This window comes from Lepidochelys kempii, chromosome 10 (assembly GCF_965140285.1).
Source record: "Lepidochelys kempii isolate rLepKem1 chromosome 10, rLepKem1.hap1, whole genome shotgun sequence".
NCBI lineage: Eukaryota > Metazoa > Chordata > Testudines > Cheloniidae > Lepidochelys > Lepidochelys kempii.
Window position 1 is genome coordinate 82,919,098 of NC_136389.1, and position 141,024 is coordinate 83,060,121.

The 141,024-nt window shown below is 44.7% G+C and overlaps 1 protein-coding gene across 4 annotated transcripts; it reads right to left on the reverse strand.

Moving 5' to 3' along the window:
- Nucleotides 1–49,202: 49,202 nt before the first annotated feature.
- Nucleotides 49,203–121,591, reverse strand: UACA (uveal autoantigen with coiled-coil domains and ankyrin repeats). Of its 4 annotated transcripts, none has more exons than XM_073304518.1 (19): nt 121,467–121,591; nt 80,352–80,485; nt 77,662–77,750; nt 76,769–76,833; nt 75,033–75,090; nt 73,008–73,078; nt 72,801–72,907; nt 71,474–71,655; nt 70,506–70,543; nt 68,994–69,080; nt 66,439–66,546; nt 64,158–64,190; nt 63,371–63,469; nt 63,104–63,134; nt 62,102–62,154; nt 56,104–58,815; nt 54,882–55,034; nt 52,084–52,149; nt 49,203–51,256 (listed from the first exon to the last, which is right to left on the reverse strand). In XM_073304518.1, exons 1-19 carry the CDS (start codon nt 121,524–121,526, stop codon nt 51,185–51,187), a joined length of 4,218 nt encoding a protein of 1,405 aa, XP_073160619.1. In that variant the 5' UTR covers nt 121,527–121,591; the 3' UTR covers nt 49,203–51,184. The 4 variants fall into 4 exon arrangements, with proteins under 4 accessions (XP_073160619.1, XP_073160615.1, XP_073160616.1 ...); XM_073304514.1 differs by having other exon boundaries at nt 56,104–58,848; XM_073304515.2 differs by lacking the exon at nt 121,467–121,591 and adding an exon at nt 85,228–85,514 and having other exon boundaries at nt 56,104–58,848.
- Between the last annotated feature and the right edge of the window lie 19,433 nt (nt 121,592–141,024).

Genomic DNA, 141,024 nt, shown 5'->3' on the forward strand with positions numbered 1-141,024 from the left:
AGACCAAAGTAGAACAGCCCCCAGGGAACGAAACAATGATGTGCCACAGGGAGAGAATATGAGGCCCTGAAACACACCAGTGCCCGAGGTCTCTGCAAAAGCATGGAAATGATTCAGTGAGATATACACAGAGATTCCTGGCAAATGACCCACACGCTGCAGAGGAAGGTGAAAAACCCCCAAGGTCACTGCCAATCGGATCTGGAGGGAAAAATCCTTCCTGACCCCACATGTGGCGATCAGTTAGACCCTGAGCCTGTGAGCAAGAACCGGCCAGCCACGCACCTGAGAGAGAGAATGCTCCGTGCCACCTCAGGGCCCTGGCCCTCCCCATCCAGGGTCCCATCTCCAGCTGTGGCCATCCCTGATGCTTCAGAGGAAGGAATTTTTTAAAAAACAAAACAAAAACAGATATACATGCATTTCCTCTGTGACGTTGAAACATCAGTGGCATTACAGTCGCACCCAGAGGGTGCCCCCAGGATACCCCCGCAGAGATCACGCTGGGCTCTGTCTCTCTGTACGTTCTACCACACGTGCCCCTCTCTAGCTCCCGTCTGTGCTTGGCTTTGTCTTGCGCCATAAAGGCTTCACAGGGCAGTAATGTCAAACTTCCTTAGCCAATCAGCAGAGAAATATTTTTGGACACACACTAATCCATCTTGGGCTGGGCTCTGAGGTCGACCTTTCACGTGCCTGGCATGGGTTGAGGTGGTGGAGGATGAAGGTGGCTTTAAGTCACCTGTGTCCCACCCACCCACCCACACAGAGGTATTGCCAGGGACTTGGCTAATTTCAAGGCACAAATCAGATCAGCCCTGAGGGTATTCAAAGTTGCACCAGCTACCTATGGCCCTAAGAAGCCATTCACCAGCTAGGGTTAGCTGGGGCATAAGAAATCCCAGACCCATTTGTTTTTCCTCAGGCAACACCTACTGTCCAGGGAGTGGCCTGGGAACTCCTGAGGTGGGTCAACCCTGATGACTCTGATACCCCAGGGGAATCACAAGTGGCCAGATCTTCTCCCTGGCTTTAGGGCAACCGGCCAGCAGCAGAATGCTGCCCTGACGCAAGGCAGTGACACAGAAAGGCTCCTCACCCACACACAACGCTCACGCTGATCAGGCCCTGGGGGTGCAGAATCACAAAGCCACCAGGCTTTCAGAATTATTTTCTTTCTGGTTAAGGAAAGACAGACACTAAATTAACCCCCAGGCAAGATGTCGGAGGATTAGACTCTATGTAGATTTAATTTCCTCTCGAGATTCCTCGCAGCTTCTTAAGAACACACGAGACATCGGTGCCACATTCTAGGGCATCTCTGGGTGTGGGTGAACCAGCTCAGATCCTACAAAACCACCCCAACCATCAGCCGAGGTTCAGATTGTATGTGAGGTTCAGGAGAGTCTCAGCCAGCAGCATTTGTGGCCACCACAGCTTTGCATTTACAGACACTATCTGCACTTCCCGAATTCAGCCCGATACACTAGAGTGCTCAGCAAAGGTTATTTTTTTTTAATCTGAATAGCAATAGACTTGGGACCAATTACCCCAACTGACAAATACCCCAATGCAGCTAACACAAACCCCCAACTGAGCCTCCGGCCCTCCCATCTCTACAAGCCAGCTGTCGTGCAGCTGCTTCCCTACAGGCTCACGGCACCTGCCTCCCTCTGTACCAGTGCCTTCCCTAACCACTGTTCAAGGCTGAGGTTCCACCTTCTCGCTGCGCGAGTCTCCAGCTGCCCCAGCCCCACCCTGCCTGGCCCACACATGCCTCTGATCACTTCCAAATGTCAGGCCATTTAAGATGCAACCTGGATTTTTGCAGCTTGGACCCATGGAATTTCTGGAGCAAAGAGGTTCTGATCATTCTGTTGGAGTGTGAGCCTCTCTCCACCTTAACCCAATCTTCTGGGTCTCACCTAGGGCAGCTCGTTTCCTTTGCACACAGGAAGCATTTCATATCAGCTGAAGCTAACAAGGGCTTGTGCGCTTTAGCCAGGGTTCTTTACCTTCTCTCCCGTACAAGCCAAACCCAAACCAGCGCCCGTCCCTGGAATCTGTCAAAGTCACATACAGCTGCCAGTCACAAAAGACTCCCGCTTCCCCACGTACATTTCTTCTCCACGCCTGTCCTTGATTGGTTCCGGTTCACTGAACTGGCCACTGAGCTGATTCACAGTGTCAAAGTCTCCCGTGGCCATCTCAGACAGCACCTCCATCCCAGCACTTCTGGCTGCTCCCTGTACGCCTCCACCCAATTCATCACATCCCAAGCAAACTCCACCCTCCCCGAAGAACCCGAGTACATTAGCAGCTTAGCCGCACCACAGACACCCAGACACCTCTGCCTCTCCCCTCCACGGCATCTGGAGTTTGCATTTATACCTTGATCTCGGTACCCTACCTTAGCGCCACCTTCCCCCAGGCAGTGGGCCTTTTCGCTCAGCTAGCTTAGCTCTCTCCTCAGGCGCCCCACTCTGCCCCCAGCCTGCACCGTTCCCAGTGCCCGGATTTCCACAGCTGCAGCCCAGGTGTCTCTGAGGGAGCCACCACTACACCATTCAGCGGCACAGGGCAGGTTGTAAGCTGTTCCCCTTCCATCACTGTTCAGCATCAAGCTTTCCTAGAGGGGAACTCCTCGTAAGCCCTTGAGCCTTGTTCTGCTTGCAGGAGGTGTCGCTTTTCATCTTGTGTTTCCTCATCAGTAGGTTCTGAGGACACAGTTCAAGCACATTTCCTCCCTTGTCTTTTCCACACTGGCCCCAAAATCTGCTCCCAGCCGTCAAAGACTCTTAGCCCTTGGATGTTAACGGCTCCGAGAAGCAAGAATAAATCATGCCCTTGTCTCCTGGGAGATTTGATCAGGAAGCTCAAATATTAACACTTCTCCAGCTTTGTGGGTGGGAAACTGTCTTCTGTGCAGTTACATTTCTATACCCCACTCCCTCCTCCGGAAAACCATGACCAAGCCCCTGCGAAATGCATGAGAAGGGGCAGTTTGCCTTTGCACAAGAGGGTGCTTCTGTGGATTGGACACTCCTGGGGAAAAGCAAACCTCTACTTTGCAATAATTGAGCATTTCTCTGAAAGAGAGTTAGTGAGACAGACAGGCTTCAGGATAGAGCATTGAGCCTGGTTAGCAGAGGGAAGACAGGTTCTTTGCTTTCAAGGTAGGACGTATAAAACACATTGAAGTAGCAGAGCTCGTTATTTCAAGTGCCAGAGGATTTTGTTGAAGAGATGCAGAGGCTCCACAGCATGGCGTAAGTCTGGTGACCTGAGCACCTTTATTGAAACAGAGGTAGAATCTGCTGGTTCTTTGCTATTTGAAACAACCTGAGCTGGTTTGATTAACCTGGGAACTCACCCACCTGCCCCTCTGACAAGCTGCTTCTCTGCACAGCTGTTTGATGGAGCTGGCTGAAGTTTAGTCTGGGGAAAGTCTCCCCACAAACCAGTTGAATTGGGATGGGCATTCCTCATGGGGAACACATCAGTTCTGATGACAAAGTTTGATTTTCCCAGCGGAAACATCCAGACAAAGCTTTTCCTTTTGACTTAAAATGTTGTTTCACTTTGGTTCTTCAGTCAAAAACCCAACACGACATTTTAAGTTGAAAGGAGACAAAACAAATTTGTTTCAAAAATGTTAGTTCAGAATATTTTCATTTTGACGCCATTCAAAACTCCCCGTGGGAAACGTAACATTTTACCATTCCAAGTTCTGAACAAAGATTTTTTCATTCCAAATTTTTTCCAACTGGAAGAATGTTGGTTTTCCCGCCAGCTCCACTTTCTGAACTTAACTTTGTAATGAAGCGATTCAGGTGAGTTTTCCACTGCCATTGGCTGGGTGGAATCAGAACTGCTCTTCCATCTGCACGCCAGAACTTCTGATCAGCCATGATGTGCAGCATAGTGACACTATACTAACAACAAAAACTCCGTCGAACAAATGAGGTGTATTTTGGGTGCTACGGCTCAGTTGTTAACCTTAAAAACTTGCAATCCTATTCCAGGCAATTGAGTTGCAGAGTGGGAAGCACGGAATAAGGTGAGGAGATGCTGCAAGGAGAGAAATCGCTGGAGAAAAGGTGAGTGTTAATTTCATAGTTCAAAGGGGAGCAGGGGCTCTCCCCACTTACACCCAATGGCAGCGCATGAACGTCCGGCTGGGGGAGGCTAGCTCCCAGCCCCACCCCTTCTGCCTGAGGCCCCACACCCCTTCCACTCCACAGAGCCCAAAGCCCACCCCCACCGCAGCCACTGGCCCCCCGCCCCAGGCTAGTGCTCCCAGCCCCGCAGCGCCGGCAGCTTCCCTGCCCAGCAGCAGAGTGGGTGGCGCGGTCCCAGCCTCCCAGCCCCGGAGCGTTGGAAGGGCAGGTGGCATGGCCCGAGCCGGGGCCACCCCACAGGGAGACTGGAGCCGCCCGGAGTGGAAGCAGGAGGCGCATCTGGGGACTGAGTATGGGCAGGGCCAGGCCTGACCACAGCTTTCCCCAGCCCACGATACCCGCTGCCCATGCTTACACCTATCCAAAGCAAGATGCGGGCTGCAGCACTAACCCCGGGGGGAAGTTTTCAACACAAGTGTTTCTCATCAGAAAATGCTGATTCATCAAAACCAAAACTTTGCCCTGAAATGTATCGGATTCGGAGCAGAACTTGACTCTGGGTCACCCGCATCCCAGGCAAGCACCTGGGCCACTGGGATGCCAGCTTTTCTGGGGAGGTGTGGCCCTCTCTTTTGAAGGGTCTTGTTCTTGTTCCAATGTGGGACAAAAAAATAAAATAAAACTAAAACCTCAACATTTTTTGTGAAATAGAATTTCCGTTTCCTGGATGGCCCTGCTCACAACTTGTGCTGCCTTTTCCAGTTTGTTGAAATCACTGAGGATTAAATGAAACATTTTGTTTTGATTTTGGTCATTTTAAAATGGTTTTGGTTACTTTTAAAAAAACAAAAGACATTTTGATAAGAAAAGTTGGTTTGAATTAAAAACATGAAACGTTTCATTTTGAAAATATCAGAACGAAACATTTCACTTGGGGAATTTTTTTCTTTTTTTGACCAAAACAATTTAGCAGCACCAGTATGCATTTGCAAAACGTTCATGTCACCAAATCTGCAGTTTTTGCCAAAAAAAAGTTTCATGTGAAAATTTTTATTCAGTTCTACTCTGTATTTATAACCACTCATCTTCCAGCCCTCACCTTGTTTATTCTCTTGACTTGTCACGTGTTTATTTAGGGCTAAATCTTCAAGATGGATCCGGACAGCCAGCCTCCTGTGCCTAGTCACATCTATCTGCAGGATTTTGGCCTTAAATTGTAAACTCTCCAGGACAGGCACTGTTTCTTCATTTGGATTTGTGCAGCACCTAGCCCAATGGGACTATGATCCTGATTACGGTATTTGGGTCCTACTGTAGAATAAGTAAGTGATCAATAAAACAGAACTGAATAGAGTCACCTGAAAAATTTCACCCAAATAGTTTTATTCACCAAAAAATGCAGATTTGGGACAATCAAAACTATTCACAAGTTTTGGTCAATTTCATCAATTTTTTTTAAAGCATTTGTTTTGCCCAGTAATTCGAAAAATGAACATTTTGGTTCAATCCTCAATGAATCTTATTGCTGATTTCAGCCACTGAATCAAAATATCGGTTACTCACCCTTCTCTAGAGCAGAAAAAGAATTCCCAACGAATAATTTACTCCAGGAAGTTCTCCTCCTTTCTGCTTCATGGAAAGTTGCTTATTTGTCTCTTTTATTCAATAAAAAATAAAATACTTTGCACAATATAAAAGTACGTTGAATCCAATTTATCCTGAAAAATTACTAGGTTCTTTTTCCCAGCTGCAACAACATCTCAGAGAATAAGTTGGATCATGTAAGTGCCAGGCATTACTCTACAGTGAATATATAAAACAAGAGGATTGTAGACTGTTTATAGTGTCAGAGGGAGTATCCTTTGCTGTAACTTAAATTCTAAGTTAGGAGTTACCATAACCAGCATCTGTATAACAGAAACTGGTGAAATGTTCACAATAAACCTAAAACCATGCAAAACTCCCTTGGCTCTGGCTGTCATTCCAGACTCCAAATTCACGTTGTTATCCAGCAGAAGGGTCACATGAGCCGAGTTTTGAGTGCATTTTGTTGCATCAAGCTGATGAGAAATTCAGTTTCATATGGTTTTGACATGCAACTGAGACAGTGGGACTCAATTTGCTTACGACTTTGGGTTCACTAGAAACTGAATCTCAAAGAAATTCATGCTTGCAATCCCGCTCAGCCCAAAGGGACTATACCTCCGGCACAGGGGCCTGCAAAGTGAAGTACTAACCTTCCCACCGCTCTCATAGACTTGGCAATGACATTTGACGTCGACTGACTGCAGGAAATATGGGGCGCTCGGGATCAAAGCATGTTCCTTTATCTGTGCCAGCCCTAGAGCTGGGAGCATCTGTCGCTTTAGGAGGGAAGATGATATTAATCAGTTGTTTGAAGCTGTGAGGCCGGGTGACCTGATCCTAGGAGATGCTGGTGCAGAGTGCCTCCTGAAAGGCCAGTGGGAGCTGCAAGGGTTCAGCACCTTACACGATTCGGCCTAGAGGAGACATTTTGTGCACCCAGGGCAAAATTGGCTTGACCAAGGCCTTTGCACCACTTAAGTCCTGAAAATAGGCCCTTCTGCGCAGAGGTGTGTTTATTCTGTTTATTCCAGTAGTGCCTAGGGGTCCCCTCAGAGATTAGCACCCCCTTGTGGTAGGCACTGTGTACACACACACACACACACACACACACACACAAAGGAACAGCCCTGCCAGTGGGCATATGCTCTAGTAGACAAGGCAGACAAAGGGGGGAAGGGAAACGGGGCGGGGAAGCAACTGGCCCAAGACCAGGCAGTATATTGGCAATAGGACCAGGACTTCCAGCAGCTCAGCGTCCTCTGCCCTACCCGCTGGCTCACGTACTGAAGCCCGTCGGACAGGTTTACCAGAGGCTAGGCTACGGATTCTGGCCATGCTCACGTTCCAGTTTATAAATGGGAAAGCAACCAACCAAGAAAGAGGCTAAAAGCAGAATTTTCACCTCAGCTATGAATCTTCCCGACGGGAAGCACCAGCCAGCCTCTGTCCCATGGAAACACAAACCACTGCCATGACCGAGCTCGCACGGCACAAAGTCAGTTCAAACAGGAGTGTCTGCCCACGTCAGAGCTGTGCACGTCCACTCTCCATCTTAAAAACCAGCCTCTGGGCCCGAGCCTCTCGCCTGGCAAGGAACACCAGGCCCATCTCCTCCCCACGCGGAACATCTGCACGGGCTGCATGACCAGGTTAAGGCTTGGGAAGGGTGAAAAGCGGGGCAAGGCACAGACTCAGTTGTAACGTCAGAACTTACTCCTGAAGATACTCAGGGCAGCAGCGGTGTCCATCTGTGGTAGACATCGCAAGCTGGAGGAAATGATCTCCCTTCATAAAGGGCTCACAAAGTGAGGGAGAGGAAAGCACAGGGCTGGCAAGGCCAGTAAATACCACTTCTGAGACCTGCTGACACACGCAGCCGTTGGGGCGGGGGGGGGGGGGTTCAGGATTGCTCGCCTCTGTACAGTGTTTTCTCTCTTGCCTCACTTTGCTCTAATTAGCTAATTATATCCCTAATTACTCCAAGGAAGTGATTTCATTCAAGGAACCCTTGCTCCTCCAAACAGAGCGAGTCAGTCAGCCTGTCATCAGCAAGAGCGGCTGTTGCCTTGGCTGGTGTCAGTGTAGTGACTGTTGCCTGGTGGGGGCGGCGGAAAGGTCTCCGTTAACGGGAGCAAACAATAGGTCATCTGCCGCGTCAGCAGCCTGGGCCGTGCGTTGAAAGCAGGACCCACCAGGATGGTGTCTCCTCAGCAATCCCTTAGGGAGGGATCAGATCACCCAGGGAGCGCAGCACCATCTGTTGAAAGGATGAGCAACAGAATAACGCTGCTTCTTTGCATTCTTCCGGGGCTGGCTTTGAGAGCTCGTCGGAGCCAAGCTAACTGGCACTGGAAGCGTCTAGCCAGAGCCCACGTGCGGCCAGCACCTTGGGTTCCTAATACAGATCATCCTGCCAACACCACCCCTCCTCATGGGGGAGCAAGCACCCTTCCATGGTCTCTCGTTGGGGCTGAGCCTGACACAGCCCGGGAGCCCCTCAATGCCAACTGCCAGAGGGCCCCCCTGTACCGTCACTCACAGCAGGCCCGACCCCAGGGGCATGCACAGGCATTTCAACGTGTCCGCCTTCGGAGGGGCACGTTAAACACACACAGATTTCTCAGAACACCTCTGGCGGGAACACCTGGCCACAAGGAGCAGCGGCTCCCCCTGGCAGTGGAGCTCTCCGTGTCCCTGCAACCCCGGAGGGAGGAAACAGCAGCATGGCTGGCAGCTGGCTGAGCTCCTCTTCTCCCCCACCCTACAGCTGCTGCTTCCCCTTCCCCTTCCCCACTGCTGGAGTCCCAGCGTTTGCAGATGCCCACTGAGGCGAGTCAGGGAGTGGAGGCAGAGGCAACACAGGGGACTCCAGCAGCAGGAGACTTGGGGAGCGGGGACGTGCCTCTGCTCGCCCCACCTTGTGCATGCCCCTGCCTGGCACACTCCTTGCCCCAACACACTGTTGTCATAATATACACCCCAAAGGCATCCTGTAAGGCATCGTATGTAAACTGGTGACACGCTGCTCCCGAAACTCCCTGTGTGACATAGGTACGAACTGTACACAAAGGGCCATCGGCGTGGGCTGGAAATGTCCTTAAAATGGGTTTGGGAAACAGAGCACGAACCCCGCCCGCCCTGGACAGAGGAACATGTATTTACCTGTCTGACCAGCGAGCTCACTGGCTGAGGACAATGAACGGACATTTACATATGAGATCAACAAAGCCCTCAAGCTAAACTCGCAGGAGAGACCATTCAACAGTCACGCCGAGGCACTGAATCTGCGCCCCAGGAAACCTTCCTGGCCCTTGAGACAGAGGCACTGGACTTGAGCAACAGATGGATCCAGGAGAGATCCTTCACGCAGGGCCAGAAACGGATAGCACCCTTGGAGCCTAGGAAAGCTGGATTCTCTTGGCCTGACAGGCCAGAGCTGCTAGAAACTTGATGTGAGTGAGAAACCTGCTTAGACAAAGATTAAATTTTAGTCACTAGAAAGCACGTTTTGTAGTGTTTGATTTGTAACCAGACTGGTCTCCCTGATTCTTGCTCAGTATCACTTAAATCTCTGGTCTTTGTTAATAAACTCATTCTTGGTTTATTACAAAACCATCTCACTGCTGTGTGTTCAAGTGAAGGGTGCATTTTCATTAACCTGCATGTACCCTGAGCTACCCCTGCCCACACCCAGCCCCTAGCTACCCCCTCTGCACCCTGCCCAACACCCCTGCCCACACCCAGCCCTTTGCTACCCCCTCTGCACCCTGCCCACACCCAGCCCCTAGCTACCCCCTCTGGACCCTGCCCAACACCCCTGCCAACACCCAGCCCCTAGCTACCCCTTCTGCACCCTGCTCACCACCCCTGCCCACACCCAGCCCCAGCTACCCCCTCTGCACCCTGCCCAACACCCCTGCCCACACCCAGCCCCTAGCTACCCCGAGCTATCCCCTGCCTGCACAAAGCCCCTCGCTACCAACTACCTGAAAGGGGGTTCCAAAGAGGATGGAGCTTGGCTGTTCTCAGTGGTAGCAGATGACAGAACAAGGAGTAATGGTCTCAAGTTGCAGTGGGGGAGGTTTAGGTTGGATATTAGGAAAAACTTTTTCACTAGGAGTGTGCTGAAACACTGGAATGCGTTACCTAGGGAGGTGGTGGAATCTCCTTCCTTAGATATTTTCAAGGTCAGGCTTGACAAAGCCCTTGCTGGGATGATTTAGTTGGGGATTGGTCCTGCTTTGAGCAGGGGGTTGGACTAGATGACCTCCTGAGGTCTCTTCCAACCCCGATATTCTATGATTCTATACCTCTTCACTGCACCAAGCCACCCTCCTGCCCACACCCAGCCCCTAGCTACCCCCCCTGCACCGTGAGTTACCCCCCTGCCTGCACCTTGAACAGTTTTCAAACTTTGAGCTGAGCCCATTCCCATCCTGCAGAGTTAATATTTTTGGTTGCACCCCCTCCCAAACCGGTGGGTGGCTGCTGAGGTGAGTGAAGGTGGCGCTCCCTGTCTGCACCCCGCTGTGTGGAGCTGCCCCCAGCACTGCAGGGCTCTGCTCCCCCACTTGCCCCAAAATATAGAAGTCAAACTACACCTATGGAGACTTGGGGAAACTCAGGATTTGGGAAAAAGAAAAGGAGGACTTGTGGCACCTTAGAGATTAACCAATTTATTTGAGCATAAGCTTTCGTGAGCTACAGCTCACTTCAGGATTTGGGTTCACTGATTGCTACCTGGAAGGCCAGGTTTGGACTGGCAGAGTCCTAAAGAGTTTGCTGGCCAGACAGGCTGGTGTGGCAGGGAACTGGCCCCTCGCCTAGCAACTGCAAAGCTCCCTCTCGCTAAGGCAGAACAGTGTACCCGTGGGTCACAGCTCTGGGGAGCCCATGCAAAGCTGTGTTCCATGTTCTCTTGTGTGGGCTGAGACAGGTAAGAGTGGGGATGAGAATCAGCCGCTTTCTCCAGGAAAGCGGAACAAGATCTAAGAGCACTTACCAGCTGGAAGAGCAAGAGATGCAGCAAACAGCAGCTAGCTGGAAACTAGCCTCTAAAGGGCTGCGGCTGCCTGTCTCTGTGGAATTTAAAAGGCCACCCCCAGAAAGGCATGCTGGGAGAAAAGCTCCCATAAAAGAGCAACCCTGCGCTGGGGAGAGTTAGTTAGGACCAGTGAGGTGGTGTTAAATATGCCCATTAATGCATGCCCCAGGCTGTATGTTGTGGAAAGGCTCGGAGTCTGACTTACACACTGAAGGGAGCTGGTGAGGTGTAAATGGCCCCACCTTAGCAATGAATGAGTTTATTCTGCTGTGTTAACCCAGCCAGGAGAACTGCCCTGGGAGCCCTGGGCTCCATTCCTGGATCTCCTCGGGGGCTCCTGATAGCAGCCAAGCGTGCTGCCCCTGCGGCATTCCCAGCTCACAACAGCGAAGAGACCAGCTGCTGGCCCTGGCCCGGCACTCCTCTCCCCCTGTTCTCCCCCCGTGGGGCTGCGTGTTATCGTGTCAGGCTAGCCCACATGCAAATGCACTTTTAATAAATACACAGAGGTCCAGAGGGCAGAAGCCAAGTGGGTGAGTGGGAGAAGGCTCAAACAGCTGGGAGTGGTGGGAGGAGAGAAGCAGAAGACTGATTGCTGGAGAGGAGAGGTTCTTTCCCAGGCAGCCAGGAGAAGACAATTAGAGCTGTCCATGGGCCGGTCTCACAGATTGGAGCTGACCAAGCTTGAAGAGGTTTCTCTTTAGCCATTGTGCTTGTCACACTGTGGTGGCACCGGAGAGCTCCGGAGGAGGCTGAGTCCTTGTAGCTGACAAGCCTTAAAGAGCTGCAGGACTCATATGTTTTGGCTGGGCCGTAGGCTGTGGGACCAGCTAGAGGAGGGAGCAGCCCCCATGGCACAGGCAAAGCAGTGTCTATGCAGCTATCAGAATGTGCGTTTGCCATGGTACGTGACCTGACAGGCACAGACCTGCCTGCAGCAGCTTTAGCTTTCCAAGTCTATGTAGGTATCTTGACCTTTTCAAATAGCACAAGTCCCGGCAGTTTAATTAGTGTCTCTCAAAGATATTAAGTCAGAATCTTGCCAGATAGCTCATGTAGGAAATTCCCTTACCGCTCACAGAAACAATTCATAGTGACAAGGTCAGCAGAGCTCAGGGCAAACAGCTATCTGAAAACAGAGACGCCTTGGATAAGTTAGCTGGGCTCTCAGGATCAGGCCCATAGCTATTAGTAGCCTGTAAATTGCTTGTCTTACATGGTGCTTATTGGAGATGTCTGTGTCCCACAGACGGGGAGAATGAAGTTTGCTGCTGACATTTTCAATCTGCAAGTTAGCAGCCAAAGTCTGCGAAATGCTTGAATTCACTCCCAGCCATCAGAACAGGGAGGGGTGGGAAAACACCCCACCTTCTCCAAAGAGGCTTTGATAACACACACGTTAACCTGTTCCTTACAGGACATGCACATGTGCACCTTACGCACCGGCACTCATCTCTCTCTGCCTGCTGCTGGCTGGGTATGAAAACGACTCAGAGCTGTGCCAAATGGTAACACACTATGTGCTGGGGTTGGGGGTGTACCCCTTTGACAACTCTACAAGGTGTAAGAGATTTGAAAATAGTTAAAGGAGACAGCGACGGATCTTGTTCCAAAGGGGGATTAGTCTGGTAGAACCCAGCTTTGTTCTTCTGTAGGCATCCAGTGGGAGGAGGCTGTCTGCAGAATGATAAGCAGCCAGTCATAACGCCAAGTTCCAGGACCATGGGGTCAGTCTCCATTTGGGGCAATGGTTTCTTTTTGCTCCCTGAGGCTGCGTCTTTCAGCTCTTCATAGGTGTGTTGCAAGAGGAGGAGAGAAGCAGCATATTAGTCCCACCCAAGAGTGGATCAGCTTCCCTGAGAACACACACACACGTGTCTATCAGGCTCTCCCTGCTCATCCTGGCTTCTAGACTGAGAGGTTCCAATACGCCAGAGCTTGTATTTATTAGACTGATGCCTCCAGGGCCCATCTGAGAGAAGGGTCCCACTGTGCTAAGGGCTGTATGCAGAGAGAGACACCGTCCTGAAGAGCTCGTCTAAGCAGAGGAGACAGCCGAGGGACGTATTCTCAGCCCCATTTGACAGAGGGGCACAGAGAGCAAGTGATTTGCCCAAAGTCACCCTGAACATCTGTGGTAAAGCTTGGAAGTGACCCCATGTCTCCTAAATCCAGTCAGGTGCCTTAGCCATAGGCCACCCTCCTCCTTCCTCACTAACGTCCGTGGGTAAAAGTCATATATATGTTTTGGGGCCTGCCCTCACTTGGCCCTTCGTAGCTACAATGACATCGACAGTGCTGGGCAAGCACAATGCAGGGCAGAGTTCAGCAGCCAGTGTTTAGTTCCCACTCCTCAGGGTCCTGGCCTCTGACCGTCCCCCAGGCTCACCTCTCCTTCCCACTTAAACCCACAGAGCGAGACCCTACAGATCCATGCACACAACGTAACGCTGCGGAAGCCTGTGCACATGGAGGACGAATCAAGTTGTCTAGTCAGACTGTGACTTCTCACAGCAAACACAAGGAAATACTGTGGGAAGGTGAGAGGTTAACAGGTCTGTACTGCTATAAAGAGCCCCACTGGGATACCCAGGGGACATCCGTGAGAGATCAGCCTTCAGACCTGGAAATCACAACGAGAGCTAATGGCTTGTAGAAGTGATGATCTAATTGGATGTCCACAGTACATGGTGGATATCCTGCAGCCGAGTCAGGTAGCCATTCAGACAGCGCTAGAGAAATGTTTTAGCTGACAGCATCCCCCATTGGCTCCAAAGTGAATTGTCAGTGTCACGGGATCCTCCTCGAGCACCTGTCCAGCTGGAAAGAAGCAGAACCGCAGCAAGAGATCCACTAAAAAGCCCTCCAGAGCCCACTCCTTCAAAGCCTGAACCCTTGCTCAGAACGTGGTGACACTGGCCTGTTTTGTAGTTTCCTGAAAGGAGGAGGGGTCAGGGGACGGCGTGTGGGAGGCCCAGGATTGTGGGTATTAGAAGGGTGGGTGGCGCGGGAGTGTGTGTGTACGTGTGTTTACACATCACACGTCCTACTTGACAGATTTTTTGGCATGGCCATGGAAATCAGGCTTAATGTCTGTGGACAAAACAGCCCAGGGCGGTTTGGAAGTGATTGCACAGCACTCCCCGCTCAGTTAGATGGAGATTTCCCTTGCGTATCTCATTACATCGAGCGACGGCCGTTTCTCAGGCTCAGGGCCTAGCTCCAGCGCGAGGCAAAGAGGCAATCGGAGCTATTTGCTACTGGGTTTTGAAAAGGCTCCTCCCGGCATGTTGTACACAGAGCTCTTGTGATTCCGTCACTGGGACTGGAGTCCCAGGGGAGTCAGCCAAGGTCACTCAATTAGGGTGAACGGCAAAGAACGGGGCAGACAATCCCAAAGCTGGCGGATATTCCAATACTTAGATTTACCATACCAGCCCAAAACAGCGTCTAGAATACCTCACTGGTTACCCACAAGCCAACAACACTGTTCTCTTAAAGTAACCCAGCCTTAGGCCTCCATCCAAACACCCAAGTCAAATTTAATGAGGATTACTGAAAAACTTATTCATAATATAAGAAAGTTCTACCAGTCCCAAGGGATCGGACACGTCACCTCCCAGGTTAATGAATATTCCAGATCTTACTCAAATACACGCTTACAGCCAATCCTTATGAACTAAACTAAAATGTATTTCAAAGGAAAAGAGAGAGAGTACTGGTTAAAAGATCAATAGACATACAGACATGAGTACAGTTCTGAGTTCAGATTTATAGTGGAGTTGGTGAGCTTTGCAGTTGCAAAGAGTTCTTTCAGAATTAGTTCATAGGTAATAGTTCAATGTTTATATTCAGGGTGGTCCAGTCAGGACTGGAGATTTTAGCCTTTAGGCTTAAGCTTCCCCTGCATGAAGCATCAAGCAGGTCTGAGATAAAAAGGATCGGGACCCAAGGCATCTTTATACAGTTCCAGACCTTCTTTGACAGCTCAGAGTCCTTAGGCGAACAACAGGCAATTATGGAGACTTTGAAGTAGAGCTATTTCCTAAGCATCGCCGGTAATTAGCTACACAGATTAACACAAGGCAATTGCCCATTTTCCACCATTCTCAGGTGATTTGCTGCACATTTCAAACAGAGAGGAATACAGTGATATCACTTTGTTTACAGTTCATCTCAGTGTTAATATGGCCTTTTGATCTCTGAATTAACAGAATACAGCATAGACTGGGACTGTCTGATTACATGGTTAACCTCTACCAATATACATGTAAACACACAACATCACAAACATTATCTACCAATATGTCTTTAAGGGTTGAATTTGGGTCATTTATCCTGCAGGATGCTTAACCCTTTCTGGCCCTGTGTCACAGCCACAAAACAAGCTAATCACCGGGGTCCATCTGGCATGAGCTTGGCATCTCGGTTTCCTAACAAGTCACTTTTCCTTGTGCCTACGCCACAAGGATATTTCCTTTCCGAGCCCTTTGCCAAAGCCCCCTGGACTGCAAGAAAGCTTGGTCTGGGGGTGGGGGGAAAAGCCAAACATAATTTCAAAGTGAAAAAGACAAATCTGGGCCCAACCATTCGCAAGGGTTCCCAAACAACTCTGCTGAAATGGGAGAGCATTTTTGCTACCTGAGCGACAGCTGTCATGATGGAGGGCATGGCTTCACGCTCTTAGTGGCCACTTTGGGTAAAGGAGAACTTCCTGCAGGAGTATAGAGGGAATTTGTGATTTGCTGTGGACCATGCTGCTTATATAGCATTATGAAGGTACCAGCTGCTGACAACAGCAGGGACAGTGCTGTCTCATCATGACAGAGCCAGTGTCACCATTAAAGGCCTCATGTGCTGAATGCAGAGGCCTCCCTACCCCATGCTAGACAGGGTTAGTTTAGTGCAAAATGGAAAACATTTCACTTTGGTGGTTCTCAACATTCAGAGCTTAAATACTGCACTGATACTCTCCAAAGGTTGCTTGATTGTTAACGCTCAATGAGATCTTCAGGTTTCTCCAAGTTTGAACACAAAATTATGACCCTATAAATTTGGCAAACCAGTTTTGAAAAATGCATCTATTACAAGAGAATGCCTCATGCAGCTAAATCCCATGGATTCAAGTGTGGGAGGACGGCTACCAATGAAGGTCAGTGTTTGCAGCATTGGGCCCTGAACTACCTCTGCACACGTGCATGGTGCATCTCCCTACGGGCCCAACACCTTAAGGTGCTGAGTACCTTTAGCTACCAGCAATATAAATGGGAGTTAAGGGCACTCAGCACCTTGCAGGATTGAACCCTAAGGCACTAATCCTGCAGTGAGACATGTGTAACCCACTGGTAAGGGTGTGGTATAGGGCCCTCTCCGTGCCCAAGCTGCATCTGTTATAGGCCTGATTAGCAAGCCTTGGCTTTAGCTCAAGATGTAGTAACATAAGGCTATAGCCTTAGAAGCCTCCAGTTCAGTCCCGGGTGTATTGGCCAAGATGGTGGCCGTCACACGCAGACACACCCATGCAGCTGTCCACTGGCACAAGTCTTCTTGCATCTGAAGTCCAAAAGGTGCAGCTGTTACACTCTTAACAAAAGGAAGCCCTGCTGTGCACAGAGTTTCCAAATGCTCATACCCTTGGTGAGAGCGCATTAACTTGAAGGAAACACCATTACGAACTTGCATGTGCACTTAAAATGGCTCTTCGGATTTCAGATGGGAAACCCAGCTGTGTTTGCTGTCCAAAGAGAGCAGCCTGATTTCAGTTAGGAATTGGATTTTTTTGGTAATGCTTTTATTAAGAGTGTTTCAGATGCCACTGGCCCCAGAAGGCAAAACTTATCTGCCTCTGGGTTTTGCTTCTAACCCCATCCCTGTGTGTTATTTCATTTAAGTGGTATCTGCAGTAATCAGCCTCTCTCATTATCAAAGCCACAGACCATCTGGTTCCACTTTTGCAAGGAGAGGGAGTGAGTGGAAATCTGGTTTGACCTGGGTTTTCCTTCCCTGGGTTACAGCTTGCTCTGTGTTTAATGTTGTCACTGCAATATGATATTTGGTCAGTGGGTGGCCCATTTCTCTCATTCGAATCTAATTCACAGCCTCGTCTGGCAATAGTGTTGCTTCACATCAATTAACACGGACAGAAATTAAACTGCACCGTGGACTTGATGGGTCAGGAAGCGATTCCTGTTTGTTGACAGAAAGCCTCATTTGTGGGGGACAGGATGGAAGTGGCACCCCCTGTCTCCCCAGTTTTGCTTCTTATTTAAAGAGCCAGCAAGTTGTTTTTTTCCTTAGCGATTTCCAGGGGAGAGCTTTAGCTCTATTCTCAATTCAACTTTCAGTTTATGGTAAAATCTGCACCTTATCACAGGGGTGGATGAATATGTTCAAAGATGATAAACACAGCCTGAATCCATCAACATTTCCGCCACTGCCCCTCACTCCCCTGCAAACACCCACTTTGGGGGTTCCCCCAGAATTTCCCCGTCAGCTCCGTTCTCCCCCGACACTGCAATGCATGGACTCCCGCCAGCTCACCTGCACTAACGTTCCTGATTCCTGATCCAGAACGTGGGCATTTACTCCTCTGGGGTAATAGGCTCCCGGCGCTGCTCTGCAGTCTTTGGGGACCTCATCTGAGCATGGTAGTAACCTGCTTGTGGCACTTCTTTGAGGTATTTATCAGTCCCTTTTCCTTGTGCCTCAGACGCAAACTGAGCCAGCTGAGCTGTTGGGTGAAGAGAGCCCTGACAAGCCAGGAACAGTCACCTAATGCAATGACCTCCTCCAAGGGAAGCAGAGCAAGGCCTCTTTGCACCAGTGGCCTAGGTAGGAGAGGAAATTTGGGTGGGCCCCAACTTTCAGGGGGCCGGGCAATGACAGATGGTGCTAGCTCAGCTTCTCCCCCCTCTTCCTCGCCTTGGTGCCCCCAGACACAGAGCGTCACCTGCCGAGCTGGGCACGCGCATGGGGCGGCTCAGACTTGGCAAGGCAGAGCCGCCGGAGCGTGGCTGTCTGAAGGGCGGGCGCAGAGCTCTGTCCTGGATGTCAGGTGCCCAAGTGATGCTCCAGGCCACTGTGGCAGCACTAAACCCCTGCTCAGAGTTGGGGGGGCCTGGCTGCTAAGTGTGTGGTCCATGGCCCACCCGTGGCTACGCCCCTGCTTTGTACACTCTTCTCAACACAGACTCTTCTGGTCTCATTGCGCATTTCATAGAATCACAGAATATCAGGGCTGGAAGGGACCTCAGGAGGTCATCTAGTCCAACCCCCTGCTCCAAGCAGGACCAACACCAACTAAATCATCCCAGCCAGGGCTTTGTCAAGTCGGGTCTCTAAGGAAGGAGATTCCACCACCTCCCTAGGTAACGCATTCCAGTGCTTCACCACCCTCCTAGTGAAATAGTGTTTCCTAATATCCAACCTAGACCTCCCCCACTGCAACTTGAGACCATTGCTCCTTGTTCTGTCATCTGCCACCACTGAGAACAGCCGAGCTCCATCCAATTGGGAACCCCCCTTCAGGTAGTTGAAGGCTGCTATCAAATCCCCCCTCACTCTTCTCTTCTGCAGACTAAATAACCCCAGTTCCCCCAGCCTCTCCTCATAAGTCATGTGTCCCAGCCCCCTAGTCATTTTCATTGCCCTCCACTAGACTCTTTCCAGTTTGTCCACATCCCTTCTGTAGTGGAGGGTCCAAAACTGGATGCAATAATCCAGATGAGGCCTCACCAGTGCCAAATAGAGGGGAATAATCATTTCCCTTGATCTGCTGGCAACACTCCTACTAATGCAGCCCAATATGCTGTTAGCCTTCTTGACAACAAGGGCACACTGTTGACTCCTATCCAGCTTCTCGTCCACTGTAATCCCCAGGTCCTTTGCTGCAGAACTGCTGCTTAGCCAGTCAAGCCCCAGCCTGTAGCAGTGCTTAGGATTCTTCCATCCTAAGTGCAGGACTCTGCACTCGTCCTTGTTGAACCTCATCAGATTTCTTTTAGCCCAATCCTCTAATTTGTCTAGATCACTCTGGACTCTATCCCTACCCTCCAGTGTATCTACCTGTCCCCCCAGTTTAGTGTCATCTGCAAACTTGCTGAGGGTGAAAACCATCCCATCATCCAGATCATTTATGAAGATATTGAACAAAACCGGCCCCAGGACCGACCCCTGGGGCACTCCACTTGATACTGGCTGCCAACTAGACATTGAGCCATTGATCACTACCCATTGATCCCAACAATCTAGCCAGTTTTCTATCCACCTTCTAGTCCATTCATCAAATCCATACTTTTTTAACTTGCTGGCAAGAATACTGTGGGAGACCGTATCAAAAGCTTTGCTTAAGTCAAGATATATCACGTCCACTGCTTTCCCCATATCCACAGAGCCAGTTATCTCATCAAGGGATCAGAAGGAGACCCCATTGACCAGAAGGCATAGGATGCATTGTCCTCGGGATTGGGGTTCCACAACCACCACTCCCAAGAGGAGGAGATGGGTGGTGGTGGTCGGGGACTCCCTCCTAAGGGGGACGGAGTCATCCATTTGCTGTCCAGACCAGGAAACTCAAGAAGCATGCTGCTTGCCTGGAGCTAGAATTCAGGATGTGATGGAGTGTCTGATGAGACTGATCAAGCCCTCGGACCGCTACCCCTTCCTACTTCTCCACTTAGGCACCAATGATACTGCCAAGAATGACCTTGACCACTGCAGACTACATGGCTCTGGGAAGAAGGATAAAGGAGTTTGAGGCACAAGTCGTGTTCTTGTCCATCCTCCCTGTTGAAGGAAAAGGCCCAGGTAGGGACCTTCGAATTGTGGAGGTGAATGCATGGTTACGCAGGTGGTGTCAGAGAGAGGGTTTTGGATTCTTTGACCATGGGATGTTGTTCCAGGAAGAAGGATTGCTAGGAAGAGTAGGGATCCATCCAACAAAGAGAGGGAAGAGCATCTTTGCAGGTAGGCTTGCTAACCTAGTGAGGAGGGCTTTAAACTAGGTTCGCCATGGGATGGTGACCTAAGCCTGGAGTTAAGTGGGGAAGTGGGATACTGGGAGGAAACACACGGAGGAGGGTGCAACAGGGGAGGCCTCCGGATTCATACTGAGAAAGCAGGGCAATTGGCTAGTTATCTTAGGTGCCTGTACATGAACGCAAAAAGCCTGGAAAACAAGCAGGAAGAAATGGAAGTCCTGGCACAATCAAGGAACTATGATGTGATTGGAATAACAGAGACTTGGTGGGGTAACTCACATGATTGGAGCACTGCCATGGATGGGTATAAGCTGTTCTGGAAAGACAGGCGGGGGAGAAAAGGAGGAGGAGTTGTGCTGTATGTAAGGGAGCAGTATGATTGCTCAGAGCTCCAGTATGAAACTGGAGAAAAGCCTGTTGAGAGTCTTTTGGTTAAGATTAGAGGCAAGAGCAACAAACCACTGAGCGATCCCTCCCCCGCAGGGGCAGTGCTATAGACCACCAGACCAGGAGGAGGAGACAGACAAGGCTTTCTTTGGACAAATAACAGAAGCTTCCAGATCACAGGCCCTGGTTCTCATGGGGGACTTCAATCACCCTGACATCTGCTGGGAGAGCTATACAGCAGTGCACAGACAATCCAGGAAGTTTTTGGAGAGTGTTGGAGACAACTTCCTTGTGTAAGCGCTGAAGGAACTGACTAGGGCCATGCTCTTCTTGACCTGCTGCTCATAAACAGGGAAGAATTGGTAGGGGACGTAGAAGCGGGTGGCAACCTGGGCAGCAGTGACCATGAAATGGTCGATTTCAGGATCTGACAAAAGGAAGAAAGGAGAGCAGCAGAATATGGACCCTGGACTTCAGAAAAGCAAACTTTGACTCCCACAGGTAACTGATGGGCAGGATCCCCTGGGAGGCGAATATGAGGGGGAAAGGAGTCCAGGAGAGCTGGCTATATTTTAAAGAAGCCTTATTGAGGGCGCAGGAACAAACCATCCTGATGTGCAGAAAGAATAACCAATATGGCAGGCGACCAGCTTAGCTTAACAGAGAAATCTTTGGTGAGCTTAAACACAAAAAGGAAGCTTACAAGAAGTGGAAACTTGGACAGCTGACTAGGGAGGAGTATAAAAATACTGCTCGAGCAGGGGTGTAATCAGGAAGGCCAAAGCCCGATTGGAATGGCAGCTAGCAAGGGATGTGAAGGATAACAAGAAGAGTTTCATGTTAACAAGAAGGTCAGGGAAAGCGTGGGACCCTTACTGAATGGGGGAGGCAACCTAGTGACAGATGATGTGGAACAAGCTGAAGTACTCAGTGCTTTTTTGCCTCTGTCTTCACAGACAAGGTCAGCTCCCAGACTGCTGCACTGGGCAGCACAATATGGGGAGAATGTGAGTAGACCTCAGTGGTAAAAGAACAGGTTAAGGACTATTGAGAAAAGCTGGACATGCTCAAGTCCATGGGTCCAGATCTCATGCATCCAAGGGTGCTGAGGGAGTTGGCTGAAGTGACTGCAGAGCCATTAGCCATTATCTTTGAAAACTTGTGGCAACTGGGGAAGGTCCTGGATGATTGGAAAAATTTCTAATGGTATGACCTGATAGTAATGTATTATCCACAGTAATGTATCCTGGTTACAGCAGGGTCTGCCAATGACCTCCCCAGAACATTGCATACTGTGGGGCTCTCTCCATAGAATCATAGAATACCAGGGTTGGAAGGGACCTCAGGAGGTCCCAATTTTTGCCTCAGATCCCTAAATGGCCCCCTCAAGGATTGAATTCATGAACCTGGGTTTAGCAGGCCAAATGCTCAAACCACTGAGCCATCCCCCCCGCCACAGGGGCAGTGTTATTGATTTTATCTGGAAGGTGCTCAGATACTGCTGTGATGGGTGGCTGTATAAAATCCTAAGGGCTTGTCTACATGTAGAATTCATGGGGAAGTTAATGAGGAATAGCTAGCATGCGACGGCAAAGTACAAGTAACTATTCTCTACTAACTCCCCGTGTGAGCAGCCCTACTCTGCAGCAAGGGTGCCTTTGTGTGGCTAGTCAGTGGTTTAAGCTAAAGCACACAAAGCACTCTTAGTGCCAGGTCAGAGTGTTCACACTGGGAGCTGTCACTGCTCATTGTAGCCTTTGAGGAGAGAGACAATCTGCCACTCAGCCAGAGTACGCAGGGCCGGGTCAGTGACTGCTAAGGTACGAACAGCGGGATAGCTTTAGGAGCAGAGGAGATGCAGCCACCAATTCAGATGGAGAGAATTGCTGTCAGTTTTTGGAATGATCCATTTTAAAACAAGGGCGCTAGATGACAGCACAGAAATAAGTTCCAACTTTCAACCAGCCCTGAGCAAAACCAACTTCCCGGAGGCACAACCCTGAGCCCCGTTCCAGACTCCCCAGCGGAGGAAAGGATTGCCCTCTAGCTCACAAAGAAGAAAATCAGGCGGATAAGTGCCAAGAACTCCAGCCACCTCGTTGGCCCAAGTGCTGTGTTGCTTTGCAGAATGTTATTGGATTGATCCGGAGGGCTGGGTTGAAGCTGGTAAACTGGCCCCCAGCTGAATGTGTGTATTTCTGACAAAAGGCAATGTTAAGAAGACCTAGTTTGCTCTAACAAGGCAAAAACTGAAATGCACTGTTCTAGCCCTGGACGCTGGGGATGATGTGAACTACCCTTAAAGTCTCAGCTCCTGCAAAAAGCTTAGCTTTTGGGAAATCATGCCTCACCAATCTATTAGAATTCTTTGAGGGAGTCAACAAATATGTGGACCAGGGTGATCAAGTGGATCTAGTGTACTTGGATTTTCAGAAAGCCTTTGACAAGGTTCCTTAACAAAGGCTCTTAAGCAAAATAAGCAGTCATGGGATAAGTGGGAAGGTCCTTTCCTAGATCAGTAACTAGTTAAAAGATGGGAAACAAAAGGTAGGAATAAATTATTGGTTTTCACAGTTGAGGGAAGTAAACAGAAGGATCTCCCAAGCATCTGTACTGAGACCAGTGCTGTTCTACATATTCATATTTGATCTGGAAAAAGGAGTAAACAGTGAGCTGGCAAAGTTTTCAGATGATACAAAGTTACTCAAGAGAATTAAGTCCAAAGTTGACAATGCCCTGGTCTACACTAGGACTTTAGGTCGAATTTAGCAGCATTAAATCGATGTAAACCTGCACCCGTCCACACGATGAAGCCCTTTATTTCGACTTAAAGGGCTCTTAAAATCGATTTCCTTACTCCACCCCTGACAAGTGGATTAGCGCTTAAAATCGGCTCGAATTTGGGGTACTGTGGACACAATTCGACGGTATTGGCTTCCGGGAGCTATCCCAGAGTGCTCCATTGTGACCGCTCTGGACAGCACTCTCAACTCAGATGCACGATTGTTTGCCGTTGCTCTGACGCAGGGAGGGGCAACTGAGGACACGGCATATAGGGTTGGCTTCAGGGAGCTAAAATCAACAAAGGGGGTGGCTTTACATCAAGGAGTATTTCAGGCAGGACTTCACGGAGGGTTCCAATAAGAAATGGTGCACCTAAGTTATTGTTCTTATTGGAACAAGGAGGTTAGCCTGGCCTCTGATTGATACATGGCTAGATTTACCTCACTGCACCTTCTCTGTGAGTGACTGCAGTGTGACCTAGAGGAATGAGTCCCCTAGACAGGGGAGGAGGGGAAGCAAATGAGTACAAAACAAGTCTGGTCTATTTCTTGTTTTGATCCACTCCATCTATCTTTTACATCTTTGGCTGGCAGCAGACGGTGCAGAAGGACTGCATGCCATCCACATCTCACAGCTGCTCGGCAGAAGATGGTACAGTACGACTGCTAGCCATCCTTATCTCTTGCCTGCCCGGCAGAAGATGGTACAGTACGACTGCTAGCAATCCGTATCGCCTGCCTGCTCACCATAAGACGGTTCAATAGGACTGACTGCAGGACTAAAGAGAATGACCTGGTCAAGTCACTCCAAATTTAGTCCCTGCGCCCATGTCTGCCCAGGCGCTCCCAGCCGACGTGGCCAGGAGCACCTCGGACACGACGAGGACGGCTACCAGTCTTATTGCACCGTCTGCTGCCAGAAGGCAATGGGTTGCTGCTACTGCGTAGCAATGCCGTACCGCGTCTGCCAGCACCCAGGAGACATACGGTGACGGTTACCTGAGCAGGCTCCATGCTTGCCGTGATATGGCGTCTGCACAGGTAACTCAGGAAAAAAGGCGCAAAACGATTGTCTGCCCTTCCTTTCACGGAGGGAGGGAGGGAGGGAGGGAAGGGGGGCCTGACGATATATACCCAGAACCACCCGCGACAATGTTTTAGCCCCGTCAGGCATTGGGATCTCAACCCAGAATTCCAATGGGCAGCGGAGACTGCGGGAACTGTGGGATAGGTACCCACAGTGCAACGCTCCGGAAGTCGACTCTGGCCTCGGTACTGTGGAAGCACTCTGCCGAGTTAATGCACTTAGAGCATTTTCTGTGGGGACACACACACTCGAATATATAAAACCGATTTCTAAAAAAACAACTTCTATAAATTCGACCTTATTCCGTAGTGTAGACATACCCTATGGAGAGTTACAAAGGGTCAAAGGTGCCAACCCCGTGGATGCTCCAGGACTGGAGCACCCATGGGGGGGAATGGTGGGTGCTGAGCAACCACCGGGAGCCCCCCTACCGGAATCTCCCCCTCCCCACAGCACCTCCTGCCTGCCGGCGGGCCCCACCAATCAGCGCCTCCCCCACCCTCCCAGCGCCTACCGCCAGCTGCAGACCAGCTCTTTCACGGCATCAGGAGGCACTCGGGGGAGGGCCGTAACTGGGCAGGGAAGGGGCGGGAAGAGGCGGGGAAGAGGTGGGGCTGGGGCAGAGCGGGAGTGGGAAGAAGCAAGTCGGGGTGGGGCCTTGGGGGAAGGGGTGGAGGGGGGGTGGGGTCTGGGCAGAGCCAGGGGAGCAGATTAGAAACTCAGCACCTATGAAAAAGCTTCTCATAAAACAGGGTGATTGGGCAAGAAAATGGCAGATGAAATTCAATGTTGATAAATGCAAAGTAATGCACATGGGAAAACATCATCCCAGCTATACATACAATATGATGGGGGTCTAAATTAGCTGTTACCACTCAAGAAAGAGATCTTGGAGTCAGTGTGGATAGTTCTCTGAAAACATCCACTCAATGTGCAGCAGCCGTCAAAAAAGCAAACAGAATGTTGGGAATCATTAAGAAAGGGATGGATAATAGGACAGAAAATATCCTATTGCCTCTCTATAAATCCATGGTATGCCCATGTGCAGTGCCCAGAACAATGGGGCCCACTAGACAGGACTGTAATATTCATGATTAGAGAGAAGGGGAGTTTGGACCCTGATCTGGATATTGGGTCAAGCCCCTCTCTAATCAAGGCTGAAGCCACCCAGAGTAAAGGAGAGAGGTGATCATCTGGCTTCCTTAGTCTCCCTTGTCTATTGCAGCACAGACAAAGCACATGCAGAGACTGATTGCCAGCTAAGACAAGCTCAGCACATCTCCTGCGGATCTGGCCAGGAGCTACAGGCTCCTGCCATATGGCTTCTCTGAGAGAGCTGTCACCTACGGACAGAACAGCTCGAGTAGGAGTCTCAGACTAAAGAGAGGCACTAGCTAATTGGTCCAGTCCTGACTGCTGTTGGGGAACGCGACTTCTGCTCCATTAAATGTGAACATGAAATCATCCAGTCATACGACACAAAGGATTCACCACCTCCAAGGAAACAGAAAGGCGCAAGACCATGGGAGGGTCACACCACGAAGGTGGTTGGCCAGCATCTCAGACAGTTTGCCCCTCTGTCACTGAAAGGCCACGGAGCGGGGCACTGTAATGGTCACTCACTTCTAGTAGTGCTAAAAAAACTGATGCTGCAGTTCATAATAAAGACGCTGGCTCAGCAGATTTGCCCTGGTCCCCGATGCATGCTAGCGTGTGCTTAACTGTTTAACCTAAGTGTGGCCAAACAAATTAATTCTTGAACGCAGCATCTTACTCTTCTGCACCTTCAGCCTTCCACTCATGCAGACCCAGCTTTGCAGACTCACCGCACACCCTTGCTTTGAGACTATGCCACCCCCAAAGCCATCCCTAAAAGCAGGCAAGCTCTGATGACTCCTGGTAAGAGCTCATCAGTATCTTTCTTGGGGGCCAAGACTTTCAGAAGCCGGTTGTCGGCAAACCCCGTTGCCGAGAACTAGAATTGCCAGAGTTTGACCAAGCACTTTGCCCTTTGGTGTTGCCGCTAGAGGGGAGCTTGATGGAATCTTTGCTAACGGGAGCCAAGAATGTCAAACTATTAGTGTACATCTGGGGAGAGGTGCGGAGCCTGGAGGACAGCTCCCAGTCAGCAAAGCCCACTCAAGGCGAGAACATCAGAATCTATTGAACAAGGTGGAAAACTACTGACTTGAGCACCAGGGCAAGACAACAGGCACCTGCGACTGAGAAGGGCGTGGAGGGCTCTTAACTCAAGGTGCCTTGGTCAGTGCTGTGAAATTTCCATGGCTTTGAAAACTGTGGGTCTTTGGTGGTGTGTTGCTCTCGAACGCAGACTCCTGAGTAAATCTCCCTTTGGCAGCACATCGTACAAAAGCTCATTCAAACCTCCAGGCTGCTGGACTGGTTTTAATCTAAGTTTTATTTCTGTAAGCTGCAAAGTTATGAAGAGAATGCGCCGAAAGCTCGTTGTGGGGATAGACGGCATGAGGCTGAGTCAGATTCTCTAATGTCTGCAGTGGAAACATTTTAGCTTCTTCAAGGGTGGGGACCAAATGTGAAAAGCTTTTGATCTTAAAAATACCAGCCCTGTCAGCAAGAGAAGAGGGAGAGCCTGCCTCCACTTTCCCCAGTACAGCTCTGCCTCCAGACACTATACAGATAGGATGTCAGGTCCATCTGGATTTACCACAGTGTGGTGATTAGCCACCTCTGTAAAATTGTTGCCTAAGAAGAAACTGGAGTCTCCACATAAGCCAAACTTCCGAAGATGATGTCCCCAGTCAGTAAGCAGCTGGTTATTCGACAGCAAATAAATCCTGTCTGTAGGCCATTGCAAAACCAGATAAAAGTCACTCACCAGCACCTTAGCCCATCATCTGATTTGATCACTGTATGCAGTGGAATTAACATTGTATGTACGACAAAGCCAAGACACACTGGAGAATTGTCAACCAATATGGTTGGGCTAAGGCAGTGCAGTGGAATTAACATTGTATGTACGACAAAGCCAAGACACACTGGAGAACTGTCAACCAATATGGTTGGACTAAGGCAGCCAAGTCTGCACTGGTTGCCTAACTCTGCAGGTCTGGATCAGCCCAATGAGTGGCTCTTCCAAAAGATTGTATGTGCCCTGCTCCTTCAAAGGAGGCTTTGCCCATGATTTCAGGAAAAGCAGGAAACAGCAGAGGATGGGTATTTGGAAAACTGGAGAACATTTTACCTCATCTGAAAGACAAGGAGATCTGGACCAGAGCTGGTCAGATCATTTGCAATGAAATGTCACCAAAATACACTGTTTTGTCAAAGCCCAAATGTGTGGAGATGTATCAGTTTTGACCAACTTTTCAGCAGGAAAGGGGTCAAACAAGCTAGAGATACAGTCTATAGCTGCTTAGGGGCACTGGCTTGGGCTCTGAGAGCCACAGGTTCAAGACCCTGCTCTACTGAGTCAGTAGTCTGGAATGGAAAACCCTGAATCAGGTAGAGTGGGGCCTTGAACTCGGGTCATCCACCTGTGACTCTTGCTGAATTGAAATGTTCAGGTTTTAATCTGAAAATGAGCATTTTGATGCAATTTTTTTTTTTCGTGAAAACACTTGAAAGGTTTTGATTTTATGCCATTGTGGAATGAAAACTTTAAACCCTCAAAAGTTGCTGTGAAAGGGAACTGTCGCCCTGTGGTCAGCTCTGGTTTGGACATCACCCCTTGTCCTGGGCAGCTAATAAACTACGGGCTAGACCGCGCTGATCACACACTTCAGCGTTGCCTCCACGCAGCAGAGTGATCCCAGTGGCATCAGTACAGCCAAGCCGTACCCAGCCCAGCCCATAGTAGAAGGACAGTGTCACATCAGGCATTTTTGTTTGCATGTAGTTTTTTCTATAGATACCGTAACTGACCTCAGGTCTTTCTCAACTAAAAATATTTTGAACAGGAAAAAGAACGGTTAATACACTCAGAGATTCTTTTGCCATGACAAGGTTAAATTCATTTCTGCCTTGCAGCTAATGCTGAAGCCTGGTAATTGCACTGGATGTCTCTATCCAGCCTTGCTTTTTAGTGAAAACAATTAATTTGAAGAAAGTCTGTCTACTTGTTTTTTATTTTTGAAACTAAACTTTGAGGCAGCTGATGTCCTGAAATGTGTTAAGTGCTCCCAAACTGAGCAATTAATCAACTGACTTCAAGGATATTCAGAGCTAGGAGACATATGTTCTGGAACATGTAAAATATCAGAGAGCAGAGAGCTGGCAAGCGGCTTGGTGCATGACAAAGCTCTGGAATGGATGAAGAGAACGAAGGGAACAGCATGTGTCTCATGTTATCACATGCCCTCTTGTAAGGTGCTATTGGGTCCTCCTAGAGCATCACACTAAACCCCGCCCAAACTGTTGTGTATGGCTCATGCTTCCAACGCTGGGTTAGCAGCCCCGGCAAACAAAGCAGGTATTGACCTTACATGCAAGAGGACACAGCTTACACTGAGAGACAATATGGATTGGTGAGTGGGTAACGGACAAGGTCTCAGAGGCCTGCCTTCCAGCCCTGGATCTGCCACTGATCTGCTGTGTGACTTTCAGCAAGTCACTCACTGCTCTTTGCCCCCTTCCCCTGCCCTTCTTTGCTCTGACCTGGCTACAAACCAGTAAGCTCCTCAGAGCAGGGGCTGTGTATGTGCACAAGGGAGCCCTGGTCTTCACCTGGGCCTCGAGGAGACACTGCGAGAGAAGTAACCCCACCAATCCTACCGAAGAGCAGTGACTCTCTAAAGGGCTTTATTAAAATGAATGTTTCTTCCACATCTGATTGTTATTTCTACTCCCCGCCCCCTGTTAAATTATAACGTTCTCATCCAGGCAAAGCATTGAACACAGGCAGGGGTTTTTCGGGAATCATACCCTTTGAAATTTGGAAACTTTCATTACAGCTTTTTTTTTTTTTTTTGCTTCCAAGTACTGCCCGATGTTACTCTTTTATTTTTATGATTATGATTATTTCTTATTTCCAGCTAAGCACATTGTTCTCCCAGTTCACCATCTAGATTCGATCTGTGTTGTACAATTGTGTAAGAGGTGGCTTTTGCTCATGTCCATAGTGCCACCTGCAGGCTGTACTCACCCCCACTTTCAATGGCCCTGTTTTTCACTACAATATTTGCACTGAAAAAATTAAAGGTTTGAGCTCGCAGGGGGGACAGGACAGTTGGTTCTTTTGCTGTTTTAGTGAAGCCTGGTGGAATTATTATTATGTATGTTTTATTCCAAATAGAACCGCGATCATTATGGAAGAAAATCAACATACTGATTTCAAATAGACACATTAGATAGGCAAATCTACAAAACCCCAAATCACTAAGTTTGTTCGATCAGGTGAGGCAGAACAAATAACATTCTGAGCACATATTTTAAAGCCAGCAACCCAATCAAGCCGACGATAGTAGCAAACCATATACTGTACTTCCATGACCCCCATCTCCCTAGTACCTCAGCACCTTGCAAGCTTTAATATATTTCTCCTCCCAACATCCCTGTGAGGCAGGGTAATGCTACTGTCCCCATTGCACAGATAGGGAGCTGAAGCACAGAGATAGACTAAATGACTTGGCCAAGGTCATACAGGAAAGAACATGGTGGACCTGGGAATTTAACCTAGGTTTTCCCAGTACCCTAACCACTGGACTTACCTTCCTCTCCACCCTTCAAGGTGTATGAAGTTAAAGACAACATTAGGTCCGCTGAAGAGTGAATATGTTACAACCTAAGGGCCTGATCCTAAAAGAACTTACACACATGCTTAACTTTACCCACATGAGAATCATTTGCTTTCATTGCTTGACTGACGTCAGTGGAACTGCTCAAGTGGTTTCAATTAAGCACAAATGTAAAGACTTGCAAGATCAGGGCTTAGAGATCCCCATCCAAGTGATGAGGCATGAGCAATGCCAGTAGAGGAGAACTTGCCAATTTATGGAAGTCCTCAGAGACCATCACCAGGTCTCCTGTATAGTGCATTCACTGGGGTAATTCAGAGAACCTGTCTCAGAAGAACCCTGGCTAGGTATTGAAACACGGTACACATGTATTCTATGGCTGGATCACCCTGACAATCGCAATGAGCATTGGCCTGAACATTCACTGAACCAGCAGACTAAGCTGACCACAGCAGTCTGGGAAGAGCTGGTTGGGAATTTTCCATTGTAATGATTTCCAACGAAAGGGTAGTTTCCATAAAATTGGAATTTTCCACAGGGGGAAAACAATCTCAATTTTGCTGAAAATTTTCAATTTTCTCTGGAAATTATTTCATACCAGATTTTTTTCAAAACCAATTGGAATATTTCATTTTGTTGAACTGACCCAAAACACTTAGATTTGAATCAATGCAATAAAACATTAAACTGCATGTTCCTCTCAGCACTTTGGCTTATGGGCGTTGTACTTTGGGCCCGTTCTCTCCCGTTGGTCAAGCTCTCTGGAGGACTACATCTCCCATAATGCATTGGGGATTGCTCACTGACCAAGCTCTGCGCGGTGCATCATGGGTGTAGCATGACTGGGTGCATCCTAGGAGATGTCGTGTGGTCAGGGTTTCTGGCCCATAGGAGAAAGTGGGGGCATCAGGCTCCTGAACTGCAGCTTCCATGAGGCACCGCTATGGGACAATGCAGTTTGGTATTGAACTGAGTCTAAACAAAGGATTTCGAATGAGTTCAGTAAATGGAAATGAAACATTTTGACATTTCTGGAGTCTTGAAATTTTCAAAGTTTCAACTTTTTGTTCCAGGGAGTTTTGTCTGAGGAAGCCTGGTTCTGACTGTATCCGGGAGTGGAGAGCTGTATCTGGGAGTGGAGGGCCTAGGGGCAAGAGCTGATGGTCCCAGCTTGGCTCACGTCACAGCTGGCCCTTTGGACACTCTACAGCCCGAAGCACCCGCACAATAAAGGCCTCGCCCCCAAAATGTTAATGGTGTTTTGGGAATTATTGTCTCACCACTGGTACTTTCATCCTTACCTTTACGTGCCCGCTTTTCCTGGCATCCAGGTTCAGCAGTTTGAAGAGGGAGTCGGGAGCACCACAATCCCTAGGCCAGTTAAACTGTAGACGAGAGCCCTCACCACTGGCACAGCCCCTCACGGCTGGGCCTGGCATAGCAAGTGTCCATGGCTAGCACCCCTGCCAAGAGCTGCTATGGCCCTGCTGTGGTCTCTCTCTCGTCTCGTGACTTGGCCCTCCAGCCGGGACACATTTAGCCCCATCCCTTCTATGGTAACAGAAATTCCAACAGAAATAAATGTCCAGTCCCTCTGTCTGGTCTGCCTCCCTCTCTTCTCAGCGCTCAAGAGTCCTTATCTCAGGAGCGTCACACCACCTTCCTCTGGGGCTGTTACAGGAACCCAGGCCCACCGTATACACTAGGTTCCAGTCCAAGCAGTCAAGGGTCACTCCACTAGTCTCCTTGTTGCTACCTCCCTGGACTTCCTCCTACCAGCCTTTCCCTGGACTCTCTCCTCACCCTGCAAAAGCCTTCATGGTTCCTACAGGTCTCTCTGTTCCCTGCCACCAGGAGAGTAACTGCAAAGTTCCTCCCTGCAGCCCCTTCTGCGCTAACATTCCTCTGTTTATAGCACTGTCCAGCCCCTCCCAGCTAGGTTTCATCACTAATTAGGCTTGGCCCACCCTCCAGGTGCAACCAGGTGGGACAATTGGCCTCTCTGGCACACATTAATCCTATCAGCACCTGTGCACAGTAGGCACCCCATCACAAAGGCAGAGAGATTTTAAGATCGACAGAACTCAGGCATGGTATCCCCCCTTTCCCTGACACTAACTGGTTCCCCAGCCAGGCAGCCGTTCCACTTGTACCATAATCATAGAATATCAGGGTTGGAAGGGACCTCAGGAGGTCATCTAGTCCAACCCCCTGCTCAAAAGCAGGACCCATCCCCAATTAAATCATCCCAGCCAGGGCTTTGTCAAGCCTGACAAAGTCACCACTGAAGTCATAGTCACCACTGAAGTCATCTTTTATCAACCGTTACCAGCCTGCAGTAGCTGCGATACTGGGCAGTTTCCCTGTCGTTGGAGTAGGAAGTTGCTGCAGTTTTCGTAAGACAAGCTCTAGTGAGGAGCAAGGGTTGGCATGGTGATGAGGATGTAGAAGAAAATGGTGGCCCCAGAATTATGGAAAAACTGGAGGCCCTGTTGAGGCAGGAGCACGAGGCGCTGTGAGACTGGTCAGACGCTTGGATAGCTGGGTTGCTGCGCACCTCCCATGCACAGAGACAGGAAGATGATTTTCAACTAAGATGGGAAGAGATCTCTTCTTGCCAACCCAGGATCCCATGGGGCTGAGCAAAAGCCAAATGAAGTCAGCGGGTCTGTTTCTAGGGTCTTCACTGGGCTTCAGTTCAAGCCCCTCTGACCTGGTGGTTTCTGTGTGACCAGTGTGTGCTCGACAGCAGCGCCATCAGGATGAGGGGGAAAGGTAACACTGAAAACTATTCAAAAGCATGAAAATGATTTTAAAGTTTTTAGCACATTCTGTGCTAGAGACTGTATTCCCCGTGCCTCGGCTTTTCTGAGCACCAGTAAAATCTCCCCCCAGGAATAAGCTGCAGGCATCCAATGATGATCAGGGTCTTATGAACATTTGGAAATCAAGGGCGCTGAGTTTGGAATTCATTTGTGTGCCATCTCATGTTCAACCTGGGCCAGCAGTGGGCATGTTAGTTTTTTCTGTGTTTTAAATGATCATTATGTGCATGATGCTTTACAAGAGGTGGAAGGGACATAAAGTCAACAAACAGGACCAAACCCTACTTCATGGAGCCTGTCGTCCAATGGGTTTGGATTTTAGCATGCTCAAGACAATGGACGGAGCTCAGCGACTGATCCATTTCTGTTCCAGAAAGAAGTTTTTTCATCTCCAGAACATACTTCGCTCCCGGCTATTTGTCAATCAAGCAAAGCCAGCCCAGTTACTCAATTATTAAAGGCCATCCAGAAACTTGAAGTACCATCATTCAGTAGGTCCCCTCTCCTATAGCTCACAGAGCAGGAACACGGCCTCCAGCTGAATATTGTGGATTTGCATCGACGCTGTGCCTGAGGCTGGAGAGCAGAAACATTTAAGCCATGGACCAATGTCCACTTCATTTAGGAAATTCTTCGGAATTCATTTAAATTCTTCCTTCCAGTTATTGGCAGAAACCAAACGTTTTCTCAACATGAATAAAAAATAAATGCCAGACATTTGCTGCAAAATGAATCTGCAGTTAATTTAAAATAAGCCAAAAAAACCCATAGAAATGCACTCGCTTGGCATTTTTATTGGAAATTATTTCCACTAGACATGAGGACCAGAAAATGAACAACAAATCGGATAGAAGAAAACCTCTTAGCCATGCTGAGCTGTAATTTGGTTTCTCTCAAAGCTACATGAAAAAGCTGGCTGTCTGGAAGATTAGCAGCTAACCAATAACAAGGAGAGAAAAGCAAAATCTCCACACTGGAAACTCAGACATGTTTCCATGCACACATCGGCCCCTTTGCAGCTTTCTGCATCTCCCACTACAGCTTAATCACATCAGCCTGGTAATTACAAGGTGGCTCAATGCACCTTTTACCCATTGATCTGGAGCGAACAAGTAAACCATAAAGCCAGAGATGTTGTTATTTAGTTTTTGGCCCAGCTTCTGTTCAGCCATGCCATGTGTGCCACATTATAGGAGATCGTTTCCTGCTTTTGCCAGAACATAAACTTGATACAGAGGTCACAAAAAAGGTTCTAAAGACGTTCTCTAAAAACCAGCTCCACTGATGGTTTTCAGCTCACCCTTTTGTCTGATCTGGGGCCAAGCCTTGGTTCCAGGCATAACAGAAGACAGAGAAGATGAAAGCTCAAGATCTGTTTCTTTCCAGCTTGAACCAGGTGTAGAGCTGGCATGAATGGCCTCCAACATTAACTTACTCCAATGAAGACATGCTAAAGCAATAACACGAAAATGACTAACATGTGGCCCAAAACGTCTATTCATTTCACTGATTTTCTATAAATGAATTTTCCTGGGGTGCATTTTTTAAATGTTCTATTTTATAAGCATTAAAGGGTTTCAAAGACAGGGCGATCCCTTGGAGAATTTTGAAATGCTGACAAGCATGCCTCTTATAAACTAATAGCCTATTATTTACAATTGTGAGAGGCTCAAATAGCTGATTTAAAACCTTCAAATGACAAAAATTCCTCTGAGGCAAGATGCCAAAGTTGAGCAAACAATTTGTCCGGTATGTTAAGTGCAAGAGGAAGCCACGGAGCTTGTCTTGTGTTTCCAGTTGGAGCCAGGCAGGAGTGGCAGGCTACCGAACAACGTAACAAACTACAGGGGAGGAATGAACAAGGGAAAGCAAGGCAGGATTAATAATCTTTTTGGGGATTTGTTGGACACCAGGACGCAGGTTGACGCGGAAATGATGAATGCTGCAGAGAGCACAGAGACCATCTGCTGCTTGTCAGACTCAACTTCAAATCATACAAATAATTTACATTTTAATTTCTGGTTCCCAGCATGTTCAGTGAACCCCACAAATGGCAGAGGGGGGCTGAGGTAACAGCCTCCTTCTCACTTCTCTGTTGGCCGAATGGCAGTTAAGAGTTACAGTCAGTGATAGTCACATCAGGAATGAAATTCTGTATTGGACTGTATTTTTTACAGAGGTTCTTACACCACCCTTATCACCGCAGTGTCCGAGCACCTGCTAGCAGCGGACAAAGCAACACGACTAACACCGTTCACGTGTTCGTTCTCTCTAGTCTCCCCTGCGGAAGGTGTGTTTTGGGATAATATCTACACACGTTGCTCTGCGTTTATGTTAAAGGCGGCAGGTCAAAGAAATGCGTCTGGCACTTGCAATGGAAGCAGGGAAGGTCTCTGGTAGTCCTTCATTCCTCCGGGGGTTTAATTCCACAGCTTGGGGACGGTCCCCAAGGCAGCTCTGTCTCCTGTGCAGATGAGCTTTACCCTCACTTTAGAGAATCCCTCAGGTCAGAGGAGCAAAGGTGTTGACTTTAGGCTCTTTTAGGTACTCTGGGCCCAGAGCCCTGAGAGCCTGGAACTTGATTCGATTCACAATTCTATGGGATGTCAGAGTAGGTGTGATGTGTTCATGGTTACCTGTGTCACGAGGGGAGACTCTAAACACAAGGGGAGAGATTTGGACCCCCACGCTGGTGCCACATAGGAGTCACTAATGCACCACAAGTGTCTGGGGGAGATGTCCCCCAGTGCAGCCAGAAGGCAGGGGCTGGCAGGGAGAGGACTGGCCTGCTCTAAGATACACTAGGGACTATTTTGAGCTGGCCAGAATCTGGGAGGCACAAAGGTGGCCTCAAGGCCCTGGGCTGGGCTTTCTGCACTGCACCTCTGGAAAGTGAAAACCAGCATGGGCCCCACATACAATTCCTGGCACAAGCTGAATACAGACCCTGATTTTCAAAGGCACCGAGCACCCGGAACTCCAGCTGAAGTCAACGGGAGCTGTGGGTGCTCAACACCTCTGCCCAGGCCCACAGTCCTCCTCCTCAGAGCTCTGCCATTTGTTAGCTGGCTATTCTCCGTGGACTGACTGGCACCAGCAGGCTGGGCACCACTCTTTAACCATCCACAACTCCAGGCAGTCTGTCAATAAATGACTGCCACCGTACAAGTGCATTTGCTGTTTGTCCACCTTGCGTCCACACCCACACATGTACCAGGTAGAGCAACAGGAGATAGGGCAATGAGTGTCACTGTGAAAGGTGGCCCACTCTGGGTAGGGTGACCAGGTGTCTGGTTTTCGACCAGAACGCCCGGTCAAAAAGGGACCCTGGCGGCTCCAGTCAGCACCGCCAACTAGGCTGTTAAAAGTCTAGTTGGCGGTGCTGCAGGGCTAAGGCAGGCTAGTCCCTACCTGACACCACGCTATGCCCCAGAAGCTGCCAGGAGGTCCGACTCCTAGGCGGGGGGATCATGGGGCTCTGTGCACTGCCCCTGCCTCAAGCATCGGTTCCATACTCCCATGGACCCCAGCACAGTGTAAATGAGTCAGGGTTGGGGAGAGCGAGCCACCGAGGGAGGGGGAAATGTAATGAGCAGGGGGCGGGGCCTCAAGGAAGGGGCTGGGCCTTGTGGAAGGGGCAGGGCTGGGCCTTGTGGAAGGGGTGGGGCTGGAGTGTTCAGTTTTGTGTGGTTAAAAAGTTGGCAACCCTAATTCTGGGCCTGCTGTTTCCATGGTGATTCAAGCCCCACAGAGAACTGGTTTGATCCTCTTGGCTTTTCAAACTTGTTCTGAACATCTTATGCAAATAGCCTTTCTGAAGAGATTCCCACTCCAAGAAAGAAAGAAGCCCTGAGAAACACATCCGAAAGCCTCTTTGTAGAAAACATTCAGCCCAAAAGTGCACATGCAAGAAGTTCAAACAAGCTTTGGGCCCCTCGCTGAATTTTGGTGTGTTTATTTGAATGGAACCTGAACTCTGACCCTTTGGCAGTGCCCCCAGAACTTCTGTGGATCCAGCCCAGCTCACCCACAACTCCCTTGAGATTGGGGGAGTCGACTCTGTACGTCCAATTCTTGCCAACACATCCCAGTTACAGAAATGTGGTTTTGTAATTTAGTTAATTAGGAAAGTCCATCTAAGCTCTGAGACTAGGAAGCCCTGTACTTCACTCTTTTTTCCAGTTGCATTCACTGAGGGACAGAAAATGTTCCCTGAACTCACTGCTTGTATACATTGACACTCAGTTCAGATCCTTTGCTCTAACCCCAGTCGACTGAGGTCTCTGAATTGTTACACGTATTCTTCCAATCATAAGAAAGCACAGGGCTACAATTCCACCGACTTCAGTGGCATAACAACAGGAAGGAATTGGGCTCACTGGGAACTGTGCATGTATCGTTTCCTTGAACTAAAGCATAATATGCAATTTGTCTATATAAAGAACAGGGATATTTGCACAGAAATTAGCTTCTAATAGCAGAGGAGAAAATCTAGTGGGCCATAATAGAACTCATTTAAGCCACAGTGGCCAAGTCTGAATGTCATTACTTATTAAGATATGTCAATCACACACTGGAACAATGAGTTTAACAGAGGGCTGAGCAAGAACACGCAATCAATGAGTAATAGCATATCCCCAATCTTGCCAGACTCAGAGGACGAATGTGATTAACAGAGAAACACAGCCAAAGCCAGTCTTGCTTCATAGTCACTTACTATGAGCAATAATGCATCTTCCCCTTACTCTGTTTTATTTGGCAAATGCATTGTAAAGTAACGGAGAACTTAAAGCTCAGATCCTGCAATTGATAGCATGCAGGCAGACTGTGCACCCACTGACTCCCTGCGGGCACAGCAGTCCACCTACATGCTACTAATTGCAGGATCCGAACCGTAATATGTTTGATACAATAAAGGTCTGATCTGGAATGCTTACTGACTTGAGAAGTCCCTTAACCTCACTTGAATTAATTGGATCAGCCCTAGGGTGACTAGATAGCAAGGGTGAAAAATCGGGTAAGGGAGTGGGGGGGAATAAGCACCTATATTAGACAATTAGACAAAGCCCCGAATATCAGGACTGGCCCTATAAAATCGGGACATCTGGTCACCCAAATCAGCCCATAAGTGTCCCAAACACTAACAATGGAACAACAAAAGGCCAATTAACAATAATTAAAAACCTGAATAAAATCAGACAGCAAAGACGACTGGCACTCCAGGTTTTTTAGATCTTTACAGCACCGCTACTATGACCCAACTCTTGCTAATTTAGGCACATGCTGAATTTTGAGTACACTAGGGTCGTCGCACGTGTCTCGAGAGCTCAGCTAGGTCCGAGCACCACTGTTCTCAAAATCTGTGCAAGGAGCAGCACAGGGGTGCCTGCTCTTTAGGCTGAAACGTGCTTAAACCAGCACAAACTATAAATATTTTTAAAAAACTAACTACTGGTAATACTGGTATCGGTTCCACCCCACACTGAAATTTTTTGTGGAATTTGTTGACAAAGACCCGCACACACACACAATTTCCCCCCCATTCTCGCCTCTTTCCCTCTGTGCCCCGCACTCTTTTCCAGTGGCAACACTGAATTTTAAAAACAAACACATTTTAATGGGAAATTTGGGGGCGGGGGGAGATTCCCACCAAGCGCCGGGCTGGATTTTGACTAGCTGTAGTAAATACACAGACCAGCTGACATGCTCTTCCTACAGAATCACATGCTCTTGCTAACATTCACCTCTGAGTCGTTCCTTGTGAACATCAGTCTGAATATTCAGTTCACCTTCCATCTTGCTGTGCGTGTGATTGTGCCATTAAGAGATGCTTACAGCCCTTCAAATTGGCATGCTAATTCCCAAAGCGGATAGAGCAAGACACTGAGTGCACAGCAAGCCTCCGCACTTTTGAACTTCTCTGGGCACCCTATAATTAATACCTAGGCGCTGCTATTTGTGCTTTCATAAGGAATATTAATAGATGATTTTCAAGTGTCCTTTGATGGCCCAATAGTTTTTTGGTATCTCTTGCAATTGTGGGCTCAGTGGCAGGGTACGACAGCAGCACAGGACGTAGGAACATGGCAGTTTGAACAGGAAACGGGTACGTTGGAGCATTGGTAAGTGGCGATCCTGCAGACGTAGCTGTACGGCTGTAGGGCCCAGAGCTGCAGTTGCATGGGGTGCAAGTCGGGGCAAAATGCTGTGCAGTTCTAGACACTGCAATTCCTCTGCACAGGTGTGGAGACCAATGGGGAACATGCCACTAAACAACTAGGCAGGTGCAGAACGTCCAGTCTAGCAAGGATTTCATAGCACGCCGCACCAGGTGCTCCGTAGGCCTTAGCAGTCCCAGCCCATTGTCCCACCCCTGTGCATCTCCCTTCCCCTGCTCCATTCTTCCCAGAAGTATTTTCACTGGTATTGTGGCCAGGCAGCGAGCTCCATGGCAAGTCCTGCTGGCTCGGGCCAGCTCTCCCATTCTGCACCCCAGCGAGGATCAATCTGCCAAAGCCTTTCAACGTGATTTCTGTACAGATGCAGGGACCAATCAGAGGCTCCTGGCATCTCTGCTTGGAAGGGGATGTCAGACAAGACCCACTCAGCCAGGCCGCTTCCAGCATGTGCTTTCATAGCCTGGCAAGTGAAGGGGGATACTGGCTCTTAATTCATTCACTAGTAGGCAGTTCTCCCTGGCCTTGTGCTACTGTCTGCAGGAGTTCAGGGGCTGGTGGGGAGAATTTCCTGGAAGGAGCTAGAACACATGCCAGCAAGTCTCAGCTAGTAGAGGAGAACCCCTCTTCCTGCTCATAGGTGGGACTTAGTGCTGCCCATGGTGGGAAGCACCTATGCAAAGCCAGCCCTTATTTAGCGCAGGCTCTGAGCTTATGTGTTTGTGCAAAATAAGAACAACAGAAAATAAATCCTGACTTTGCCACTGACTAACGGACTTGACAAGGCTCCCATTACAGTCAGCAGAACTTTAGTCTTGGCTGCCACGTCGCATGTACCCATCATATTGACAAACCCTTCACTCTATGAAAGCAAAGTCCTGTACTTTAATTTTCTGTGATGGAGCAAGACTTCGGCCATTCTTCCCAGAGAAATCTAATGCCGTAAAGGTCAGGGAGTGCAGTTCTCATTTGAGCATTGCTGGGTACTAGCTCATATACATTTCCTTTGTAAATTTGCTTTCTTTCATTAGTTCTATAGAAATTCAGCCCCCTATTGTATTAAACTGCAAATCCATCTTTTGTCCTGACAATAGGTAATAAATACATTTATTTGTTCCGGAACTGTCTAAAATAACCAAGCAGGTTGGTGTCAACACATTCTTGTTTCCCTATTCTAATATTAGTAAATGTATCGAGGGTGGTTGTTTTCCTTCAGTTATCAGTTTGCTTGGTGGAAAGCAGATTTACACCTGGTACTTTCAGGTAGAACAGCAACAGCTGTATTTATAAAGAGAGGCTATGGAAAATATGTCCTTGTCCAGTATAGCTCTTACCACGACATTGGATGCCTACATAAAAATCCACATTCCAAACTCCCTCATACGAAGAATTCAGTTATAGCTAAAAGCTTCACTGACATTGCTTTAGAGGCATTTCAGAAGCTGAGGCCCTCATATTCCTTTTCACACGTGGATTCAAAATAGAGCAAAATCTATTAAGGGCCACTGCCAGGATTCAGATTTTTTAAGCAGTTATAAAATGCAACCTAGAGTCTGAACCAAACAAAAGTCACTGAGAGAGGAGACACAAGGAAGGGGAGAGGGAGATATCTTTGATTAGATCAACTTGTGTTGGAGTGGAAGAGCCAAGCTTTCAAGCTACACAGAGCTGTTCTTCAGGTCTGGGGAAGAAAGTTCTTGCACTTTTATGTGAGCACACACATCACAAATGCACCTCAGGAATGGAGACTCAGAACTGTAGTCTGTGCGAGGAAGCAGATATTGTACAAAATGAAATCTTTGTTTCAATTTCCTCCCACTTTTCTAAGGTAAACAAACTGCCAGAATACGTTGACAGAACAGGGAAGGGGGCAGGTCTGAGAATGCACCTTTTACCTCCTTTTGAGCCGTTAACTTTCTTTTGAACAGATCAGACTCAAACCCCTGGCTTCTCTTTCACACCAGTTTACTCCTGGTCTCAGTGAAGCTGCTCCTTTACTGAGATCAGAATCAGCCCATAGCTCACTGCCAAATCCATAATACACAGTTACTTACAAGCAGCCCATTAATGCTCTTCACTTTTGACAACAGCAAAATTGGGAGATAACCTAGATTATTTGGTGCAGAAGGGAAGCTGTTGGGTGAAATCCCAGTTGTCCATGGCAAAACTCCCATACACTGCAATAGGGCCAGGATGTCACCTACTGCCATCCCATTATACATTAGCAGCCACAGAGCAACAATAACTTCTATTATCTTGTCAGCTATGCCAAAATCCCTGAATCCGCCCTGGATACAAATCGCAGCCTTGCAGATTTTAATCTGTGTTTCTGGGGCATGTAAAATAGCACCATCTTCTCCCTGCCTAGGTGCCTCCCTACTCATCTCGCTGTGGATTATAGGTCTGCCTCCTCTTCCCCATTCTTCTCCCTGCTCTTCAGGAACAGACAGCTGCATGACTCGCCGCCGACCAGCCCATCTGGCGTGTGGTTACTCAGTTCATCAGGAAGACACAGGGCAGAATTCCCATCTCCGTCAGGGACAGGAGAGTCCTGGGCACTGTCAACTAAAAAGCCACAGATCAGGAAACATTTCTGAAGCCTCCTGGTCTCCAGAGTGTTACAACTTGCATCAGCTCAGTGCATTGCACTGTGTGGGTTGATTTGTTGTGTAATGTTGTGCTTTGGTGGTGTGTATTACATACTATTTAATACCAATCAGAGAGGGGTCTTAATCTCTGCATTATCTCAGCATCCACTGGCTGTTAACAGGAAGTGCAGTATTTTGGAGGCGATTTCATATATGAAAAGTCGAGAGCATTAGGACTATGGACAAGAAATCTTCGCAACTTCATTTTTGATGGTTGAAAAATGGACTATTCTGTTAGATATCCAGACTTTTTATTTCTCCCACAATATTTGTGGTTGGGAATGTTCAAGGTTTCATGGCTTTACCAGATCTGCAGCAGATTTTCCATTTCCCCATAAGACGTGCACATCCAGCAGCACATTTATAAAATTAACAACTCAGTCGGCCAGATTCTCTACTGCTGAAAATACGTACAACTCCATTGACTTCAATGGACGCTAGCTGAGAATATGCCCTGTACTGTCTGTGCGCGCTCATGCTCATTACATGAGTTTGTGGGTAAACTATGGAAATAAAAATATACCTCTTTCAAGCCAGTCAATTTGTTCTTGTGCTAAGAGCTGATATAATTCACATTGGCCTGCTCACAAGCAGCACTCGTGTCACTGCACAGGTTTCAAATCTGGAGAATAACATTCTCTCCAGGACTCAAGACATCCATTGGAAGCTTTGATATCATGCTTCACAACCCAGCTGGCCAATTGCCGTGCCGTATGTCACAGTGATAACTCCCCAACAAGGTACAGCTTTCAACCTAGCACCGTTGAGTCATTCCCATGCTATCTAACGCATACGACGCCAGCCACCGCATTTTCTCTTTAGAATTTGAACAGGTTTGAAGTGGTCTGGTTCCTACAATTCCCTGGGCCTCTGTGCAACCACAGGAAGACACTTTTGCTATTTTTGCTCTATTCCCACTGCTCCTGCCACTCTCACGCTCATGGAGGGCTTTTACTCTTGTTTTCCCAACCCTAGCACATTTCTCTGCTTCTTTCTGCTCCTTTTCCCCATTGGCGAAAGAGATTTGAGGTATTTTCCCCTCTTACCTTCCCTTGCTTCCATCACAGCTGTCCCCACATCTAGGTATTTTCTGCAGATTCCATTCGTTTCATAGTGCAACCTGCAAATCCCTCCATTGGCCACACATACAGCCAGAAATGGTCCCTTTTACTGCTTTCACTGCATGACTTCCTTGGTAAGAATTCTTGCTGTCAAGTATTAGGCATAAGGTCACTAACAGCTGCCTGACAACCAGACTCTTTGCCCGAGTCTGACTACCACGAGCAGTTGTTTGCAGTGTTGTTGTAGCTGTGGTAGTCTCAGGATACTACAGAAACAAGGTGGGTGAGGTAATATCTTTTATTGGACCAACTTCTGTTGGTGATACACAAGCTTTCGAGCTACACACACAGAGCTCTTCTTCAGGTCTGGGAAAGGAACTGAGAGGGTCACAGCTAAATGCAAGGTGGAACAGATGGTTTAGCATACGTAGTTTACACATATTGCAAGGTGAAGTCCTGTGACAGAAGAGGTCAGGCCACTTCACCAAGAGAAGTCAAGGCAGTAAGATTACCTCACCCACCGTATCATGAACAGGTCATTGCAGGCTCAACTTAATATATGCTCAGAATATAGTTTGTGATCCTGTTCGAGATGATCCAGTGTAGTATCCTTACATCCAATCTCAGGGCCATGCTCTATGACTGTATTGCAGGATCAGGCCTTAAGTGGGAACTTCCTTACACCTAAAAATAGTTTTCTTCTCTCCCATCATGTTTGACCCTCAATGCACTGGGAGCTATTTTTAAAAGATGCTTCCCTGCAGTGAAACATCCCCATTACATTATAATGCACCTTAGCTCCATTTTGTGCAGGTCACAGTTTTTTAAATGGTCTCCATTGTACTTTACAAGCATTTAAGAAAAAACACTACTTAATGAGGTGTAAAACTAGTTATTGTGAAATAAAACTCGCTCTTTATAGTGTGTGGGGGGGGGACGGGGAATTACATTTTCATGCCCTGTTTTCTTTTAAAATGTGTGCCTTTCCCATCATGAATGTCCTCCGTAAAATAAATATTCTTATATAAAAAATAAAATAAAATAAAATATTCTTACCTAAAAATAAATATTCTTCACAGCAGAGTGCTGGCTTGGAAGCCTGTGATTCCCATAATAAAGAAGCCCTGCGGTGTAATGGTCCTTAAATGCTCCGCATCTTTTACACTTAATGTAAAATCCATCAGCTCTAATAGCTGTGACTAAATTATATTATACTTTTTTTCTATTAAATGTTAATTTTCTGAGTTGGCAGAGCAATACAAGCATTAAATTATTCAGAAAGCAATAACCTCTAAGCTTTTCTGAATTCAGAGATATTCCCAAGCCAGCTATCCCCCAAAAACCTTTTGCCTACCCACTTAAAAAAAAGAGCCAGTATGGATAGCAACATTGTGCCAACAATCAATTATAAGCTGCATTACTTATTGGTCTTGCTTTCACTAGTTCATGGAACAGATCACAATGCACAGCACCCCTATGACGCATCCCTCAGACTTCTGGGTTTCTACAGGTATGGTAGCAACAAAAAGATCAGAGAAAGTGTGGGACCCTTAAAGAATGGGGGAGGCAACCTAGTGACAGGTGATGTGGAAAAAGCTGAAGTACTCAATGCTTTTTTTGCCTCTGTCTTCACAGACAAGGTCCACACCCAGAATGCTGCACCGGGTAGCACAGTATGGGGAGGAGGAGAGCAGCCTTCGGTGGTAAAAGAACAGGTTAAGGACCATTTAGAAAAGCTGGACATGCACAAGCCCATGGGGCCAGATCTAATGCATCCAAGGGTGCTGCGGGAGTTGGCTGATGTGATTGCAGAGCCATTGGCCATTATCTTTGAAAACTCGTGGCGATCGGGGGAGGTCCCGGACGATTGGAAAAAGGCAAATAAATATAGTGCCCATCTTTAAAAAAGGGAAGAAGGAGAATCCAGGGAACTACAGACAGGTCAGCCTCACCTCAGTCCCTGGAAAAATCATGGAGCAGGTCCTCAAAGAATCCATTTTGAAGCACTTGGAGGAAGAGGAAGGTGATCAGGAACTGTCAACATGGATTCACCAAGGGCAAGTCATGCCTGACCAACCTGATTGCCTTCTATGATGAGATAACTGGCTTTGTGGATATGGGGAAAGCAGTGGACATGATACAATCTCCCATAGTATTCTTGTCAGCAAGTTAAAGTATGGATTGGATGAATGGACTAGAAGGTGGAGAGAAAGCTGGCTAGATCGTCGGGCTCAACAGGTACTGATCAACGGCTCGATGTCTAGTTGGCAGCCGGTATCAAGTGGAGTGCCCCAGGGGTCAGTCCCAGGGCCAGTTTTGTTCAACATCTTCATTAATGATCTGGATGATGGGATGGATTGCACCTTCAGCAAGTTCGCTGATGACACTAAGCTGGGCGGAAGAGGTAGATACACTGGCGGGTACAGATAGGGTCCAGAGTGACCTATACAAATTGGAGGATTGGGCCAAAAGAAATCTGATGAGGTTCAACAAGGACAAGTGCAGAATCCTGCACTTAGGACGGAGAATCCCATGCACTGGTACAGGCTGGGGACCGACTGGCTAAGCAGCAGTTCTGCAGCAAAGGACCTGAAGATTACAGTGGATGAAAAGTTGGATATGAGTCAACAGTGTGCCCTTGTTGTCAAGAAGGCTAACAGCATATTAGGCTGCATAGTAGGAGCATTGCCCGCAGATCGAGGGAAGTGATTATTCCCCTCTATTCAGCATTGGTGAGGCCACCTCTGGAGCATTGCATCCAGTTTTGGACCCTCCACTACAGAAAGGATGTAGACAAATTGGAGAGAGTCTAGTGGAGGGCAACGAAAATTATTAGGGGGCTGGGGCACATGACTTATGAGGAGAGGCTGGGGGAACTGGGGTTATTTAGTCTGCAGAAGAGAAGAGTGAGGGGGGATTTGATAGCAGCCTTCAACTACCTGAAGGAGGGTTCCCAATTGGATGGAGCTCGGCTGTTCTCAGTGGTGGCAGATGACAGAACAAGGAGCAATGGTCTCAAGTTGCAGTGGGGGAGGTCTAGATTGGATAATAGGAAACACTATTTCACTAGGAGGGTGGTGAAGCACTGGAATGGGTTACCGAGGGAGGTGGTGGAATCTCCATCCTTAGAGGCCTGGCTTGACAAAGCCCTGGCTGGGATGATTTAGTTGGTGTTGATCCTGCTTTGAGCAGGGGATTGGACTAGATGACCTCCTGAGGTCTCTTCCAACCCACATATTCTATGATTCTTGGATATATTTAATTTGTGTCTAACATTAGTGACCTTCCATTTTGCTTAAATTCATTTATCATCAATGCTAGTTCACGCAGAACATGAATGAAAACGTCCTTTAACACACAGGGGATGCTGCATGCTTGATTATGCTGAACACATGCATCATCACTGCACTGGGAACCTTGCAGATAAACAGAAACAAACCAGGATTTACTCTCTACCTTTCATGAGTTACTTAAACCAAAAATCAGACGCCACGCCAGTGAACTTTGCCTATATCAGTAGTCATGGGACTGGAGATTCCCCCCCTTTTTTTTTTTCTTTTTTTTTGGTTTTGTTATTGTCAAATATTAAGATTTCAATTTTATGAAAAATTTAACTTCTTACAGCACAGCTGTGTAGCGTAATCACAAGAGAAAAGCTACTTTAAAACTCAAGGGAAGATACAACTCAAGAGTTTCTTTTGGATTACACAGCATTTGGAATTTTCACTTACTACACGTTTGAAACCAAATTCAGATTTACTTTTCTTTTAACTTCAAAAAGACATTCTCCCTAGTTTATATAAGACTTACTACCTCTTCCAGGACAGCGGACATGTCCGTCTACTGTCCAGCTAGTGCTGTCCTGCAAGTGGGAATCACAACATTACATACTTGGTGCTAAATGCTGCTGAGAATTTTAGCAGTGCTCATTCATTCCAAGATTCACAGCCAGTGCAAAGGGACTCCTCAGGAAGGGGTTCACACTCTGACATGCTGCTGGGGTATTATTTACACTCTACACAGGATGCATAATTGTGACCTCACATCAATACAAAAAAGTCAATGGAGCTGAATAGCTAGGAGATCAGAATCAGTCCTAGTTAGGAACACAGCTACAATAAAGTTCAAGGCAAAAGGAGGTATTGCCCAAATCGACCCTCGACCAAGATGCTGCAGTCTAGGGAGATCAGATACGCAGGTTAAAGGGAGAATAAATTTCTTTAGGAGGGAAGTGGAAGAGCTTGCCCTCTCGAATGACAGAACACTCTGATACACTATTGCAGCTGGAACCAGAATTCCAGATTTCCTAGATCCTGTGCTCTGACAGTGCCTCTTTCTTGGACCAGAAAACTTACTACCAAAATATTCAGAGAAAGCTATTCTTATAGTATGTGTGGTCCAACAAGGATCGGAGAGTACCAGAAGTCCAGCAAGAATGCTGTTGTGATATTCCCAACCCAATTGTTCAGACTTAAAAGGTTCAACTAAGCATCCAAACTTATTGGGTTGTTTACTTGTTTCAGATAGCACCAACTCACTCAGAATCAATGTTCATCACTAATAAAGATGTAACAGTACTATAAAAAGGCAGATTTTTATTTCCTAGCCCCAGTCATATGGTAAGGGTTATATATTCCTGTCCCATGATGGGAACAGTAGCTACAATTTCCTCTCAACCTGTCACAGTACATCTTCTAAAGCTGACTGTATCCAAGTTTTTCTATTCACATGTTTACAGGAAAGATGTGGACAAATTGTAGAAAGTCCAGAGAAGAGCAACAAAAATGATTAAAGATCTCGAAAACATGACCTATGAGGGAAGATTGAAAAAATTGGGTTTGTTTAGTCTGGAAAAGAGAAGACAGAGGGGACATGATAACAGTTTTCGAGTCCATAAAAGGCAGCTACAAAGAGGAGGGAGAAAAATTATTGTTCTTAACCTCTGAGGATAGGACAAGAAGCAATGGACTTAAATTGTTGCAAGGGCATTTTAGGTTGGACATTAGGAAAAACTTCCTGTCAGGGTGGTTAAACACTGGAATAAATTGCCTAGGGAGGTTGTGGAATCTCGATCTTCGGGGATTTTTAAGAGCAGGTTAAATAAACATCTGTCAGGGATGGTCTAGATAATACTTAGTCCTGCCTGGAGTGCAAGGGACTGGACTAGATGACCTCTCAAGGTCCCGTCCATTCTATGATTCCATGATTCTATGTATGCCTTTTTCCAGACTCCTTTCACTTCAACCTCGGTAGCTGCTGCAGCTCTGTCAAACCATGAAACATTACACAATCGTGTCCATACACGTGTTTCCTTGTCACTCCATCAGTCGAACCAATTACAATGGCAATTAAGTCAACCATCTTGAAAACTGGTTCACTAATATAAAAGGAGCAGTCCCGTACTCATTGATTTCCATAGGATTAATCACAAATGACAGTTCCGCTTCATAAATAGAAGTAGCAGGCTTGTACACTCGGTACAAACATCAGATATTGCAAAAATTCTACGGCTCCAGCTATTATGTCTGAAAGTTCATTGAACATTTCTGTCCTCTGCTTTGCTGAACAAACTGCTGCTTGTTGATCTCCATACAGTTTCGGGATTATATGGTACTCTTGATTTTTATGCTTCCATATTACTAATATTAGAGTATACACGGGCAGCATTTCCAAGTTTCCATTGCATTGTAAGTTTGAAGGGTGTGAGAGAATTAATATCTTTCACTGTCATCTTAATCTTGAGAGGAGATTTTCAAGCTAGTGTTTAAATAATGTTATCTTATTTAAAAATGAAGATAGACCTAAAGACTCCCACTGGAAACATCTATAGCAAGAGGGAAATCTGCTTGCTTCCGAAAAAAATGTAAGGGATAGCCATTCAAAAGCTTTCAAATAACTGGCTGCAATGTGAAGTAGGTAGCACGGTCAGAGATTAAATGATTTTAAAAATCCATCAGAGAATGCATAAAGCAGATTACTGGTAAATCAGTGAAAACAGCTTCCAAATAAGGTCTGAGGAGCAAGTGTTGTAGATTAGCTGATACTCATAGTACGGTTAACAGATATAACACCTGCTGCTTGGAGGATGCTTAGCCAGATAAAACCACAACATTTTTTGACCCAACTTCCAGTGTCTCTTTAGGAATGACTGAAATGCAAGAGGTGTTTCAGTTCAGGTTGGAAATGTATTAGAAGAATTGAAGAAATGTTTTCACAATACTTGCGTATACTCCCTGTTCTGAGTCACTTTTGTAAAATCTCCAAAGTTCTAAGAGAAAACGATCATTTATTGCATTTAGTCACAAGACTCACTTTGCACTTCTTCTGAAGAACTTTCTGCACTCCCTCCTGTACTTGTTTCCTTCATGGACCTGGCCTGAACAGATTATGGAAATGAATCTGAAGCTAATATTTGGGGCTAGATATTGGTACAGAGCCTTTCACCTCCAGGTCACCAGTTCCAAGCCAGCCATTTTGGCAGTGCTCAGAAGGGAACACGCAAAGTCTGTTCAGTTTCCCGCCAGAAGCGAGGTAGCAATCTAACGGGACACGTGTCCACTTTACAAGCTGCTCTCACAGCTGACACTTTCGTTAGCTGTATCGTCAGTAGTCCAGGATTGACTGGAGACAAACTGAACCGCTCAGTTTTGGAGGTGGAAAAGTTGGTAATCCCAGTATGTGCCTTGGCAACACACACACACACACACACAAAATCTTTTCCAGTCAAAATGAAGACTAATATTCTCTTTCCCATAGACTATTTTGCCAATAAGCCACAAGGTACTGTTACAGTAAGATAAAATACTTTATTGATATGTAATACAAGAGAAAAAAATACATAAAACTTCCCCCAGTAAGGAAAAATTCAATACTAAAATAGCCCAGTATTAGTATTATCAAAACAATCAAATTTCTTTCCAACCAGAGCTTCAAGTAATGTGATTAGAAAAGATTTTCTAAAAACTAAAGTATACTTGGTGAACTCACACATCTCATGGGACTCCTCTAGGAAACTGAAGGAAAACAAGAATGATCAGTTGTCACACTACAGCTAAATATATTAAACATGCATTTTCACAAGAGTTTGTTTTAGAAGTGCCTGCGTCAACATCCTCTTTTCCATATTTGGAGGTTGCCATTTCAGTGATACAGCAGGAAGCCCACACTCAAGGGCAGAGAGGCTAAACTCTGTTGGAAAACAGGAACCTTAAAAGCTGCCAGGTACAGTTTGGGGGTTTGTATTTTAAACCCAGTTAACATAACTGTAGTTAGATCAAGCACTTACAGAATTTACTGTACAACCCTGAAAGTCTACTTGCAGGAAAATATAGAGGCTGAATTCTGTTCTGTTCCATCCTGCCCTGCATCAGTGCCAGGATGACAGCCTCCTATTTGCTAATTATGGGCAAATGCTTACTGACAAGTGTAACACTTGGTACGGAGCGTAGTACGGAGCTAGCAGGACTACTCTGGCAGCAAGGAGCATTATATCCAATAAGTAATACTTACAGGGTCAGGCTCTACTCTGTTTATTCTGAGACACTAAGAAAAACCAGTGACTTTTGTGGCTAGACTCTTGTTTTACTGCCATTTTCCTCGAAATAGTCCCAATTTTTGTATTTCCTTCCATAAAACTTGGCTGTAGATATTTCATTCTTTGGCAATATTGCACTTCCACTTAAAAAAATATGAAGCTCTGTTTTGTTTAACATGTGAATTCCAAATTAGATTTCTCTATGAATCTTACTATTTGCATCTTTCCCCATAAATAATCAAAAATTGATTATAGTACATAATTTACAGTGTTAATAAACCAGAAAAACCTCTTAAGCTTTTGCTGGAAATTGGTTGACCATCTGACACTTGAACTAGATAATGTACAACTTTATCAAGTGTGTTACTCAAACAATCTAGGTCCATTTTATGCATAATGAAATTTGAAAAAGTACATAAGAATAAAAATTGGACTATTGCATTTGAGACTGAATTGCTGTTCTACATTCATGATCTACTCCAGTCCTGCTGTTTCTTAGCCTATTGAAATCAGTGTTACAAAGCTTTAATGAAAAAATATATCTTGTAAAAAAGCATAAATGTTAGTGTCTGATGGAAAAAACTGATTTGTACCTCTAGTAAAATGCGAAGGCACTAAATCTTAAATTACTTAAATAAAAGAATGTAACCTGGCCAGCCAAGCTACAATGTATACCTTGACGCTATCCATCTTGTTCTGTAGTTGATCTACTGTCAATCTGCTGATCAACTTAATATGATCACAAAAAGCACACTTTTTAACCATTAAAAAAAAAAATCCAACAGTTACAGTATTTCAGCCACAGTCACTTCAGTTTAAGTTCACTGTCATTCACCCTTTGGAAATTAACAATAGGATCAATTTGGAGGTGTTGTATTTGAGTTTATTTATTTATTCTAAAATGGTCAATCAGACACTAGAAGAATGTAACTACTATGTCATCATTTTGACTGCCAGCTTATACACCAATTGTAAAATAAATTCTACACACTTTATAATCCACATATTTGAAACATCTAATATTAACTAAAACAATTGCCCTATTGTTCTATTTTACAAGGGGTAAATGACTTCAGCCTCCTAGTGTTTTTCATACTTGGAATAATTTTTTTGGGGGGTGCATTCTTTTTACAGTTACCACGCCACGAAAAAGAGAAAGGCCATGAAGGTTAATACAGCTGTAACCACAGCACTCCTACAGGATGCAACAGCCATGCTACAGAACCAGCACTAAGCATATTAACAAACAAGCCCCTGTCTCATGCGAATGATCTGGAGTAAGGCAGCTTGAACATCTTCATCCATGTGGCCCTGGAAGTGGGGACAGGATTTTTTAAAAACCACACTGCATTATTCATGACTAAAATTAAAACAAATACCCTCCCAAAATGAATGCATGGTCAATCACCATCTCATTGGTAAAACTGAATTTAATTAACCTTATTAATGACTTTGTGTCAGCAGAGTTAATTTCCAACTTTGCAGCACAGTGGCAAATTTCCTGTTTGAAATCACTGTTTTGATTTAGAGATGTTGCTGTTCATATCTTCTGGACTGCCTTGCAGCTTCCTGCAATTATCTACAGCACTCAGCTATGATGGTGACTAGTATAAGAGTCATATTTAGGATCTGAAATTGCACAGCTTCTCAGCTGAACCATGTTATTGTAACTTGCTGCAGCCAGTAATTATAGGGAAAATTTACTCGTCTTTGCATAAATTCATATTCCCTATTCAAAAGAAACAGGAGAGTTGAAAGTTCCCAACACTCATGCAACTCCTCCAGTGCACTATTTGGGATATGGACATGTATTGATAGCACCGTATTATCCCCCTTAAAGTGGGTCACCACTGTATGTTGTCTAGATGTTCATAAAAAGTGACAAGCAGATGAAGGCAAACACTAAATTTAACATGCTGCGGTGCTCTTTTCCTTCTCAGTTTCCTTCTGGAGCAATACCAGGCACCGCAAAAAGCCTTTTACAATAATTTAATGTGCATACAGGAAGCACTGACATTAGATATTACTCATTCACACACATTTACTTTGAAAGAGAATTTTCTAAAAAAAAAAAAAAAAAAAAAAAAGACCTAACATCGAAAACGAGTAACTTAATTTTTATAGACCCGCTAACATACCTGCACAGCACTAAGAAGATGTGTCCGATAAATTGAAATTACTTCTTGGTGCTGTCTATCAGCATCCTGTATGTAGAAGGGTGGGGGAATGTGGAGAGAAGAATGTCAATATTTTCAAGATCAATTCTTCGTATAATTACAGCTTTGCTTGTTTGACTTTGCTTATTTAAGTGTCGCATGACCTTAGAATTTCAAGGTTAGTTGTTTATAAAACCCTAACCGAAAAATGGAGCCTTTCAGCTTTAGCGTCAGCTTGAAGTGTTTTGCCTTGAAATAGGGCTTTCTCCACACCAGCCCAGGTGTTACCACCACCAACCTACTTGGACAAGAATAGAATTTGACTTCTGTTCAGAAGCCCCTGACTCAAGTCCCAATTTAAACTCACTTTATCACACTATGGGGGATGCTGCACACACTACCACGAATGTGACCCAATTCGATATAGATTTACACATACACCTCTACCCCGATATAATGCGGTCCGATATAACGCCGTAAAGCAGCGCTCCGGGGAGCGGGGCTGCTTTACCTCGTTACAGCCGAATTCGAGTTACCGCAAGCGGCTCCTCTGCGCCCTCCCCCCACTACTTGCTGCGGCCCCCCTGCCCCAGCTCACCTCCGCCTCCTCCCACGAGCACGCCGCTGCTCCGCTTCTCCCCCCTCCCTCCCAGGCTTGCCGCGCCAAACAGCTGATTGGCGTGGCAAGCCGGCAAGGAAGGGGGGGAGAAGCGGAGTGGCGGCGGCACGCTCGGGGGAGGAGGCGGAGCGGAGGTGAGCTGGGGTGGGGAGCAGTTCCTCTCCCTACCCCGATATAACGCGGTGTCACCTTTAAGACGGTAAGATTTTTTGGTTCCCGAGAACTGCGTTATATGGGGCTAGAGGGTGTATGTGTAACTTTGCTCTCATGAGTAGTTTCACTGAAGTCAACAGTGCTACTACACACATGAACAAAGATACGTTTAGGGACATTTATACTAAAGCCCTAGCACTTACTACCACAAACTCCAGTGAGGCTATGTACAGAACTACTCACAACAGTAAGCAGCACACTGGAATAAGCGTTTGCAGGCTTGGACACAACAGGTGGGAGGACACCTCCCAGCACAGGTAACTCTGTGACAAGCAGTAACTCCGCCAGAATTAGTGTGCGAAAAGTATCAGTACACACAGGGGCTTGTGCTAACCACTTGAATACAATCCAGCCCATTTCTCCCGCTTGCGTACTGAGGCTGCTAGGCCAACCCACCACCTTTGCCATTGCAGCCCCACTGCTGTTTCTAGCAGATTAGCTCAAACAGAGCTAGCACAGGTCAGTGGTACCCAAACTGGAAAGCACCCTCCTAGTGTCTGACAACCCTGAGATTGTTAATCCCCTGGGACAGAGACTACCTTCCTTTGTGTTATACGGCACGGAATTCACTGCTGGCATGTGCAGTACACAATCTTACTGCAGCACCTGCACACAGGACTTATTCACTGATTTTGGATTAATACTGCAGGACGAGAACACTTCATTTGGACAGGTTTTTCCAAAAGACACTGCTACTTCTCCTCATGGGTACAGGAAAGCTGGGGCAAGTAGAAACCTCCAAAACTGTTCTATCGCAAAGAAATCACGTAACCACCACCATACTGGGTCAGACCAAAGGTCCATCTAGCCCAGTCTTCTGACAGTGGCCAGTGCCAGGTGCCCCAGAGGCAATGAACAGAACAGGTCATCATCAAGTGATCCACCCCCTGTCACCCATTCCCAGCTTCTGGCAAACAGAGGCTAGGGACACCATTCCTGCCCATCCTGGCTAATAGCCACTGATGGACCTATCCTCCATTAATTTATCCAGTTCTTTTTTAAACCCTGTTATAGTCTTGGCCTTCACAACATCCTCTGGCAAGGAGTTCCACAGGTTGACTCTGTGTTGTGTGAAGAAATACTTCCTTTTATTTGTTTGAAACCTGCTGCCCGTTAATTTCATTTGGTGACCCCTAGTTCTTGTGTTATGAGAAGGAGTAAATAACACTTCCTTATTTACTTTCCCCACACCTCTATAATTTTATAGACCTCTATCATATCCCCCCTTAGATGTCTTTTTTTCCAAGCTGAGAAGTCCCAGTCTTATTAATCTCTCCTCATATGGCAGCTGTTCCATACGCCTAATCATTTTTATTGATTTTTCTGAACCTTTTCCAATTCCAGTATATCCTTTTTGAGATGGGGCGACCACATCTGCATGCAGTATTCAAGATGTGGGAGTGCCATGGATTTATGTAAAGGCAATATGATATTTTCTGTCTTATTATCCATCCCTTTCTTAATGATTCCCAACATTCTGTTTGCTTTTTTGCCACACATTGAGTGGATGTTTTCAGAGAACTATCCACAATGACTCTAAGATCTCTTTCTTGAGTGGTAACAGCTAATTTAGACCCCATCATTTTATATGCATAGTCAGGATTATGTTTTCCAATTTGCATTTATCAACATTGAATTTCATCTGCCATTCTGTTGCCCAGTCACCCGGTTTTGAGAGATCCTTCTGTAGCTCTTCGCAGTCTGCCTGGGACTTAACTATATTGAGAAGTTTTGTATCATCTGCAAATTTTGCCACCTCACTGTTTACCCCTTTTTCCAGATCACGTTAAACAATGCCATTCTTTTCCTCAGAGGATCCTACCTTCCTGCCCATCCCATTTCCCCACTCCTAAACAACATATATTAAAACTTATTCCACCACTTCTGACAAAAATAGTAACATGCCTTATGACAGAGCTCTGGAGCAAAGTTCTATGTAAGTACTTACAGCCAGCTGCTGCTGCAGGGTTTTCACCTGGTGCTGGAGCATTTCAACTTGTTGGTTCTGTCTCTTTGAGGGAACCCCACAGGTGTATGTAAGCTGAGACAGGCCATTAAGAGCCTGCTTTAGTCGTTCTACATCATTAAGCAGCTCTGTTATCTGTAAGAGAAATACAAAGATTATAATGTTTCATTTTCTGAACATATTTATAAGAGAATATTAGTTTGCAAGATCAACTAAAGGTTAACAAGTATATGAGGACATCATTATATTGACCTCATCAATCTTGGTTTACTAGAAAAGTCTGTAAGAGAAAAAGAGAGATGCTTTGAAAATATATCAAATATTTTGCTCTCAGCTTCTTAGGATTCAGAAATCTGTAAGACATAGCCCATAGGTCAACCAGCCACTTATCTTCAGTGTGCAAATTAGCTAAGGCCCAGATTTCAAAGCAGGGCATCAGCCTTATCTTTTTTTGCAGGCGCAATGCCCACAAGTGAGACTGCCCTTAGGAAATTTGGCCATAAAGGTATCCAATTCTTCAGAGAAAGAGTACACACAGTACACATTTAACTACAGAATTAGCAGCTACTACTAGATGCGAAAACCTAGTTCTTTGGATGGTATAAAGTGCATATAACATTAATTCAGAAAGATACTGTAGGATAAAGTTATAATGCAGTGCTCCTTAATCCTAGTATAACAATAATGCGTCTTGTTTTAAAACTAAAATATCTTCATTAAATAGCATTAAGAAAACTGCAAGTCTTTTTCATCACATATTCATAATGCCTTAAATCTTCTCTTACATTGACTTCCCAATATCATTTGGTGTTAAACTGGCAAGCAACAGTGTCAAAATGACAAGGCAACACACAAAGGAAGCGGAGTATTACTTTTTTCAGATTATTTTAAAAAACAAAGTCTGCTAGTGGATGTAGTATTAATATTTTGAATTTGAATAATATGCATTTAAAACTTGAAAATTCTAGTAAAACAGAAATTTGAATAGTTCTGTGTTAGGGAGCAAAATTTTGGGGGAATTAAATAGCACTTTGCATAACAGCACACAAAACTGGTCCTCAGCTTTGAGAATTTGGACCAAATTCAGATGCCTACACTTAGGTGTGTAAGTGAGTGTGTTTAGGTAACTACATTTGCAAATTTGGCCCTTTGGATCTAAAGAGAGGCAGTTAGTACTGTTAAATATTGAACACTTTCTGCCTACCTTGTTATCTTTTGCTTCCACTTGCTTTGCAGATTCCTGTATTCTTTTTTGCAAGTCAGTAATTGTTGTCAAAGATTTATCACATCTCTCTTTCTGGTCCTTAATTTCTTGTTCAATGCTGAAGCTTCTTGACTGCAACAATTCCTTTTCATCTTTTGCAGAAAGCTCTTCCTTTTTGGCTTGCAAAGCCTTTTCACACATTTCCTCATATTTTCTATTCAAGCTGGCTAAGTTTCCAGCGATGCTAGTAACCTGGGTCTCTAAGGCACTTTTCATGGATTTATACTCTGACATATCAACTACTTCTTTGCTCTCCAGTTCAGTTAAAGCTCGTTTAGTATTTTGAATCTCAGACTGGAGTTTAGAGATTTCCTCACTTTTTGCTTGGTTTTCTTCCACTTCCTTTTTCAAGCTAGTTTTGACTGCTACAATTTCTTTTTCAAATGCTTCTTTCATCTGCGTGTGTTCTGCCAAAGATATTGAGGAGTTATGTAGACCTGCTAATTCCTGCTGCAGTTCTCTTACCTTTTCTAGTTCTCGGTCATAACATGCCTTTTTACTATTGAGGTCTTCTTTTAGTTCCTCTATTGTGCGGCCAAGCGTTCTCTTCAAGGCTTCAAACTGTTCCACTGGAACATAGTGACCCTGCATGCGAGTTTGCATAGCAAGGGCCTCAGAAATCTGTTTAGCACTCTCTTCTTGTAGCTTGTCTTTTTCATGTTTTATCTCTGTGTATTTTTGCAGTAATTCTCTCAATTGCTTATTCAGTTCTTCCATTTTGCTGGTGAACATTTTTTCCATTTCATGGGATTTCTCAGCAAGAATGTAATTTTGTTGCAAGTCGTTTTCCATAGACAAAAACCCGTCCTTTAACTTCTCATTTTCCTGTTTGTGTTTCTGCATCTCCTCCTCACATTCTCTGCATCTCTGTGTCTGGTCTAGCAACTGTTGTTTTAGTTCTTTCACCATGGCTTCAAAGTTTCTCTCTCTCTCTTCAAAGCAGGCAACAGAGGCATATTTTGACTTAATGCATTCTTGAATTGTGTCAAGTTCCTTCTTCTGAGCTTCAATTTCTGCATGTAACTGTAAGATTTCCTCTTGGCCTCTCTTGTATTTAGCCAGTGACTCAGTGTTGTTGTCCTGTAACTCTTGCATGCTTTTATTTAAGGTAGACACCTTACTCTCATGATCTTTTAAACTTACATACTCTGTTTGTATGTGGTTCTGTAGGAGTCTCAGTTTCTTTTTCAAAGTTCCATTCTCTTCGTTTACTCTCATAAATTCTCGCTTTAGATCTTCAGTTTTTTCCTTCAGAATTGACAACTCTCTATTAGTCTTTTCTAATGTGCTGTTCAAGACTGTTTTAATCTCCTCATGTGTTTTGGCAGGTATGTATTGATCATTCAGAGAGTCCTTCAGAGTTGTGTTTTCAGACACTAGTTTGGAGACTTTTGCCTGTTCAGCATCATATTTTAGATGAAGCTCAGCAAGCTGCCTTTTAAGTTCCACAACGTTGGATTTTAAGGCTGCCACTTCTTTTTCGTGCTTTTCTGGAGACATGTACACAGCCTGGAAGTGACTTACAGTCTCACTTAAACTGGTCTTTTCCATCAGCAGCTTCTCAGCTTCTGCTTTGTTTTCATTGTACTTTTGCGTTACTTCAGCAAGTTTTTTGGTCAGATCCACAATAGTCAGATCATTTGTTTTTTTCATTTCTTCATTCAGTTTTAAAGGCACATATTGGCTTTTAATCTCAGTTGTTAAAGTGTGTATTTGCTGCTTAAGCAGCTTGTTGTCCATGTGCACCCTTTCCACTTCCTTCTGCAATGTCTGATTCTTTGACAATTCAGAAATCGTTTTTTCCAGTTCTTCAGTTTTTTTCTCAAATCTGCCCCTCATTTGTTCATGTTCCTCTGGCCTCACATACTGAGAAAATTTAGCTTTCTGACTCTCAAATTCCCTCTTTAAGAGCCGAAGCTCTGCCTGCAGTTTTTCATACTCTCTTTCCATCTCTGCTAATTTCTTTGCTTTCTCATTCACTTCAGTTGATAATAAACTCTTCATATTTTCAAATTTCTCAACAGGTACAGAGAGGACTAACTTTGCTGCCATTTCTTTTAGCTGTCCTTGTACCTCCACGACATTTCTCCCACTCTTCTCTCGCTCCATCTCTAACTTACCAAGTTCCTTCTGCAACCTTTTGTTTTCCTCCAACAGCCTCCCCTCATCTCTCCTAAATTCCGCAACTAACAATTCATTTTGCTTGATTTGGTTCCTTAGCTTGCCTACTTCTGCAGAAGCTCCTTCATATTTTGCTTTCATGTCTTTCAACTGATCCTTTAGATCTTCTGTTAACTTATTGCTTCCTATAGCTGCTTCGTTAGTCAGGTGATCTTTCAGCGCAAGAAAGTGGGTTTGCATTTGCTTTACTTTGCCTTCTGAGTCAAACATTCTCTTCTGCACATCTTTTAAAGCATCCTCCAATTGCTTTATCTGTCCATCAGATTCCTCCTTGGTTCTTTCACACTCTGATGTCAAAGCTTTGCATTCAGCTACCTTATGAGACAGCTCTTTCTGAAGTTTTCTTATTTCTTCTTTTGCTGTGCCATAAGAGATTCTCATGTTGTCTAGCTCTCTCTTTAGAATTTCATTCTCGGAACTGGAGGATTGGCTAGATAGTGACAGTTCCAGTGGTCTCAGCACAGACTTGGTCTGCAGATTAGTTGGCAGAGAAATAGATACATGCTTAAAAAGAGAAATTTGTTCAATTTACTCTTCATATTTTTTCATACATTACTTCTTTAATTATGCTCATCTAAAACATATACGCTTTACCTCCATTGTATATTTCAGATTTACAAGCAGTTTATAATTTGTGAGCAGGAACAATTAATGCAGGTAATTTAGACCAGGAATCCAAAATATATTTTGGCTTATATAAGCAAAACTATCAGTATTACAGAGAAACTATGCAACTTTACTTGTAGCCATCATTCAAACATCTAGAAGTTGAATGATCTGAAGATGTTAAGAGTATAAAATAAATGTAAGTGTACTGAATGCATGCACATTTTTCATCATTTAGGAACTGAGCCCACTCTCATAAGAGTCAGTGAAAAAATCCCCACTGGGCTACACTATAAATTGAACTGGGCCCTAAAGGTGTAGTTTGTTTTCACTGGAATTCAACGGACAAATTATGCTAAACTTCAGGGGAATTTAAAGGAGAAAAGCTGTGGAGAAGGGTAACTGATTGTACTTTAATGTTATGAAATGGTCTGCTCCAGTGCTGTCAAAAACTAGGAAAAAAAAATTCCCCGATTACAAATACTGTAGTGCAATCTCTATCATGAAAGTTGAACTTACAAATGTAGAATTATGTACAAAAAAACCCCCTGCATTCAAAAATAAAACCATGTAAAACTTTAGAGCCTACATATCCACTCAGTCCTACTTCTTGTTCAGCCAATTGCTCAGACAAACAAGTTTGTTTGCATTTGCAGGAGATAATGCTGCCCGTTTCTTCTATACAATGTCACCTGAAAGTGAGAACAGGCATTTGCATGGCACTGTTGTAGCCAGCATTGCAAGATATTTACATGCCAGATGCGCTGAAGATTCATATGTCCCTTCATACTTCAACCACCATTCCAGAGGACATGCGTCCATGCTGATGACGGGTTCTGCTTGATAACAATCCAAAACAGTACAGACCGACGCATGTTCATTTTCATCATCTGAGTCAGCTGCCACCTGCAGAGGGTTGATTTTCTTTTTTGGTGGTTTGGGTTCTGTAGTGTCCGCATTGGAGTGTTGCTCTTTTAAGACTTCTGAAAGCATGCTCCACACCTCGTCCCTCTCAGATTTTAGAAGGCACTTCAGATTCTTAAATCTTGGGTCCAGTGCTGTAGCTATCTTTAGAAATTTAACATTGGTATCTTCTTTGCATTTTGTCAGATTTGCAGCGAAAGTGTTCTTAAAATGAACAACATGTGTTGGGTCATCATCTGACACTGCTATAACATGAAATATATGGCAGAATGCGGGTAAAACAGAACAGGAGATATACAATTCTCCCCCCAAGGAGTTCAGTCACAAATTTAATTAACACTTTTTTTTTTTTTTTTTAACAAGTGTCATCAGCATGGAAGCATGTCCTCTGGAACGATGGCCAGAGCATGAAGATGCATATGAATCTTTAGCGCATTTGGCATATAAATATCTTGTGGTGCCAGGTACAAGACTGCCATGTGAACGCCTGTTCTCACTTTCAGGTGACATTGTAATTAAGAAGTGGGCGGCATTATCTCCCGAAAACGCAAACAAACTTGTTTCTCTTAGTGATTGGCTGAACAAGACATCTCGTAGGACTGAGTGGTCTTGTAGGCTCTAACGCAGGGGTTGGGAACCTTTCAGAAGTGGTGTGCCGAGTCTTCATTTATTCACTTTAATTTAAGGTTTCGCGTGTCAGTAATACATTTTAAAGTTTTTAGAAGGTCTCTTTCTATAACTCTATAATATATAACTAAAGTATTGTTGTATGTAAAGTAAATAAGGTTTTTAAAATGTTTAAGAAGCTTCATTTAAAATTAAATTAAAATGCAGAGCCCCCCGGACCGGTGGCCAGGACCCAGGCAGTGAGAGTGCCACTGGAAATCAGCTCAGATGCCGCCTTTGGCACATGTGCCCTAGGTTGCCTACCCCTGCTCTAACGTTTTACATTGTTTTGTTACTGAGTGCAGTTATGTAAGAAAAAAACCCTACATTTGTAAGTTGCACTTTCATGATAAAGAGATTGCACTACCATACATGCATGAGGTGAACTGAAAAATACTATTTCTTTTGTGTATCATTTTTACAGTGCAAATATTTGTAATAAAAAATATAAAATGAGCAGTATACACTTCGTATTTTGTGTTGTAATTGAAATTGATATATTTGAAAATGTAGAAAAACATCCAAAAATATTTAATATATTTCAATTGGTATTCTATTGTTTAACAGTGCAATTAATTGTGATTAATTTTTTAATCGTGATTAATTTTTTTTTTTTTTTAAGTTAACTGCGATTAATCAACAGCCCTACTTCCTAACTGTCATGGTGGTTAAGCACTGGAATAAATTGCCTAGGGAGGTTGTGGAATCTCCATCATTGGAGATTTTTAAGAGCAGGTTAGACAAACACCTGTCAGGAATGGCTTAGGTAATACTTAGTCCTGCCATGAGTGCAGGGACTGGACTAGTTAAGCTCTCAAGATCCCCTCCAGTTCTATGACTGTTCGCTTGAGCCCAAATTACCAAACGATCCAGATTTGTCATCTTCATTATTTACTACTCCCCCAATTTTTGTCTCCTCTGAAAACTTTCAGTTACGATTTTTTTCTTCCAGGTCACTGATAAATATGTTGAATAGTGTAGGGCCAAGAACTAAGCCCTGCGGGACCCCACTAGAAACACACCCACTCTATGATTCCTCATTTACAATTACATTGAGACCTATCAGTTAGCCAGGTTTTTATCATTTCAATGTGTGCCATGTTAATTTTATATCATTCTAGTTTTTAAATCAAAATTTCATGGGGTACCAAGTCAAACACTTTATAGAAGTCTAATTATACTACAAATCAGCACTATTACGTTAATCAACCACATTCGTAATCTCAAAGAAAAAAAAAAGATATCCAGTTAGACAGGATCTATTTTCCGTAACCACATATTACCACCCTCCTTCAATTCTTTATTCATTGAGTCCCATATCAACAACAGGGTCAAAGGCTATATTGGAACTGAGCCACAAATTAAACAGCTATGCCACACATTTCCTCTAGAGGGCACTAGAAGTTACAAAAACAGCTTAGTGAGATTAATATAGTGTTTATTATAGAATACATTTCTGTCTTACAACTGTACCTACTTCAAGCACTGTTTACATGCCCAGGAATACATATAGAAAGAGATACATCACAAATATCCACACACAATGTTAATATAGTCTTACCTGTGATTCTGTAGCAAATACTTGACCCTGTTTAACCAGCATATCTTCTTTCCCTAGATTACCATAGAATAAGGGATAAAATAAAAACCTCTTCTTTCAAATAGCCATAGGACACCTTACTTCAATGAGTAGCCCCTTCTGACTTGCATACAGGTTCATGACAGACCAAATAATGATTTATTTTGTTTTACTACATAGATATTAATGCTGTGCTCATTCAGATTAGTTGGTAATCAAACTTGAAAATTAAAAGTATACCCAAATCAAAAGAGGGGTGGTTTGTGAGCTCAAAAGCTTAAGAATACACACTACAAAGCACTTGTAAATATGGATAGATAAGCTTGCACCAAAGCCTTTCAATCATTCGTATAGAAACTCACATTTAAGAAATATTCTACCAGCCATTCATACATAATATTAACTTATAAAACTAACACTGGACTTTTAAAAAAAATCTCTTTAAATTGGGCCAACAAATCTCTTTTTAAAGATAATTAACATCATTGATAAGAGCTCAGATTCTACAGCAACAAACACCAATATAGATTCTGAACAAAAAACTTGACTAAATCAAGAACCTAAGACTAGTGATCTTATATGTTGTTCTCAATCTTTGTATATTTACAACATAACTATTCAAGTTGTCTTTTATCAACTATTCTATTTTTTATTTAAATTGGTTTAGCAAAATTCACCCCCTATTATTACAGAATATGCATGCCCGTCCCTGTCAACTAGTCAGAGGATTAATGTTAGCTCACCCTTTGCTGGGGGGTTAAATGAGATCTGGATACCTATTCAGGACAGGAACATCTACCCTCAAAGAATAAATCTGAGTGTACAGAAGCGAGACCTATAGGTTAAATCCAGTTACTATTAAGATTAGCATGAGACTAGAAAGAAAAACAGAAATAAAGGGCAACGGTTTCACTTGAATTTTTTGAGATTGCATAATGCATTTAAAGAGAGAGAAATTCTAAAAATAAAATTAAACACTGTTACCAAAATCACTTCCAGAGCCCAGATAGTCACGCTGAAATGAAAAAACAGATTGCAGCAATTGAGATAAAAATAAAATATTCATTTTGTTCTAATTTTACATACAGAATGAGATGCTAATACAGGTACCTAATTTTCAGTTACAGTTTCAGTGGCATAAGATGTCTTTCAGGACAATTATATTTTTGTTTTTAATGATATAACTGGTATTATTGCCACAATATTTATGAAAAAATACATATTTATTGTTTGAGTTGAACTACAACATACCTCATAGTGTTTAAGTTTAGATTTCAGAGCTTCAATACTTCTTAAACTTTCTTCCTGCTGTTTTTCCTTGGCTGTTAAGAGTCTTCTCAGCTCATCTTTCTGAAGAACAAGAGATGGTTCTGTTTGAGATCAGCTATTCAGCACTATATCCAGACCCGTAAGCATTTAGAACACTTATTAAAATCCCGAGTTAAAGTTTCAGGGGCTCTCCCATTAGAGGTTAGCGGTCAGAATCCCTTGCTTTCCAATGCCATAGATTTCTGACATGAACATCTGTACATTTAATAATCAAGTGAACATGTAACCTTGGCAAAGACAAAACATGGATAACATGGCTGCATGCACCAGAAGTCTGCTGTGTTAATGAGAGTCACTACTTTAGTATTGAAAGAGCTATAAAATGAGCAATCTAATTCAAAGATGCATTGGTGTGCTTTACACAACATCCTTGTGACAAGATCTATGGTGGTGATGCCAGGAATCTATGTAACTCGTACAAAGCAACACTAAATTTAAATAATTTTGGCTCTCATTAATCAAAAGCTATTGCCTTCACTGTACACAAGTGGAAAATATGGGAAAGAATTCATACGGTCAAAAATACAGCTGTGCGACTTTTGTATGGAAAGGTGAACGTGTAGCATTTTAGTTTTGAAGTGGCAATGGTTAAAGCTGCTGTGTAAATGACATAATAAAAGTCATAAGATGAACAAAGGGAATTATTTTACTCAAGCTAAAAGTTAATACTCAAATTTAAGGTGGAGAGGTGAAAAATGAGTTTTCCTACCTCACTTTCAAGATCATCTGCAACCATTTGCTCCTAGAAGGCAACCAAAAATCCCACGTCCCCCACCCCCACAAAATCATTTCAGTTATATGTTAACAGGGTTTTGTGTGTATTTGATAAAACAATCACTATATTTTAGTCCAGAATGATACCTGCTGCCAACATGTCTTTCCCTTTCATTTTCCACGTTCCTCTAATTTTTGGCAGGGAAGCACCTGCAATCTGCCATATTCCAAATAAAAAAAAGCAGGAATTACATAATGTTGAAGTCTTAAAATGCATGCTAATATGGCAGATTGTGCTTCCAAATTATTGAGGTATGCATCCTTTCTTGAGTTATTTAACACATTTTTTAGAACATAAGAACGGCTATACTGGGTCAGACCAAAGGTCCATCAAGCCCAGTATCCTGTCCTCTTGACAGTGGCCAATGGCAGGTGCCCAAAAGGGAATGAACAGACAGGTAATCATCAAGTGATCCATGCCCTGTCACCCAATCCCAGCTTCTGGCAAACAGAGGCTAAGGACAGCATTCCTGCCCATCCTGGCTAATAATCATTGATGGACCTATCCTCCATGAATCTATCTAGCTCCCTTCTGAACTCCACAACACCCTCTGGCAAGGAGTTCCAGAGGCTGACAGTGCATTATGTGAAAAAATACTTTCTTGTGTTTGTTTTAAACCTGCTACCTATTAATTTCATTTGTTCTTGTATTAGGAGAAGGAGTAAATAACACTTCCTTATTCACTTTCTCCACATCTCATGATTTTATAGACCTCTATCATGTCCCGCCTTAGTCGCCTCTTTTCCATGCTGAAAAGTCCCAGTCTTATTAATCTCTCCTCATATGGAAGCCATTCCATACCCCTAATCATTTTTGTTGCCCTTTTCTGAACCTTTTCCAATTCCAATTTGATGATTTTGGATGAAAATGAACGCTAGACATGTTTCTCTTGGTGCTGCTGCTCAAAGTAGTTAAAGGTTCACTTTGTTGTAATCATGACCATCAGGTATGAACATACCAATGGATGCTTATAACACACTGGAACTGAGTTATGCATACACATGTACACGCTTGATTTTTTGATTACTGCTGTTTAACTGATTACTGCTATTTAAGTTTAAAAAGTACTTGTGAAGGAAGTGCAGGGGCAAAACATGGCTTCCAGTAAACAAGGGGTTAACTCCAGCTTTATTTTCCTCTTCCATTCTACAAGCTCTCAGAGGGCTGTAAAGGCAGAGGGGGGATACACAATGCCTCTGGATGAGAGCTGTGAGAGCCCCAGGTTGGGAATCTTGGTTTCAATTTCTGCTGATTGAAGCTTTGCTCCGGCTGAACTTTCCTGTTAATTACTACAGTTTCATGTCTGCTGAGTCACCCCCAGGAGCTCTCAGTACTAAAGCATCAAAGCAATGCCCTAGAAGCAATCCACTTATAGTTAATGGATAATCACATTTGGGTTTTTCCCAGCTGTTTTTAAATACAGAATAACAGATACTATTAAAGGCAGAATATCTGCTTTTAGCCATGCATCTGAGATTAGAATTTGTTCTTAAATCTGTAACATGAACCACCACATGCTCTACAGTCTCGATTGTGATGTAAGGCTGTCGCTCATATTTGAGTATCAATAGAACTACTTCTAAAGCAACGTTTCATCACATTCTAGAAATGACCACAGTATCAAAAGGTCATCTGCCTATGGATATACCGTATTGCAGCAAAAAGCCACGTAACAGTGAGTCAACAAAAACAGCTCACAGGGAAGCAATAAAAATGTTACAGAGCTTGGTTATCTGTATTTTCCCACCACCCACCCATACAGGAGTCAAAGCCACCCATTAAACTGAGAAAGTAAAATGATTAATGAAGAATCCTTCAGGAAGTAAGAGTGACAGCTTTCCCACATGCATTCCTTTCAAAACAAGCATTGGTTATTCATCGAAGAACATCATATTAAAGTTCAAAGCAGGATTTTTTTAAATTTTTTTTTCTTAAGTTAAATTAAGTAATTCCGTTTCCCACAGATGACTCTTATAAGAGCAGAGAGGCTGTTGATTTCCTGGTGGAACATTTGATTTGAGAAAACGAGCAACTCAGCAATAAATCCCTGGCTCCTTTTTTAATGTTCAGTTCATTGTGAATTGTTGAAATTTCCATTTCAAGACTTTAGACAAAGCCATTCTGATGTACTATGCCAATTTCAAAAGAATGGCTTTGTTATTCAAGTTAGACAATTGTTAGTTTTTAAACAGGATTATACAAAAACTATTTTTACCTCGTTCAGTTGTAGCTCTAATACACTGACTCTGTTTAGAAGTATTCTCTGTTCCTGTTGAATCTCTTTCAATCGGTCTTTCAAATCTTCATTTTCTGCTTCCAGTTCCTGAAACAAAGAAAATGTAGGCGTTTTAACTAGTAATGATAATGGTCCTTCAGAACACCAATGCTTGTTTAACAAAATTCACAACATATCTGCAGCCTCTCTTTAAATCATTATACCTAGTAAACTTATCTAAAGCGCCTTCAGATTCTCCACCACTAAATTCTTGTCCTTGGATGGATGTAATACACACACAGTTTTTAATATAATCTTTCCCTGTCCATACTCCAGTGCTGACAGCATTTCAAGAGCTACTTTTATCTCCTGGCTCTCAACATATAAAAAACAAATTGTGTTGAAAAAAAAAAAAAAGTAGCCTGAAACCCAGCCACTGTGTTTAAAGATGTAATCTAAAAGACACTTCATCGGCATGAGGCATCATGATAGCCTTTTAACATGCTGCATGCCTGAAGTGCATCGGATGTAACCTTAATCACATCTATTAAGCCAGAACAAATGCATTCACTGTCTTTTTTAAATAAAGTGCAATATTTCCAATTAGCATAGTACCCTTTATCAGAATGAGATACATACATGCTTCTTAAACTAAAATACATTATTGGCCATTTTAATTTTTTCCCACTATTAAAAGACTATTTTATAAATATATATAAAAAACCCCCAATGACCTATTTAAACAGACAAAAGCTAAAAGTTCAGAGTTAAGCTACCATTACAGTAACGTCTCATAATGCACATAGTAAGGTACTTTAATAGTACAGTTGCTACAATAAGATATGCAGGATTCTCAGTTTCAGGACCTATGATGTCAAGTCATTCTGTTGTATACTAAAATATTTCATAATGGCAGCCTCAGTTTTAAATTGGCTAGTTTCCCCAGTTTAAAAAATTAGCCCCTCAATGTTATTTCACTTTTTAAAAATACTTTACTGGCATACTAATAAGCTGAGGAAGGAAATGCCATAGATTATTCTAGCAATTATAGCAAGCAAATTCATTTTCTAGTAAGACACCTACTAATATATTTTATATTTTCCTTAATTCAGTGAAATGCTTAAAAGGTTGAAATAAAAGTTAGCTTCTTATTACACCATCATTTATCAACATTTGAGTGCTCTTTACAGAATCTACCTATTTTAACTAATAAAAGCCTCTGCAGAACATATTCTAAAATAGACACTACATACAACAGGGGTGGCCAACCTGAGCCTGAGAAGGAGCCAGAATTTACCAATGTACATTGCCAAAGAGCCACAGTAATATATCAGCAGCATAGGCGCCGACTTCTGCTGGCACCGGTGCGTGCTTGACCACCCTCTGTCCCCGGCCCTGCCTCTTTCCCACCTCCTCCCCTGAACGTGCCGCTTTCCCGCTCCTCCCCCCTCCCTCCCGGAGCTTGTTATGCTGAGAAACAGCTGTTTTGCGGCGCAAAACGCTGAGAGGAGAAGCGGAGACGTGGCGCGCTCAGGGGAGGGGAGCTTGGCTGCCGGTGGGTTCAGAGCACCCACCAATTTTTCCCCATGGGTGCAGCACCCGTGGAGTTTGTACCTATGGTCAGCAGCCCCACCATCAGCCCCCTTCCCCGTCCCCCTCCCCCCTGCTTCCAGCACCTCCCACCCACCGGGAGCCCTGCTGATCAGCTGTTCCATGGTGTGCAGGAGGCTCTGGGGGGAGGAGCAAGGTTACAGCAGGCTCAGGGGAGGGGGTGGGAAGGGGTGGAGTGGGGGCAGGGCCTGTGGCAGAGCCAGGGGTTGAGCAGTGAGCACCCCCCGGCACATTGGAAAGTTGGCGCCTGTAGCTCCAGCCCCAGAGTCGGTGCCTGTACAAGGAGCCGCATAGTAACTTCTGAAGAGCCAAATGGGGCTCCAGAGCCCCAGGTTGGCCACCCCTGACATACAACATAGGGCACAAGAGGGAGAACTAGCTTAAAAATGTCCTGCTCATAGTTATCAGGTGGAATTAGTAAGAGTGTGTCTCATAAATCATGAGGAAACATTAGGAAAATTTTGTAAGGCCTATTTCTTGCTTTTCCATTTACATTTTCTCTACAGTGTACAAGACTCAATCATAAACCAGTAATTCCCTCACTGTCGCCTCAATCCTGAAAGGTAGTAGACACCTTCATCTCTCACTCTAGAGGAGGTACTCAGCACCTGAGAGAATCAGCATCTACACGAAGAGAAATGTTTAATAGCTCAACCTTAGGCTGTTTGAATTGATTGGCATGCATTTTAAGTGGAAGACTTTTTTATTGCGTTTTAGTCAGATGAAACACTGCAGAGATTTTATCCCTTTTTAAAAGATGGCTAACAAATTGCACACTTGCAACATTGCATGTCAGTAATGTTGAGAGCTGAAATATTGCATTCCTCTTATGGGAATAGACGATGTGCTTTATAACCAAACCCCAATCTTTAATCAGACTTGTTGATTATCAAATAAAATATACAAAGCACAAACCCCTTCCTGCTCTTTTTATTCTGATTTACCTGCATGCTTAGCGGTTCCCTCTGATACTGCTTGAAGTTCACTTCTTGTGCATACAGCGGATTCCGTTTCTGTGACACATTAGTAACCTGTTGTTGCAGCATTAAAACATAAAATCATAAATTTAAGCAAACTAAAGTCACGCTCTTTCTGGATACAGCATGTAAGCCCAGTGTTTTCCAACTGAGATCAGCATGATACTTCATTATATATCCCACGGGGGTAGTGTTACTACTAGTTCACGCTTACTCTGCTCTGTTATATTTCACAGAGGATAAAAATCAGATAAAGTGTTGTAGTCTTATTTCTAATCCCCAAACTAATACGGATATCATTTAAATATCAAGGCCCAGGTTGTCATCTACAACCAACAAGCACTGAATGCAGATGAAGAGGGGTGTCACTTCCGCACCAGTGCCTATGTTTAATGACAGCTGCTTTGAGCCTACTCTAAACCATGCTAGCAGTCGAAGATCACCCTGCCACGCCACATGCCCTTCACCGCAGGCACACTTATGTTCCTTAGTGGCCTAGACAAAAATGAGCCGCTCTTGTGGTTTTACTCCGCTGAGGCATTCCCCTGTGCTAGGGCGTCTTCCATGAGCTCTCTAACGGATTTAAGAGGTCTGAGAATCAGAGCTAAGTTTCAAAATAACCACATACAAATTAAGAGAATCAGAACTTGCTCCCAAAGATAAGCAGTATAATGATTTTCCGTTCTATGGACCAGGCAATTTTAGCAAATAAAAGTCAGGCCCCTGGCCAACATGAAGTGCTACTGAGGAAATATTTTTAAAATGTGAGGATACCCGTGAGCGTGCCCGGCCCTGTTTCACATACTAGTCATCTCTGCTTCTGGACCGACGGGCAGCAAGCGGAGGAAATATACAATAGCAGTTTTTAAAAAAAGCTTTAGAAAAGAGTAATTTAACTAATGAATCACTTTCACTTGCCTTGCCCACTGGATGGGATTTAAATCAGTGTTACCGTTTACGGCACATTAATAAAAGTTAGAAACCCCAGGAGCACCTGGGAGTCACATTCTGTATAAGCATTTCAGCATTCGCCACAGAGGATCATTTAGATGGAACAAAAACTTAGAGAAAATATTACTGAGGATGGATTTAGAATAGAACTTCGATTCACACGGTGTCTTTCACACCAGTAAAGTCATGAGGTTTGTGACAGTGCAGTAATGGTGTATAAACAGCCACCATTGTGCTCACCAGTAGCTCATATGCAGCTCTGGACAACAGAAAAAGTTTATTGACAAAGAATGTTGGCCAGAACAACAGGGACATCCCTATTCATTCTGAGAAGTACTGTATCATAATACAGTGTTCTTTCTAGGCAGTCATCAGACATGGGCAAAGAGGACAGGGGGCCAACATCTTGCCAGAGTGGAATCTTTACAAGAATACAACATGCAGTGTCAGTAATGCATATGAACGTATGAGCTTCCTCAGTGACAGACATTTAGTGAGACATTTAGCATAGAACAAATAAAGCCTGACCTTTTGTTCAGGCTGTCCTTTCTTCATAAGCTCCCTTGCTAAAAAGCAACAAAAGTTAGGTTTTTAATTTTTTATATATACTTAATTTAAGTTAGACATTGATGTAACAGTGATATTAGAGGAAATATCTAATCACCAATTGGCATTTCTGATTTGTTAACAAAGAATAATCACAAATCCAAATAGTTTTACTATTAGTAAGACAATGTTTCTCATTATCATTGATAATGCTATACCAATTTCAGGAGCTGTCTAAACAAGTAGTCCTATTTAAAATGCATCATTTCCATTTTTGATTATTTTCCAAACGTATAACATTTTTACATCATATACAATATTAGGTTTTGTAACAGCATAACATTACAATGGAGCAGGGGTAGGCAACCTATTGCCCGCGTGCCGAAGGCAGCCCACGAGCTGATTTTCAGGGTCCTGGCCACCGGTCCGGAGGGCTCTGCATTGTAATTTAATTTTAAACAAAACTTCTTAAACATTTTTAAAACCGTATTTACTTTAGTTTAGTTATATATTATAGACTTATAGAAAGAGACCTTCTAAAAATGTTTAAACTTATGACTGGCAGGCAAAACCTTAAATTAGAATGAATAAATGAAGACTCGGCACACCACTTCTGAAAGGCTGCCGACCCCTGCAATGGAGTATCCCAGGATTAGATAAAATTTAAATGTTCCCATTCTGAATAGAAGTGACAATCTGTCCTCCAACGTTAGCGTGCCGTATACTGTGACAATATCACATCCTTATATTGAATAAACTTATTTCCAAAAAGACATTGTCCACAAAATTATTATTCAGATAGTATTAATATAAGCATTGTAATGTTTTAAAAAAATTTCTTCCCAGTCAAGAGCCAACACTCCCTGTAAGAGGAATAATAAGCATGAAAACAAAGAACCCAGAAGGAAAGAAAGAGAAATTTCTCCCAAATATAGGAATGCTTCTCATACCTTTGCTGGAATCCTCAATGGCAGTCTTTATTAGGGCCAAAATGTCAATATTGTCACCAATTCTGGCATAGTAAGAACAGTCATGACCAAGGGCATCAACCAAACTAACATCTGCACCATTTTTTAGCAGAACTTCAACCGCATCCTTGCAGCCATATTCACAGCCTAACATTAGAGCAGTCCTGGGGGCAGGGAGAAAGACCACACACACAGACACACATCAGACACGTAAGGAGACAATATTTGCAATGGACAGCTTACTTGAAGTAGTAATCACTACTTTTTTGTAAACTCAATTACAGAAGCCTGTGCTTAGAGAAAGAACCTTTCCTCAATGCATCTTCATGTAATTGGATTTTTCTATTTAACCAATATGTAAAGTATTAGTTTAATAAAACTACTGAGCTAACATGCTTTCTTCACAGAGAAAATGACAGTAAACCCAAGTCTTATTTTCCTCAAAAGTCTCCTGATTTTCAAAACACAGGTTTATTATCCCATCCTTCATTTCAAGTTTTACTAAGAAGTTCAGCACACAAATTACAAATACTATAGAAAAAAAAAAGGTATCAGAAGAGTCACAAAATACCTCAGACCAAATTCTGAAGGTGCCTGGAAACATGTAATCCCACCCAAACAAGTGTGTATGCACCTTTCAAAGTATTGTTGCAAGCTCCCATATTCTAACCACGACAAGCCCCAGGCCCACGCCCTCAGCATAGTGTATTTATAATCCAAGAAGAAATATCTGGGGAAGAAGTGGCTGTGCATGAAGCTCAGTACAGATATGTAAACACACAAGGTAAAAATTACAAGAGGGCCTAAGTCACTTAGGAGCCTTAATGGGATTTGGGCGCTTTTAAAAATGTGACTTGGAGAGGAGCAGCAGACAGGCAACACAGCGCACCATGAAGGGCTATGTTGTGAAGATAAATTTTTTCACAAGTGCCTGAGTTCAGAGAAGAGGTAATCCCTTTCACTTGGGTCTTTCAGCTGTCAACTCTACTTCTCTCCAATTTACTATAAGCACCAGACTACATTCTCTACACAAGTCACCAGTCTTTCAGCTGCATAAGCCAGAAATACATACACTGAAAAACATGGAAATGATTGACTTTGTTTGTGGAAACAGGCATTTTGTGAATGCTCTCTCATTTATTTATATTACTTGAATTGGCTAATCAACATTTGAAGTCTTAATTTAGTATATGTTTCAGCTGTACAGTTTGACAAGTTTATTTTACAACTTGAAAGTCTGAAAGCTGAGAGACTTCTGTTGTTTAAGAATACAGATACATTGCCAACATATCCCAGTGGCATGTGTTACCTGTTTTGTTTGTCTCTGGCATTCACATCAGCTCCCCTGTCGATCAGCAGCTGACAGACTGTTGGACGACACATCTGAGTGGCCAGCACTAGGGGTGTCCTCCCATCCTGGAAAACAGGAAAAATTGGGAAAGGGCACATTCTCAAAGAGGAAAAAACAACAACACATTCTGAAGAGAAGGAAGGATAGCAATAACTAGTGACTTACTCCATCTTTGGCATTCACTGCGGCACCATGATCACACAGTAGCTGAATGCTAGAGGAACAGTCTGACATAGCTTTTGGGAACAAAGAAAAGAAAGAGTGGTTTAAGTGTCTGAGGAGAGCCTTCCATGGAGTGCCAAGTACGCCTAGGATTCCACTTTTAAGCCTTCATCTCCCAAGCTCCACTGTGCAGCCACCATTCCTCTAGCTCAGCAGTACCAGAAAGGACTCAAACTTGTTGCAGCCCTTTAATTAGCCATAGGAATTGCCGAGCAGCGAGAGGCATTCCCCCTATATACGCTCCTTACCGTGAGCTAAGCACTCCTTGAATGCTGCTCACAACCTACGGAGCAAGATACTGGGAATCAAACCCAAACAAGATGCTTGTATTTTATTCTGTGCAGGACAACACAGATACCTATAGAATATGAATTCAATAATTGACTATTTTTATCATAGTGCTGTGCTTTTGAATGGACTCTAAGGAAAGTGATAGCTATATTCTTCAGCACACACCACAGAATCAGACTATCAGGGTTGGAAGGGACCTCAGGAGGTCATCTACTCCAACCCCCTGCTCAAAGCAGGGCCAATCCCCAATTTTTGCCCCAGATCCCTAAATCCCTCAAGGATTGAACTCACAACCCTGGGTTTAGCAGGCCAATGCTCAAACCACTGAGCTACCCCTCCCGCCCCTCCACATCTAAAAGTTTACAGTGCAAGGAAAGTTCACCAGCAGGAACAAACATTCCTGTACTAAAATTCTAAACAACTGGCCTTAGCCTTATGCTGGAGGAGGCAACTTAACTGGAAAGTAGTGTCATTTGGGGCAGTATCTGTGCAAGGTCCCTCCAGAATACCGTAACCCAGCTTCCACCCTCTAATACACTGTTTCTCAGGAAAGTCAAATTCAGCACACAGACAGAGTGTCTTATGCTTTAGGATTCAGTGAACTCTGGTGCTATGCTCTTGAAAGCATGTGCAATTTGCAATGAACACACAATCACAGTCCAAAATGTTAAGGAGGGGCATAGAGTTTTAGAAGGATTTAGACTGATCGAGACTAAACTATATTTAAGCTACGTCTACACTACGCAGCTTTTAGCGACACACGGCTCTGCCCCTACAGCCGTGCTGCTAAAAGGCATCCAGCGTAGCTGCTGTTTGTCAGCAGAAGAGAGCTCTCCCGCGGACAAAAGACTTCCACCCACAATGAGTGGCGGTAGCACTGTCGGCAGGAGAGCGGTCCTGTCAACAAATCACTGTCCGCACCTGCGCTTTTCCTTGACAAAACTTACCTTGGGGGGGTTAACCCCTCTAAACGACAAAAGTTTTGTCGTTCACTTGCCATTGTAGACAAAGCCTTAGTCTATTAACATTGTACACCAGTGTTCAGAGCATCATCTTGTGCCATATTGTTAACATTTCAGTGAAAAACTCATTTGTTATATGCAGTTCTCCAACGTCTTTTGTTCTTGTAAACTGATTGATGACCTGTCAAAGGCACATTTTCCTCTGTGAGGACAAAGTCTATGACAATTCAAAGTTTTAAGAAGCAGCCATTTGGGTAAGAGTGGAAAACTTAATCTAAAAATAGGTCTTAAGCAGTAATCCAGTTCCTCGCACTGATCTAAAAATGAATAAAATTTTATCAAGCCCCCCCTCCTTCTGCCTCCACAGACACAGATACACTTTTAGCTTAGAAGCAGGAGATATTTCAACCAAAGAGTTTTTCTCAAAATTTTAGGCACCTGAAAACAGAATTCGGGTTTGAGTGCTTCTCAACACTACAGATATTAGCTGAGTGATAGAAGAAGAAAAATTATTCATATACATATTTTCTACCACAGGTTTAATAAGGTCAACTGAAGGAGAAAAAATAACCTATGCCAATTTCTTCTACAGTAGATACATTATGATAAATTATATTTCTTACTGAAAAGGATACTCTAAAGGAGAATCTCTTAAAACCAACAGAAATAAATAACTTCATGCAGCAGTTCCTGGAATGGCAAAAACACTGCTTACCAGCATCATGAAGAGCAGTTCTACCATGAAGATCCAGATTTTCAGTTGGACAATTGTACTGTTAAAAGAATAATTCTTATTTACTAGATATGTATCAAGATTTAATTCCAATATTTATAATGCACAAGTCACTCAGACTTACAAGTAAAAGAACTAGAAATCACTGAACTAGAAACATTTAAACTAGGGCTGTTGATTAATTGCCGTTAACTCACGCGATTAATTAAATAAAATTAATTGTGATTATTCGCAGTTTTAATCGCACTGTTAAATAGTAGAATACAGTGTTCCCTCTAATTTTTTATGTCCATGTGCGGAATGAATTTTGTTAAGTGCACCAATATGGAGGCGACGTGTGACACATCACCTTCATATTGATGCACATAAAATTCATGTGGTGGGGGTGGGGCAGAAGGGTTCAGAGTGGGGGGCTCAGGGTTGGGGCGCAGTGGGGAGTAAGGGCTCTCACGGGGGGAGTAAGGGCTTTGGGGTAGAGCTGCGGATGAGGGGTTTGGGATGTGAGGGGGGGCTCAGGGCTGGGGCAGAGGGTTAAGGTGTCGGGGGAGTGAGGGCTCTGGCTGGGTGTGCAGGCTCGAGGGTGGAGCTGGGGATGAGAGGTTCAGGGAGGGGGCTCAGGGCTGGGGCAGAGGGTTGGGTGCGGGGGGGAGGAGTGCTCCAGCTAGGGGTGAAGGCACCTGAAATGAGGGGCTCGGGAGGGGGCCCAGGGCTGAGGGTACAGAGGGTGCGAGCAAAGGGTTGGGGTATGGGGGGTGTGGGCTCTGGAGTGGGGTTGGAATGAGGGGTTCAGGGTGCAGGCTGCCCCGGGGCTGCAGATGGTGGATTGGGGGGGGGGGAGAAGAGAGAAACACTGCCCCCCAGCCCTCTCTCAACGCAGCAGCTTGCGGCCGGGGTTCCTCTCTCCGGCAGCTCCGATGGACCTGGGCCGGGCCGGGGGAGGGGCTCCTCTCCCCCGGCAGCAGCAAGTCTGAGGCCGGTCGGCTCTGGGGCCGGCGGGGAGGAGCGCCTCTCCCCACTGCAGCCCTGAGCTTTTGCGCGGGGCTTCATAGGCAGCTGCACGGCCATGCAGCTTACAGGGAACTCAGGTAAAATACCTACTGAAATTTATTAAATATTTTTGGATGTTTTTCTACATTTTTAAATATATTGATTTCAATTACAACACAGAATACAAAGTGTACAGTGCTCACTTTGTATTATTTTTATTATAAATATTTGCACTGTAAAAAATATAAACAAAACAAATAGTATTATTCAATTCACCTCATATAAGTACTGAAGTGCAATTTCTTTATCGTGGAAGTGCAACTTACAAAAGTAGATTTTTTTTTGATACCTAACTGAACTCAAAAACAAAACAATGTAAAACTTTGCTACAAGTCCACTCAGTCCTACTTCTTATTCAGCCAATCGCTAAAAGAAACAAGTTTGTTTACATTTACAGGAGATAATGCTTATTTACAATGTCACCTGAAAGTGAGAACAGACATTCACATGGTACTTCTGTAGCTAGCACTGCAAGGTATTTACGTGCCAGATGCACTAAAGATTCACATCACCAAAAGGGGAATTTAGGGGCAGGTGCAGTACCACAAATTAGTTTAAAAAAAAAATTAAAAGTAACTATAAAATTAACAGCATCTCTTGAAGAACACGTACTTCCCTTTTACGTCTAAACGTAAAATGTGGCACAAAGATTGATTTACTGTCTTCAATACCTGTAATAGCTTTTGCAAACAAAGAGCATGTCCATATTTTGCAGCAAGATGCAACGCATTTCTCCCTACGGATTAAATATACACAAAAGCATTAAATTGGGAACTACAGTAGGGCTATCAATATCAACATGCAGTAACATATACCATGAAGACATTTAATATGTTTCCCTTGTATCCAGATACTTCACTATTCATAATACAATATTGTAATTCATAAGGAACAAGAAATTTGACACACAGATAAAATAACTAAACAAATTTGTATTTCTTCTTTTCACCACCTTCCCAATTTTCACATGCCTCCTTACTCACTACTAAATTCAGAATCTCGATAGAACTTTGAGGTTATGAAAATCCCATGAAACTTCCAGGCTGGTTTCTGGACCAAAGGCAATTCAGAAAAGCATCTGCATGGTTTTACATACTACTCAGAATCAAACCTTTTGAAATTCTCCCAGCACTTTTTCCGAACTCCATAAACCATGCTGTTCCCATACATATTGTAAATGTATTTATTAAGATTTACTTAGCTGGAATAGCAAATGTAGACACAAGTCCATATTCAGAGGAGCCAGAGTACTTAAAATCATTTAAATCCTTTTGAGTTAAACTTTTCTATTGCCTGGAAATTTGTTCAATTCAGAGAACCTAAACTATATCCAACACAGAATCAGACAGTTTGAAGCATGTACTCTATGCCATGTTTCTAGCCATGAGGAAGCAAAGAATTTCAAGTAGTTATTCAACATGTGCTCAAGTCTGCATCTATTTTAGCCTGTTCCATACTACAGGACAAGTTACAAGCATTTAATGTAGATTTTGTTTTGGGACGGAAATCAGACCTGTGCCAAGTGTTTTTGAAAATTTCACCCTTAAACTTTAAGGAAACATACCTGCAGCATCGCTGGCTACGATATCAACCCCATGTACAAGAATGGTATTCAAACAATCCAGATTTCCTTTTGATGCTACAACATGAAATCTAAGGGGGGGAAAAAAAGATACTATGCATTTCTTGGCTTAAACAGACTAGTTCTGCATGGAAGAACAAAAAGAAAAAAGGGTAACATTTGCCAGCAGAGGCAGAGCACACAAGGAGAAAAAAAAACCAAAAGAACCCACAGTTGTACAGTGAAGTGTTAGGTAGATTAAAACCATATTTCACTCATGTAGTTCTAGCTTGGAAAGTAAAGCGTTGTAGCATGTTCTGACCCAACTAAAAGTGTGGGGGGGAAGGGGGCGCAAGAAGGCGGGGAGAAGAGGAAGCATAATTTCTTTCAATAAAACCAGTACACTAATTTTGTGTCTGTGGCAGAGAATAAGTAAAATATCAATCAGCTTTCCCTTTCCTAATTATGATTCAAATTTACTAGGATCAAGCATTAGCATAGTCAAAGCAATGACACTTCTATCACTTCAGTTTGAAATTGTAGCCACATGGATTTCTGTTAACTTTTGTGAACATACCTTGAGGAAGGATGGTCAAGCTGACTGTTTAAGAACCAGCTCAAACTTCTCCTATCAATCCAAATTTTAAAGATGGAGGATAACTTCTGGTAAAGAGTAATTCCTCATCCTCCTCTCTCCTTTACCTTTCCTCCCCACAAAATCTAACACTTCCCTCTATATGTACTGTCAGGTTCCCTTGCTTTTCAACTGGCTGCATCTCTCTCTGATCAACCTCAGCTCCAGTTTTATTTGTGTATTTGCTAATGCACTCTGGGATTTGAGAAGTATAGAAAAGATACAGGGTGGCATTGGGGCCCCAAAAGTAGTGCTGCTGGATCCCACTATTTTTAATGCTAAGGGGGCTGCAGAAAGATGGAGTACTCCACAGGCTTGGAAAGTCCCTCCGAAGTCTATTTAGTATGCTTCAATCCAGAGGAGTTATTGGGTTTGGTCCACCTATTACAAAGATGGCTGTACCTCAGTTTTTCCATTTGTAACCAGAATCCCTCCTATTTCAGACAGGAGGTGGATACACAACACAATTCCAGCAGACTCTTCCATAAAATACTTATGCCTAGTACTTACTCACCTGTAGAATTAGTTATAAAAAGCTAGGACTGGCTCCTATGCACTGGTGCATAAATATGCTAAGAAATCACCAAACCTCAAGTAGGAGTAAACCATACTATCATGCACACTCATATTTCCATTGAACCAGAGTAACTACTGGAATATAAGCAATAGTGGAAAAACACAAGGAGGACAAAGAATGTATAAGAATTAAAGAATGGATGCTTGTAAGGCACAATATCCAAAGCCACTTGTACTTCTGCTTTCTTGGTGTACCTGGCAATTTTGATGCAAGATGATTCAAGAATCTGAAATGGTTAGCAGAATCAGGCAGATAGCCAAGATTACACTGTGATATTAAGTTTGATGGCTATAGGAATGTTCCACCCAAACGTACATTCCTTTTACCAACTATTACCTACCACAAATTATACAGTACTAATGCTGTTGGACAACCTAGAAACACAGTCTCCACACCGGTAATTTGAGACAAAATGATTGCCAGTAATATCTGGAGAATGCTTTTCAAATCTTATTTTTAGTTTCATTTTGAAGATCCTAAAAATACTAAACTGTATTTTCCTATAACATCCATTATGAAAAGACTTAAATTAGCAAACCCAAAAGGGGTTTAGGAAACATTTTAGAGGACACACAGAGGGCAGGATTTGTTTAGATTTAGGGGGAAGGTGTTTGTTTTAAAGAAATGTAAGATAAATTACTCCATATACTATTACATACAAACAAGAAAACCCAGTTACATATATAGATTCAGTTTGTGCAATGGGAAGGAAATAAAAATGACAGCCAGCCACTTCTGGACTGGCTAGATCTCTCACTGTTGGCTTCATGGGCAAGCCTCTATCATGCTGCGGACTCCTGAATTAATGGAATCGATCCCTGGATCACAGATTTCTATTGAGTAGGTTTTCCCTATCTTTCCCCATCCTCCTGCTTTCAGGTCTCTTTTCAAGCCTCCCTATGGCTATACTGTAGAGTACTCCACTCTTACCTAGTCAATCCCCTACAATCCCTCAACCACTCACAGTGCCCAATATAACTTCCTTCAGATTACCACCATCTCAATTTTGCTACCCTAGGCTCTACTGATTTGCACCTTTTTGCCTTTCCAGTTCACAAAATAGGACTTCACACATCTCTACGAGGGACGGATGTCAATGAGCACTCATCCCCTATTTCCCCTCATCCCATAAAATCAGTATTGCTAAATGAACCTGACTAACAGGAAGTTTGACAGCCCTCAGAGCAATGGTTTGTGGCTAGATGAAGTGTGAATTTCTATCTAGGATGGTACAATGGGGAGCTTATTTTAGTAAAGTATGGAATTTGTGTACACTCTTCTTTTGCTTAAAATCATCTACCTCCAATAGATATGTAATTCCAGAACTCTAATTCTGTAATCTGCTGTCTGTCTGTTTCAGATGGGAAGGAGTCTAATACACACCATCAGTAAAAATGTGACATAATGAAGAAAGATTTACCGTCTAAACAGATTTCACTACTCATGCCATCATCCTCCACTACATTCTTGGAAATTACTTACACAGATCTCCCTTCCACATCCAGTTTAGTAGGATTGACTCCCTTTTTGGCAAGGATAGATGAAATTTTTTCCACATCTCCCCTTTCAGCTGCTTTCATCAACCGATCATCGTATTTGCTCCAATCTGTATTCAGCTGCATAAAGACATAAGTAAAAAAACCACCACCACAAGTGAGTTTACTGCATAATGTGAACCCATTAAGATTACCATCATAAAAAAAAATTAAATGTCATAATTTGCTCCTATTACTAGGCAAGAAATCTTCATTAAATTAGTTTCATTTGTCAATATCTACTATAGACACAGAGCAGCATGTATACTTAAAAATCCTACCAAAGATACCACGCTCCAGCACACAGTTCTCCCACTGGGGAAAGCATAAGAGAAAAACCACATGTGACAGATGTGTAGTCTCACTGCTTAATTCACTACAGGAAGATGCCCACACACTACAGTGTTGTGGACATTATAAGAAATACATAGAATAGAATATCACATACTTAAGGGGAAAAGTCCCCTTAGAATTCTGTAGATTTCTCTAAAGACCCACATGCTATGAAGTCCAGAAACAAAACAAAAAATAAGTTTACATTAAAAGCATAAAATCCAATATGAAAGTATGAAAACAACCATAGGGCATAAGGTTAAAGAAACTTAACTCTGCCTCTACCCGCTGCCAATTTTCCAGCCTGCATTCTACTTAAGTGCAAGATTAAGACATTTTACGGAAGGATATTTGATAAGGACAAAGTTTGCAGCCTGCAGCTATCAACATCCTAAATTCACTTTAGGGTTTGACTCCACATCTTTGATTTTGCATACACATCTAGGATAGGAAAGCATAACCCAGTACCACTCCACACAGTGAGGATGCAAATTTAGTAGCATTTGGACCAGCTCTTAATAGGTTAGTAGCCCCAGAAAAGTTAGCTAAGATTCCATGCCAAGTCTCAAGTCAGGAGACCAGTTTTACATTTGAAAAATACATAGATGGGGGTAGTCACATAACAAGGATTTTGCAATGGGCTGGAAGGGCCATATGAAAGTTTACATATATATTGTCATCTTTATGAAGGAATGACTTCCATGATAACAAAAGCTTAACACAAGAGCCACACCACACAGCAGAGCAGATAATTGCATAGTTGATGAGTCTGTGTTCCGGGCCACCTATGAACAAAGACCTCCAAGTGCATCTTTATTTATTATTATCCAACATTTATGCTGCAGCAGAGTCCTAGAAGCCTAAGCCAGGTTGGGGCCCCACTCAACTAACATGTGGTATATACCAGTCCCCTGTCCAAAAGAGCTTACAAATTAAGAGACAAGACATAACAGGTTTCAGAGTAGCAGCCGTGTTAGTCTGTATTCACAAAAAGAAAAGAAAAGGAGTACTTGTGGCACCTTAGAGACTAAAAAAAAAAGCTCACGAAAGCTTATGCTCAAATAAATTTGTTAGTCTCTAAGGTGCCACAAGTCCTCCTGTTCTTTTTAAGACATAACGAGTGGACGAAATGTAAGTGGGCAGCAGGAAGGAGTAACAAAAATAGGCTGTTTTAGCACAGAATATGAGCAGTAGTAAAATTACAGTTTGCCAGCTATCTAGACATTTCCAAATAACAGTTTTCTGTATAGCAGCCAAGAGGTTTAATGGGGAACACTGAGGATAGAGTGGTGACTTTATAGATTTTGATTGGGAGATTCCCCTCCCCCCATACAAGGAAGGAGTGTTGTGGATGAAAATGCAATGGGGTCTATCTAAACTAAATTTAATTTATGATCCTTATGTGTAGGATATCAAGTGAATAGAAGAGAGCAATGTGATTGGCAAAATACTCCAACTTCTGCCAATTTGGCATTCAGCAGTATGCAAAATAAGTGTAGCCAATTTGACACCAAATTCCTCTTTAGCTTAAGATGGTGCAAATTCCATTAAAGCATGTGGGTGTTCTACCCACTTATTCCATGGCTAAAACTCACCACAGGATTGCGAAGAAGTAGCTGCTTTTATCTTACACACTCCTTCAAGTTGCTTTTCCTGCTACACTCCTCTCCTGCACCTTGGAGAAGTAACTTATACTTGAAATATACACAACTGAATGCCCAACTGATGCAAATTACACTATTTTGTCCCTTATACCCACTTAAACTCAAATTTATGGGCAACTTACACCTCCCACACACGTTTAGTTCAGCACCAAGATTCTCATCCGAGTTCCATTCCTTGTTGAATTTGGCCCATTAAAAAAAACCACACACAAAAAAGTAATGGCTGAACTATAGTAGAACCAGCTACCTAACTTTCCAATTTCAAAATGAAAAGCTGATGCTGGAAACAAGCAAGAGAAGATCAGGATCCCTGTGCAGCTCTCTCCTATTAACAGTGTAGACATTTTAGCTATCCTCAAGCAGTTTGAGAATGAGGAAGTTCACAGAGTTGTTTCAAATTGCCTGCAGAGTACTTGGCTATGCAGTTTTTGTAAAGAAAGCATAAATCATTTTTAATAACTAAGTAATTCACCCACCAATACTAGTCAGACAACACTCATCAAAACCAAAAAACAAAACAAAACAAAAAAACAACCCAACCCACAAATTTAGAGTTTCAGCACACTTGGTCTAAAAGATCTGACAAGCCAAAACATATTAGGAATCTATCCCAATAAGTGAAAACCACTTCCATTTCTGACCTATTTGCCTCCAAATCACTTTATCCAAATTGTCCTTTACTTTCCAGAAAAATTCCACTTGGGAGCTCAAATTCTGCATGCAACATTTCAGATTGATCGGTGAAGTTGCTGACAGGAGGAGGACGTGGAAGGGGAAAAAAACCCCAGGATTATACTGGGATGTTAGCTGCAAGTTTGGCTACCTAGAGACTACCTTCTCTATGTAATTCACCAAAAACAAAGCTATTTCCAGCTGCTGCAGGTCACTGAATAAAAGCATTAAAGTTCTTGATTTAGTGAGAACCAGTTCTTCTACCAAACCAGCAATCAGCAGACCTATCCAAATTTCCCAAGAAGAGAGGAAGAATCATTTTTGTGTTTTCTCCAATAAAAACACTGCAAACTGATATTGATAATGTAACATTTAAATTTATGCACTGTAAGAAATATATTTTGTTCCAGTCTTAAATTGCCAAAAACATCAATCTATGATTTCTGGATCTTTAAGCAGGAGAGCCTCTCCTGCACCCAACAGCCCTCCCCTGTTCCCCACACGCCAACAACCTGGGAGGACTCCCAAATCCTCCACCCATCCTTCTGTGCTACACACACAGTCTTCAGAGACCCCAACTTCCCTTCACAAACACACACGCAGCCTTGTGAGACCCCAACTCCTCCCCAAACACAGGTGCATACAGTCTTTACATGTATATATAGGAAAACAAGAAAAAGGCACATAAAACAAGAATACATATTCATGTAAAAGTGTTTTTTAAAAAATCAAGTCTTGGGCAGAAAAAAAAAACAGAATTCTAAAAACTTTGCCTCATTAGGGAACATTGGTCTTTCTAAGTGTGTTTAGTAAAGAAGCGAATAGATAATCCATACAAAAAGACAGCTGTCTCTAGTAACCTCTCTAACACTAATGTGCTGTAGCAAGGTCTCACGTTGCTATTTGAAGAAGTGACTCTTACTCTGCAGAATGCCTTATACAATGGAGCGGCAAACATGACTGGAACCTTTATTCAGTATTGTAATAAAATAGGTAATGGATAATATCTCTTTTACTAAACATCCTACCAACAACAGTTACTATTAGTACAGTAAGTACCAAATAAGTAGAAGTAAACAACTGTCAAAGTAAAGTGTGTTTTGTAATGCATTCACACCCTTCCTTTTGTTGTTCATTGACTTGTCAATTAAAATCTATTTTGGAATTTCTCTGCCAGTCCACCTAAATTAGCTAAATTTTACTATATTAAAACACCTTTGCTTTTTTGGTGTTTAGCTAAAGCCAGTCATTGCTTCCATACTAAACTAGCATGTGCACTAGTCCTGGAGAGAATAAGTTGTTTTGCTCTGAAAACTGGCAATTTTTCTTGTCACTCTAAATTTCTTTGCATGTGTAAGTTTATATACTTTAAAGACTATGTATGAAGCATCCTCTTGCTGCCTCTAAATACTCTAATACAGTGGTTTTCAACCTGTGGTCTGCAGACCCCCAGGGGTGTGCAAACTATGTCTAAGATTTCCAGAGGGGTCCAAACCTCCATCTGAAATTTTTTTTTAGGAGTCCACAAATGAAAAAAAGGCTGAAAACCACTGCTCTACTATATTCAGTGTGTTAGGTTCAAAGCAAATTCAATAAAATGTTTTGCATGCAAACAGATGCTTTAAATTGTCAAAGATCTTCAGGCTTAACCTTCAAGCTCTTACATCTATAAGTGTGAACAAATTCAAACTCTTCAATAAAGCTCCTTTTAAAATGATAAAAATATTCCAAATAAAACCACTACTATGTTATGTTGTTATACCCATAATTAAGATCTTCACAAATTTAGAATTAGTATAAAAACAAAGTTTAGTATCAAGTCCTAAGAAAACAATGGACAGTATAAAGGTTAGCGATTTCTACAAAGATTATTTTCAATTTATGTCAATTTACTTTGGTCCACTAAACCAAGTAACTGTCAATCAAGAAGTGGTTCACAGCATTGTTTTTTATTTTAACCTTTTTGTTGTAGAAACTGCCAACAAGAAATAACAACATTTATGAACACTATTATAGTGGCTACAGACATAAGGGATGCTAAATAAAAGGTAAGGAACAGCTTGAATATTTACAAAATTTAAACTCGTGCAGACAGGGTTACTAAAAAACAAAAAAACACCTCTCTTCCATTAATAGGAAATACAAGATACCTACTGTGTTTCTAGGAGCACAGGAAAACCAACAACTCATCATAGAACTTGCAACTCCTTGTTGTCAGCAGCAAATAATTTACCTCGATTTCAGTTACAAACTGCTGCAGTTTACAAGGCAAGCACCCAACCAGAATTCAAAACAGGCTGCTCTAAGCAATATACTGGTTTTTCTTGGCTACATTCATTTTGTTCCATCCTTCACTTAGCTTGGATCCCCAACTATATTTTCTCCATCTTCAGGGTCTTCTTCAGACTTCATAACTCTTAGAAAAATAAGGTTTTTTCCCTTAAAGACGGCCCAGGGACAGCCTAAGACCGGTACAGGAATTCCTTCTTTCGTACCGACTGCTTAGGCTGTCCCTTTCTGGCACTTCACATGAAAACCCTACATACAGCTTTTGTTTCTGCAGACTCTGTGCTGCAGCACAGACTGCCTCACAGTAATATTCCCCAGACCTGAAATATCCTGTAAACAATCTGCAGACAGTCTCACATCAGGCTGGTTCTATTTTTTGATTGTCCAGGACTTGATAGCTGAGTGATAGAAAGTAATAGCTAATAATACGTTTTATGCATGCTCATCCTGTGAGTAATACATTTCATGCTTATGGGTAGCAAAGGAGACAAGCATGTGTGAAACTACCAACATGGTGCCACATTTTGCAGATGTGCAAAGTTTCACCTTAAAGGAACGAACATGTTAGTCAAATTAACTTTTGACTGACACTATATGAGGGTCACAGTTATCACTGGTAAACAGGATGTTACAAATAATGGCAGGAACAGATTTAGCTATTCCACCAAACAACACTGAAAGCTGGAATCAGCTTTACGATCATCTGACTTTAGGCAAAGTAATGACTACATAGCACACAGAGTGGGTGATTCTATTTTGACAAAAATGTGTCCGATTTTAATTTAGAAAAAGCACATGCCTTTGCTTAAAAAAAAAAATTCTCCTTTTACGAGTATGAATCCCATTCTGAATACAACCAGGTTTCAGCTTACTGCTGCTGCCAGTCTGTCTCCCCAACATGTCAAATGAGAAGAGCCACAGAGGCTGTCAAACCATTAAATAGACAGTGTAATGATTAACAGTATTGAAGATGCAGGGTCCTCTTTCACACATTTTAAATTTAACAGTGGAAATCTCCTAAACACCATATTTAGTGGACTAGGTCAACATCGTGACTATTGGCTGTTTTGTCTGTAGGAGATATAAACGTGGTGCACAGTAATAAAAAAAGAAAATATGCAGGACACCACAAGACTGTTAAACATACACAGTCAGTGAGACTGCAAGTAAAATTTTCTGTGGAGACCTTTTTGGAAAACAGACATTTCAGAGTACACGATCCTACCTCCTCCTGTCCACATTTGGGGTTGTGCGCACACAATTGCTGTCACACAAAAAAGGAAATAATTTTTCATAATACTGAAAGAAGTCACACATCTTATCTGCCGCCTTCAGAGCAGACCCTATGCCAAATCAAACACTTTTTTTTTTTCTTTGAAAGCGCGTGTTCCAAGGAGTTATTTGCCGTCAAAGTTTCCACATGACAGGAACATTCCAACAAAACAAAGGTTAAGTGAATTTTATACAGTCTGTGTCATACCAGCAGTTATCTTATCACCATGAAACAAGTCAACCTCCTACAGCTATAAAAGGTATTTTGGAAAACATATAAGCCTACCCTGCACATGCTAAATGGAGATAAAGTTAGCACTCTGATTTTGAAAAGGATATGTTTAAAAGCACAACTGAAATCAAAACAGGTCACACTGAGTCAGATTAGTGGGTTTGCAACAACATAACTCACCAGCATGCCAAAGAACTTAAGAAAATGTGTTTGAATTTTCACCTTTGAGATAGATGAACATGGACATATTATAAGGAGGAAATTCTTAGAGAAAGGAGCAGGAAAAAGCACTCTAGCCCATTCTAAATATGAACAGTCAGTCCACGATGGGAGCAGCATATGCCACCAGAACTAGAGAGACAGTATTGTAACATACGTAAGACCATAAGCTGTATTCTCAGAAGGAAGTAGCAACAGGAACTTAAATGTTTGCTCAGTTCACAAGACAGGCTGGACAAGAAAGTCCCAAGAGGCCAATTAAAAAGGCTCATCAATACTGCACAAGATCCAGGAAAAAATTTGCACCCTCACTTTGATGAATCAAAGTTTAAAGGAACACTTCCAACAGCAGCCTGAAAACCAAGAGCTGGTGCCAAAGATTAATTTCTGAGGTAGGTATAATGGTGATGAGGGCAATATAGATGCTCGGCTAGATACAGTTCTTGGCTCCATTTATCATCCTAGTGCATGATTTCAGCTAAGACTGTGCCCAGCACACAGCCAGGCTGCTTCTCTTTTCAATTTCACCCAACCAAGAGTTTTGCTTTTCTCACATTTCTGTCGGCTGACAGACCAATATTTATCCAACTTCTGGACTTCACTTCTCCTGTGGCTGCCAAAAACTTCTTAGATGGCAAGTTCCTCCATGAAGCACCCTGCCTATCATTGCCTTCGGGGGTCTCATGCCACAAAATACTGTTCCTATTTTGTGCCCACTTAAGGCCAAATAAATGAAGATGTGGCTACCCGGAAAGGGTATCAGCCACAAGGCAGCTTTGAATAAACCCTACCCAGCAGCTGATTGGAATGACAGTAAAGGCCTTCCTGGGTTAGCTAGACTCTAGACAGCTTGAAGGATGGGAAATAATGAAACACTATAGGGAAAAAAGCCTCCTCTCTCAAAGATGCCCAAAAGCACCACAAGGTGCCATTTTAAGAAAAAACAGAAAATGACTTTTTTTTATTATTATTATTATTATTATTTAAGGTTTGCACTGCTAGGGAGAAAACATCTGCACCAAAGTATTTTAAAAAGAGCACAGTTCTTACACAGTGTATGTGTTAAATGCAAAACCATAAACAGCAGCGAAGATCTGTATACATCTTTTACTAATGGCATCAACTGGGGTGCAAGGAAAATTTTTAAAAAGCTTGTGGTAAAGTGGAATTTACTCAAGACAAAACAGTCTGCCAATAAAAAGAACAATTAAAATATGGAAAGAATGGAAAGGCAGCCATGATGATGATGCTTCTGCCACATTCTCCCCCAGTATGAACAAGTTTAAATCTATAGCACTGCATTATTTTTTTTTTAAACAGAATTAGTCTTCAAATTGAAAACAGAGCAGAAATCTAAAGCTGCTAAATTAACTGCCAACAGACCAAGGGTTTCTTTGCAGGGTAATATTGCCAGTGCTCCCTTAAAACAGAGCAGCTGTTTTACTAAGTGGGTGTAAAGGCCAAGAACTTTAGTCAAGGAGAAGGGATTGATTTGAAAATCTCTCAGAAGTAGATTTACTGGCATCTGCCTATAAAATATCTTTAAAGTTCTCTCTCCCTGAAATCAGGAAGACTGCCTTAAAAAGACATGTACAATGTCTTTTCTAGATTCTTGCCCAAAAGTGCCCTAAATAAATTAGACATGCACTAATGATCAATATATTAAAACACAGAACTCGTAGGCGCATCAGTGGCTATTAGAGATGCCTTCACATGAGGATCAATTCAACAAATGCCTTGCAAAAGCAGAACAAAAATTGAAAGTGTTGACTTAGAGTTTTCCATGTCGTATTGTCAACCAACTGGCAAAAAGGTACCATGACACTGGTGGAGAACTTATAGTGAAGTTGCCTGCAATGCTGTTGCTCAGCTCTCTACACACTTCAGCAAATATAGCTATGGTGAAAGGTTATAGTTAAACATTGTTTCCAGTATCTACCCAAGAAACAAGATCAGGTCTACTGATTAACAATGGAGGAAATATTGGCAACGAAGAGGCCATTAGTTAAAGTGTTGCTGAATGTAACCCAATATCCTGTCACAATATCTGTGTATTGGTAAGGATTTGTTACTCTGCCAACAACTGTGGCTACTGGGGAAATGTTCATATTCCATTCCTGGCACACTGCAGTCTCAAATGTTTGAACTGATCAGCTCTAATGTTTATTTATTGAGAGCTGACTAAAGACACAAAACACAAGCAACTACTTTGCGAGACAGCCAGTACCATTAACATTAGTGGTGCACACAAGCATATGATTTCATTTGGCTTTCTTTCATTAAAATGTTGCTAATTTGCATATTGCTTTACCCCTTATCCCAGGTGCAAAATTCTGGATGCACTGCTGGTTGTCAGGGGGAGGAGATTCCAAGAGAGGGTTAAGGAGCTCTGAAGCTTGTCTTACGATGGAGACAGACTTGTTGAAAGTCGCTGGGTAAGGATAAAAGGGGTAAAAAACAAGGGTGATGTCATGGTAGGGGGTCTACTACAGACCACCTAGCCAGGAAGAAGAGATGGATGAGGCTTTTTTTTAAACAGCTAACAAAATCGTCCAAAGCCCAGGGCTTGGTGGTGATGGGGGACAAGCTACCCAGACATATGTTGGGAAAACAACGCAGCAGGGCACAGGTTATCCAAGAAGTTCTTGGAATGTATTGAAGACAATTTTTTAGTTGAGAAGGTGGAGACAGCTAGCAGTGGAGAGGCTGTTCTAGATTTGATTTTGACAAATAGGGAGGAACTGGTTGAAAATTTGAAAGTGGAAGGCAGCTTGGGTGAAAGTGATCATGAAATCATAAGACTTCATGATTCTAAGGAATGGTAGGAGGGAGAACAGCACAATAGAGACAATGGATTTCAAGAAGACAGACTTTAGCAAACTCATGGAGTTGGTAGGTACTATCCCATGGGAAGCAAATCTAAGGGGAAAAACAAGAGAAGACAGTCGGCAGTTTTTCGAAGAGACATTATTAAAGGCACAAGAGCAAACTATCCCACTGAGTAGGAAAGACGGGAAGTCTGGCCAGAGACCACCCTGGCTTAACCAAGAGATCTTCAATGATTTAAAAATAAAAAAAAATAAAGAGTCCTACAAAAAGTGAAAACTAGGTCAAATTACAAAGGATGAATATAAAGAAATAACACAAGTATGTAGGTAAAAAATTAGAAAGGCCAAGGTACAAAACGAGATCAAACTAGCTAGGGACATAAAGGGTAACAAAAAAACATTCTACAAATACATTAGAAGCAAGAGGAAGACTCAGGACAGGGTAGGCCCATTACTCAATGGGGGGTGGGGGGGAATAATAACAGAAAACATGGAAATGGCAGAGGTGCTTAATGACTTCTTTGTTTCGGTTTTCACCAAGAAGGTTGGTGGTGATAAGACGTCTAACACAGTGAATGCCAGTGAAAATGAAGTAGGATCAGAAGAGGCTAAAATACGGAAAGAACAAGTTAAAAATTACTTAGACAAATTAGATGTCTTCAAGTCACCAGGGCCTGGTGAAATGCATCCTAGAATATTCAAGGAGCTGACTGAGGAAATATCTGAGCCATTAGCAATTATCTTTGAGAAGTCATGGAAGACGGGCGAGATTCCAGAAGACTGGAAAAGGGCAAATATAGTGCCCATCTATTAAAAAGGAAATAAGGACAATCCAGGGAATTACAGAGCAGTCAGGTTAACTTCTGTACCGGGAGAGATAATGGAGCAAATAATTAAGGAATCAATTTGCAAACATCTAGAAGATAATACAGTGATAAATAACAGTCAGCATGGATTTGTCAAGAACAAATCATGTCAAACCAACCTGATCGCTTTCTTTGACAGGGTAACAGGTTGGTGGAAGGGGGGAAGCGGTAGACGTGGTATATCTTGATTTTAGTAAAGCTTTTGATATTGTCCCATGTGACTTTCTCGTAAGTAAACTAGGGAATGTAACCTAAATGGAGCTACTGTAAGGTGGGTGCAAAACTGGCTGGAAAACCATTCCCAGAGATCAGAGTAGCAGCTGTGTTAGTCTGTATCTGCAAAAAGAAAAGGAGGACTTGTGGCACCTTAGAGACTAACAAATTTATTTGAGCATAAGCTTTTGTGAGCTGCAGCTCACTTCATCAGAGTAGTTATCAGTGGTTCATAGTCATGCTGGAAGGACATATCGAGTGGGGTCCCGCAGGGATCAGTTCTGGGTCCTGTTCTGTTCAATATCTTCATCAATGATTTAGATAATGGCATAAAGAGTTCATTTATAAAGTTTGTGGATGATACCAAGCTGGGAGCGGTTGCAAGTGCTTTGGAGGATAGGATTAAAATTTAAAATGATCTGGACAAACTGGAGAAATGGCCTGAAGTAAATAGGATGAAATTCAATAAGGACAAATGCAAAGTACTTCACTTAGGAAACAATCAGTTGCACACATACAAAATGACTCCCTAGGAAGAAGTACTGTGGAAAGGGATCTAGGAGTCATAGTGGACCACAAGCTAAATTAGAGTTAACAGTTGTGACAAAGTTCCTCCTCTGCCTTGGTGAGTCCTGCGCTTATTGGCGGATTTTCTCACCTCAGAGGTTCACGGCAACCCTCAGTTTGGCCACTTTTGTGGCTCAAATCTGCCGTTCACTCAGTTAGCCTCATCGCTGGCCAACATGGGGAAAGGAAGAAGAACAATCCCCGCAGTCTCTGCTGATCCACCTAGTGGATTGGGGAACAGGCCAGATATCTTCCCCTCTGGTGGAACCCACAGTCCAGTTCAACTCCTCCGGTATAAAGGAGGGAGTTGGGGGGATGGAGGAACCCAGGCCCGTCCTCCTCTACTCCGGGTTCCAGCCCAGGGCCCTGTGGATTGCAGCTGTCTACAGTGGCTCCTGTAACAGCTGTGTGACAGCTACAACTCCCTGGGCTACTTCCCCACGGCCTCCTCCCAACACCTTCTTTATTCTCACCACAGGACCTTCCTCCTGATGTCTGATAATGCTTGTACTTCTCAGTCTTCCAGTAGTACGCCTTCTCACTCTCAGCTTCTAGTGCCTCTTGCTCCCCGCTCCTCGCATGCACCACAAACTGAACTGAGCTCCTTTTTAAACCCAGGTGCCCTGATTAGCCTGCCTTAATTGATTCTAACAGCTTCTTGATTGGCTGCAGGTGTTCTAATCAGCCTGTCTGCCTTAATTGTTTCCAGAAAGTTCCTGATTGTTCTGGAACCTTCCCTGTTACCTTACCCAGGTAAGAGGGACCTACTTAATCTGGGGCTAATATAGCTGCCTTCTATCACTCTCCTGTAGCCATCTGGCCCAACCCTGTCACACAGTGTAACACTGTTGCAAAAAAAGCGAACATCATTCTGGGATGTATTAGCAGGAGTGTTGTAAGCAAGACATGAGAAGTAATTCTTCGGCTCTACTCCGCACTGATTAGGCCTCAGCTGGAGTATTGTGTCCAGTTCTGGGCACCAGAGTTCAGGAAGGATGTGTACAAATTGGAGAGAGTCCAGAAAAGAGCAACAAAAATGATTAAAGTCTAGAAAACATGACCTATGAGGGAAGATGGTAAAAATTGGGTTTGTTTAGTCTGGAAAAGAGAAGATTAGAGGGGACATGATAACAGTTTTCAAGTATGTAAAAGGTTGTTACAAGGAGGTGGGAGAAAAATTGTTCTCCTTCACTTCTGAGGATAGAACAAGAAGCAATGGGCTTAAATTGCAGCAAGGGAGGTTTCGGTTGGACACTAGGAAAAACTTCCTAGCTGTCAGGATGGTTAAGTTCTGGAATAAATTGACTAGGGAGGCTGTGGGATCTCCATCATTGGGGATTTTTAAGAGCAGGTTAGACAAACACCTGTCAGGAATCGTCTAGATAATCAGTCCTGCCACGAGTGCAGGGGACTGGACTAGATGACCTCTTGAGGTCCGTTCCAGTCCTATGATTCTATGTCCCACTAGGGTTGCCAACTTTCTACTTGCATAAAACCTAACATCCTTGGCCCGCCCCCCGTACTTCACTCCATCCCCTGTTGCTCACTCTCACCACCCTCACTCCCTTGCTCATTTTCACCAGGCTGGCTCAGGGGTTGGGTGTGGGAGGGGGTAAGGGTGAGGGTGAGGGCTCCACCAGGGGGGTGCGGGTTCTGGGGTGGGGCCAAAAATGAGGAGTTCAGGGTGCGGGAGGGGGCTCCAGGCTGATACAGTGAGTTGGGATGAGGAAGGGGGTATGGGCTCTGGGCTGGGGGGTGCAGGCTCTGGTGTGGGGCCAGGGATGAAGGGTTTGGGGTGCAAGAGAGCTCTGAGCTGGGACCAAGGGGTTCAGAGGGCGGGAGGGGGATCGGGGTGAGGCAGGGGATTGGGGCATGGGGGGCGTGAAGGGCCGGCTGGGGGTGCGGGCTCTGGGATAGCGCTGGGGATGAAGGGTTTGGAGTGCAGGAGCGTGCTCCGGGCTGGGGCAGGAGGTTGGGGCACGGGAGTGGGTCAGGGGCGCAAGCTCCAGGCAGCGCTTACCTGAAGCAGCTCCCAGAAGCTGCAACATGTCCCCCCTGTAGCTCCTAGGTAGAGGAGCAACCAGGCGGATCTCTGCACTGCCTATCCGCAGGATAGCTCCCACAGCTCCCACTGTCTGTGGTTCCCGGCCAATGGGAGCTATGAAGCCGGTGCTTGGGGTGGGGGGCAGGCCAAGGGGCTCCACATGCTAGGAACCGGAGTGGGGGAAATGCCACTGCTTCCGGGAGCTGTGCAGAGCCATGGCAGGCAGGGAGCCTGCCTTAGCCCTGCTGCACCACCGACTGGACTTTTAATGGCCCCGTCAGTGGTGCTGACCAGAGCTGCCAGGGTCCCTTTTCAACCAGGCTTCCAGCCAAAAAATCAGACACCTGGCAACCCTATGTCCCACAAGAAGAGAAATAAGGACACGGTGGCATGGGAGCAACTGCACTGGACTTGCTAGTCAGCACTGGAAGGAAATATTGCAATCCGCCTCATTTCCTGTTCGTTTCTAAAATGTTGTTGGAACAGCCTTGCCACAGGGACATACTAATTAATTTTATCTTAGCCTATTCAGTGCCCTTCAAGGGAAGAGAGGCCTAAATAAACGGAGGGGAAAGAAGGCCAAAGAAATTTTTGGAAGCAAGAGTGAGAGCGAAGAACTCACACTGTTCACTCTGTTCCAAAACAAAGCAGAGTATGGGATGCTAACTACCTGAGCTGATGTTCAACAGCTTTACAGTGACATGCTTCACTTGTGGCTGTTCAAATTACATACTCAGAAACCCATCTTGCAGGAGAGAGACGATATGAAAGGGCGGTTTGATGGCAGCAGTCCATTCAGAGTAAGAGGCATCAGCGTGACAGCTCCAGAAAGCAGAGGAGGACTGGGGCGGGGGGGAGAGGAGGAATGGAGGTGTACTTTCATTCTAGGTCTATAAGATTTCTACTGCAGGTATAGTGCCCTATGTTGCCTGTACTGATACACCTCTATGGAGCAGCATGCAAGGATGGAATGCTAATATGGTGAGATAATGGTTAAAAGGATGGTAGATTTAGTAAGTTCTTCTGTTTATTGTCCCTTCTCCCAGGTAATATTATAAACTAAAGCGTTCCAATTTAAAAGACCTGCAAAGGAATAAAGTCACAAGGGAAACATCTTTGGCCAGCTAGCACCTTTGTACAAAAATCTAACCTGAAGAAAAACAACATCCATAGTGCACTTTAAAAACTCTTTGTGGGAAGCTGCCAATGATGTCCCCCAATTTCGCTCCCCACATCCCCACCCCCCACTTCAAGAACCTCCCCTCCCCCCAAGCCTTATAGAAATAAAGGAGATTGTTAGGAACCAGCTGTTAGGATTTTAAAAAATTAAAATAAAAAAAAATCAAGGCTTCTCACCCCAGTATGTCTGACCCTTTAATGCAGCTCATGTACTTTATCCAAGTAGCTAAAATGTCTCCGCTGATGTCCAAATATTTTTAAACAATGCAGTATTATACAAGGATCCAACATTTACCCTATAAAAAGATCTAAATAAATCAGTATGAGTGTATACCAGAGGCCTTAACTGACTTTGACCGAAAAGATTAATTGATTTGACTTTCCACATTTGGATTTGGTTAAATACAAAAACAAAAGTTATCTAAAACTCTGGCGTAACAATAAGGTTCTTAACGGAATAACAGCTGCCAAATCCCTGTTAGCTTTACACCTGGAAAAAAGCCTTGTTTTGAAAGGAAAAAAATCTTATATTGGACTAACTCTGTTCCCATCCAACTCAGTGAGTAAAACTCCCATTGGGAACACGTAGACAAGTAGAGAGTGCTTTTGAAAAATCCCACTCATCTACACAGTGGGTAGCCTCCTCTCTCATTCCAGGCATGGAAAGGTCATTGATGTCAACACAAGTTTTAACTAGAAGGACTTTCCTGTACACACACTTTGTTTACAGCATAAGGAGGAAATGTAGATCTGGAATACATATGCCCAGGAATTCAAATAGTCTTTTGGGGGTTTGTTTGTGTGTTTAAAATCCACATTCAACAGGTATAAAACAGAAAAAGAAAAAAAATGTTTAGTTTACCTGATATTCACTCTGCATAGAGCTTTTGCTACTAGCAGTATGTTTAAAAGAAGTCTACTGCTGAACCACTCTCAAACCCTTAATGTACAAAAAGCATTACCTAAAGTTGAAAGAGCATTCTGACCATTCTATTTTTATGAAACCAAGTACATGATCTTGCAGCTACCTATTAGAAAAATGGTAGATGGATTAGCTACTACAAAGCCCTAGGACATATCTATAAAGATTAAAAACAGAGTGGGTGTATGATCGTCACTCTATTTTCCCCCTTTCTGCCCACAATTTCAAACCTGCAATTACAGAGTTTAAACAGATCCCCACCCCCGGCAGGGCAGCAAAATATATGTATTTAAACTCAAAGGAGAAACACTGACATGGGAAATTGCAAGATAATGTTTTCATCCTATTTAATTTGTAAACAGGCCCTTCTGGTTTAGTTTATGGCTGGAAGTGAACAGGCTGGTTTGTGAAAAACAGACAATTCAGCTTTGCGTTTCATGATTAAGGCATGCATCTACATTGTAGCAATTACTACTTCCAATTCAAAATTAGCTGTTTTTAGCTGTTCTAGCACTTAAACTTTGCATTCTGATCCCATTTAATCACATAAACACATGGAGTTCAATAGTGCCAAACAAAAGTTAGTCACAGAGAAAAAAGTTTTTATTTCCACAGAGTTCAACATTGTTTTTTGCTTTAATCGGTGATCTCAGAGAGCACAGCTTTGCCAGTTATCCTTTATAAGTCAATGTATCGAGGAGTAGTTGGAGCAGATAAAGATTTTACTTGCTCAAAAATTAAGTCTAAACAAACTATTAGCTTGTGATGCAAATTTTGGATTAAATTAAAAATATACACATCCGATATTAAAATTTTAAACATTTTGAGTACATATAGGAGGGGATGTTTTGAAAGCAAAGCCAGTGCCAGATAAATCTACCTGGGTGTAACAATTTCCAACACTTTATGCTTATAGAATACCTTTCATCTATAATTAACTGTTTGTAAAGGCCTTGATGAAAGGTGCTCTAAAAGCCCATAAAGTATTTTAGATCATTACATCCAGGTAATTAGAGTACTTTGTAGGAAGAGGACTCCTAGAGAAGACATCATTTGATGGGATTACCACAAGGAACAAGATGACCACAGGTAATAGGTATTTAATAAATATGTAGATTATATTTAAAGTTCTGGGTCTAATTAACCAATGTTTGTGATGACCTTAGACCCAGAACTTAAAAGCTCGCTGCACAACTGCAGAAACCTGGCAACTTTTAAGGAATCCCCATGATTTCCCTTGTCCCACATGGGGAAAAATGCTGACTTGGGAGAACTAACAGCAGCTCATTCTGAACAGAAATAGCCCCGCTTTCTCTGCTCTTTGGCTGCTTGTTGGCCAGAGTGGGATAGATCCTCGCCCGTAACTGCTGTGATAGCCTCTGCTCAGGGCAGAAGAGGTGCCCTGCTCTGCCCCCAGTCAGCTAAACAATTACCTTTCAGAAGTGAGAGGAGGGCTTTGGACCACTTCTCCCGGACTCCAGTTGGTGCTGCAGTTTCAGAGTTCTTAAACAGTACCTGTATACAGCAAGCAGCAGCCCACGGCAGTGAGTCTCAGAGTCCGCAGACTAGGGTTCACACTACAGTGCTAAAAATAGATGTGGAGACGCACCAGCTCTGAAAGGGGTGGGGGCGCGCTTCAGAGCCTAAACTCCAGCCCAAATGCCTGTACTGCTATTTTTAGCACACTAACTCAAGCAGACCTAGCACTGCCTGTCACACTCCTAGCTGTAGTACAGACATACCCATAGGCTCTTAAACCAATCTTCTCCCCCAGAAGTCTCCCAATATAGCGGGTCCCAAACTAAGTGCCCTCTACAGAGCAGTGCTTTTATTTGTTTTTGTTCTGCTACATTTCTCCCTCCATCAGCTCCTTCTCTTTTAGCCTCTAAGAGAGCAACAAGTTCTCAGTCAATCATGGACTCAGATTTTCAAACACTGGATCGGGGCGGGGGAGAGGAAGAATAAAAAATTCTCACTTGAGGCTGGAAATGTCCTTGTAGTAGCCAGTTGCATCCTAAACCCCTCAGCTACCTAAGGCCCATGGGATGCCACTGTCCACTTTCCTTCTTTCCACCCTCAACTTCCACAGAGTTGTCACCTGTGGCCCCCTACCCCTTTGACTCACAAAAGTGACCCTTGTTCCTTCAGTTTTATCCTACTGAACAAATTTCATTGCCAAGTTTAGGAAGATTTCAACCTTTCTTTCACTTGCCCCACTTCACAATATTTCCCTTCTCAGAAGCATTTCCTACCCTCTGACCTCAGCACACAGCCATAAGACATCTTCAGAACGCTAACAAGCGGCACAGATCTTCTCCACAGGACGAGACACCAGAAAAAAATTCAGCAGGGAACAGTCTACACCAAAATGCCAAAGGTAACATTTGAAAGGTGAACAATGAGTTTAATATATTAGCTTTTATCACCTTGTAACAGTGAAATATTGGTATTCTGTTCTGCAGAACCAGAAGTAAGATAGCTGGAGAAGCGATATAGAGCAGACACCTAATAATTTGTATACTGCTATAATCTTTTCCTCTTGACAATGGCTAACCCTCAAACACTGATACTTCCAGTGCTGCTGGAAATTGCAAATAATATATTTTATTTTTCAAATGAAGGATGTATATTTATCTAATAGTAAGATATCACACATCACACTGCCTCACTCAGAATCGTTGGTAGTCTTCACTTTAACTGCTCTTCAAGCCCATGTAAAAACAGTTCGATCTCACAATGTCGAAATTCATCGGGAAGCATTAAAAGCAAATCAGACCCCATTAATCCAAATAAAAAAGGCACACAGCAGCCAGTCTCCACTGAGTTCATGGAGTACTCTCCTAAATTACCCTGAAGAAGAACAGAAGAAGGGATGGATCAGCAAGGAAAACTAAAGTTAGGTTTTAAAGAACCTAAAGCTCAGACTAAAGACTGAGCTTGATAAGTTTATGCAGGGTATGGTATGATGTCACCTGCAGTGGCATATGGCCCTTCCACAAATGATATTAGCAAATGTCTCCAGTGGCTGGAGATGGGACACGAGATGGGGAGGGCTCTAGTTACTACAAAGAATTCTTTCACAGGCTTTTGGCCAGTGGGTCTCACCCACATGCTCAGGGTCTAACTCAGTGCCATACTTGGGGATGGGAAGGCCTTTTCCCCCCAGGTCAGACTGGCAGAGACACTGGGGGGGTTTCCATCTTCCTCTACAGGATGAGGCATGGGTCACTTGCTGGTTTGAACTGGAGTAAATGGTAGATTCTCTGGAACTTGAAGTTTTTAAATCAAGAGTTGAGAACTTCAGTAACTCAATCAGAGGTTACGGGTCAGGTCCTGTGGCCTACAATGCGGAGGAGGTCATACTAGATGAGCATGATGGCCTCAAAGTCTGAGTCTACAAGCACACTTGACATTGGGTAGGTGCAGAAGAAAGCTCATTGCTCACACCACTATTTAGATATTATTATGGATTCATCTTCATTCGCCTATATTTAACTAGTTTTTTAATATGTATGCTGCACCTTGTTTTGTAGCATTCCTGCTTTTCCATTGTTCTTTTTTAGTGCCTTAGAAATTTAGGGTGAAATTCAAGCCTTTGCAGACGGCCAGCACAAGGTTTATGTTCCATCTAAGTCCTCTAGTTTATGGGCCCTCTGCGTAGGGGCGAATATGATGTAGTACTACATGATATGAGTACTACGAGTTATGGTAGCACAACTCTGATCCACCCTCAGAGGTTGAGGATCGGAGTGTTTCCACTGAAGTTTGAACAGACAACCCTGAGAAAGCGCTTGATGGCCGTATAAAGCTTTTAAAATCACCCTCTTAGAAACCACCTCATCACAGATGTCTCCTCAACACCAGAATCAAACATGTACACTCCTGGTATGGAATGACTAATGTCATTCCATGAAACAAACTGACATTGTAATTAGTCCGGCAGCAATTGGTGTCTTAAATTAGGTAACTGAATACACAATTAAATTCCATCTTAAATGGGAACCCAATAGGAACTGTCTGAAAAAACTATAAAAACCAACTGGTGCCTGAAGTTTTCTCTATCATTTTAAAGAACAAGAGTTCATTTACAGCATCAAACAGGAACTTACATGAGAGGAAAGTGATCAGGAACAGTCAGCATGGATTCACCAAGGGAAGGTCATGCCTGACTAATCTAATCGCCTTCTATGATGAGATTACTGCTTCTGTGGATGAAGGGAAAGCAGTGGATGTATTGTTTCTTGACTTTAGCAAAGCTTTTGACACGGTCTCCCACAGTATTCTTGTCAGCAAGTTAAAGAAGTACGGGCTGGATGAATGCACTATATGGTGGGTAGAAAGTTGGCTAGATTGTCGGGCTCAACGGGTAGTGATCAATGGCTTCATGTCTAGTTGGCAGCCGGTGTCAAGTGGAGTGCCCCAAAAGTCGGTCCTGGAGCCGGTTTTGTTCAATATCTTCATAAATGATCTGGAGGATGGTGTGGATTGCACTCTCAGCAAATTTGTGGATGATACTAAACTGGGAGGAGTGGTAGATACGCTGGAGGGCAGGGATAGGATACAGAGGGACCTAGACAAATTGGAGGATTGAGCCAAAAGAAATCTGATGAGGTTCAATAAGGATAAGTGCAGGGTCCTGCACTTAGGATGGAAGAACCCAATGCACAGCTACAGACTAGGGACCGAATGGCTAGGCAGCAGTTCTGCGGAAAAGGACCTGGGGTGACAGTGAACGAGAAGCTGGATATGAGTCAGCAGTGTGCCCTTGTTGCCAAGAAGGCCAATGGCATTTTGGGATGTATAAGTAGGGGCATAGCGAGCAGATCGAGGGACGTGATCGTCCCCCTCTATTCGACATTGGTGAGGCCTCATCTGGAGTACTGTGTCCAGTTTTGGGCCCCACACTACAAGAAGGATGTGGATAAATTGGAGAGAGTCCAGCGAAGGGCAACAAAAATGATTAGGGGTCTGGAATACATGATTTATGAGGAGAGGCTGAGGGAACTGGGATTGTTTAGTCTGCAGAAGAGAAGAATGAGGGGGGATTTGATAGCTGCTTTCAACTACCTGAGAGGTGGTTCCAGAGAGGATGGTTCTAGACTATTCTCAGTGGTAGAAGAGGACAGGACAAGGAGTAATGGTCTCAAGTTGCAGTGGGAGAGGTTTAGGTTGGATATTAGGAAAAACTTTTTCACTAGGAGGGTGGTGAAACACTGGAATGTGCTACCTAGGGAGGTGGTGGAATCTCCTTCCTTAGAAGTTTTTAAGGTCAGGCTTGACAAAGCCCTGGCTGGGATGATTTAATTGGGGATGGGCCCTGCTTTTGAGCAGGGGGTTGGACTAGATGACCTCCTGAGGTCCCTTCCAACCCTGATATTCTATGATTCTAAAGAAATGGAAAATTATCTAAAGATAAACTAGTGCAGGCATGGTGATGAGAAACTGACACAAACCAAATTAAAGGACAAGTAAGGAAGTCCAGCATGATGATGCTTTTTGCATTATGCAACAGTTTAAGCAGGTGGTAATTGGATTTTTAAGGCACTTGTTTGCCAGTAGTTGAGAAAATGAAAACTATTCAGTAAATCTCCTCTAATCATTTACAGCGGAGAGCCACTCATTTAATCTTACCCTGCATATTATAGCTTCAGAGGGAACAAAGTTCTCACTCTCATTTCCCTGCAGCTTTGAAACATGTCCCTTCCTCTTCCCACTCGGTGCTGCTCAAGAGTTCATTTACAGCATCTAATTGGATGGGGGGAGTGCATACATAAAAAACAGTGTAAATACTAGCATTTTAAAAAGAGATAGAAAGTCTGACCCCACCAACTTTGTGCTAGCAATGTCCCTTAGAATTAATGGGACCTTCAAAAAACAAACTTCTCCACTTGCTATATCAACTAAGTAGTGAATAAATGAGGGCCTGCCAGTAGAGGTCCTTGAAGGCATTCAGAGTACATATGGTACCAAGAATGATGATTACTCTTGCAGTTCTGGAAAGAGAGACACAGGATGTTCTTAAGTTACCAGAGGTAGCAGAAAGCTGCTGAGCACAGAGCTGCTGAGAATGTGGGGAATGACAATCACATGGTGAGATCAGCAATAGTTAGTTATTTATAGACTATCCTTGTAGAAGGCTTACATCAGTGATCTCCATCCTTTTTATGCACAAGATCACTTTTTGATTTTAAGATCAACCTGGCATCTACCCCATCCCCCATCCCCGAGGCCCCGCCCACTCCATTCCCCACTCCCTCCATCGCTCGCCCTCCCACACCCTCACTCACTTTCACCGGGCTGAGGCAGGGGGTTAGGGTGCAGGAGGGAGTGCGGGCTCTGGGCTGGGGCCAAAGAGTTCAGAGGATGGGAGGGGCTCCGGGCTGAGCCTGGGGCAGGGGGTTGGGGTGCAGGAGTGAGGGATGCAAGCTCTGGGAGGGAGTTTGGTGCAGGAAGCGTGCAAGAGGGGGTGCGAGGTCTAGGCTCCGGCCAGGAGGCGCTTACCACAGGCAGCTCCTGGTCGGCGGTGCAGCGGGGCTCAGGCAGGCCAATGGGAGCTGTGGGGTCAGCAGTTGCACAGGCAGAGCATGGAGACCTGCTGTCCCCCTCCTTCCCAGAGGCCGCAGAGACATGCCAGCAGCCAGCCAGCCACTTCTGAGAGCGGTGTGGGGCCACGGCAGGCAAGAAGCCTGCTGGAGCCCTGCTGCACCACCAGCCGCAGAGATTGTGATCGACTGGCAGAGGCTCCAGGATCAACCAGATGATCGCGATTGATGGGTTGGTGACCACTGGCTTAGAGTTTTTCAGGTTCGATTATTACAGCAGCAATTACCAGGTCCAATAGACAGTTTTTTAAAAAAATTTATGCTGTGGAACTCAAGTTTGCCATTATCTGCACAATGCGTCCAAACCCAGAGGGCTTGAGTTTGTACCTCCTGGGTGCTGTTCCTCTTTCACTATCTTTGACAGATAGCAGGATGTCCTCAAACAAGATGCTTTGGAGTCTATTAGTTTTGTCCCGCCCAGGTCTACTTCCCTAACTCAGCAGAGGCAGTTAACAGCAGAGCATCTTCCTGCTCACTTATTTTAGTTATTATCTTGAAATGATCTCCCACCACTGAATGCCTTCAGAGACAACAATGACAGTAGCAGAAAATATCCCTTTTCCCCCAAAGTCTTCTCCTACATGCAGAATCGGGGCAGACTCTTCACAAAAGAACAGACAGTTAGGAGCCAAATAAGGCTTCAGTACCAGCAGAGACCAAGCAGAAGGGAAACATGCCACCAAGAGAGAGTACCAGTGTAAGAAGTAAGCCAACATATTTTCAGAAACTCCTCAAATGGCTCGGCAGCAGTTCTGCAGAAAAGGACCTAGGGACCGAATTGCTCGGCAGCAGTTCTGCGAGAAGGACCTGGGGTTACAGTGGACGAGAAGCTGGATATGAGTCAACAGTGTGTCCTTGTTGCCAAGAAGGCCAATGGCATTTTGGGATGTATATGCAGAGGCATTGCCAGCAGATTGAGGGACATGATCGTTCCCCTCTATTCGACATTGGTGAGGCCTCATCTGGAGTACTGTGTCCAGTTTTGGGCCCCACACTACAAGAAGGATGTGGAAAAATTGGAAAGAGTCCAGTGGAGGGCAACAAAAATGATTAGGGGACTGGAACACATGATTTATGAGGAGAGGCTGAGGGAACTGGGATTGTTTAGTCTGCGGAAGAGAAGAATGAGGGGGGATTTGAATGCTGCTTTCAACTACCTGAAAGGGGGTTCCAAAGAGGATGGATCTAGACTGTTCTCAGTGGTAGCTGATGACAGAATGAGGAGTAATGGTCTCAAGTTGCAGTGGGGGAGGTTTAGATTGGATATTAGGAAAAACTTTTTCACTAGGAGGGTGGCGAAACGCTGGAATGCGTTACCTAGGGAGGTGGTGGAATCTCCCTCCTTAGATATTTTTAAGGTCAGGCTTGACAAAGCCCTGGCTGGGAAGATTTAGTTGGGGATTGGTCCTGCTTTGAGCAGGGGGTTGGACTAGATGACCTCCTGAGGTCCCTTCCAACCCTGATATTCTATGAAATGCAGCTGTTATGCCAGACCCTACCCTGACCACCCCCCTCCCCCCATATCTTAAACTGTTTATACACAAGGAGAAAAAGGCAAAAACCTTTATGCTACCCTGCAAGGGTCACCATTCCTTAAGGCTGTGATTATCTGGGGAATGTATATCTTACTAATTGTTTGATACTGGGGCCTTTCTATGGATAGCTGTGTCAGACTGAAAACTCCATTTTGAGTGTGGGGTTTGTATGCCTTTTCTGCTGAATTTTGCCTCCATGTTGAGCTGAAACCCACAGGTGGTGACAGGAGAAATTCTTGTACCTGGCACAAAGATAACAGTGGAGGGACATTAAATTTGAAGGCCTCTTCATATGGAATACTCATGGACAAAGATGGCTACCACCCAGAGCAAGCCAGTTTTTCAAGTCCGAACTCCAAGGGGGTGGTAATCAGGCAGCAGATTTCCTGGTGGACGACTAATGGGAGGTGACCCAAAAAAGGGGACAGGAAGTTATAAAAAGAAGGGTCTCTTACGGATCATTTTAGAGAGCGCATGGAAGGTCACTGACTGCAGGGTTCAGAGATGGATTCCATGATTCGGAAAGGAAGCCATGTGCAGGAGAGGAAGGATTCTGGATACACTCTAAGAGACTCTGACCTAAGCCCAAACAGTACTCAGGAGTGGTGAGGAAACTGAACCACGGAAATGTGTACAGGTGTTTTATCGTTTATCTAGATCTGTATATTTTTTGTGCTGTCTAAAGTAAAGAGGGATTGATTTAGGAACCCTCTGCAAAGCCTGTGTGTGTTTCCACTATCACATATCCCTAGAGAGGTCAACTGCAAGGCAGAGTACCCCCAAGGCTGGAGCTCTGGTAAAGGGTGTGGTTAAGTAACAGATGTCTACGGGAACCAGCACCGGTCCTGGGGACCTAGAGCAGCTGGACCATGAGGTCTCCTCACGAAGAACTAACAGAGAGCCTGTGCCCAGGAAGCTTCCCTTACACACCAATGAAAGAGAGTGCAGACTCAGGACTTTGAGCGAGAGTCTCAGGAAACATAAAAACACATGGGTCTAGTGTGGTGGGGCCCACACACACCAGCCTGGTGAGTGTCAAGCAGGGGGAGTGTAGCCAAGGCTGTGACAAAGTACAAGGCTGATCAGACTGTGGGGTGCACCACGTGGGTGGGTCTCTTCTCTCCATTTCCCACTCCCTTCCGGCAAGATTCTTCTGGTATTAGCCTACGTTCCAGGAGACACATCATGTGCAAGGCCTTTGCTCTCTCTCAGTACTGCTAGAATCACTCAAAATTACCAAGTTCAGTTTCCAAGATGGAGCAAGCACATGAATCCTCATTCACAAGGATGCAAGTCAAATCTGCAAGAAAAGCTCTTTCACACTGCCACCTGCCTCCATGATACAGCAAAGGGGATCCCAAGAGTCCCAGCTAAAATTGTGGGTTTTGGACACTATAGCAGGGAAAGCCTGGTAACTGTGTCCATGGATAGAAAAGCTGTCTGCCAGTTTTGATAGCTCTTCCTTGCACACAAGGGATATGTTATGGGATCTGTAACAGGTTGCTAGGTTCCATAATTGTTGCTAGGTTCCATAAACATTGTTTTTCCTTTAAATCATTCCAGAAGGAAAACTGCCCCTCTCTAAATAAAACTATTGTTGAAGGAAATGTGTTACAAACTTCAGAGATTGTGGCTCCCCAAGCCCATTTCCATTTGTTGTTGGGGTATAACAGCACACTGTTTTTCCCGCTGAGCAGTGCTGCTTATCTACTGGGACACTGCCAGACATGCCAACTCTCACAAATTAATCGCAAGAGATGGGATTTCTAAGTAAAATTAAGCCTGATTCATGATCTCGCAAGTTTCATGATCTTCAAAAAAAGAGCAGCACTATAAACAATGTCTAATGATATTCAGCAGCAAGAAGGATCTAAATTCTGAAACAAGACCCTGTTTTCTGTAGCTCTTCAATTCATCAGACTGAGGATTCTGCAGCATTTTCAGGTACATTTTTTAAAATGGACATTTTACTGAGTGAAATAAGAAAACACCACAATAGGCAGTTGCTATAGTAGTACCCAGTTGTTTTGATATTAAATTCAATGTTGTTTCTGTACCATGATCTCTTCAGTTTTCCCCCCACAGATCATTGTTAACACACCACGAGTACATTGTAGAAATTGGAGTGGCAGGTGGGTGTGCCAGGACAGGCACGGTAATTAGACGTTTAGGAGCAGAGACGGGGACACATGGGACTTTTGGCCTTTGGGAAGAATTGTGGGAGAAGCACATTAATCCATATTACAGAACAGAATAAGAACCTATACAGAACAGGATGTGTCTACTATAACCGTCAGTGGTGAAATAATTAGCAGTGTTGACATTTGACGTTTCAGAATTGAGATGAGCAGGAGTAGCTCACACCCCTTACTGCTAACGCCATCTGCAGACTCAAGACAACAAAACCACTCAAGACATCAGATGCTATAGCAAATTCTGCCACAATGGGTGAATTTTGCAGCAGGTTCCAGAACACACAGGGTCTGGATCCCATATAAAGCACGTGCTCAGTGTTTCAGTTATTTTTTTATTTAAAGCCTTTTCTAATATCAACTTCAAACTAAAATCTCATCACATTCCACCCTTTTTACAACTTGTTGCTAATATCCATGAGAAATGAATGGTATTTGTTTACATCCTCTTACTTCCTCCTATTTGCTGGCCCAGACTTGCATGCTTCTGGGGCTTGGTAGCAGTTCCTCGGCTTCTCTGCCAGCTCATTCTGGCATACGTTTAAGTCAGCATACAGAACCCTTTATTTAAGGAAGATGGGCAACACCAGTGCAATGGACTTTTCAACTGATTGCACTCAACTTTCTCATTAGAAATTATATGGAAGCCAGGTAAGCATAAATATCCAAATGCACTGTAGGTTTTGATGTTAGTACATTCGTTAGTACTTTATACCATGAGTAAATAGCTACATTTTCCATTTAAGCAAGGACTAGGTGGCATTTTGTCCCATCCTACACTAGCTGTAGTGTATCATTTTCCTATACTCTTACCTGTCCCTTTCTCTTGATTTTATTTAATTTATTTAAAGACTACAGATTGTCATTTTCATGAGGACTTCAGCACTGGGCAGTGGTGCTCAGGTTGCTGAAGCCCTTCGGCTTAGGTCCCCCAACCCATGGCAATGGGGTTTGGGCTTTGGCCGTCCCCCACCCAGGGCAGCAGGGTTCAGGCGGGCTCAGGTTTCGGAACCCCCTCCTGGGTCTTGTAGTAATTTTTCTTGTCAGAAGAGGGTCACAGTACAATGAAGTTTGAGAACCCCTGCAATATTGTATTTGAGAGGGGAAAGGGATGGACCACAAGAGAGGCTGAGATTGTGGCAGACCTGCTTTTTCAGTGTCAGCAATCAGTTTATAATATGAACAGGGCAATAAACAGCATGCTTTGCAAAGGTCAGAGTACGTTTGCCTTTGCATAAAATTGACATTGGAAAGACTCACCTGTGAATTTACACAGAGAAATTATAATGAAAAGTTTGGTTTAAAAAACTCTCTTGTATGGGCTGAAGAGATTAAAGAGGAATAGGTTAGACTGAGATTGTCATGAGAACTGACACTGGAAACAAGTTTCAAACACTCCTATTTTGCCAGCTGTTCTTTCTGTCATAGTACAGAACAGTGTCAGCTAGTTCCCTTCCCTACCCCCACACTGGTAAAGAAACTCTCAGGCCTTCTGGTTTTTCACAACATCAAACTATTTTAATGAGGAATTGACATTTACAGTGGAGTTTTAGACTGGAATGTTTTAAATGCAGATCTCCACCCTGTAATTAATATTGGATAATGAGTTAAGACATCTGCTAATGGTTGGATAAATAAGACATGTAAAATGTTCACTATTTTTGTTTTTTCTTTCAGCTAAGAATTTATGCATAACGACACTCCCTGCTTGAGAGAACACTAAAGCTTCAAGACAGACCAGTAAGGAAATGTTTACATTGGAATAAAAACCCTGCCGTTGGCCTGGATCAGTGTACTCAGGCTCATGGGCTGAAAACCTGCTGTGTAGACATCTGGGCTTGGGCCCAAGCTCTGGGACCCTGCAAGGGGTCCTATGTTATTTGGGATTAATTGAAGGAGGGTAATAGAATTGTTAATTGAGTCCTGCATCAGCCACTCAATTATCCTGACCGGAATCAATGTGAGACTGACAGGCCTATAACCTGAGTCATCCCATTAACTTTTTTAAATATTGATATTAACATTAGTTTTCTTCTCATCTTCTGGAACTTCCCCAGTGTTTCAAGATTATTGAAAAGTGTCTTGAATTCAAATTATCTGGACCCACTGATTTAAAAATGTCTAACTTTAGTAGCTTCTGTTTAACATCTTCCTCAGATACAAGTGGAATGGAAATAGTGTTCTGACCATCTGATACAACTATATCATGTTTTTCCCCCAAATACCAAACAGAAATATTTACTGAACACTTTCTTTTCTGCATTATTATTGATAATTGTACCATTTCCATCTAGTAGTGGACCAACACCATTGTTAGGATTCTTTTTGTTCCTAATATACTTAAACTCCTTATTGTCTTTAACTCTGCTGGCCATAGCTTTCTTTCTCGTGTCCCTTTGTTTCCTTTATCAATTTTCTACAATTCCTAGCTTCTGATTTGTATTCATTACTATCATCTCCTATTTCCTCCATTTGTTACAGCTGCCTTCATTTCCACTCCAAACCAGGTCAGTTTTTCCACCAATATGGCCTTCTTCTTCAATTGTGGGATTGTGGCTTTTAGGGCATCCAGCAAAGTGTTCTTAAACAACTTCCACTTACTCACATTTTCTGTATTAAATTCTTCCTTTCAGCTGATTTGGTTCATGATTGTTTGCAGCTTTGTGAAACTGACCATTTTAATGCAAAAAAATCTCTCTCTCTCTCTCAGAGGTCTGGATTTTATTCTGTTTGCACATTATAAAAGTGATCAACTCATGATCACTTGTACATACGCTACCATTAATTATTAGTTCTGTGATCAGTTCCTTAAACTGTCTAGATTTTAGTGCATGACTGAGCCTTCTAATAATCTATCTAGGGCTATCAAATGATTAAATAAATGGTGTTCTATTCTTGTTTAACAGTGCGATTAATCGCACTATTGATTTTTTTAAACAGTTTTGGACATTTTCAAATATATTGATTTCAGTAACACCACAGAATACAAAGTGTACCGTGCTCACTTTATATTTATTTTTATTACAAATATTTGCACTGTAAAAACAAAGTAGTGTTTTTCAATTCACCTAATACAAGTACTGTAGTGCAATCTCGATCATGAAAGATGAACTTACAAACCTAGAATTATATACAAAAAAACTGCACTCAAAAACAAAACAATGTAAAACTTTAGAGCCTACAAGTCCACTCAGCCAATTGCTAAGACAAACAAGTTTGTTTACATTTACAGGAGATAATGCCGGCTGCTACTTATTTACAATGTCACCTGAAAGTGAGAACAGACATTCGCATGGTACTTCTGTAGCTAGCATTGAAAGGTATTTACATGCCAGATGGGACATACGAATGTTTAGCATATCTGGCATGTAAATACCTTGCAATGCCAGCTACAAAAGTGCCATGTGAACGCCTGACACCTTTGTGAGGGGTGGATAAGAGATTGTTTAGGCAGGGATAAGAGGAAGCTCTGTAGTTGCCTCATGTGAGCACAGACTTCCTAAGAATATCCACATGGAGACAACTGGTCCAAGAAGAGACAGAAGCATATGAATGGAAATTCCCCTTGAAAGGTTGATTGTTTTGGTAAGATTTCTCCCCTTCTCCTGTCTTTCCTGCAATAAACAATTTAGTAGATTACAATGACCAACCCCACTCAGATTGGGAATACACAGAACTCTCACATAACCATGGCTCTGCAGCATCCTTCTTGCTCAGTGGTAGAGCGTACAACTGACTCTGGATGAGGCTTGGATAAGGTGGTCACCCAGGAAAGGTGAGAGACAGACCACTTCCTTTTGACAGCTACTAGTAACACTACCAGCCCTGTTGCTAAACCAGAGGGCAAGGACCTGTACTGGTAATGTGCTCCAAGAGCAAAGCTTAGGAAGCAACTGTGAGACTGTCAAACTGGGATACGAAGACAGGCATCCTTCACATCTATAGAAGTCATGCAGGCCCTTCCATTGACGTCAGCTAGTGTGGATTTGAAGGTGTCCATCTTGATTTTTGTTAAATGGACCTGTTTGATACTTTTGGAAAGTGCTTTGTAGCCTTCTGGGCTTGTTTTAGATTAACTAGGAATAATACAGAGTAAGGCCTTTTCTCCCAGGAAGAGGAGGGATAGGTTCAATAGCTCCCATTCACAGGAGATCCAGGACGGCTATCTGCATGCACTGACTCCTCCACCAGCAGAAGCCCTTAGGCGTACAATTTCTCTTTTTTTAAAATAGTTTGAGAGAGACCGTATTTGCAATACTGCCCACCCATGTTGGCATTGCTTGTAAGAGCACGCAAGGGCACTCAGGGTGCCAGATGACAATATTCTTTTGTCTTGTCTGATGCCCTAGGTAGTTGGCATGATGCCCTCAATAGTTTTCATGCCTGAAGGTTCGGGCTGAGGTGATGCTTGCCTGGACTTGGTTGCCTGTGAAGAGCCTGTATAGTGAGAAGGCCACTTTCTGGCAAAAAATTTTCCTAAGTAGAAATGACGAGTCCTTCATGACCAGGAAAAAAAGGCTCATTCATCTTCAGCAGTGACACCAAGATCAATTTTGACTGGTGCATGCCGAGGAATGTTCTGGCCTTGCAGAATGGAGGCGGGGTAAAAGAAAGAAATTGTGGACCAAGAAGCCCCTCACTACCTGCCAGTTCTTCTGCATCTGAACTGCTGTCAACTTATCACTCCATAGCCAGCTGCTGGGGGAAGGAGGTGGAGGCAGTACCGAGGCAGGGCAATCTGCACCAGAAGCTGGGAGCAATAACCAGGATATTAGGGCCTGATGACAACTGGAAATGACAGCCCAATAGTTAAGCCATGGCGACCTGCAGTGGCAGCTGATAATATTGCCTGATGTTTTCCCAGTCTTTAGGTGTGGCAGGAAATCCCTATCCTGCTATTACACACTCCCAGGGTGTATTAGGAGGGATATATAGCCATAGCTTGACTAAGGAATCTGTAGATCTCAAATGTAGCTCACAATACTCAGAGTTTTCCTGAAAATCTGTTCTCTGTGCACATGGTTTTTTGTTTCTTTAATAATTTTATTATTTTAGTTTTTAGCTCTGATTTGGAGAGTTGGCCTTCCTCTCCTAAGCACAGAGAATTCCTACTGTGGGGCTGTGTGTATGCATGCCTACAGGAAACAGCACATATCTATAGCATGGTCTTTTCAACACTGAATTGCCAATGCTGCACTCTGTGAGGGTGAGCAGTTACTGAAGAATGCCTGCCCTGTTGCACTTCATAAAGGTAAACAGGGGAATTAGATGCTGAGAATTATCTGCACTCTGCAGATTTACAGAGTTTTGAGGGAAACAGATTTCACTTTGTGACTCTTAGGGTACACCCACCCTGCAATAAACAGCCCACAGCTGTGACTCTTAGAGCCTGGGTCAATTGACATGGGGTCACAAGGCTCGAACTGGGGGGGCAAAAAATTGCAGTGTACACATTCCAGCTCAGGCTGGAGCCTGGGCTCCGAGACCTACCCCTCTCATGGGACTTCAGAGCCCGGGCTCCAGCCCCAGCCTGAACATCCACACTGCACTTTTTAACCCTGCAGCCTAAGCTCGCTGACCCAGGCTGGCCACAGCCATGCTGCAGATCTTTTATTGCTGTGTAGACATACCCTTAGAGCACCTCCTCGAGGAAACCATTGATTCAGACTCTTCAGAAGATGGAAGAGCACCAGAACCTATGTAAAAGTAGGGGGGCTGCCAGCACTGGAACCGAGGCCCTACCCTTTCTCTTCCTCCCAAGACCCAGCCCACTGTTCCGCCTCTTCCCTGAGGCCTTGCCCCCTGACCAGTCCAGAAGCTGGGCCTGGTAAGAGTCTCTCTGGCAACCCTGCACCCCGTCCCACGACAAGTGGAGGGTCTGGGGCTCCCCACAGATTCATGGTTCTCTGGAGGTGGGGAAGGGACCCTGTGATTACTTTTTTGAGCAGCTTTCGTGCCTTGAGAAAAAGGGGGTTTGTGTGGGACTGGGCCCATACGGGAGCTTCCCAGCATCCCACGCTTTGTTCAGGTGAGATTCCTGGACATGGCCTGGAGGTAGGCTGACCCTAGGCCAGGGCCACAAGGCTCTAGCTCGTCATACAAAGGGAGTCTTTGGCCATTTTGCCGCACTGGGAGGCGCTACTGGGCTGACATTGCTGGCAGAGAATAGCTATGAGCCACTGAAGAGCTGGAGGGGATGCATGGTGCAGAACGGACGGAGGGGTTGGGTCTGAGCGCAGGTTACCAGGCTCTCCTTGCTCTGTCCCTGGATCCCTCTCATTAGCTTCCTGGCACCACCAGTGCAGGGGAGGTGTCGGGCAGCTGCTCCGTGGGGCTGTGAATGCAGACTCCAGGGGTTGGGTGGAAAGCTTCCCTGGCCCTTTGACACTTTGTTCAACCTAAGCTCCCCCACATGGAGAGGGGAGGGAGCAGCTGCTTGCTGGTCCCAGGGCTGCTGTGTTCATCTGTGCCAGGTTCAGGGGATTTTGCTGCCGCCGTGTCCTGGGGGCTCTCCTGCTTGGGAAGGGAGGCTGCTAGAAACCCTACTCTGTCTGAGCACTGGAGGCACACAGAACGCCATGGAGGTAATTAATCAGCAGGGGAGATGCAGGAGACATCTGATTTTCCCCTTCTCTGCCACGCTGCATTCCACATGGTTGAACAGAGGTGACAGAGTACCAGCCACTCAGGGGGAAGGGAATCCTCTGGCAGGAGAGGCAGACCTTCACAGCCAGGAGATTTTAAACCTTCTCCCTCCCCCGTCTTTAAAGTTTGCTCTGCAGTAGGGAGGAGCTGGACTCTGCCGGCTTAAAGCTAGAGAGGTAGATGAAATCTGGGGGCCTCAGAGGTGGAACAATACACCTCCCCTACTGCCAATTGACAGGTTTAGTCGGTCTCCCAGTCTGCATAGAACAGATAACAGCATTTTCTAATACACCTGTCAATAGAGGATACTTTAGTTATGTATTTAGAAAAATATATATATACTAATGAGTCTCAGCTACAGGATATAGATTGAGCCATTTAGGCTCTGTGAAGAGAGACGTTACCAGGACTTTCTACATAGCCTGGGAGCAAACTAATATTGGTTGAATTTTTACATAAAAATGTGAAGTGCTTATGAAGGATCAGGCTGTGGCCTGGTCTGCGTGACCACACCAGGGAGTAAGAGCTGGTGTGCTGGGAGAAGTACACGGCACTAGGTACAAGACTGGCAAAAGGCACATCCCCATGAAGCAGAGAGAAACCAGGAGTCAGAGTGTGACTCACTCAAGCTGCCTTCCAGTCTGCTCAGGGGCAATGCACAAACGCATTGTCCCTCGCTCGGGGCTCATGGCAATGCGATGACTGAGGGCTAGTATACACTAGGAGCACTACATGGCACAGTTGCTCTGATGCAGCTGCGCCGCTGTAGCGTGTCTGGTGAAGTCGCTCTATGCCAATGGAAGACAGCTCTCCTGTTGGCATAAATTACTCCACCTCCATGAGAGGCGGAAGCGACGTCAGCAGGAGAGCATCTCCCGCTGACATAGCACTGGTGTGGGCAGCACTTAGGTCGCTGTAACCTGCGTCGTTCAGGGGGTGGCTTTTTCACATCCCTGACCAGTGTAAGTTATATCGACATAAGCGGTACTGTAGACCTGCCCTCAGGCCTGGTCTACACTAAAAAGTTAGGGTGACCTAGTACGTCATTCAGGGGTGTGAAAAATCCACACCTGAGTGACATAGTTAAGCCAACCTAACCCCCGGCATAGAAAGCACTAGGTTGATTGAAAAATTCTTACATTGGCCTAGCTACTTGCCTCTTGGGGAGGCAGATTACCTAAACCAACAGGAGAACCCCTCCCGTCAGCACAGGTAGTGTCTACATTCAACTGCTACAGCACTGCCATTGCAGTGTTTCCAGTGTAGACAAACCTCCAGTCTGAAATTAAAAATTCTCAGACAGGTGTTAGTTGGTATAATTCCACATATTGAAAAAGAAGCATTTGAAAATATTACATAGAATTTAATAATCTGATTTTATTACTTCCCGTCACCAAAGGCAGCAGTCTAGTGGTTAGAGTACATGCTCAAGGAGGAACTATTGCGTCGTAGGGCTGGCTCTGCTACGGACTCCCTCTGTGACCCCATTCACCCACCAAGAAAAGAAGATCTGGGGACAATACTTCCCTGCCTCACAACTTTTGCAAGGACTCGTTTGTTTATAAAGCACCTTATGAATGCTAACTCTTATGTAATTTAGAGAAGAGTTCAAACAAACTGGAAGCACTTTGCCAGTCCTAGTCAAAAAGCTCAGATAAACAATACTATGTGCTTACTGAGTAACCGTGCTGAAGAGTTAACAATGATATTTTACAATGAGTTTTTGCTTGTCTGTTGATTTAATTTGTTTCTCTTTTAGAGCTCCTGAAATCAATAAGTATTCTATTAAAATAAACACTCCTTCCACTAAGCTTTTTAATTATAATCCACCTCTAAAGATGTATTAGAATCTACAATATTACCGACAACATGCATATCTTGTCTAAGTGTATTGCATGTTTCTGATTTAAACTAAACATTTGAGGGCAGGAGTCATCTTCCTCCATTTGTGCCATCTCAAGTACCAGGACAGCACTCACAATAAATCTGTTTAGTTGAATGAGAAGAAAGAACAAAGAAATAGTTTATTTTTTGACTGTGTAGAAGGTCAGTTTATCAGCCACAACATATTACAACAGTGTTTGTTCTGGTCTGTCTTGACAGAAGACAACATGGTGGACCCACATTAGCCCAGCGTTTCTTGCATGCGGCCACCCGGGGTGTTTCTTATGGCCACAGCCTCCTGGACTGTGACTGAGGGGGTAAAGTAGCGGCCCCTCACTTCCCTTCCCTGTTGCTCCTGGATGCACCGCCTTGGTGTTGGTTGCTGGAGCCACCAGCAGGGATTAGGCCCTTACCCTCTCTGGAGAGAACAATGGAGGAGCAGGCAACCCGTGATTTCCCCACCTTCCTAGGGGCTGGGGGCTCAGGCTTTGGGCTTCAGCCATGGGGTGGCAGGGCAGCAGGCACTGGCCGTGGGGCTTCAGGCTCCATCCGCAGGCACTGGCTGCACGGCAGCAGGTCCCAGGCTCCGGCCACATGGCTTCAGGATCCATGCCCAGGCCCCGTCCCCTGGCCATGGGGCTTCAGGCTCTGGGACTTCAGGGTCCAGCCCCCTGCTGCTTTCCTGGCCCCCCACCCACCCATCCCCATAGTCCCTGGCCCCTGCTGCCTCCCCCAAATCCCCATCCAGGGCTTAATTTGTCCCCAGGCTTGCCAGGGCTGAGTAAGTCTGCTGTGAAAAGTGATACTTGTATGTTTGTTAATATCACTTTTCACAACAGACTTACTAGCTAGCAATAAATAAATTACAATGATGTGGATGTGTGTTTGCGCATATTTATTTGTTTTTCCTAAAGCTAATTAAGTATTTTAGGAAAAAGTGTGAGAGCGGCCACCAGCAAGAGTTGGTAGCCACACTCTGAGGCCACCAAAAAATTTGTCCTGAGAGCCCCTGCATTAGCCTGCGTCTACCCTGAACTTTTCCTCAGATTTCTTACCGCTGCCAGCAACAATGGGAGCATGAGTGTTGAATGGTCATGAGCGTTTTAATCACCATGTTGTCAAGACATGCTTTTAACAAGCAGGATTAGACAACACAAAGGTTAAAATGCTGATGGCCAGCCCCTTACCTACATTCTAGCTCTCACCGAAGCCAGCAACAGCAGAAATCTGAATTTAAAAAGGCCACATCTAACAAGGTTTTGACCAAACTAAAAACATGATTCTCAAGCATGGTTCTACCATTTATTTTTGCAGTCCACAATGGCAGAAATAAACCATGCCATAATACATTATTGCTATACCCATTATGGTATATTTTTATAGTGTAGACAGGGCCTCAGATAGATGCATATCATTGCTAACTGACTAGCTAATCCAGAGGGTTACAACATACTTCAGTTCTGATACCAATACAAGAGTGATCAGATCCGAATGTGTAATTGCACTCAGTCATTTTACTATCAGCCATGGATAAAGAGGAGTTCCACTCCTTATATAAAGAAATGTGGAGGAAAAGTCATTTATATAATAGACTACAGCAACATCCTCATAACATATAACTTTAGGAACATTTATCTGTTACTAACTACAGAGGTTGCTCAGAGACTACAGTTTAATAATGTATTATTTGGATTAATGCAGAAAGCTATTTTAGTAGAAATAGGTTTGTAAAAGAGCCCATCTTAATTTCAGACAATAGCCACCATACCAAAATCTTTGACAGAGTCTTGAGAATTGCTCCCTCCATGCCTCGTTCAGGATTCTGCTTATTCTGGATTTTAAATATGAAGGTGAGGAGAAAGCAATTTTTAAAACATCAGCCTAAAACCATATGTATTAGCAGCTTCACCCCTCCATTTCATTTTGGAGTAAACATGACACAATTTGTTCTCAGAAATTATCAGAACCAATTATCAATAACAAAAATTGTTGGCACTTACTCTTACTATATTAATGTGCTGCTAAGAATTAAGATCTGTGATAGCATCTGGACAACTGGATTAAAGGTTGACGGGGGTTTACCATATCAGATAGGACATCACACCATATCAGATAGGACACACAATACTTATTCCAGTATTTTGCGTCTAGCAATGACAAATGCCTAATGATTCTGAGGAAGACAAAAAAACCTCAGTGCACCAAGACAATAGTGGAGAGTTACATAGCAAGGTAGGATTTTTTTTTTCCTGACTCCTCTAGACAAGAATACTTAAAAAACACAAAAAAACTACACATCTCATTTTGGATAGCGACCACTGTCAGTGGTCATATAATTATCCATCCACCTCTTTTTCAACATTCTATGCAGAATATAAATCTTGACCATCCACAGTAATGAATTCTCAGACTGTGCAATGAACGAAGTAACATTTCTTTCTATGAGTTCTGAATGTAGTTTAATTTTGATTATTTCTTCCTCTCCCCCAACTATTTTCTCCAGTCTTATATTACAGAGTGAGTTAAAGTAATTCGTTTTTAATATGCCCCTAATTTGGAATCTTTCAGAGTCCCCTCAAATTCTTCTCCTTTAAATAATGTAGGTTATTGAAATTTCATATGTGCAGATTTCAGTAGTTTCTAACCATCTTTGATGTCCTACTCTACAGACATTCTCAGTCTCCACTAAATCTTTCAAGTGTGGCAGACAACTGGAACCAGATGTGGACATAACACCACTCGATATAATTTAAGTAGTTTCTCTTAAACACGTCCAAGCATCCTATATGTTCTTAACTTCTATTGCATGATGTCAGTGACCTTTCCAGAGGATCTCCTACAGCTTTTCACCCCTGAAACTCCAGAGCCCATCAGTACGCATGTGAAGGTTATGCTATTTTTGTCAATAAGCATTACCTTACATTTGTACAAGTTAAGTTGCATTTGCCATCCACACTGCCCTATCGGGCAATGTGTTTAAAGCTTCTGTTTTTAAATTAATTTTTAAGAAGTTGTCCACTCATTTCTAGCATATCAATACAAATTATTTAGAATAGACCGGCATGTTGAAGTATTTCCAAAAATACAATGCTAAAGGGATATTTAAGTCAGCCTTGTTGAGATATTTTCAACAAATATTAGTTTTCCACCTAAAATATAGTGGCTAGGTCTCAATAACACACACTATTTTCAATTTAGCCACAAAATAAAGTAAGTTTTACAAGACTGAACAAAAAATTTTAATGAAATTTTAATATATTATAAATATATGAATTGTGGAAACAAAAAGACTGCAACATAACATAATAGCAAAAGATAGCCTTAATGTACTTTGAAGTCATATAAACAATATTGACCAGAACTGATTCAGATTGCACAACTACTAGAATGACAACTTAACTCTAAAGAGAAAGTTTTAGTTGCTAGTGGCTATAGTACTTCTAAACTACATGATTTAATGAAAAAATCATTTGCTTGACACACCACTTCTGAAACTGCATAGTAAAGTATTCCGATCCTGGCTAAGTCAACAGATGCTAAAACGATAAAAAAAATAATTCACAGAGCCTATGCAAGAGATTGCTTTATTTAAAGTGAGAAATAACACAAAACTAGACTGGAGGACTGTGACGTCAAAGCTTGCTCCATGCTTTCCATTATGAAAGACATTAAATTACTACATTATCGCAATGACATTCCTCCTTGTTTCCTACCCACTACCCAGTCCTCCCACTTTACTCCTCCCTTTTCCCTCCCACACTAAGCTTTATGATCATGCTCCTCCTTATCCCTACAAACTCTCCTCCCCTCTAACCAACCTCCTCCAGCATTCCACCCTCATTAATAATCCCCTCCCCTTTTTTCTCCTGAAGTGTTGTGCAGTCATATTTCTCACTGGGACTGGGCACATGTGGTTATATTTGTAGAGCACTCTAAAATTATAAAATCTGTGTACGATGCTGTAATAACTATTAGCATATAATACGAGTACAAGAAGTCTAAATAATACCAGAAAAAACTTTCAGTCCCCAAGAGTATAACTTTGACAAAAAGAAACTTGATGGAATGAATAATACACAACCTCTGTGTCACCTCTAATTCAGAGATGATTCAGCAGCCATTGGTGTTTCTTGATGCACAAGTAATCTTTTGCATTTCATTTGTTCCAAAATGAGGATGAGTATCTTCATTGAACGCCTAGTGTAACTTGCAAGAATGCAGTACCTCAACAGTAACTGGACCACCCAAAGACATTTACAGCATCAGTACATGTTGGAATCTCAAGAATGTAGAATATTTAGGGTTGAATGCTGCTGTGACCACCTCTAAGCATGAGCAACTGACATCTATAAGGTGACATACATCTTGAGAACTTTAAAAAAAAATCAATTTACCATCGGTGAATAAGGCACTTTCCTTGACAAGAGGTGGCAGATGGTGCGCAAAGCCCTCAATTTATGTAGAATTTAGCTTTTTATTTTAAGAAGTTTCTAGATCCTACAGCTACAAACTTAACCTCCCAATTGTGAAACACAGCAGCATTGTTCACCTGAGTATGATCTGAGTCCATTCATGTGACTGAATGGACTGCTTAAAGCTTTCCCAAGCAGCAACAGCATCAAGAAGTTAACAAAACTGGATAACATCCCTTATTCAGAACTTTATACAGACTGCAAAGGAATTGACACTAATTCTGTCAATTTCACTCTGCGACTGCTTGAGAAAGTTATGAAAAGCACCAGATCCATGCATAGAGGCTACTCAGGAAGAACTACCGACCAAAAATATAGAAGCTGTGTGAGAGATCTTACCTGGAGAAAAAGGCTTAGGAAACAAGGGGTTGAAAGGAAGTACCTTTCTGCCTTCCAGGGGCTAGATGAGGGTGGGGGAGCTTGGAATTTATTGGACACCTACTAGCCAAAATCTAATGCAAAAAAAAAAAAAAAGAGAGAGAGAGAGAGAGAGAGAGAAAGAGAGCACGCTCCCAAGATGGATCCTGGGACAGCATCTCAGCAGGATTCCCACTATCTTCCCTCCCACAGCAGTTAGGAACAGGGCCTGGAATTCTCCAAGGCATTTCTCTTTACTTGTATTAACAGCCACCCACACAAAGTTTTTCCATAGTAAACTTACAAGCTAGAGTTTGGTATGTACCTGGTAAATATTTCAAGGCCTAATTATCTCAAAATTACACACCAACAATTTAATAACTAATACCCACTACACACCTCGATTTTGTGGCATACCGACACCCATCCAAAACTCACGCTGTACACCATATCATCAGCATCTCCTCCCATCTACATTTGACCATGAATATGAACTTCTTTGTTTCTGCATGCCAAATCACCCTAGCAATAGCCATTCAAATCACTCAGTTCCTTCTCAGAAAGTTAGTTTCTGTTCAGTCGTGATCCTCAATGTTTCATAATCTCAGCAAAAGCAATTTACTGTCATATATCAAAATAATCTCAACTTTACAAAAATATCTTGTTGCGGTAAATGAATCACATTTATTTGAGGGTGGGAGGGTAATTGACCAAAATCCTGTATCTTCCTATTTTCCCTCAAAATTGTCAATTACTGAATATCAGTGTGGTGATTTACTAAAGCATTTCTTAACATTTAAGTATCACCATGTTAGACTTGCTCTGAAAAAGCAAAGAATACGACTGTAACAGATGACTTCTAATGACTACCATAAGACAGTGCAAGTCTATACATTATACGTCAAGCTTAAAGACACTTCTGAACGTATGTATTTTGTAACGGCGTTAAACGTGGTACTGTGAGACAGAGAAGAATTAGCATTATACCAAGCAAGCTTCCAGAGCACAGTTGTACAAACGTGAGGGCAGTATTTCGGAGTATTTCCACACCTCTTTCCAATAAGCCACATTCCCAAGTGTACAGTATACACACATTTCCTGGGAGATAAAAACCCACCGACAGGGCACATAAGCTTTAAGAGAAGCTACGGAATACAGCAGGCTGGCTCTGGAGAGCTGGGGGTGGACAGAGAATTCCATCACACACACACCCCCCACGGCACGGCACGGCACGGCACACCCCTCCCCCGCCACTGCCCCACACCCCGCCACTGCCCCACGACCCCCCCACTCATCCCCCGCCACTGCCCCGCGACTCCCCTCACTCATCCCCCACACCGCCCTGTGACTCCCCCCACTCATCCCCCACACCGCCTCGTGCCGCCCCCCCACACCCCCTCGTACCCCCCCACTCGTGCCCCACACCGCCTCGTGCCGCCGCCCCCACACCCCCTCGTGCCCCCCACTCGTGCCCCACACCGCCTCGTGCCGCCGCCCCCACACCCCCTCGTGCCCCCCACTCGTGCCCCACACCGCCTCGTGCCGCCGCCCCCACACCCCCTCGTGCCCCCCACTCGTACCCCACACCGCCTCGTGCCGCCGCCCCCACACCCCCTCGTGCCCCCCACTCGTGCCCCACACCGCCTCGTGCCGCCGCCCCCACACCCCCTCGTGCCCCCCACTCGTGCCCCACACCGCCTCGTGCCGCCGCCCCCACACCCCCTCGTGCCCCCCACTCGTGCCCCACACCGCCTCGTGCCGCCGCCCCCACACCCCCTCGTGCCCTCCACCGCCTCGTGCCGCCCCCCCACACCCCCTCGTGCCCCCCCCGCTCGTGCCCCACACCGCCTCGTGCCGCCCCCCTACACCCCCTCGTGCCCCCCCACTCCGCCTCGTGCCGCCCCCCCACACCCCCTCGTGCCCCCCCACTCGTGCCCCACACCGCCTCGTGCCGGCCCCCCACACCCCCTCGTGGCCCCCCCCACTCCGCGCCCAACTCCCCGCCCCCCGCAGCCCCCAGCCCCGGTCAGGTCACGGCCCCCCCCGCGCGCGCGCGCGCTGAGGCGGGAACTCACCGCGCCCCCGCCCACCGACGCTTCGTGCTGCTTCTTCAGCCGGGACTTGAGGCTCTTCATGGCGCGGCCGCGGCTCGCTCTGCCGCCGAGCGGGACGGAGCCAGGCTCGGCGGCTCCAGCGGGGCCGCCCCTCCGCCCGCCGCACCCAATCGCCGGCCGCCGGCGCGGGCGCGCTCGCCAATGGGAACGGAGCGCGGGGGCGGGACTTCCCTTTGGGGAAAGGGGGGGGGCGAGCCTCACCTGGGCGGGGGCGGGGCCCGCTCACCTGGCTGCTCAGCGCCCCGCCCCCGTGGCCGCCGCAGGGCCCGAGCGCGGCCGCCAGGGGGAGCCCGCGGCAGCGCCCCAGCACTCACTGGGCAGGCGGGGGGGGGGGGGGGGGGGCTGCTCCCTGCACTGCCAGGGGGCTGTATAGATGCATAGGGGCCCAGCAGCCCCTCTGCACAGGGCCTGCCTGGGGCGCCCCAGCAGCCCCCACCCCAGAAAGCCCCCTTGCCGGGGGTACATCCTAGACCCCCCCCACCCCAGAATCACCCTTTGTGGCTGGGAGGCTAGCTCCGCCAGCATCACCCGCGGCCTGGGGCTTAGGGGTACACTCAGAACCCCCGCTTGCTGCCCAGGGCTTTGCATGGTCCAGGCTGCAGCATTGCAGGGGACAGAACAAGGGGGGTTGGCCCTGATTCAAGGCTGATTGTTTTAAACGTGGCTTTGTGCTCGTGCAAGGCCCACGGGAGACAGGGGGAGCCTTTCCCCTGACTTTCCAGCGAAGCTAATCAGAGCAAAACTGAGCCATAATTTGCCTAAAATAAACCGAAAAACAGCCTCATCCCCCAAGAATCCTAACCATGGTGAAAGAGAACACTAGATTCCCCCCCCCCCTTTACATTTACTTCCAGAAACAAAATCAGGGAGGGCGTTTTTTGGCACAGCTGCGTTCAGCATGAACTATTTCACATCGCTCTCAGCCCATCACACACAGTAGGACTATGCTGTGAAGTTTTGGGTTAGAACTGCAGGGCACCATTCATTTCCACCTATAACGACTGTGATCGATGTTCAGTTTTGTAAAACCTTAGTCATACCCAATAGAAATGTGGGGTCTAGCTCAGCCTGACAGTACCCTGTTAGGTAGATTTAGACAGCACAGCGTGGGACAGCGCTCCCTGCTCCCAAAATCTCCCAAACAGTTCCTTAAGCCATTTGAATACACCTTTTATTCTACAACTCAGATATCTTCGCAGACAATCAATCAATCAGTTTGTGCCAAACAAGCCTTTGCTTGGCTGGAAGAGTAGTTGATTGTCTTTGGAGATACCTATACACAAATGAATTAATGTTTTACTCAACTGGGTTAAAGAACACAGAGAATTTTGGAACAGTGACGCCCACACATTGGACGTATATTGATTGTATGTTGTTTTAGGTTAAAGGAACAAAATCTTCAGGAGACACATGTGACAGAGGTAGCAGCATCCTATTCAATGAAATAAAGCTTTGCCACTTTCTTGGCCACATTATTGAAAGGCAATTCTTATATCCAGGTCTGGCCCTGTTTTACAGGAATCCACTCTAGACTTTGTACAGAGTTTACACTCCTCTTGGAACATGAGCACTTCAGGCCAAATGGCAGATTTTCAGTCTTTGCCTCTCTTCTTGCGCACTCAAAGTTTCTCCTCACCCCCATCTACCAGCCTAATAAAAAGCGGATTCTCAAGGATCCCTTGATCCCTTTCTTTTAGAAACCATCATTCTGTCTTGTATGGACACCTCTAGTCCCGCACTCCATGAGATTGTCACAAACACAAAGACCCTGCTTTTCTTCATTGCCACACTGAGTTAGCCAGCCAGAGGCACTTGTGCAATAAAAGAGCCATAGCTTTCCTTTGTACTCTTGTCTGCACAGACATTTCCCATGGCTGCTACCACCAGTCTTGAGAGTCCCAGTGTTGCAAGCTATTGGCTGCTGCCAGTGTTTTAAGCACCTCATCTAACCCTGCTCACAACAAGTCTACATTTGATGTGATGATAAAAATGCCAGCAGCAACCGACAGCCCTTCTGTACTAGAGCTCCCAATGTTGCTTACATCAGTGGAGATGTAAAGATATCAACAGTAATGGAAAGCTTCCTTAGCTTAGACAGGGCTACGGAGCCTAAATAGCTCATTCCCACAGCACGCCTGAGCATCAACAGCTCAGAGAAGGTGTTCAGATGTTATGGTGATGAAGGTCACATAAGTACCTGCATAAACAGACAGTGAAAAAGAGCCCCTCATGGCCACTCTTGAATCTAGTCTTCCACAATGCGCTGCCTAGTCTCAAACTAGCAAAATTTCTGCCCCATGCTAAAATGAGTCAGAATAAAATCAAGCAGCTTTTGAGTTGTTCAGTATAAAACACTTCCAAGAGGCTGCTCTGAGAAACAGGTGGGTTCTAAGTCCCAAACTTTTTACAGACACGAAAGTTGCGATATTACAACAGAAAAACTTCAAAACCAGACTCCAGCGAGAGACTGTTGAATTGGAACTCATTTGCAAATTGGATACAATTAACTTAGGCTTGAATAGAGACTGGGAGTGGCTAAGTCATTATGCAAGGTAACCTATTTCCCCTTGTTTTTTCCTACCCCTCCCCACCCAGACGTTCCGGTTAAACCCTGGATTTGTGCTGGAAATGGCCCACCTTGTTTATCATACACATTGTAAGGAGAGTGATCACTTTAGATAAGCTATTACCAGCAGGAGAGTGGGGGGGGGGGGAGAGAAAACCTTTTGTAGTGGTAAAAACCCATTTTTTTCATGGTGTGTGTGTATAAAAAGATCTTGTGTACTTTCCACAGTATGCATCCGATGAAGTGAGCTGTAGCTCACGAAAGCTTATGCTCAAATAAATGGACAGGTTTCAGAGTAACAGCCGTGTTAGTCTGTATTCGCAAAAAGAAAAGGAGTACTTGTGGCACCTTAGAGACTAACCAATTTATTTGAGCATAAGCTTTCATCGGATGAAGTGAGCTGTAGCTCATGAAAGCTTATGCTCCAATAAATTGGTTAGTCTCTAAGGTGCCACAAGTCCTCCTTTTCTTTTTGCGAATACAGACTAACACGGCTGTTACTCTGAAACCTGTTCTTATCTACAATGTCACCTGAAAGTGAGAACAGGCATTCGCATGGCACTTTTGTAGCAGGCATTGCAAGGTATTTACATGCCAGAAATGCTAAACATGCGTATGCCCCTTCATGCTTCCTATTCACTTATCGCAAGCTGAACTCTTGCTTTCACTCTACCAGCAGATCCATCTCCAACATCTGACTTCCCGCTGCTGTGAGAAGTGCTTTCATACACTCTCCCCACCTACCCCTTACAAGCTCCTAGTCAGAACGCAGAAAGCCACCACCCTGTCCTCCACCCAGTCCCTCCTCAGAGCTCACTTCTGCTGGAATGCAGACAGTAGAGTATAACCTGCTGAGAGCTGGGCAAATGGAGAGCTGTGATCACTACCAACGGGCGGAGGCCAATTGAAGATTGCACATTTTATTATATTTGTTATCCAGTCCCCCTCACTCCTCCCTCCTCGTTTTTTTCCTCCACCTGTGATCTCTGGTCTTTCACACTACGTTCTTTGGGACATTTCCTATATGGTTGTACCGCAACTAACACAATGAGGTCTTTAGGTGCTACTGTGATATAAATAATAAACAACAATCATGTAATTTGTCTACACTGGCAAACCGACCCACTGCTGACAACGGTTGCCAGCCATGGGAATTGCTGAGCTGGTACTGAATACCACGTCACAGTTTTGGGGTAACTGCACTTCTAACCCCTTTGTGCCCCCCCGCCCCAGGTCTCAGGACTCTTTGTCAGGGCAAAAACTCACATCCCGCTCCATCCACAGCAGGAATTTAGTCTGCAATTCCTTTTTCAATTCACTGTGACTAACCCAGCAGATCTAACTTTAGCCCAGCGCCTGCAGATCTGCTCTCTCCCAGGAGCTAGGAGAGGAGACCAGTGACTAGCCAGCCTTCACAAAGCACCGGACATTTATTGAATACAAAAGCATTACAGAGAAAAACACAATTAATTGTCAGCACACATGCTAGCTTAGCAGTTGTCACCGTCTGCCACATGGAGACCCTATGAGGTTTCAAAAGACCTTCAAACCCTTCCAGCAGGGTTTTGCCCTCTTGATTAAAGTCTCCTCTCAGTTCATGGACCAAGGGAGGGCCACCTTTGAGACAGTTCAGGCTGACTGTATACCATTCCTTTGTCTGCTGTCTCTTGAACCCAGCCAAAACTCATCTATACAATTCCACCAGGGGGTGGTACTTCTGTAGAGTGGTTTACCTGCCAGGGATTTCTTGCTTTAATTAACCCCTCACTGATTTCGTTTCTGCAGAAAGCTCTGTAATGGTAACTCTTCTCCACTGAGCCAGCAATGCCTAACTCAACACAGAGACAAGGTGGATGAGGTGACATCTTTTGGGTCTGCTGGTGAGAGAGACAAGCTTTCAACCTACGCAGAGTTCGTCGGGTCTGGAAGAAGAGCATTACTAACAAACTAGCATTATATCACTACAGCTAAACAAGAGAACGCTGCTGTGCAGTGGTGGAGAATGCATGGGCCCACAAGGCCCATGCTCAGAGGCCCCAGCCAATGGGGGGCTCCCCAGGAGCTCCTGCCGACAAAGCCACGTTCACACTGCCACTTGCATCGGCAAAACTTTTGTCTTTCACCGCAGGAGGGTGGGGGCTTTTTAAAGTACGCATGAAAGACAAAAGTTTTGTCGACAACTTCGCAGTGTAGACAAGCCCTAAGTGCCTTTGTGGTTTTCACATGGTTTACAAGGCAGATAAGCAGAGTGGCTTGGCTTTATTGCCTGTATCCCATTGCTTAGCTTCTTCACGAGCACGGTCAGGAGGAAGTAAAGTTTAAAACTCGAAAAGAAAAAAAAGTGAAACACCCAGTTTGTTGCATGGCTGGATGGCTTTGCTCATCTGGAGGAACTTGCCTCCATGTCTGGCAGATGAGCCACATCTGGCGAGAGGATATGAGTATACCTTCTCCAAAGGAGATGAACTCCGCACTTTGAACCCCCGTGCAGGGGGTGTCCTGCCTATTGCAGGGACTTGTTCACCCAGGAAAGCTCTGCTCTACACAGAAGCAGCTTTCACTTGAGCCCAGCTTTGCTCCCCAGATTTAGCCATTTTCAATACTACCGTGCCGGCAATGTTTTTAGACACCCATTCAGGGGCCATTTTGACGCATGCCTCAGCCAACCATGGGTTTCTGCTCTCGTGGGAGGCACACAAGGAAATAATGACCAAACAAACCAGGGAGTTGGGTGCCACTACTCTCGCCCACTGAGCCAGGAGGCTGGGAGAGGGGAAGGGTGTTAATGTGCCTATCTGCTATGGTGACTGACCTGGGGGGGGGGAGAACAAAAGGAGGGGACTTCCATTCAGAGGCTACCTCTCCCCATTTCACTGTCCATGTAAACCCACCTTCCAGTCACTGGGCATGCAGAAAGCAGCATAAAGAAACACAAAGAAGGTGATGGAAATGGTACATAAGAACGGCTGTACTGAGTCAGACCAAAGGTCCATCTAGCCCAGTATCCTGTCGTCTGACAGTGGCCAATGGCAGGTGCCCCAGAGGGAATGAACAGAACAGGGAATCAAAGTGATCCATCCCCTCTCACCCATTCCTAGCTTCTGGCAAACAGAGGCTAGGGACACCATTCCTGCCCATCCTGGCTAATAGCCATTGATGGACCTATCCTCTATGAACTTATCTAGTTCTTTTTTGAACCCTGTTATAGCCTTGGCCCCCACAACATCCTCTGTCAAGGAGTTCCACAGGTTGACTGAGTGTTGTGTGAAGAAATACTTCCTTTTTGTTTGTTCTAAACCTGCTGGTCCCTAATGTGTGTGCTCCCCACACCTTTCACAGCTGAGTATTACCTACCCTTTCATTTTGCACCTAGCCCACATTCTCAGATGGGTGGAAACATGTTTAGATGAACATTACCACATGGATTGTGCTCACAGGCCCTTCTCCAGGACCAGCTTTGCTCAATGTTGACCTGTGAAAAGGCAAGCTATGAGCCAACTTCCACAGAACTTAATGTGGCAAAAGCAGGGCTATGATTTCTTATTATCATCATTACATACATATCACTGTAGTGTCTAGAAGACACAACCAAGAATGGGGCCGTAGTGTGGCAGGCATGCAGCAGAGCAGGGGACAGGCCCTGCCTCAAAGAGCCTCCAGAGCCTAACAGACAACAGGTGGAAGGGGAAAGTGGCACAGAGATGTCAATTGACTTGTCCAAGGTCACATGGTAGGTCAGGGCTCAGAATAGAACCCAGCTCAACTAGTTCCTGGTCTAGTGCATCATGGTGTGACACTGTTCATGCAAAATAAGAGGAAAACTACCTACGGGTAAACCCCGTTCTTCAGAGAACAGCATGCCCCCCACCCCACAGGGCTGCTGGTTTGCAAAAAGTGCTGACCATCAGCAATCTGTTAAAAGAAATTTACAGTCTGTCTTTGTACAAAATTGCAGCTGATTATCTGCATACAGCCTGCAGCCTTCTTCCCAGAAAAATGTGTCTGAATTCACATTCAACTCCTGGATCATAACCAAGATAAGAATGCATTGTGGGAGATGGCAGAGCCAGAACTAGAAATGGGTGTGAATGCACCGCCCTCACAAATTGACGTATCTATTAGAAAATCATCACAACTAATCAGTTTCTGGCTCCCAGCGCAGACAAAGGCAGAGTCCTCTGCTACCAGCAATAACCCAGACCAGCTTCTATCAGACACTGCGAGCCCTGTAACATGGGACCTTTGTCTGACTGGCTGCCACACAGGAAGCTGTGACACAGTTGTTCTCAGCCAAGAAAAACATTTATGCAAACAGAGTCAAGCTGAGAGGTGTTTTACTAGGGCCCATTACTCACAGTCATCACCAAAAAAGTAGGAGGAAGGAGACAGAGGCAGGAGAAAGAGGGCAACCAGCTGAGACCAATTCTCTTTAAGGATTTAGTTCAAGTACATTGAGATCCTGAACCCACTCCGCGTAGCTGTTTGTCTAGACATCTATTCCAAGCTCAACACCAGGGTACCAGCGAGACACCGTAATGTCAGCATTCCCTTAAAGGTGATGGACCAAATTTACACCTGGGGTAGTTCCATTGGCTGCGGCTGGAGATAGACAGCATACGGGCCAACAACCAATTCCTTCCATTCGGCTGTGTCTGCACTGGCCTCTTATCCCTAAAAAACTTCCCACCACTGCAGCACAAGCTCTTGTGTGGACATGGCTCCAGACAAGTCTGGGGTCTGACCCACCACGTCCTCTAACCCTGCTCAAAGCAGATCTACCGGACGAGGTGGTTAAAATGCCAGCAGCCCCCAGTGCTCCTGCTGGTGGAGTGTAGCAATGGTAGGAAACATTAGGAAAAAGATCAAGTGTAGACCAGGCCTCTATCAGCAGTGAGCCAGTTTTCTAGCACAGACAAGGCTGTAGCGTAGATACAGCCGCAGACCAGGGATAGAAGTCGAACGATAACGAGGGTAAAAGAATGTAACAATCAAAGGAGCAAACTGTAAACAGAAGGAATTCTGCATGAGGAACACACTGATAAAGGGAGATGGGGACTGGAACTCTGCTATAAGCCTTATAGAACATGCCAGCCAGATAGGGACCTCACACCACATTACTGATTTATTTGCCATACAGAATAGAGCAGAACCTAAGTATTGCGCCCATCACCTTGGTATCGGAGTGTAACCCTTCTGCCCATCAGAGTTGGCAGCAACAAGGGCTGGGTTCAATATCTAGGGGATCCATTCTAATAACACAATGCAAACGGGCTCGAGCCCCCACCCAGTGACTGGGACAAATATATACCACCCCCGCTGGGTGCCTCCAGGAGGCAATACTTCCCCTCTCGCAAGCACAGAGTCTGAGTGTAGCAAAAAGCCTTTTAATAACAGAGAGAAACAATGTGGCATTATGTTGGGGAAACACCAACAGGATTCATAACACAACCCATGAGCAAAAACCCACCCCAAGCAAATTGGGGCATGCCCCTTTCCCTTTGGTTCTTGAGTCCAGCAACCCCAAATCACCCAAAGTCCCAAAAGTCCAATGACCCAAAAGTCTCTGTCCCTGGTCAGGGCAGCTCCAAAGTTCGAAAGTTTATCTGCGGAGCTTTACCTCCCAACCTGGGTGGAGATGGGGGGGGGAGAGAGGTAAGGGGCACCTTACATGATCTGAAGCTGACCGCCCCACAGCCCCATAGGCCTCCGCTCCTCCAGCTGCCCCATGAACTGCTTCACTCGGCTCCGCTCCGCTGCTCCACCAGCCGGTCCACGAACTGCTCCGCTCCACGTCCCACAAGCAGCTCCCGCTGCCCTACGCACTGCTCCACCAGCCTGTCCCCAAGGCACTCCAGCCGTCCCGCAAACTGCTCCCCAATATCTCTTCAGGCTCCCCCACTGCTTAACACAACGCTCAGTGATTTCAGCTCTTAGTCAGTTCAGCTCTTTGGTGAATTCAGCTTGTAGTAAGGGAGCCTCAGTGCTGGTGCACCATTGGCCCAAACTGAGCTCAGCAGCCTGTGACTAGACTCCTAATGGAATCAAAATTAGCTCTGATATTCCACAGTGGAGAGAGGAGGAAGTACAATTAGCACGTAAGGCCCTCACCCAGGGGCCCATGCCATCAAGTATTAATACTTGTCCCCAGCCTCTCTCCATTCACAGAGCTTTAAAACCCATGACCCTTGCCTAGCGAGTGCTATTTAGTTGATGGTGAGTCCCTCCATCATAACAAAAGGCCAAGTACATTTCCAAGCACAGTTCCCATAATCAGGGTAATAACAATTTATTCTTCCTGCCCCAATAACAGAGACACTGGGGATCCCACAGCAGCCAAAGTGACCATTTGGGCAGCTATGGCCTCATTCTAGGCGGGGTGGGTGTGCCTATGCAAATGAGACGGCCCCTGAAGTTCTTTTCCACAACTTGCCACACCTCACCACCAGATGTCAGGGTGGAGCTCATCCTGACACTGCTTACATGGGCATTAACAGAACTGCAGGCAAATGACCAAAGAGGCAGACGCTCTGCACATGGGAATCACCAGGAGCTAGCTGCCCCTCAGGCTCACTGGAGAACACCTCAACTAACTATCCATGAGCTGCAAGCAATTCCTGTAGTGTTCCACGCTGCATTCAGTGCAATGTCAGCTCCCAAACAGCCCAGACAGCAGTCACATTCACATTCTCCATGGGCATAGTTGTGAGGTCAGAGGGGAAGGGGAAGCCCTCCATATGAAAAGTAATCAGTTCACTTTCTAGAGTTGGATCGTTAACATCACAGTTGCCTGTTTAAGCCCTAGTGGATACACTGTGAAATCCGAGTCCTTTAACCTTCAGTAACATCCTTGCTCACTGCCTCATCTTAGAAACCATCATCTCAGCTCAGGAGAGATTGTTAGGTTCATTGGGAAGTTCACAAGGAGGAGAGTGAGTGGGATCTTATATTAGCGACTCATCTTCGGGTATGTTTGCAGTGAACACCCCAGTAACAATCAAGATCCAGAGCAGCAGGGTTTCCTCAAGCTGCGTAAATCCCATGTGGCATTTGCAGTCAAAAGAAACAGCTACATTATCTCCATAGTGGCTCATGCGGCCTTTGCATTTACCCTAATGCAGATCACCACAGAGCTGGTCAGCTTCGAATGCTGCCCTCGGCTGAGATGAGGCCAGAGCCTGCGACACCAATCTCAGCAGGAGGTTTTTTACTTCAAAAGGAGCAGAAGCAGGGCCATGAAGGAGCTGAAGGCTTTGGGAGCCCTTCCCCACAAGCCATCAGGCAGGAGAACTCCAGAGAGCATAGAAGTGCACTGGGAGATGATAGGTTAATGCAGCAGCCAATGCACCAGGTCTCCAGAGGGTCACCCTAGCCTGCAAGTTTGGGCAGGCTCTGTCCAATGCTGCTATCAGCAAAGCATGGTCAGACATGTGGCTCCTGCATAGAAGAGAAGTGAAGTGAATCCCTCCAGGGCAGGATCCTGGGCTTTTCTGTAGAATCCTGCCCAGTACAGATGAATCTCTGTAGCAAAGGATGCAGCAGGAGGGATCTCTGCTCCCTCTCACTGGTTCAGCCAGCGTGGGATTTGGCCGCAGTGTTCTCCGTTACCTGGCGCGCTCTCTCGTTTATTTTGAGATGGGAGCCCTGGCTTGTTCTAAACAAAGGTGTCTTGGCTGCAGAAGTGGAGGCCCAGGGTCCAATTCTAACCTGGAAAGAAGATGGACTTTGCATCTTTTTACTATGTTTCCCATAAATACTCAGTGACGGGCACAGAGACAGACGCTGCAAGGAGAGAGCCGCAAGCTGGCCAAGAGAACCGACATGTTCTGTTCTACAGCCCGCATGACAGGAGCCCAGGTTTTGTGCTGTGGCTCTTCGAAAGCTAGTGAACAACGGGAGATTTCTCAAAGTCTTGTAATAACCAGGGGAAAAACCTGGGCCAAAATCTTTGAATGAGCTTCATCGTGAAAATAATCTCAGCCTTCCCAGCCCATTCCAGTGGCTTCACATTGGTGCACAGCATGGAGCTGGTGCCAGAAACTGGTTCAGCAGTCAGGACCTGTCCAAGAACTGCTGTTCAGTGCAGCCTCCCCGCAGCATGCACCTGCGTTTGTACACTTCCCTGCCAATGGCCAGGCATTTATTTCTGCTTAACCTTTAGCACATTCAAACGGGGCCACTTATCTCCTTCTGAGAGTCAAGCAAATAATTCATGTTGTATAAAGTATTTGATAAATGCAGCCTTTCTCTGCTCCCTGGCCTTTGCCTTCAAATCCATTCTTAAATGCATTTCTGGGAAGCCCTTCGAGAATTGCTTCTGTAAGATTCCCCACAGCACTGTCCTACCAAACAAATGACCAACAAGCCACGCAGAAGTGGTACCAATAATCTATAATTGCAAGTCACTGTTCTCTTCTTTCTTGGCTTTGTGCTCACTAAAAATCCCATAGCACTTTCCATTAACTCAGGGCTGGTCTACACTTTAAACACTGCAGCGGTACTGCGGTGAAGACACTACGAATGCTGATAGGAGGGGTTCCCCCATCGATGTAGCTAATACATCTCCCTGAGAGGCAGTGACAAGGTCAACAGGAAAATTCTCTCATCCACCTAGCACTGTCTATACCAGAGATTGGGTCAATTTAACTGCGTCGCTCAGGGGTCTTGATTTTTCACACCCCTGAGTGACGTGGTTATACTGGCCTAATTTCCTACTGTAAAACAGAGTGGTGAGTGGAAGTCCTGGGGCAAAATCCTGGCCCCACTGGTGTCAAAGGGAGGGGCCATGATTTCATTCTATAGCTTTGCTCATCAACATAACAGAGCTCAGAAAGGCTAGCCTCTCTCTGCTTTTCTAATGTGAATAACAGTGATAAAGTCTGTGTTATTGCAGAGAATTTAAAGATTTGTCCTTGTAACCACGACTTGGAAACTGGAGATAATTATGTCTTTTTCACTTCTCATCTTATAATAAACTACAAGCTATGTAGTTAACAATCCTGGTTTTCTAAAAAAACAAAAAATGGCTTGGTACACTACATAGTTGGGTTGACGTAAGCTGCCTACATCAGCCTAATTATGTCACTGTCTATACTAGAATGCTGCTTCTGCCAAAGTAAGTGGCCTACTACACCGACATAACTCCACCTCCATGAGAGGGGAAGAGCTCATGTCGGCGTAGTTAGGGCAAGGCAGTGTCCATGTAGACACTGTGCTACTTACTTCAGCTGTTGGTTTCATTCTTGTCAGTTTCAGGGCTGCCACAGCTCAGAGCAGAAGGGAGGGCTCAGGGCTGGAGCCCTGAAACTGACAAAAATGTCAATTTCACTCCTGGTAGGCTCCATGCTGTGAAATTGAGACCATGCCAGGCTCATAGCTGGAGCTGTCACCCCAGAATGGATGGGGGGTTCCAGCTGTGAGCCCCGTGCGACTGTCAGTGCCCCACAATGCCCCACTGCTGTCCGCACAAGAGCTCCCAGTCAGAATGCGGTCCACCAGCAGGAGGAGAGTAGTGTGGATACCAACAGCTGATTGAATTACTGCAGTGGCTGTAGGTCGACCTAAATTAAGTCTACCTAATTTTATAGTATATATAAGCCTTGAGACGCCAAGTAGTTCTGGTCCAACTCTGGCCTAAAGCAAACTTTCTGTTGAAAATTTTTGTTCTTACAATATAGAGTCCTCTTCTCAACACATTAATTTTTATTTATAATTATTGGCTACATTTGGATGCCCCCTGACTGAAACAAGATGGAGCGGGGCTAAGGCTTTTACCTTATCTTCCAAGTTTAATGATCGTTTATCTGATTGTTTATACAGGGTCAGGCTAGGGGAAGGTACTGGTGCACTCTCACCATTGCACTCCACTCAAGCTCCACCCACAAGTAACACCAGCCTGGGATGCCCATCACATTAGACTGTGTGCATCTGCATAACATGATCCTCCCCCTTTCTCGCCTGCTCGGAGCAGAAGTTGACAGTGATGTTTATGCTAGCATCAATAGGCTCCAGAATCAATAACTCTCAGAGTCACCGTCCTGGGCTCTTTGTAAAGAGCATTGCACTGACTTACAGCTAGTTCACATTTTGATAGTTTTCATCACACCCATTCGGTAGATTTAAAAGAGAAGCTTAGAATCTGGGGTGCAGGATAATGGGCACCAAGGAAGAGAATCGATTTGCCAACCCTCCACAAACTGGCCCAGTTTGAGCCTCGTCTTTATAAATGTTTAACGTTCTGGATAACGCAAATCTGAGATATAGTCCAAATTAACTACGGATACCAATAGCTTCCTCTTACTATAAACCTTTGCCTGGAGACCATGACTTTGATTTCATACATCCGAGGCAAGGGGAATGAGTTTTTTAGCTCTTGGCCCAAGTTCACTGGGTAGTAAAGCAAGCATGAGTAGGCGCTGAACTACGTGAGGATGGAGCACTGGTAACCGCCAATCCATAAATACCATTGCTAATTTTATACCTACTCTAATTCTTCCATGCTAGGAATTCAGGTCAGATATATGACCACCTAAAATTATAGCAGGTTACAGACATGATATTTATCATGTTAAAAGTAGAAATGTGTCAATGGATGCGATGTCCCCGTCCCTTTTCCCGGGCCTATTTCTACGGGGGGTGAGTGGTAACATACCAGACACAGCTTACAGGGCCTCCACTATTTTGTTCCCCACCATTCAGTATTTTGTTACCTTACTGATGCAGTAAAATCCAAATACGGCATCGCCCAGGGCTTTGTAAGCTGAGCTGGTGTGCTCTGTGACACACTGCCTCAGAAATTTGACGACTGCTTCTTAAAGAGCTTCGGGCCAGTTTAGGGATCAAAATACCCACACTACCTAGAGGGCAAGTGTCAGCTGGATGGAACCCCAGTGCGGGCTGCTGCTCAAGTTTAGACAGTAGGTGGCAGCTGAAAGAGCCTGGAGGAAGGAGTCCAGAATCTAGAGGAAAGAATCTGAAAAAGTCTGGTCAGCTAAAATCTGAATCATGCTTATTTGATTTTTTTTTCCCCAAACGTATAAAAGAAAGGGACTATTGGTGCAGGCTGGAGGCAGGCATATTGTGCCCCCAGCTCAGCTCTGCCAATTGTCTCTTACCCTGAAGCGTTTGCTACTACTGCCCATTCACTCTTCAGCTTCTCCACCGAGGCAAACTGTGCCAAGTGCATTGAGCTGTGGGTGCTGGGGTCTGCCAAACTTAAAGGAGAGCCAGGCTACTGCAAAACACAGGTCTGCAGAGGAAAAGGGATATGACCTTGTAGACAGAGCATGGAACTGGGACTTGGGACCCCTGGCTCCAACACTGACCTACGGGGTGACCTTGGGCAAGTCGTTGCCCCATCCTGTGCCTCAGTTTCCGTAAAATGGAGAGAATACTGTCCTCCTTGTAAAGTGCTTTGAAAGCAATGAATGAACAGAGCCAGCTATTACTGTTTTGAAAACCTGTCTATTTAGAAAGTGTTAACAGGTTTACAGATCCTAGCCATGTAAATATCAGCAACGAGACAATGATCATTACGCCAGTGAGTTTTCCTTATAGAGGAACATTCCACAGTACTATAATCACTGGATCGCTCTAGTTCTCAGGGTGTTGCCAGGTTGCGGAGTGAGCATCTTTACACTGCAAGGGATTATTACACTGCCACTTGGCATATTTCTTCCTGTGCCCACATGTAGGCCCCTCACCTTCACGACATTGCCAGCTGAAGCATTCAGAAATCACAAGTCAGCTCCCCCCTGCCCCCCATGAGATGGGTTTCAAACTTAATAAATGTCAGCTGCTTATTATCCATCTCCTGGAGTTTTGAGCTTTTCTTTATGCTGCTTCCAGGACATGTTTTTAAGGCTTTTCTCTGGAGGGCTAGAATTTAGTTTTAACAAAAAATGAGAGCGGAGATTAGATGTATCCCCTGCCTCCAGGCGCTTTCCGGAAAACAGCCCCAATACCATGAAACTTGTAGTAAGATGGCGAGTGAGAACTCATGCACTTTCTGACAGCCACCGCTCCTAGGCCCTTCAGTTTCACAGTGTGGTGAACTCGCCCTGGTCAGCCCTTGGCTTGACCTAGGGCTGTTTGGGAAAACTCCGGGTTTTTATCTTGGAATAACTCGTGCGTGCGAGTGACCTTGAGGTAAAAAACACACCTTATTTAGCAGGGAAGACCAGGCCTGAGAGGAAGCAACAGGCCCCTAGCCACCTGTGGTGGAGTTGGGTGGAAGAGGGAGGAGTTCGAACTGCCCTGGCCTTTCCTCCCAAGCTTCTCCCCAAGGCTGAAGCTGTGTGTGGGACAGGCTCCTGAGTGACGGCCCAGATGTCTCACCGTGCTTGGGGCGGGGGTTGAGAGTGACCAGCCCTGAGCCAGGGTGGTGGCAAAGTAGGACACAGACAGGGTTGGGACTGAGGCATGTTTCAGGTGAGGCCCTGAAAGGTGAGACAGCCTATGGAATGGCTTGATTGACTTGGGTATCTAGGGCGAACACAGGAGGACTCCACCCTTCACTCCTGCTCTGAATGTGGCCTGGGCTTATTCTACAGGCTGGCGTATACGGAGGAGATTCAGGAGCTCCCGCACTGAGCCGTTCCCGCCACCCTGACATCTCATCCTGCTCCGAGGAATGGCAGCACCAGAGCAGCAGGAAAGGCAGGAAACTCAGAAAATCCTCCATGTGGGTCCCAGTTCTCCTTGGATGGCTTGAGAGCTGGGAAAGTATGTCGCATAGCAACAGTCATGCAAAGGGTCGCAGAGTGTTACAAATGCTTGATTTTGTTTAAGAAACAAAACATCGTGAGTTTGAATCCCCTCCAACTCATCAGCTCTGTCTGGCATTGTCTATACAGTCTCCCTTTCCTTTTTGTAACGTTGTCCTTAGTTTCCTCACAATGGTGGTGGCCCCCATTGATACCACAGTACAAATAAGAGTAATAAAAAACGTTCTGCACTTTTAGAACAGCCAACATTGAAGGGTTGCAACGTGCGCAGTGAACATTAGGGACCAGAGACTTTCAGCATAGATGGGAAACCAGGTAAAGCTTATCATCCTCTTCCATTTTACAGATTGGAACACGGAGGCAAAGAGAGGCAGAGTGACTAGCCCAAGGTCACCCAAGAAGGTCTGCAGTACAGCTGCAAAGATAAGCCAGGTCTCCTGAATCCCAGTCAAGTGCTTTAATGAGACCATCCTTCCCTTGTGATTTAATGACATTAAAGGGGGAAAACAAGGAGGAAATCCAAACAAATCCACTCTCTGTCCAGAGAAGAAGTAAACATACGTCTCCTCTGCACTGCAAGCAGGCGGGCGGGCGAGGGGGCAGAAATTGGGGGAGCTTTTCTGGATTTAAGGAGAGAGTTTCAAAAGCACAAATGCCAGCCAGTTGTCTTATTGTCACTTGTGCCTTTGGAAATCTCCCTCTTCATTTCTATTTTTGATGAATTCCTACAAACTCTGCAGGGAAGGGACCATGCTTTCATGTATGTACAAGGCCTGCCATAATAGGGGCCCAATCCTGTCTCAGGCTTCATGGTACAAATATTTAATGATAAATATAACAAATAATAAGGACATATGCACCCGAATATATTTTGTTTTAATAACTTCTGCACCATCAGGAAAGGAAAAAAGATCCTCAGTGACCAATTGCCGTTTATTCATAATTTAGGGAAGTCTAGATTCAAACAGGCTCATAAAATAATATTTGGTAAACTACTCTTAATATTAATTTTAAAAGCTTCATTGAGAATTACAGAACATCAAATTCTTTGCAAAGCCACTCACACACACACACTTATTAATCCTCAAGTGATATTTTTAAAATTACTTTTCTTTTCTGTAAATGTAGATTATTACAGACCGGTTTTTCCCTAGCTGTTTCTTGGGGTGGGAGGGTGGAAGAAACTATTGATTAGTGACAGTCAGTTCAAACTGAATCCTTCCGCACCCCCCCACACGAGAGCTGGACGGGATGGTACACACTGCCATACTTGTATAAGTGAAGGCTACCGTGTACCATTGGAATGGGCTGGAGCAGCTTTCCGAGCATGTTAAATGGCTAATGGGGACCCGCTGCCCTAGCCACTCCTCCCCTTCCATTGCTCCTGGTTACTAGCCCCACCAGCCTCTGCATTGCCACAGCCCACCAGGGGCTCACCTAAGCGGGAGCCTGAAGAGCTCTGTGGAGCTGAAAAGTGTCTCTCTCGTTCATCTACAGAAGTGGGTCCAATAAAAGCTATCACCTGGCCCACCTTGCCTCTGTCCCAGCATCCCCAGCTACCACAGCACTGTCAACAAAAAGTTAAAATTAACAAGAGCCGCTTTGCTCCTGGAGCACTGCACAACTCTGAAATGCCGGGATTGGGCGAGATGTCCATCCATCTCCCATTATGAGCCAGACAGCATGCAAATCCTTAACATGGCTGCAGCTTGCAGGGGAAGAGCGGTCTCTCGCGGCCTGTCACTAAGGCAACGTCTCCCTTTGGAAGTCAGTGTCCACAATATTCATTTCACAATTCACCGAGGCCCAAATCCTCCTACACACACCAAGGCACATGTAGCCACGCTTGGTACCAGCCAAGGGGAATTGGGAACCCTCCCCCCAGGCCTCGGGATGCCAGTGAAGTCACTCCATGGCTGATATGCCCGTCTGATGGCCCACGCCGTTCCTGCTTCTGTGGGCACAATGTTCTGTGGATCTGCAGAGGGGCAGATCTCCCCTCTCCGTCTAGTACGCTCATGAGCTGACTCTGCTGCACAGGGAGCTAGGCTCTTCAAAGCAGCCTCTGCAGATGCTATGCAAATCCTAGCCATCCCCTCTTGCCCAGCAGAACTGCATGGGGTCTATGGTATACCAGGCTTTGAGTAGCCACACAGGAGGCCAGAATTTGGCCCTAGAGCTTGCAGGCCCAGTCCCCAGCAACTTACTGGTGAAAGCACAAAAGAGTTACAGAAAGGAAAGGCTCTAGGCCTTTAAGGGCCAAATTCTGACCCTGACCTCATGCCACAAAGCTCTCATCCATCAGAGGTCGTCTCTGCCACTGTGGAGAGACCAGGCCCAGGACTCTGCACCTTGCTCCAGGGAGCAGCTTTCCCTTGTGCGCTCCTTGCAATGCTTTGCCATAGACCAGTAAACAGGAGCAGGCTGCAACAAGAACCCAGCAGGACAGCACTTTCCATATTTTTCCTGCCATCTGGTGGCTACTAACCCAGCTACATGCTGGTCTGCATGTAAGACGTTAGTGAAGGAGGCACCAAGCTCAGCAGCGATGGCTCTCTGCTTTCTTAGGTCACCCAATTTAATCAGTTGAGGAACCGCGCAGCACGTGAGATGTTTGGGGGAGGGAGCCGAGCTGGCACAGGTGCAGGTATGAACACAGGTAGGCAGGTCACTTGGGCTCAGGTTTTCAATTAGCTGCCAGGTAGGCACCTAAATAAGACCCAGATTTTCAAAAGTGCTTAGCACCCAGCAGCTCCCTCCTGGGAAGATTTTCAGAAGCTCGGTACCCAACACACTGAGTTGTTTTTAAAATCTGGACCTTTATTTTGGTGCTTAAGTGGGAAACGAGTTGTCCCTTACTCTAGCCTTGATTAATGACATTGGACTTGGAGCCACATTGTATGAATCAGGAACCAGCAATGAACTGGAGGGGACTTGGGCAAGTCCCTTGTTCACAGGGCTTGCAGGGCTACAAAGAAGAATCTCTGCCGGTATTTTTTAATAAAAAAGGGGACGTTTCTAGACTTTTCCTTGTGATTTAACCTTGTAAATATAAATGGGTGCAAATGAATTGCTAGGGTTGTACCAAATAAGACGGTGGGCTCCATTTCTGCAGCCAGAAGCTGCAGGAAACCTAAAGATTCCTTCAAAACACCCCCACGATGTAAATGATGATAGGTGTTGTTTTGTAGGTAAAGCCAGTAATGCTGGTTACAATGCTGGGGTCTGTTTACATGGAGTACTCAGTGATAAAGACAAGATGAAAGTGGATCTGAAGCCTCATTCATAGAATCATAGAATTCATAGAATCATTACCCTGATTAAGCAAGAAAGCATGGACAATAAAACCCTCTGGTTTCTAAGGAAATGTGGAATAGAATTTCCAGCCCTTCTTCCCACACCAAATAACCAGGTTGAACTGAGCTGCATGAGCGGATGACAGATACTGTGCTGTCAGACAAAACGTCCCTGTTGGGAGAGGGATCTCACAAATCTAGTATCCATCTCTGTCACTTCTTAATCCGTTCCCTGGGTCCCACAGGAAGGCCCTCTACTGCTTGCTCCTTCTCTCTGCACAAAGGGAGGTGGGATGGGTGAAGTTAACTATTGAGCCGTTCTAAGCCATTTGCCTCTAGTTATTTCTAGCTGCCGGGCATTCCCAGAAGTTAGGGTGCAGTTGTTGGCTACCATGCTCTTTGTGATGGAGGTCAGTTCAGAGGGCATCTCAATGAGCAGGCTTGTGCTACGTATCTGGATAGGATCAGTCCCCACTCCTCCTTGGGTGACAGGAAACCACCCATGGCCCCTGGGACCATGAGCAGTTAACAACACCCCACGTTGCCATCCAACTAGCAAAGCCCTAGAAACACCCCATGAGATGGCTAAGCAAAAATACTAGTGAAATGTACATCCATCTTCTGCGCATGAGGGGCATATGAAATTATTCCGTAACTGCAGGGCCAGCAGTGGGATCTCACACATCAAACACCACGAGCCAAGCCAGAGGAATCGGTAAGGATTGTGAAAAATGGAAACAGTCATACAACAAAGACCAGACAAGGACAAGAATGAAGCCTGCTGAAGGCTGGAGCTGAGATAGGAGCCAGAGAGAAAGGACAGGGGTCAAGGAGCAGTTTGCACATTACGCTCAACATGGCCCTTAGTGTTCAAGAAATTAGTTTGTGGAGCATGGAGAGAGGCACCAGAGTTTGAGCAGCCAGCGTTGTGTGTC

Coding starts and splice junctions, on each gene's coding strand:
- UACA (XM_073304514.1), bottom strand. CDS start 121,526: ATGAAGAGCCTCAAGTCCCGGCTGAAGAAGCAGCACGAAGCGTCGGTG. Junction 63,470..64,157: donor CAGATGATCTTGAAAGTGAG/GTAGGAAAACTC, acceptor CTTGTTCTTCAG/AAAGATGAGCTGAGAAGACT. Junction 63,135..63,370: donor CTAAACTTAAACACTATGAG/GTATGTTGTAGT, acceptor TTTTCATTTCAG/CGTGACTATCTGGGCTCTGG.